At 39.1% G+C, this 138,728-nt stretch overlaps 2 protein-coding genes across 11 annotated transcripts; one reads left to right on the top strand and one right to left on the bottom strand.

The window, feature by feature from the left end:
* Nucleotides 1–35,137: 35,137 nt before the first annotated feature.
* Nucleotides 35,138–106,646, top strand: LOC139450227 (adenylate cyclase type 9-like). 6 transcript variants are annotated; one of them, XM_071231897.1, is made up of 8 exons: nt 35,138–36,984; nt 81,326–81,409; nt 85,479–85,606; nt 87,225–87,299; nt 88,290–88,392; nt 91,980–92,168; nt 93,926–93,976; nt 95,901–106,646. In XM_071231897.1, the coding sequence occupies exons 1-8, from the start codon at nt 35,505–35,507 to the stop codon at nt 97,541–97,543; spliced, it is 3,753 nt and encodes a 1,250-aa protein (XP_071087998.1). In that variant the 5' UTR covers nt 35,138–35,504; the 3' UTR covers nt 97,544–106,646. The 6 variants fall into 6 exon arrangements, with proteins under 6 accessions (XP_071087998.1, XP_071087997.1, XP_071088002.1 ...); XM_071231896.1 differs by having other exon boundaries at nt 93,926–93,988; XM_071231901.1 differs by lacking the exon at nt 91,980–92,168.
* Nucleotides 106,647–108,560: 1,914 nt separating this feature from the next.
* Nucleotides 108,561–134,862, bottom strand: LOC139450661 (CREB-binding protein-like). 5 transcript variants are annotated; one of them, XM_071232456.1, is made up of 26 exons: nt 134,375–134,862; nt 132,251–132,960; nt 129,008–129,169; nt 128,189–128,408; nt 127,616–127,735; nt 126,932–127,126; nt 126,431–126,623; nt 126,173–126,308; nt 125,569–125,710; nt 125,264–125,442; nt 124,479–125,147; nt 122,482–123,109; nt 122,119–122,237; nt 121,737–121,907; nt 121,416–121,573; nt 119,989–120,099; nt 119,350–119,406; nt 117,818–117,895; nt 117,127–117,194; nt 115,772–115,919; nt 115,443–115,583; nt 114,418–114,697; nt 113,912–114,115; nt 113,048–113,206; nt 112,199–112,477; nt 108,561–111,480 (listed from the first exon to the last, which is right to left on the bottom strand). In XM_071232456.1, the coding sequence occupies exons 1-26, from the start codon at nt 134,457–134,459 to the stop codon at nt 109,504–109,506; spliced, it is 7,389 nt and encodes a 2,462-aa protein (XP_071088557.1). In that variant the 5' UTR covers nt 134,460–134,862; the 3' UTR covers nt 108,561–109,503. The 5 variants fall into 5 exon arrangements, with proteins under 5 accessions (XP_071088557.1, XP_071088559.1, XP_071088558.1 ...); XM_071232458.1 differs by having other exon boundaries at nt 119,989–120,069; XM_071232457.1 differs by having other exon boundaries at nt 126,173–126,290.
* Nucleotides 134,863–138,728: the final 3,866 nt, after the last annotated feature.

The following is a 138,728-nucleotide window of genomic DNA, read 5'->3' as shown; positions in this document are numbered from 1 at the left end:
CAAATGTTAAAGTATGTGAGTTACGATAATCTTAGCGCTAAGACTACCTTAAGCAAATGTTAAAGTATGAGAGTTACGATAATCTTAGCGCTAAGACCACCTTAAGCCTATGTTAAAGTATGAGAGTTACGATCATCTTAGCGCTAAGACTACCTTAAGCCTATGTTAAAGTATGGGAGTTACGATCATCTTAGCGCTAAGACTACCTTAAGCCCATGTTAAAGTGTGGGAGTTACGATCATCTTAGCGCTAAGGCTACCTTAAGCCTATGTTAAAGTATGAGAGTTACGATCATCTTAGCGCTAAGATCGCTTTGTGCAAGTGGGCCCTGGGCGTTAGTCCCCCGGGTCTGTCTTCCGGGTGTTTGACCAATGTTTAGGCGTACACTTTTCGCATTAAGTCACTGCATACCTGAGTATAATAGGCATTCAGTGCCCCATGCTTGTCGTTAGAGCCATCTAAACTGTGTATCGGGTGGTTATAGTCAGTGACTTAAATGAGGATCAGATGGCTACATTGTGTATCCCGGCTGGTTTGTGTCTTAATGACGACGTGGGTAGTCCGTCGCTCGTACGTCTAGTGGCAGAGCGTCGAGTGATTCAAACATGTCGTCACACACAGCCGTTCAATCATGTCGCTGCATACAGCCATTCGATAATGTAGTCACCTACAGTCATTCAATCATGTCGTTCTATCATCACTTGGTCATTTAATTTGTCGCCATGTCGTTACATGGTCATCTAATTGTGTCGTCACATACATTGATGTCGTCATGTGGGAATACAGCCATCAATCAATGTATGGCTTCAAGATGTCCACTCTGAAATGGATGGAAGCAACCTATGAAGGCATGGGTCCAAAACAGATCTATCTTAATCTGTGGACGGAAAGAGGACGTTCTAAGAACGTCGGACACAACGCCACGTGAGCTGTTTTACTTGTTGCCGAGAGAGAGAGAGAGAGAGAGAGAGAGAGAGAGAGAGAGAGAGAGAGAGAGAGAGGGAGAGTGAGAGAGAGAGGGAGACAGAGACACAGAGAGACAGAGACAGAGAGAGTTAGAGAGAGATACAGAGAGAGAGATACAGAGAGAGAGAGAGAGAGAGAGAGAGAGGGAGACAGGCACAGAGAGACAGAGACACGGAGAGAGTTAGAGAGAGATACAGAGAGAGAGAGAGAGAGAAAGAGACAGAGACAGAGAGTTAGAGAGATACAGAGAGAGAGAGAGAGAGAAAGAGAGAGAAAGAGGGAAAGAGACAGAGACAGAGAGAGTTAGAGAGATACACACACAGAGAGAGAAAGAGAGAGAGAGACAGAGAGAGAGAGACAGAGAGAGAGAGAGAGAGAGAGAGAGCACGAGCACCTATGGTGTTAAACACTGTTATTTCGTTGATACAAAAACAGACACAGACACATTGTTGCCAAGAAGCCGCTCTTAATTAGTCCAAAAACTTTTCAACCAGATTCGACAACATATTTATCAAAGAGAGAAATACAGAATGAAAAATGCATCTTAACAACTGACACCTACAAATGAACCAGGATCAATACAAAAGCGGATCCCCAAGCAATCTTCTTTCTGATATTCAAGTTTTAAATACAGAATTAGAAAACAAAAGCAAATGAGAAAGGAAGGTTTCAATGTTCGATACATAGCTACGTTGATGAAACGGTGGCAAACCAAGCTAATATCTCCCCAGGCAGGAATCGAGAAATGATTTTCGTTAATCATGAGTAACATTTAGGCTCAAAACAGATGGTTTCATAAATGCTGTAAAATCCACCATTCGGAAAATAGGTTATAAACTTGTCACAAATCCGACTGGAATCCTCACCTCAAGGTTTGGACTCCCCATAGTCGTAAAATGTCAGGTCTAACACAACCAGTTGTAGTTGTTGTCACAAGTTTCCAAACGTCTCAAAAACCTGATTGCTTTGCAGCAGGTTTTTTTACATCTTCTGGAATTACATTGGAAGATACGGGTTTTTTATACTATCCCCGAGTTAACCGGATATGAACGGGCATCTTTCAATGTCAGAGAATCAGTACTGGTAACGAATGCACCGAATGCTACATCATATACCACTCACTGTGAGTAGAGGCGACTAACGGGATCGGGTGGTCCCGCTCGCTGACTTGTTTCATACATGTCATCGTATCCCAATTGCGTGGATTGATGCTCATGATATCAATCACTGGATTGTCAGGTGCAGACTCGATTATTTACAGACCACCGTCATATAACTGGAATATTGCTGAGTGCGGCGTTAAACAACAAACAATATATTACATTGTCGTGATATAGCTGGAATATCGATGATTATGCCAAGTTTCTTTATTATGTCTCAAGGGCGTTTCAGGTCATATAGCTGGCATATTGCTGAGTTTGGTGTTAAACAACAAACAATATATTACATTGTCGTGATATAGCTGGAATATCGATGATTAGGGCAATTTTCTTTATTATGTCTCAAGGGCGTTTCAGGTGATATAGCTGGCATATTGCTGAGTGTGGCGTTAAACAACAAACAACAACATGAAGAACTTACTTGGAAGCAGTACTGGAACGCATATAGATCAAAACATTACACTGTGAGAATCTAAAAGTTGAAATCCACATTCCAGTGATGTATTCATTACGACTATAGCTTCTGAATAAAAACGACAAAAATAATTTCCAATAATAACTCAAGAGAAATATCTACTACAAGCGGAGTCCTCTTTAAGATACACCTTTATACATAGAACTTAACATTCACAATAGTTAATGACTGGATGGTCACATTTCACATTAAAAGATATAAACCCGAAAACTTGTATTTGTAGTGATCTCATAGAGAATATGCTACAGTGGATCTCACCATAAAACATGTTCCTCACCACACAAACAATATAGTTATCAGTCAATAACAAGTTTTCCCATTCATTCGTTCGCTTGTTCGTTGACTTCGTTCGTTCGTTTGTCCGTTCGTTCATGCATGTTAAATATATACTAGGAAACAATTATTGTCGTCCGTTCGTTCGTTCGTCGGTTCGTTCATTCATATTATGTGCATACTAGGAAACAATTATATTGTCGTTCGTTCGTTCATTCATGTTATGTACATACGAGGAAACAATAATTGTCGTCCGTTCGTTCGATAATCGAGTCATATTATGTACATATAAGGAAACAATCATTGTTTCGTTCGTTCGATAGTCGAGTCATGTTATGTACATATAAGGAAACAATTATTGTCGTTCGTTCGTTCGTTCGTTCGTTCGTTCGTTCATTCATATTATTTACATACTAGGAAACAATTATTGTCGTTCGTTCGTTCATTTATGTTATGTACATACTAGGAAAAATTATTTATGTTCGTTCGTTCGTTCGTTCGTAAGTCCATTCATATTATGTACATATTAGAAAACAATTATTGTCGTTCGTTCGTTCGTTCGTTCGTTCGTTTGTCAGTTCGATCATTCATTTTATGTACATACTAGGAAACAATTGTTGTCGTTCGTCCCTTTGTTAGTTCGTTCATGTTATGTAATTCTAGGAAACAATTATTGTTTTTCGTTCGTTCGTCGGTGCGTTCGTTCATTCATGTTATGTACATACTAGGAAACAGTTATTGTCATCCACTGTTATTCTGGGACCAGTGTGGCATTCTCCCTTCTTCAGTTTCTGTTCTTCGCCGCGAGTAGAGCTGGCGCTACTGAGGTAGTTCTTGTGAGTGTTGAGAGTCTGACTTCATCATGACAGTGTGGTGTGGCGACATCCATCTAGGGAGAGGCGCTCGCTGCGGTGAATATTGCCAAATATAGACTCGGCAGGGCTCTGTATAGCGCTCAGCTTGTAGAAAGGTCCAGGGATAAGCTAGACTGTTACGAAACACACAGAATAGCAAGGTATATGAATAGGAATATATATAATAATTTAACGTTTGAACTTCTTCAAGAAATCTGTCATACGTTCCTATCTGGACATTCGCCATATCCTTGTCGGAAGATGAGAGTGAGGTGAGGTGAGGTGAGGTGAGGTGAGGTGAGGTGAGGTGAAATTGGGTTTAACGTCGCGTCCAAGATTATTGCACTTATATAGCGACGTGCATGCACGTGTGTGTGTGTGTGTTTGTTGCTGTTTGTACTCGTCCGGACTGATACCGATTTATAGTGCTAGCTCATTGAGATACGATGCCGCAGTTTAACATGAATACCCCACTCAGACACAGTATACTGACTCCGAGCCGACCAGTCCTTGTTTTAGCCCCTTAATGCCGAGCGCCAGACAGGGTAACAACAAGTACCATCTTTTAACGTCTTTTGGTATGACGCGGCCGGGGATGTCGGAAGATGAGTGCTATATATACAAAATTATGCTTGTTTATCCCTGTGAAGATCCGGGGTGAAATAGGTAGAGCCTTACTATCTTACTAGTCTTACTATCTTACTAGTCTTACCAGACCCGTGGAGATCCGGGGTAGAACAGGTCTTCAGCAACCCATGCTTGCCGGAAAAGGCGACTAACGGGATCGAGGGGTCAGGCTCGCCGCATTTGATAACGCACGTCATCGTATCCCAATTGCGTATATCGATGCTCATGATGTCAATCACTGGATTGTCCGTTCCAAACTTGATTATTTACAAACCACCGTCATATAAGTGGAATAATGATTAGTGCGGCGTTAAACAACAAACAAAATATTATAATTGAATATCACTGAATGTGGCAATTTTCTTTATTAGTTTTCAAGGACGTTTCAGGTTCTCGTCTCTTGTTCCATTAGTTCTATTTCTACCAAGATCTAAATGTCAATCAGAAATAATCACTATTGGCGTTTTTCGTTTTGTGTAAAATATCAAGTTGCTATTCTTGCTATTATAATCGAGCTGCAAAATACGTTTTAAAGGCTTACAATAATACAACTTGTTATTCTTGAGTATAAGGTGCTCATTAAAGCCAGTATCTAAATCAGAACCCAAACGGTGAATAGGTTGTGTTTGCCATACGTTGGTTGGTTGGTTTGTTGTTTAACGCCGCACTCAGCAATATTCCAGCTATATGACGGCGGGCTGTAAATAATCGAGTCTGGGCCAGACAATCGAGTGATTAATATCATGAGCATCGATCCACGCAATATGCGTCAACCGAGTCAGCGAGCCTAACCACAAGATTCCGTAAGTGGCCTTTTACGACAAGCATGGGTTGCTGAAGGGGACTGAAATACAAAGAAGCATCGAGTGGTTATAGGTGGATAAGAGTGAGTGAGTGAGTATGGTTTTACGCCGCTTTTAGCAATATTCCAGCAATATCGCGGCGGGGGACACCAGGAATGGGCTTCACACATTGTACCCATGTCGGGAATCGAACCCGGGTCTTCGGCGTGACGAGTTAACGCTTTAACCACTAGGCTACCCGACCGCCCCGGGTGGATAAGAAAAAGAAAGGACTTGGCGTAACACATCTTCCCGAGGCAAGGGAGTTAACTATAAAAGTCCAGTTTCCACCCTTGCCGAACTAGGCTGGTATTATGGAGTAACATTTTGTCCGGACTAACGAGACTATGCAGAGTCCAATCCAAATCGCTTATCCGGTTCGTAAACCGTCGTGCAGATTTCGGTCGATTGAAGGATTTACAAACCATGTGCACCGCCAACTCGTTGTCAACAGATATTTTCACATCTTTTCATGTTTATAATCGAGTTGCATTTTGCGGTGTAAGACACGTTTTATCACAAGATAGATCTTGCTTGTCGACCAGATCGTCTTGACTAGGGGCCGCCATTTTGTTTGAAGCAAATGCAAGTGAAACGAGAGGTGGATTCTGATTGGTCCGTAGGTGAGACATAGAAGGGGCATAACTCGTAATAGCCACTGGTGGGAATACGACCGAGACCGGGAATTCCAGCCTAGTTCGGCAAGGGTGGAAACTGGACTTTTATAGTCAGTTAACTCCCTTGCCTCAGGAAGATGGGTGTAACATGGCAATCAATAGAACACGTTGGCGGTGTATTGTCAGGATGCAAACAACCAAGAAAAACTACAGGGCCTGTAGTAAGTAAATACCGTAAACTACGGTTATAACGAACTACTAATTTTAGTTCGTTATAACCGTAATTCGTTATAAGCATATATACACCATAACTACAGCATATAGTCGGGACTAAAATTTGGTTCGTTATATCAGTTAGTTCGTTATAAGCGTGTTCGTTATAACCGTAGTTTACTGTACATCGTTAATAATCGAGTCTGGACCAGACAAACCAGTGACTGAAAACAATAGCAATGCTCCACGCCATAACCAAGTCACTGAGCCGGACCACCCCTTCTAATCCAGTCTTATTACGACAAGTTATGGGGTGCTAGGGACCAGTTCTAAACCTGCTCTCCAAGGGAGAGTAGTAAATTCGTGGATTACAGGAACGGACATATTCTATCCCCGGGCATCTCGTAGAACGTATCCCTATCTGGTATAATTTTAGAAACGCCCCAAGACATCTGGCAACGCCAGTACTATAGGCACATGCCATGTCTTCACGATTGTAACTCTCTAGTGAGTGAGTAGGGTTTTATATCGCTTTGATCACTATGCTACCAATGTGACGGCGGGTGAAACAAGAATTGGCCTGACACGTTACGTATGCGTATGAGGTGAATCGAACCAGGTATGAGGCGCAAAGAGTGAACGCTGTAACCAGTAGCCTACGTACCCTAACAGCTTAGTTAAAGAATACGCACCATGATGCAACTGTCCTTGATGCATAATTAATAAATGATTAAAACCAAATCGATAAATAAGAACATACACCACCATTTTTTAAGAAATAATGATGATGATGATGATGATGATGATGACGACGGCGATGACGACGACTATTATTATTAATGTTGTTGTTATTGTTGTTGTTCTTGTTATTATTATTATTATTGTTGTTGTTGTTGTTATTAAGTTTCAGCGTCTGGTTCCGTTTCGACCTCAGTTCTGGATCCTCAGCATCCGGTCTGTTGTCCTTGCACGTGCATGCTGGAAGTCTACAGTTTTCCCTTGTGACCACTGACCACTCGTCTTCTCCTTCAGCTCCACATTCAGATATCACTCCACTTCGGACTACTGGCTCCCAGATTAGTTAAACACCTAAAATCAATGACTATAAATACCCTTTTGTTTGTTTGTGACGATGAAATTGGCGGTGGAGAGGGATGGCTTGATTAAAATCAGAACACCATTCACTTCAACGGGTTGCCTTGTGTCAGTGACGGACAAATACCGTGAGAGTAATGAGACAAGAGACTCGAGATCTGACCTACGACTGAATTGCTTGTAAAAGGGAAAACTGTTGGAATTTGAACAACGGTGACATCTACAACTACCTAAAAAAAACAACGTATTCACCACAGACCACACACTACCCACAACCCTACTCCCATACATTTTTAAACAACGAATCAAGCCAATCAAGTTCCAGCGGGAAGAGTGAGTGAGGGAATATGGTTTTACGCCGCTTTTAGCAATATTTTAACAATATCACGGCGGGGGACACCAGAAATATATAAATTTTGCTAGCGATAAACATCATCATTGATTAAAAACCTCGGGAAGATGGTATTTTTCATTCATTTCGTTCTGGTATCTTGTGAGTACATATGTGTGTATGATTCCATTTAATTGTCAACATGCAACCTAATGTCAATTGCATTAAATTTTCATTGACAAATTTGGCTATATTTTCATTACCATATTTTTACATGTCTATTTGACATTAGTCGTATTATTAACTCTATCCTGGTCTTATTTCTGCTTCCCCTGTGACAATATTGAGATATCTATGGTCATCTTCCCGAGGCAAGAGAGTTAACTGACTTTAACAGTCCAGTTTCCACCCTTTCCGAACTAGGCTGGAATTCCTTGGCTCGATCGTAGCGCCACCAGTGGCTATTACGAGTAATGTCCCTTCTCTGCCTCTCCTATGGACCAATCAGATTCCACCTCTCGTATCACTTGCATTTGCTTCAAACAAAATGGCGGCGCCCAGTCAAGACGATCTGATCGACAATCAAGATCTTTATTGTCAGAAAACGTGTCTTACATAGCGAAGTGCATCAAATCGCCTTGATTAAAAACTTGAAAAGATTTGGAAAATATCTGTTGACAACGAGCTGGCGGTGCAAATCCTGCAATCGACCGAAATCTGCCTGACAGTTTTCGAACCGGGATTCGATTTCGGTGCGCGATTTTGATTTGACTATGCATAGACTCGTTAGTTCAGCCAAACTGTAACTCCATAATACCAGCCTAGTTCGGCAAGGATGGAAACTGGACTTTTATAGTCAGTTAACTCCCTTGCCTCGGGAAGATGATCTATGATATATTGCAACGATGAGTGCTAACTTTAGAACCCAGGCCAGTTAGCACTACCTAGTTCTAGATACCCACACTGCCAAATATGACCGCTCGCAGTCGATCCTTACCCGGATCGTAGCCACGTGATGTTAATCGCAAACAAAAGTTTTATTACTTGAAAAGCGCACTTTGCAAGTTTTGTCATTACTGTAAGGAATACTTTTTATCACCGGAACGGCTTGTTTTGCTTTGAATAAGTGTTATCACACATGAACTATCTCCGTTAATTCATACTCGCGATATTTCATAGATTATCCACAAGTTCGGGTCCCGAAACACCCATCTCACTGGGACTTCTTTTAAATTCAAGTGTAGTTGCTTGTTCAAAATTATACATATTCAGAGAAGCGATAGCCTACTCTTCATTTCGTGGCCTACTCTCAGTCAGATAATCAAACCTTCCTATTTGTAATTTCTTTTCGACCTCGACCTATGCAGGAGTTACTCCACTCCTCTGAACAAATAGTACAGAAATTACATCGATTTCCACTACACATGCCCGAACAACGTTTCATGCTAAATAGGTACACCAGCTGGTGCAGTAAGTTAGCATTGTCCATCTGTTGACTTGTTGGTGAAAAATGATTTATTATACCTTGATTATCGATTTAGCAACGGATTAAGCTTAGACTGGAGTCGTATTGAACAAGCACATATTATTTCCAAGTATTCTGTAATTTTGTTATACATCAAAGCCCAAATTTTACTTACCATGTGGTACTATAGTCTCTGCCTTCGTAGAGGGTCACGTAGTTCTATTCATTATTTTGTCAGCGAAATAATAATATAATATACAGAAGTTTTAATGTTCCTAGTCAGCTTGTCCTGATTTTATCGTCATATGCCTATAATCAGGCAATATTTTTATTGACTGAAACTTACAGTCAATATGTAGTGAATCAGTCACAATATATGTTGACAGAAATGTTCAGTCAGTATACATATTGCCTGATTAGAGACAGTGACTGTAACATATATACATTCATGTTGCTATCATTTGGATATCTAGAAATCAATAAGGTATTGTAAGGTCAACCGGGCGACATTGTTGACGTCGTTAGAATCGTATTGTGACGTCAGGTCGGAATGATGTCATATCTGAAGATTGTTGACGTCATTCGACATTTGAGGTTTTCTAAGACGCCGGTCGTGATTGGTGCAGTTTTTCTAAGGGATTAAGAAATAATGGGCAATATAAAGATTTTCATACAAGCATGTGTGTCGTACTGATTTTACGGAACGAGTGTCCGATTTCTTATATTTCCCGAGCGAGAGCGAGGGTAATGGTGTAATACATGAATTCATGAGGTTCCTAAAATCAGTATGACACATGCGAGTGTAATGATTTTAGGATTACCCGTTATTTCTTAATCGTTTTGAGCTCCCCTTTAGAAAAATGCACTTATCACGACCGCCGTCTTAGAAAACCACAATTGTCGAATGACGTCAACAATCTTCAGCTATGACGACGTTTATAGTATAAAGTTAATGTATTTTGAATTTTATTCGACTTCAAAGTGAGGGTTGTAGAGGAGGGACATATATGTCCCTTTGGCAACCAGGGGGGGTTAACGCTTTTTTTTCAGGGCATTATCATTTGCAGAAGCCCGAGGTCTTCCATTAACTGCCCGAAGAAGGACAATTGAAAAGACCGAGGGCTCCTGCAGCTGATAATGCCCTGAAAAATAGCGTTACCGTGATTATAGCTAAAATGGATATTTTTTTATAAAATAAAAATAAAAAACACTATTTGTTTTGAAATATGTACTACAATAAACACACAACGAATGTCACTGATCTACTTTTACAAATATGGGAACGTTTTAGAACAGACCAGATGACGTCACTATTGAACATCACAATGACGTCACCTAACAACGGGCGTGATAATGGCCCGTCGTCAAGCAACATGAGGGCATTATCAAGTTACAGTGGTCCGCTCATTGCAGGCGGTTAAGGCTAATTCTATCCATTTTTGCTATAATGTGACGTCATTCCGACCTTACGTCAAAATATGATTCGAATGACGTCAATAATGGCGTCCGGATTACGTAAACAATATACTGACGTCCGTGAAGGGATATAACGCCCGTGTAGTTATACTACTGCATAAACGAGTTTTATGTGTCATACTGATTTTACGAAACTCGAGTACAGACACACATGCTCGTGTAATTTTCTCTATTAATAAAAGGTCCACTTATAATTGGTCTTCAGCTGCCTATATTTGTCGTAAGCGGCGATTAACGGGGTCGGGTGGTCAGACAGACAGACAGACAGACAGATTGTTTATTTGAGTCTCACCTCACAAAAATATGTACATAGATACACATTAAAGGACATAAAAGTGAGCCACCCGTTAAGGCTTACCAGAGATTTATAATATATCACAGTATATGCAGTATAAATACATTAGTGTAAAAGGGGTCATGAGACAGCGAAAGTACTATGTATGAAACTGATATAAAGAAGATGATGGACTAACGTGGACTTTATTATTTTATTATATATATATATATATATATATATATATATATATATATATATATATATACTGCCCGTCACTTGCCATATAAAATATTGTTTCTTCGTTGGAGAATTAAAAAGCAGGTTTGGGCTGTAAAATATACATAATATTTAAAAATACAATAAGTTTATCAGTATTGCATTACTCTAGAAAGTTGGGATAGCTAAAACTGACCTTTTCGTATAAACTTTCACGCAAATCATCGTACACAGGGCAATCCAGAAATACATAGAGAATCTCACCCGAGTGTCTTTTGATATCAAATATATCAACACGAGTTGATAAAAGTGGAAAAATTCCGAGGCTTGCCGAGGATTTTTGTCACTGTTATCAACGAGTTTCGATATATTTGATATCAAAAGACACAAGGGTGAGATTTTATTTATCATAAGTCATTATTAGCAGTGTCTTCAGTGTAAAAATATACTACTAACAGCTTCAGTAGCCGAGACATTAGTGATGTCATTTGATTGTGACGTCATGGTAACCAATGGCATCACAATGGTCTGCAAAGTATTGTGATTTATTATATACTTCAGTGTGAAAGACTGAGTTTTCTGAAGTTTAGAAAAGTGATATTTTCATTGCAGTGAACATAACACTTGATATTTCACTGCAGTGAACATAACACCTGATATTTCACTGCAGTGAACATAACACGTTGACGGAACTATGTTGGCCTACACGAGACAGCTCGTACACAAACTGTTGATTTACATCAGTTTAACGTTGACAAGTCATATAATGACAGATGGTCATTTATGTAGTTAATACCGATTCTTACCGTTAGTTATTTTGTTGAAAATGATTTGTATTAAACTGTGAATTTCTCTTCTGATTTGTCAGTCGATACTTTACGTTTCGCAAAGCGCCATTTTGTTACTTGAATTGCGTGTATTCTTTCGCTTCGAACAACCGTCTCATTGATTTAAATTTATTTATTTTTTAAAGAAGTTGATTTTGTATATAATCATATCCAAATGTATACTAAAGAAGTTTAGTGACATCAAATTTTTGGTTCCTTTTGTTTATATTTTTTAAAGATTTGCAAAGACGGAACTACATTTTTAGTCCTACTTACAGGGGGTGGAAAACCGTCCATGTGTTATGTAGGGAGAATTTACGCTTGAAGGTTTTACGTTTGTAATGAAATAATTTAATCTTCCTGCACACAACTACACCAAACGTATATAATAAATAGGATATTTCATGTGTCGAGTGAAATATCATGTTTCTCTCATCTCGTGACGGGTGGAGGGGGGATATTTTCCCCCGTCACTCGGTGAGAGAAACATGATATTTCACTCGACACATGAAATATCCTCTATGTAATTTCATTGCAGCGATATCTACAGTGTAGATATCGCTTGATCTCATCCTCAACTGACATTCATCTTCAAAACTTTCCTTACACTGAAAACACACTCTTCCATTCGTATATCTGCCTGTTTCCAACTTCAGGGGAGCAGTACCTGATCTAAATTTGGAGAAGGCAGAGCGGTAAGAACGAGGCATATAAATACTTACATAACTTTCACACCCATACCCATCTTGAAGCATTCTATACGTACGTAATTTATTACCACCCGTTTTTCCGCCAGGCTTGCATAATACATGTATTTCATTCCAATCAGACACATACTTCCCCATGCATACATCATGCACACGTACAACTACACTTTTCACGTTAACATTTTCAGAAATATTCAGACCCCATTCGTTCAGCTTTGCCCTCACACGAAAATTCCAGTTTTTCACACGTCCACCAGCATACCGTTCAGATTACATAAAAACATGCTTAATTAATCTAAGGGACATTTAAGTAAAACGACAATACTGTCTAACAATACACATCCAGTGTCTAACTATCGGAGTAATCCATCCCATATCTCCATTAACAGCAACATTTGGAGCGTATTTACCCAACCCTAAGAAAAATCTCAAAGCACGATGGTGAACGGCATTTACAGGAGTGAGTGTGTGTGGTTTTACGCCGCTTTTAGCAATATTCCAGCAATATCACGGCGGGGGGCACCAGAAATGGGCCTCACACATTGTACCCATGTCGGGAATCGAACCCGGGCCTACGGCGTGACGAGCGAACACTTTAATCACTAGGCTACCCGACTGCCCCCATTTACAGAAGATATTTCACGATGACCCCAGATAGATGCCCCATAACTCAAGACTGGCCAAATCATCGTATCATACAATTTGGAATAAGTAGTGGATTGTATACCTCCTCGCCTTATATTTACATATAAGTCGACCTAATGCTCTGTTAGCCGATTTAGCTGCTGCTTTTGCCAAAGCATTGTATTCAATATGTTCCGTGAGCAGTAGGCCTAGATAATTATAACAATCAACAATGTCTAACACAGAGTTACCAATATTAAAAATGCTGTTGTTCTTTGAACGCTTACATTTCTAAAGTGTACAATCTTGGACTTGTCATTATTAATAAGGATACTATTATCAACACACCATGTATTCATAACGTGTAAAAGACGATTCAAATCATCTGCCGAATCTGCAAGTAGAATAAGATCATCAGCATATGCTAAGGCTGCAATAGTAATATCATCAACACAAATACCAATACCAGTTTCATTTAGCTTGTCAAGCAAATCATTCATAAAAAAGTTAAACAGAATTGGCGAGAGTAAACATCCTTGTTTTAAACCCCGATTAACATTAAACCAGAGTGTAAGCATATCATTTATACGTACACTGCATTTCACATTATCATATAAAGATTGAAGTGCTAGAAACATTTTCCCTTTCACACCAATGTTACATAATTTCTCCCACAGCACACCTCTGTAAATGCTATCATTCGCTTTATGAAAGTCAATAAAAGCAGAAAAAGTGTCTTTTTTATTACATTTTCTAGTTTCAATAAAAGAACAAACAGTGAATATGATCCGAAGTTGATCTACGCTTGCGGAACCCATTTTGTGCATCATTAAGAGCTCCTGTGCTTTCGGCCCAAGAATGCAGTCGGTTATTTAAAATATTACGATATAATTTGTACATAGAATAGGCGAGGATCAAACCTCTATACGATAAAGGATATGCAGGAAGAACAAAGTAGGACACTTTGGTATAAGTTTAATTATGCCCTTTAATCACAATTCCGGGATTTTCCCTGTGCTAAAACATATATTAAAAATTTTGTGCATCGCCGAAACAACATTTTGTAATTTAAGACATTCCGATGGGATACCGTCAACACCAGGAGCCTTGCTTCTATCAACCGCTCGTCAGGAATATTTGAATATTGCTGAGTGAGGCGTTAAATAAGAAACAAACGAGATAAGGTTACCACATGAATATCAAAATAAATGAAAAGTCTAAACTTAATAAGTAAACAAAATTGCTATTTGTAATATGATTCAAAATTCATTTCTATTTGAAACAGGGCATACATTAAAAAAAATTGTTTAAAATTCATGTTTCGTTTCTTTACCGTTATTTGAGCATCAGATGTATCAAGTTGAAATCTAGGACCGCCATTTTATACGCCCAAACTGTTTCATTAAGGCCATCGCATATGCTACATGCCGAGTTTTACCGCCAAAGTCGACTCATTCAAGCATGTTGCGCGTTACACAATTAATACCCGAGGTTATCAAAGTCTTTCAACGTGTTTTATTAGCCCATATACGAGTCCTATCGCAGTAAAATTATTTCTGGAAAATAATCAAAGTCAGCTCGTTTCAGCCCACATGTGTTGCTAGGCAACGGTACCCTGAACCGGTAACTCCACAATGCGTCCAGATACCACTATCCTGTGAACACCGTCCTAAGGAAATGGCAAGTTCATACAAAATTGGCTATTCTCTCGCCTCGCCTTTCACACAAACCACCCCCTGCAGATTCTTCGCGATTATGCCAGATTGCCTGATTTGAGAAACTACTTATTTTTTGAAACTGTAAATTAACTCTATTTTTTTGGCGTTGAGAAAAATGCGCGGGATGCGAATGATTCCCGTAATTGGTTTTTCATACATGTCAGCTTCGGCGTGCGAGATACCATTGATTATTGGTCAGTAACACCATGCTAAATGGCAATCGGAGGACGTCCTTTCGCGTCTAGAATCGATTTGAAATAGCATAGTGGAATTGCATCACACGCAAACTGACACCTACGGCTTGATTTAATGGTTATTATAAAATAGATATATTAAGAAATATGATATCCCATATGTTTCTCGTTATAGCGGCTGTTTCTGTTTCGTGTGTTCATTGACGGCACGAGTGAGAAGGTAGTATGTTTTTGAGACTCCATACCTTCGTGGTGTAACTGTGCCAGAATGTGCCCAGCTTTTTAAGCGTGTCGAAATTGATGATATCAATTTGGAGATCAGTTGGTTAAAATGTGTGGCCTGACGGCATTGCTCTTGCTATCAACCTCTGGTTTGCCTGGTCCAAACCGATTGTTTACATGCTGTCGTGACTGCAGTATTGCTGACTGCGGCGTGAAACAATATTTACTCACTCACTCAACCACCCACTCACTCTCCGTCATAACATAGTTCCAATATTGCTGACTGCGGCGTGTAGCAATATTTACTAACTCACTCACTCACTCAACCATACACTCCCTCTCCGTCATAACATAGCTGCAATATTGCTGACTGCGGCGTATAGCAATATGTACTCACCCACTCACTCACTCAACCACCCACTCACTCTCCGTCATAACATAGCTGCAATATTGCTGACTGCGGCGTATAGCAATATTTACTCACTCACTCACTCACTCACTCTCCGTCATAACATAGCTGCAATATTGCTGACTGCGGCGTGTAACAATATTTACTAACTCACTCACTCACTCACTCACTCACTCACTCACTCACTCACTCACTCACTCAACCACCCACTCACTTTCCGTCATAACATAGCTGCAATATTGCTGACTGCGGCGTGTAACAATAGTTACTCACTCACTCACTCAACCACCCACTCACTCTCCGTGGTAACATAGCTGCAATATTGCTGACTGCGGCGTGTAACAATATTTACTCACTCACTCACTCAACCACCCACTCACTCTCCGTCATAACATAGCTGCAATATTGCTGACTGCGGCGTATTGACTCACTCACCTACTAACTCTCCGTTTCAACATTGCTGTACTATTGCTGCGTGTAACAATCATTCGATCCATCCATCCATCCGTCCATCAATCACTCAATCAATCAATGTGATCACCGTGAATCAAGGTACCTGATATCGACCACAAGATGAAATTACTTCGCAGGCCGCCATGATGGGGAGCTGTAATATATTAAAAAAAACGTAAAACCGATTAATCCCTTCAGTAAAGTATCTGTTCGTGGTCGCCTTCTGTCGTAGGTGTTGGAATGTTAATAATTCATCCGTTCTACCGATCATTACTCATGAAACCCAACGATTTCTCCCAGACTAGCACTACAATCACCAGACCGTGAAAAATAATATCCCCAGAAATATCGATGACACGTTAACAACTTAATTATTCAGAATAACAAAGCTAGCGTGGCCAAAACGTTCTCTTTGAATGATACATGATCAATTATTAACTGAGGAAATGCCGCCAAGGTGTGAATCCTCTGCCAGCGTGGCGTCAGGCAACTAACATCTGGTATCGATGTCACGTGATCATCGAAAAACGGCATTGACCTTCATCACGTTACATCCGGTTTAATGGCGTGACGTAAAGGATGTGTTGGTTGGAAGTTCGGTAGCGGGCGCGGTAGACCTACGAACTGAGAGTTCTTAATGTGCTGACATTAATCTAGCGCATTCTAGGGTTAGTTATGCACGTATTACGCGAGGACTGAAAGATGGCTGAAAGAGCCTAACTACACAGTACACTCTTAACAGTCTGGTTGTAATAAGTGCAATACTTTCCTTCCTAACGGTGCATTTGAATCAGTGAGTGAGTGAGTGAGTGAGTGAGTATGGTTTTACACCGCTTTTAGCAATATTGAAGCAATATCACGGCGGGGGGACACCAGAAATGGGCTTCACTCATTGTACCCATGTCGGGAATCGAACCCGGGTCTTCAGCGTGACGAGCGAACGCTTTAACCACTAGGCTACCCGACCGCCCCTCAACAGGGAAAGAGGGAACTGTGAAGATTATACCACAAATACCTTCAACTGCTCCTTAGGCAAATGTTGACGAAAACAATGAATATGATTATGAATGATCGACGTCACATACACGCCAATAAATTAAACGTCTCATTTGGAAGAATTGAGAAAAGCCTGAGGTTTGAGCCGGGCATGACAAAGGTTCCAGCACGCTTGGTTCCAAGGTTTCTGACTCCTGATCAGAAACGCTGCAGATCCACTATTTCCCGTGAGAATGTACATCATTTTGAAACAGACCAAGCTGATTTTGTTGAGCGATTTGTAATTATGGACGAGTTTAGCACTATCGGACAGGGTGCCGTTACACAAAACAACCTTAGCACTTCGACTTTCTATGTTATGTTATGGGAGTTACGATCACCTTAGCGAAAAGATCGCTCTGTACATCGGCACCTAGAGCAGTGGAAACTAGGGCTGGGACGAGTCCAAATTTACTACCCGGGTACCCGCCCCCTATCACCCGAACCTACCCGGGTACCCACTCTAGGTCTCAGGAGATGTCTCAAAATGTCCGATTGTAAATATTTTTAGCAAAGCCCTGGCAAAACGTATTTAGATACATGTATCAAACAATCTGGTCATGCATACACTGAAGTTGACTTAAGTTATATCTTTTTTCAACCACATGAAAAATCAGAAGGAATGGGTGCAGAGTCAGAACGAAAAGCTAACATTAGTGACGTGTAGTGTCACCATAGATTTCCAGATAATTCTAGTCATTAAACAATATATCACGTGACTAACCACGAGTCCGGGTAGTCCTGTGGGTACCCCGGTCCTACTCTGTACCCACCCGACCCGGGTACCCGAGTTACCCGTCCCAGCCCTAGTGGAAACATCTAACGTCTCCGAAGAAGAAAGAGGCAGAGTCTGTTCCATCAGCTGGCAAGATAATGGTTTCTGTGTTCTGGGATTCCAAAGGTGTCGTATTGGTGGAGTACCTTCCGAAAGGTCAGACCGTTATCGACCAATAATATATTAGGCAACAGCATGGTTATATCAAGGCTGGGCGTTGTGGAAAACTCAGTAAAGGAGTTTTGTTCAAACCGGGACAATGCATCTCTACTGACGTCTTCTGTCGCCATGGTTTCACTGCATGACTGTGGCTTTGAACTCTTTGAACATCCTCCGTATTTTCCGACTTGGCACCATCACCACTGCTTGTGTGCTTGTTTGTTGCTTAAGGTCCCATTCGGTAATATGTGACGGGGTAAATAATCAAGTCTGGTTCAGACAATCCAGTTTTTGATATGAAGCTCAACGATCCACAAACGTCGGGGTCATCTGACGCGCCATCAAACCAAGTCACCGAGCCTGGCCATCCAATCCATTAAGTCGCCTCTTACGGCCAGCAAAGGTTGCTGGGGACGTGAGATAACATATTTTATTACTTGCCCGTGAAGAGATCACCCGTTTAATAAACATACAGCTGTATTACACATTGTGTAATACCAAAACGTGTGCTTTTGTACTCTCGGAACACGTTTCACGAACGAATGTTGAAAGCTCTCAACATCCCTTGGCTTATTCAACGACATTGCGTGTGGAAATGATAGATCACTGAGAGGAGCTTATATTTTTTGCACTCTCGATGACCCCAGCAACCTTGTTGCTAGGCTGACGTCACATAGCATTGTCTCGCCGATGGATCTTGCAACAAATTCCACAAATTACGTCATCGGGTATTGTGACGTTATTGTAAACTTTGAGGTGCAAGGCCCGTTCCACAAGGGGATCGTATTGTAGCGCAACGACAGTCGTTAGTCTGTTAAAGTATGTGAGTTGCGATAGTCTTAGCCCTACGATAATTTTGTCAATTCTAAAGGTGGACCGTTGTATGGTATTAAATTCATACGTTTCAACTTATGACGAGATGAAATATTCTTTTAAACTCAATTGGACTATGCCGTGGATCGTGTAGGTGTCAGCCTATTCATACTCAACTGTATAATTCTAAAAACGTTATAAATGGCAAGTAATAAATAAAATACTAAACTCGCTCCCGTGTAAAACCAATTTTATGAAATGATTGAATAGTTGTGGTATCTGACGAGCGAAAGCTTTCGCTCGTCAGATACCACAACTGTTCACTCATTTCATAAAATTGGTATTACACGTGAGCGAGTTTAGTATTATATATGAATCAAATAAGTGAGTCTCTGACCATTTGTATCAGTTTAATAACTGGATGCTATTTCTTAATACGCGTATTGCACAACAAAGTAAGCAGTCCGGTTATCAACGGTCTTCAAGTTTACATTTAACAGTACTCCCCCGACTGGTGCCACGTACTCCATGCTTGCAAGATCCCAGTAAAACAGGGCAAAATGCCAAGCGTCAGACAGGGTAACAACAAGTACCATCTTTCAGTGTCTTTTGGTGCGACATGGCCAGGGGACCGAACAATCTCCCTACCCTTTCCGGCAAACCTCTATCCTCTACGCCATGGAGGCAATTATTTTCATGAGGAATTCAGGTTTTACGAAACACATTTTCTTGAAATAAACGGTCAGTCCGAGTTAATGCTTGAATAAAAGACGACAAAATTATGCTCCTTTGAATTATTACGTGCTGAGAGAGAGAGAGAGAGAGAGAGAGAGAGAGAGAGGGGGGGGGGGGGGTTATATACAATCTTTTGATCTTTTGTACCAAAGTAATAACAGGAGCTATGAAGAAGATGACATCACTTCTAAAACGAAGCTATGATCGAACAGGTCCAGGGTACCAAGGTATTTTTCACAATACAATCGAAATAAAATGCGCTGGACAAATGATTCTTGGCGTCTTTCGTGGTTTTATGACTACAATAATACAAGAAGCTCACTCCATCCAAGACTCATCAGAAAAAAACGCTGCTTCCTATCAATGTCACCATGTCTTTCATCTGCGGCTGCAATACACAGACATCAATGGCGCTGGGATCTGAGGTGGGGCAGGTGTGTTGCACACTGCAGTAATTGAACACCGCATGTCTGCTTCAAGCACAGATAGATGAAGATGCAAATACCGTTTCCCAGCCCACGTCATGGAATATCCCTCATAATATACCTGTCGTGAACTCCTCTTAAATGTCTCATGTAGATAAACATTAAAAGAAGCATATTACAAATTGGCCCATACATCATCTTCCAACTGCTAATGGTAAATGTGTTATTCTTTTCCGATATGATATTCAAAGCCACGATGACCGTACCTTTACATAGAGATGTTATAAGTTGTGCCCTTGAGTTCCATTATTTGTGAGTGAGTGAGTATGGTTTTACGCCGCTTTGAGCAATATTCAAGCAATTTCACGGCGGGGGACACCAGAAATGGGCTTCACACATTGTACCCATGTCGGGAATCGAACCCGGGTCTTCGGCGTGACGAGCGAACGCTTTAACCACTTGGCTACCCGACCGCCCCCCATTATTTGTGAACCAGCGGAAAATGACCGAATAAGGGTTTTTCAGACTGTTTCGTATCTTAGTACTTGACAAATAGTTTTCTCGCTGTGGCCTTTAGCCATTGGTGATGACAAAGAGCAATGTCCCAGAAAGTAGTCAATCTGGCACCGTGGAAACCACTTCAAAATGTTTCTTCAAAATTTCATTAAATCAAATATCTCATTGTTGCAAAATGTTTCAAAAGTGCATCGAAATTTTATCGCCTTTGTCTGTTTAATATATTCAGCAAACATTCGTCGCATCCCCACAAACTATATGCCTCCTCCGGGCAGAGAATATAGATATCCCCAAAGCTATTTGACCGCCTCCGTGGTCTCGTGGTAGAGCGTCCGCCCGGAGAGCTAAAGGTACCCGACCGCTTAAGACGTTAAAAGATGGTACTTGTTGTTACCCTGTCTGGCGTCGGCATTAAGGAGCTAAAACAAGGACTGGTCGGCTCGGAGTCAGTATACTGTGTCTGAGTGGGGTATTCATGTTAAACTGCATGCGGCATGGTATCTCAGTGGGCTAGCACTATAAATCGGCATCAGTCCAGACTAGTACAAGCAGCCACACACACACGTGCATGCACGTCGCAATATAAGTGCAATAATCTTGGACGCGACCTTAAACCCCATTTAACCTCACCTCACCCAACGCTATCTTTTAGAGTCAATTAACACATCCCTATGTCGCCATATATTACGTATGTACATGTACGTGATACGGTGACCTTGCACAACAATGCGCCTACAAAACACGACCGACATTGTCATCAGACAGACAAGCCTAGAACATAGACAGAAGCGGACGGAGTGTACGGCTACTCGTGACGTCGGTCAAGGCCGCTGCCTCACGGCGACGATGAAGAATCGCCGTCCAACTCCCTGCCTGTGTGTATCTGACAGAGCGGGTCTCCTCACTGGGTGGTCCCGGTGTTACGTGAGTGAGTGAGTGAGTGAGTTGGATTTTACGCCGCTTTTAGCAATATTCAAGTAATATCACGGCGTGGACACCAGAAATGGGCTTCACACATTGTACCCATGTCGGGAATCGAACCCGGGTCTTCGGCGTGACGAGCGAACGCTTTAACCTCTAGGCTACCCGACCGCCCCCCGGTGTTACGTGATTACAATGTTTGTTTGTTTGTTTGTTTGTTGTTTAACGCCGCACTCAGCAACATTCCAGCTATATGACAGCGGTCTGTAGATAATCGCGTCTGGACCAGACAACCCAGTGATTGACGTCATTAGCATCGATTTACGCAATTTGGATACGATGACAAGCATCAACCGAGTCAGCGAGCCTGACCACCTGATCCCGGAAGTTACCTCTTTCGACAAGCATGGGTTGCTGAAGACCTATTCTAACCCGGATGTTCACAGATACATCTACAATAAACATGGCTGCTGTGATGTTAAACGTCACTTCTGAGTTTCCAAATGAGCTTCCATCCGAGGACAACCTTGCTCTTGAGCCTAGATATTAGGTGAGACCCCGTGTCTCCATCGAAATCCCTGCATAATCATAATGCATAAAAACTTGAACATATAGAGGAAAACACCGGTCAGTACTCGTTGTTCACGAATATTTGCTCCAGGTGAGTGATGGCGAACTGCAACTGCCACAGCCACAGCAATTATGAAACACCTGTTCTAATTTAGTTCATTAAAATTCGATATCAGTACAGCTTCCCGTGACAAGGGAGTTAACTGACTGTAAAAGTCCAGTTTCAACCCTTGCCGAACTAGGCTGGAATTATGGAGTTATATTTTTTCTGGACTAACGAGTCTGTGAATAGTCCAATCATATCGCGTAACGAAATCGACATCCGGTTCGTTAACTGCCATGCAGAATGTGGTTGACTGCAGGATTTGCAAAACATGCCTACTGACATCACGGCGTCAACAGATATTTTCCAAATCTTTTCATGTTTTTAATCAAGGTAATCACGTGATTTGGAGCACTTCGCGAAGTAAGACACGTTTTATTACAATATAGATCTTGATTATCGATCAGATTGTCGTGACTGGGCGCCACCTTTTTGTTTGAAGCAAATGCAAGGGATATGAGGAGTGAAATCTGATTGGTCAATAGTAGAGGCATAGAAGGGACATAACTCGTAATAGCCACTGGTGGCGCCACGATCGAACCCAGAAATTACAGCCAAGTTCGGCAAGATTGGAAACTGGACTTTTAAAGTCAGTTAACTCCCTTGCCTCGGGAAGATGACAGCAGTGAGGGTAAATATTTGCATTGCAGTCGGCTCTTGGTGTTGAGATTTTGTGTATCTCTACAGCCATGGTACAAATGACTTCTTTTGTCGAGGCGACTAACGGGAACGGGTGGTCAGGCTCGCTGACATGGTTAATGCATGTCATCGTATCCCAATTGCGTAGATCGATGCTCATGATGTCATAATTCGAAGTAACGAGGTTAAACTGACACTAACTTCTCCCAGTCCTGAAGCTGGTTATTTCAACTTTAACCATATACATGTACGTGTGAGTTAAGACGAGCGTGTGCTATGTCGAGATACATATGTATAAAGTTACAAGATAACGGTAACTCATTCTGTTTAAGGTAATTTAAGTCGACAGAATTTCACTTAAAAATCGGCCTGTTGTGCAATGGACAAATAATGGGTCGGCGGTCTTGTTCGGCTCTGGAGACTGTTATCGTGAACTTCAAAGAAGGAGAAACTGAAATTAAAAAAACCCGTTTATTTCGTTGCCGAGACATTTACATCCCTAATGACGCATAAATCAATACTCTAGGTAAATGTTGAAATATCCTAATAGCAAACAGCTGATTAACTTAGAATTCCTGTTTCGATTTCCTTCGGTTTCAGACATTATTCATTCTCTTTATTTTCTTTTGCAAAGGTCACTGTTACTCTAATGAGATTTCCTCCAGTGTCTCTTTTTGTAAACGAAGGCCCCATCCTGGATCGATGTGTCTTGCTTACCTCCGAAGGTGTAGTCCCCGCCGAGGGTGCTGGGTGCCGTGGCCTGGCCTGGCGAGCAGAGGATGTAACTAGATCTTCGACGTTGTTGATTTAGTTAACAGCTACGACATGTACAGCATTTACATCATTGTAGCTGATATTCACAGCGAGGAGTTGTACTTCGTTGTGGAGCAACAGTCGAATTGGCATCTCAGGTGTTGGTGAGGGCGCTGGTATGGGTATGTGTGGGTCACTTAATCGATGGAAACCTACACTTGTCCTATGAAATAAAAAAGATATGGTGGCAAGGTGATCTCTTTATAGAGTTGCGTCCCTTACTCATAGCAGGATAAGCTGACCGGGTTCGTCAGCAAGATACTACATGTGGTTTTCAAAAAAGGGGGGTCCGGACCCCCCCTGGGTCGGAAACCTCTATAAACTACACTCTCTAACAATGTCCATTACAGAAGCAAGAATTGGCAGTTGACGTTCCACATTCTACAGACATGACAATTTGACGTTTAAATAGTGGGAAGACACCGTAACGAATTAGTGAGGCGCGGCAATGACGTTCGTGAAAAAAGACTAGTTCCTGACTTTACTTGCGTTGAAAAAGCTTTATTTGCATATACGATTCTTTTCGGGATCCATAACGACGAAAACAACTTCTAACGATAACCTTGTTTGTATCTCCGTTTTGTTGATGTCCATTTCTTCACACAATGCTATCTGGAATCCGACAAGGTACATTGTATTTCAGAAGGGGAGATAATGTGAGAAAGACACATATTTTGATCTTCAAAAATGTCGCGTTGAGCATTTAATTGTCTCGCCTTGTTACTAATTCTAATTCAATTAATATCATCATTAATTTTTTTTCGATCTTATTTGAAGTATCAAACAGCAGTAGGATTCTAAAACTCAGTTTGCAAATCCAATCTTATATCTTTTTACCCAGTACTACTTGATAGATTGGTTCATTAGCATCGCACGTCTGACAACTTCAACTTGAGCTGCCTCTATCGAATAGAACCATGAGGGCACTATACAAGAGAAATTCGCCCTCCAAAACTAAAGACAACACCTCCAAGACAGTATGAGTATTATCTAATACCAGAAATGGACACGCACGAATGATACAAGATACCTATATAACGATCTCGCGGTCAGACAAAATGGCGTCGGTATCGTCTGCTCTGGTAAATTAGCATTGTTGTCATGACGTTGATGCCTGTTACTACACGGTGGGTTACTGCATCGTCCTAAGACAATCGAGTTATACCAACAAGCCTCTGTCTTTGACAAACGTGACCGCAGAGCCTGCAAGTGTCTGTATTCAATAACACTGATATTCAAGGGATAATTGAATTCACCCTGCGCGTGGAAATTCCGGGAAATTATCAGACAGAACTCCCGAAAGACTAAAGACTTGACTGGAACACTTCGCAGTATAGCCAGGCTATTAAACGGTCGCAGCAATAATATAAATGCCATCGGTCAATTTGCTTCCTAATAGAAGAGGCAGCACGTGCTGGTCGAAACACGCAGGAAATAAATTGACACAAGATGAAAAATATCAGGCTTAATATAATTTCGTTCAGAGCAACAAAACCGGCCACCGACATTTTTTTCAGGCCGTGTATTTTGGGAACCGCAGTAGTTAACAAGACATATAGGAGTTATTTTGAGTTCGATTGGTTTGCCTTGACATTAAATTCTAGCCCGATATATTCTTGAAGACACACAGCTGAGCAAAACAACTTTTGTTTTCAATGAACTGTGGCTGAAGTTAGAATCTAACGTGACAGTTTTTGGACAGTTTTCAACGCTCGGTGCTTTCTCATTGGCATGTGGCTAAGTCGGTTATAAACTTGTTTTACAATCTGCGGAGGAGTTGGATCCCACGAACAAACAAACTGGCACCTGGGCAGACTTCACTGCAAGCTATTGTATTGGAAACGCTGTCAACAGAGTCGATCAAATGAAGCATTTGAACTCATGTGTACCATAACTCTTAAATATGGCCACGAGGCTTTGTCGTTCATCGGTATTCTTCTGTTACATTTGCAGCATTAGAGATGAAATGATTTGAAATAAACATTTGGACAGAGGGATCAGTTTTTTATGCCCTCTGCAATTCCCCAGGTTGACTGGCAGCAGATGTTCTTTCACGAGAACAATCGACTTGCCTGTGCATGTGTTTGTGACGGTTGCCACCGATGGCCCAGGCTACGCTCACCTTCTCGCGAACACCTGGTATCATTTCTATTTGCTGGTGATTCATAAACACATGCTTATATGGTCGCCACAATGGACTCTGCTTTTATCAGATGGTGAGGTGAAACGGGGTTTAACATCGCGTCCAAGATTATTGCACTTATATAGCGTGTGTGTGTGTGTGTGTGTGTGTGTGTGTGTGTGTGGCTGCTTGTACTAGTCCGGACTGATGCCGATTTATAGTGCTAGCTCACTGAGATACCATGCCGCAGTTTAACATGAATACCCCACTCAGACACAGTATACTGACTCCGAACTGACCAGTCCTTGTTTTAGACCCTTAATGCCGAGTGCCAGACAGGGTAACAACAAGTACCATCTTTTAACGTCTTTTCGTATGACGCGGTCGGGGATCGAGCCCCGGACCTTCCGCTCTCCGGGCGGACGCTCTACCACTAAACCACGGAGGCGGTCTGCTTTTATCAGAGGTTTCTTATGATTATGAAAAGGGTTTTGTGGCTTATATTAATATATTCGTCATACCTCGTCCTTTCACAAACGTTTCCACACAACAAACGGACATTTGCTGTTTAAAAAATTACTTTGAGAAATAAGAAATACTTAGCTATGTGTGACCCGTGAAGATCCGGGATAGAATAGGTCTTCAGCAACCGGGCTTGCCGTCAAAGGTGATTATGCTTGTCGAAAGAGGCAACAGGATCGGGTGGTCAGGCTGCTGACTTGGTTGATGCATGTCGTCGTATTTCAATTGCGTACATCGATGCTCATGATGTCAATCACAAGATTGTTTGGTCAAGACTCTATTATTTACAGGGGGCGGTCGGGTAGCCTAGTGGTTGAAGCGTTCGCTCATCACGCCGAAAACCCGGGTTCGATTCCCGACATGGGTACAATGTGTGAAGCCCATTTCTGGTGTCCCCCGCCGTGATATCGCTGGAATATTGCTAAAAGCGGCGTAAAACACACTCACTCACTATTATTTACAGAGCGCCGTCATATAGCTGGAATATTTTCGAGCACGCGTTAAACAACAAAAAATAAACTGGCCATGTAGAGGGCCAAAGTAACACTTTAACACGGGTGTAACTGTGACGGCAGGTACAACATGGTTTTGCCAGTCACACCAAGACCGTTGTTGTAGATCGAGGATATAGCCTCAGCTTCATACGCGAACAGGGATGAAAAACGCAATAAGGCCAAACAAGGTATGTAATGGTATGTGTTGGTCAAAGACCAAAGGACCGCCTCCGTGGTCTAGTGGTAGAGCGTCCGCCCGGAGAGCGAAAGGTCCGGGGTTCGATCCCCGGCCGCGTCATACGAAAAGACGTTAAAAGATGGTACTTGTTGTCACCCTGTCTGGCGCTCGGCATTAAGGGGCTAAAACAAGGACTGGTCGGTTCGGAGTCAGTATACTGTGTCTCAGTGGTATATTCATGTTAAACTGCGGCATGGTATCTCAGTGAGCTAGCACTATAAATCGGCATCAGTCCGGACTAGTACAAGCAGCCACACAAACACACACACGTACATGCACGTTGCTATATAAGTGCAGTAATCTTGGACGCGACGTTAAACCCCATTTCACCTCATCTCGAGGACAAAAGGAGGGTCCATCATTAAGATACGACAAATATGCTATACCGTATCGACGTAATAAGCGCCCAGGGCGCTCTCAAACTAGAAATAGGATCTCTTATTAGAATATAACAGAGTTGAAAGATCGTAAATTTCGTGGTTTATGCTGACACTCTGAAATGATGCAAAAGAAAAGTCTGTGCGTATCATACAAGACAGACATATTTTCCAGAATTTAATTGCCCATAATTAAGGAAGCATATAACACACATGTGCGTATTATACACGAATAAACAAGTGTACATCGTTCAATCGGAAGGGGTGATAATTGGGATCGTTCACTGGCAAATATATTAGCAAATATCGCCGTGGGCGCTTATTACGTCGAATACGGTAATTGTTTTCGCCCATACCACTTGAGGACTAATTCCATTAGGTTGATTGCAGCAATGAATGAGTAATAGGCAGATTGGCATTTTCAATATGGCTACCGCGGCAGACATGTTTAAAATCGTTGAGATTTAAAAAATATATCAAATATGCCGGTTCCAGAGGCCTTGCGGTTTCAGAGAGGATCTCATAAATATAAAATTTACCTTGGACGAACAAGTGAGTGAGTGAGTTGGGTTTGAACAGTATCCAGTTATATTGGACGAAGGAAGGAATGGCTTAGGTGAGCTATGCTTGTCGCACATAAACATCGGGGTAAAATGGAAGATCCCATTCATATAAAAATATTAGATTGAAATTGTGAGCAGGTGTTTAAAATGTATGACCTGGCTGATTTGTGTTATCTCAGTCAAACCGGCCTTGGTCGTTGCTCATTCTATCGACCACTGGTTTGTCTCATTCTATCCATCACTGGTTTGTCTCACTCATTCTATCAACCACTGGTTTGCCTCATTCTATCAACCACTGGTTTGTCTCATTCTATCAACCACTGGTTTGTCTCATTCTATCAACCACTGGTTTGTCTCATTCTATCAACCAGTGGTTTGTCACATTCTATCAACCACCGCTTTGTCAGGCCCATTTGTAGTATTAACACGCGCTGCCATCTCAGAGGAATATTGCTGACTTCAGCTTTAAACAAGCCACCACTCGCTACAACAACTATACCCTTGCTGTTAGGTACTGCTATGAATTGTATATATGAAATACTGCCTGCAATCGAAATCATACAGTTGGTAATAGGATTTGACCAAAAAATTACTAACTTTATCAAAACGTTACAAGGCTGAAAACAGTAGCCGAAACATTGCAAACTGAAGTTCCAAACGCAAATATGATTCCCGTATCAAATACATCACCATCGAAAAAACATTTCTTGTTTGTTTCATTTTTAGCCACCATTAAATATAGGGGGGTACTTTCTTTTGCCCGGCTGTGTATCTTATCAATAAAAGCTATTTATTCTACATACAAAAACATTTGACACCAAGAACGGATTATTATGTGACTGAAGTGCTAAAATGGGTACATATTGATTGTCAAATATAGAAATGAATAAATGATACGACACAATGTAGACGATAAGAAAGGGAGTTCAATTTCCTACCTATATATATCGTTATTCGCTATTATTATCTGAAATGTGTATAGATAGAATATCACGCACTCCGTGTCAATGTGTAACAGCTGTTCTAGTGATTCACTAGTTATAACACATAGCTGTATAACTGCATGCACTGAATCAACAACGCAGCTGACAGCATATTTGGGGTTCAGATATTTCCCTTAAAATGCAATTATTTTAATTTAATTTTGAAAAAAATAATTAATAGAAATAGAGTCACGAATGTTTGCCGTTCATTCGGTAACCTGAATCAATTGGAAATATTAAGTAGACCACATCAAATTATGTTTTATGTAGTATTTACACTCGGCACACCTTGCTAACACATAGGACATCTCGGACGGCACTGGGAGGAAACCATATTGAAACTGGTTCCAGTCACGTGACTGTCACATGACACAACAGCACCTGGCCTGCGCGGCCCAGGGTATTATATATATTTAAACATAGCAATCGGAAGTATAAAGTATGTGGATCTTTGCGTCAAATTTAAGCTTTCCTGAACACCCTCAACACAGGTTGCTTAACTAAGTGTAAATTGGCTTCACACCTTGTTCCCATGTGGGAATCGAACCCGGGTCTTCGGCTTGACGATCGAACGCTTTAAACACTAGGCTACCCCACCGCCCCGTCATACTGAGACAACTGTCTCTATGTAATCAGGGTATCGTTAAAGGGACAGTAGGCTCCGCCTAAATGACAGCCCCAGCAAGTTATGTTCAAGTCACTAAAACCACTAAAGTTTATATTCTATAAGTGTGGAGTTACAAATTGCGCTAATCACACAGAGACAGTGTCCCAGTTTTACACATGGCGCAAAGTCTGCACATCTAAAAAATAGTGGTATTTCCATAACTGCCAGAGTGCCAATTTGTCGGTGCCAAGTCCCTTTTAAATTAATTGCATGATACCGAATGATAGCGTGTATGCCCATTACTTCACAATAATTCTGGACATAATCATTGACCAAAATGCTAAAATGGTTACCATGACGACGAGCTTGAAATCAGGCGCAAAACACTCAGAATATCGGTCTTGTGCGTGAATCCAACAATCTACAACATATTTATATGGTGGACAGTCCAATGATTATTATACGTTCTGCCGTCTCTAAGGAAATCTTGGGGTTTTCTCTCAAAACAAATTATTTATGCAATTATTTGTTTTAATATGCAGTATTAATGCGAGCATGGGACTGGTTTTGTCAGCGGTAATTGTTACTCACAGCTTGTGGTTATTTCTTGAAACAAAAACAAATTGGTGGAGTACTGAGTATGGTTTTACGCCGCATTAAGCAATATTCCAACAATATCACGGCGGGGAACACCAGAAATGGGCTTCACACATTGTATACCCCATGTGGGTATTTGAACCCCCAAATCACAGTCAGTTTTCCGGTCTGCCCAAGGGACGCAACTCTGCAAAGCCTTCTTATGAAGTTACTTACAGCAGTGTTATTGACGATGAACGAAACATAGCTGCTGCTGTATTGGAATAGATCAATTAAAAAGTAGCATATGGACTGGGCATCTGTCTACTGTATAAACCACCAGCTAATTCCGCCGTATGGTCCATTTGACAGTACGGATGGACTGGGCTTCTGTCTTCTTAGTTACCACAACGTGATCCAATGTTTATGGTGACGCTGTGCGGCGCATCAAGGGCGCATTTGAGAGTATGGATTAAAAAAAATACCCAAAGAGCCATTCAGAGAGTTTATTCTCGCCTTGACTATGTCAAAGGTACAAAAAAGTTCGAATGCCGTTTACTTTGAGTGAGTGAGTTGGGTGTTCGACCCTATTAACATTATTCCAGTCATATAAAGACGGGGGACCTACGCATCCTGTCCATAGGGGAAATCGAACCAGGGATTCGGTGTGATGAGAAAACGCTTTAACCTCTAGGCTATATACTCCGCCGCCCAATGAGACTTAAGCATAACCGATTTCATTATAGGCTTTTTCCAATCCCCGAAACAAAATCACTGCCAACCGATATACGTATTGCTAAATCATATTGCTAAAACGGCGTAAAACTATATTCATTCTCTTCATTAATCTAAAACTGAATGACAGGGACATGTAATGCGATTGACCTGAAACAAAAAAAGCTTGGTGAAGAAAGTTAGGTGAGAACACTCCCTCTTTGTGAGTGAGGTTTGTTTTACGCCGCTTTAAGCAATACTCCAGCATCACCACAGTGGAAACATCGAACCCTGAGATACGGTGTATAGACCGAACAGTTTAACCACTGAGCTACCCCACCGCCCATAGTCCCCCCCTATCACTGTACTATATAGGAGATGGGTAAAAGACATAATTTAGTTACAACTTGTACAATAAACCATTGGAATTAAAAGATGTCGAGAAATCCATCCCTTTTTAAACGTCTTTTTAAAATTATTTTATTTTATTTTATTTTATTTTATTTTATTTTATTTTATTTTATTTTATTTCATTTCATTTCATTTCATTTTATTTTATTTTATCTTATTTTATTTTATTTATTTTATTTTATTTTATTTTATTTTATTTTATTTTATTTTATTTCATTTATTCATTCATTGATTCATTCATTCATTGATTTATTCATTCATTCACTCACTCATTTATTTATTTATCGGCAGTCTCAGATTGCAACCTTCGGGCTTTCATGCACGTGATCAGTTCAATTGTCAGGTTTACAAGAGAGAGAATTCTGCGAAGATTCTCTTTGTCTCTTACAGTCGAATTCTTTTTTATTAAGCCACATACGAAAGGATGTTTGTCATCTCTTATGAAAAGTTCTCTGATAAAAAGGGTCATATTGTCATCTGAAAGTTTACTTTACGATCATCATCATCGTCATCTTCAGCTTTCCATTTTTATGAAGTTAGATTATATCGCTGAGACAGTATTCAATTATATTATTTTGATAATCAATGCTTTTAGTTCTTCTCTGGAAGCTTTGAAAATATTTTGGATAAAAAAAACAGCATTTTTAGAGTCGAATATTGTTTGGGTGGGGGTGGAGATGGGGGATGGTGTTTGTGGGGACCAGCAGATGGGGTTCATGGGCACACAGACTGTTTCTTGGATGTTTCTAATATCAAATATGTATATAATATCGTTGAGTGTAGTATTGTGCAATACTCGTTCCGTATTTAACAGAGCGGTCGCATTTAGACCAGGAAGATTATTCAACAGGGAACTAAGAAAAACGTGTTCTACATCCTCGACCGAGCTTTGTACAATGAACCGATGATATATTACATGACAAGCTCGATACACAGATAAAGCGCGCATGTCGGTCATGAAATATAATAAGTGATACGGGAAGTATTTTATATGGCGTTGGGTATACCGTAAATCCTCTATTTTTGGGCATAATTTACGCAAGCCTTTTTTGTAGTAAGTTGTATTGTGTGTTTTGTTCTTAACCAATTCATATATAAATGAAACGAAAGAGATAAAGCGTTTTAAGTAACTATGTTTCCATTTGTCAAATACATATATCTACAATATACACCCTTTGGAATTCCAGGTAACATAATATAGGTCCCTAGCAAACCGATGCTTGTCGTAAGAGGCGACTAAATGAATCTGTGGTCAGGCTCAGTGACTTGGTTGATGTGTGTCCTCGTATTCCAATTGGGTAGATCGATGCTCACTGGATTCCGTGGCCAAATTCGATTTTTCATCGACCGCTGTCACATGGCTGGAATATTGTGTGCGGCGTTTAACACCAAAGCAAACAAACATACACAAGTTATACACTCCATCGGTCCAAAACATGTCACCTTCGGACAATCAGTATTTTTGTCGGGGATTTACGGTAATAACGTCCATTTTCAGTTGTTCAGGCCCCTGTGTCATCGTATCTGTGACGAGTATGGTTTACAGTAAACTACGGTTATAACGAACACAAAGGGACTACTAATTTTAGTTCGTTATAACCGTAGTTCGTTTTAAGCATATATACAGCATAACTACAGCAAATAGTCGGGACCAAAAAGTAAGTTCGTTATATCCGTCAGTTCGTTATAAGCGTGTTCGTTATAACCGTAGTTTACTGTAGTTACTGTGGTATTGAATGTAATGGGATGCAATTGTTAGCTGTAGTTGTATTTTATTTATATAACTTATATAATCTTAATAGGGGAAATACGGTGCAACCAATAAACTTTAGCCTCGGCTCGGAAACAATAGTGTTCCAATTAATATTACCGTAATTACTCCATTAAGAACTTCTATTAGTTTGCTATCAATGTCGAGAAGGGACGATTTAGGGACAATTTTGTTTCGTAAAGGTTAAGGTGTTTACTGGATAAACATAAACTGGGGCTAATTCTGTCCTCTAGTGAAGTCCAGCTCATGTTTCAAAGTCTTAATAACCCCCAGATCCAGCCCTTATTAGACGCGGGCACTAAGGGGAAATGTGTGTCATATATGATTGGGTTGGGTGTAACGCCACATTGAACACGTTGAACGTGCATGCTATATTTCAGTAACATGTGTGTCACAGAAAGAGTGAGTGAGTTGGGTTTTATGCCGCTTTGAAGAATATCTCAGTTAAATCAGCGTGTCAGTTTAATATGGGAAGAAAGAACAAAGAGATGCAAATCTTAGATGTTTACCACTTTGGTGAAACCAATTAGCACTGGTATGGTGCTGACAAAACAAGAAACAATTGGGGCGAACCGGGATTCGAACCCATGAACATAGGTTTCTTACGTGCCCAAGGGACGCAACTCTGCAGAGCGAATTACAGCGCCTTGACGACTGGGCCACCCTCGCCCCCAGACTGAACTGATGCGGGTCGGAGTCGATTAACGCTGAAATCAAGGGGCACAAGTGAGATGGGGATGCACCAATGTTGTCATGGCATTAGAACCAAAGATCGGCTGACACGACCATGAGAAGGCAATTCTACACTGCATGCATGTTGCTGGGTCGTATAATACCACGGGGACATCAGCCTGTTGTCCAACACCATGGCTGTGGAATATATGTATTTTCTGAAACCTAAACCAATCTAGATGATAAAAAAAAGTCCAGACAGCTCTTTTCCACATGACATGAATACCAGGAAAATAAAGAGAGAGGAGAGAAATATATTATGTCATAAAATAAATCATAGACTACATGTCTACCATCAACCATATTAGCTTGTAATGATAACGTATGCATTACACGGCTGATTTTTTCAGGTTGCAATCATATGACTTTCAAAAGAAAGAAAAATAAACTTAGAAAAGTGAAAATATCCAAATAAGGTTGAAAACATAGTTTATTGATCACTTCTGGGTAGGATCCAGGCAGCTTGGGTTGTATACTCCCCAGGGAGCGGAGAATGAAACTCGAGTGCATACTGATCCCTTGACCGCGGTAATAATAATAATAATAATAATAATAATAATAATAATAATAATAATAATAATGTAGGGCATACATTGCGTATGGAGTTAGGGAGCATCCATTTGATTTGTAGGGAGTGGGGGTTGTTTTAGAAAATCTAATTTTCTTTCCCTTCTGCATCCAACAAACTATTTTAACTCAGCAGCATCGAGCAGACTATTCATTTTCACCATCAACACAATAAAATGACGTTTGGGTATTTAACACGCAACAAACTATTCATTTTGGGCATATTTTGGAACAAACTATTCATTTAACACACACACACACACACACACACACACACACCACCCCCACCCCCCCCCCCCCCCCCCCGTGTCACCTTAGAAATCAAATAGACGCTCCCTCATGCGGACTTTTACTTCTTCACTACTAATATGATTATGATTATTATCTTCCTAACTATAACAGTAAAGACAAGCATATAGTGCGACGTATCGATTGTAATCTGATTGCTGCACAATTCTTCGTTATTTATGCAGGTGATAATTGCTACATTATTAAATGCACAAGACCATCCAGTAGCACCAAGTAGATAAAATAAGTCATTAAACGATTAGCTCTAATTATCTACCATTTGTTGAGGCTGGTATGATAAAGTGGACGCTAAATCGATTAACCAAAATACCTTTGTGGTTTGTGAGTCGAACTTGAGTTGACTGCGAAACGTACAGAATTCCAATGTTGTGCATGGAGATTATAAATGCGATACTAACTTCATTTTGATACTAACGACAATTCGTCTCGAAAATGATAAACTAGAGATTTACCAAACTGTCCAATGTGACTCACTACAGCGCCTCCTGTACTGTTACACATTAACAGAGGGGTTCAATACACTAATTGTAACAGCGCGACTTCTAACCGAGGGGAGCCAATTGGCAATCAGAACAGCTCAAACATAACCACTGCATTGAACGGAGTAATCCAGTCGGCGGTGCGTTCGGCTGGGTAACGGATCGCGTATTGTCATGGCTGCTGGAGCTTTTTGTTCTTGAAGGAAGTATCCAGGATAGATACAATGCTGTATTCAATCCGTGTGCTGTCAAAAAGAGCATTTGGCGCTCAGACTCGGTGTTGGCGCTTCGGGAATAACCGTACGGCGAGCACCTTGGCTTGAGTCGATCGATCTGAGAGCAAGGGGGTGGGGCATAACCCTCAGGTGCGTCTAGGGTGTTGGTTGGAAGTGACACTCGGCTTCAAACAGCGTTCGTTGCAAGACTGTATAGCTTGTATGAACCGGTGGATCTAGCAGATTTCAAGTTAGTGACAACTCTGATCGGGTTTCAAAATGGCGAGCGGCGAGGATAGAAACACAGAAAACAGTGTTGTCCGCTACAACACGACCAATGACCCCGAAGCTGTGCACGTGGATCTTCAATCGCCGGCCAAAAACCGATACAAGGGCACCCCACTGAGCCCTAAGCAGAACACCCCCATCGTCCTGTTCGAGAGAGCGTCGGGAAGCTGGTGGAACCCGACTTTTGATTCCAAGATTCTTGAAGACCAACTCTGGAGTTGCTACTTGCCACAAACGCGGAGACGGTTCCAATATGCTCTATTCTACGTCGTGACAGCATGCTTAGCATGGCTCATATTCTTCGGGCTGTCCAAGGAACAGAACTGGATGTATTTCCTTGGCGGTACAGCCTGTCTGCTTTCTGTGACTGTGCTCATCATTGGATTTACAAAGATCCCATTATATGAACGGTTTTATATGCCTATTTCTATAGTCTTTGTGCTTTTCCTAATGGCCTTGATCCTCTGTCCTTTTGCCTTTAAGTCCTCCTCAGATCTATCCACAATTGGGTCTTTTTCAGGATCTGTGGAAATTCTTCTAATGATATACACCTTCATACCCATGCCACTGTTTGCTGCAGTTTTGATAGGTATTGTCTATTCCATTGTGTATGAAATCTTGGTAGCACTTACGATAACGGGAATGCAAGAAGCTACATTCATTATCGGGAAAATTTTGCTCCATTTTTGTATCCATTTGATAGGGATCCATATATTCATAATGTCGCAAGTTCGTCGTCGTAGCACTTTTTGGAAGATTGGACAGTCAGTGATGTCTCGTCGAGATCTGCAAGTTGAGAAACAGCTGAAGGAAAAGATGATCCATTCCCTTATGCCGCCGTCAGTTGCTGAAGCCGTGATGAAGTCACGTGACAAAGATGAAGACGATCCAGATGACCAAAAGAACAGGAAAAAAAATAAGAATAGAAAACAGGAACCTGACAAAGGCAAAATCCGATTCAGGCCATTTAACATGAACCAGCTTGAGAACGTTAGTATCCTCTTTGCAGACATAGTCGGCTTTACAAAAATGAGTTCCAATAAGACTGCTGAGCATTTGGTGAGTCTCCTGAATGACCTGTTTGGAAGATTTGACAAGCTGTGTACTAACTGTGGATGTGAGAAGATCAGCACCCTTGGTGACTGTTACTACTGCGTGTCGGGGTGCCCTGAGCCACGCCCAGACCACGCCATATGCTGCGTTGAGATGGGACTCGGGATGATTAAACTGATCAAGGAGTTCGACGAGGACAACCAAGAGGAGGTTAACATGAGGGTGGGAGTTCACACCGGAACCGTACTCTGTGGAATTGTCGGAACAAGAAGGTTCAAGTTTGATGTGTGGTCCAATGATGTCACTCTTGCCAATACCATGGAGTCGTCTGGCCGACCGGGAACTGTTCACATATCGGAGATGACATACAAGTTTTTGAAGGATCTTTATGACGTGGAGGAGGGAGAAGTGGTTGAAGGTAAGACAGGTTTTTTACAACTCTAAAGCTTTTTATCACCACTGGATTCTTGGGTTGAATACGACCTTGGTATTGCCATGTATTCATTAGGGCTGGAACGAGTCCAGATTTACTACCCAGATACCCACCCCGCTATTTCCCTACCCTACCTGGGGACCCACTGTAGGTATCAAGAGTTGGGTACAAAATGTCTGATTGGGAATAGATTGACCATAGCCCTGTCAAAATGTATTTTGTAAGCGATCTGGTCATGCATACAAATTGTCCGCAAGCAGTGATCTAAATTTAGTATGAAAGTCAAGGGGCTCTTGCTATAGCCCTTATGTTGTTGAGTAAAGAGTAAGTAGTACCTAGATTACTATAGGAGCAAACATCAAGGACCACAGGACTCCACTTAATTCAAAACACTGATAAGATTGGGAGGTCAGGCTCTGTCTCTTGGCTGCATGTCAAAGCACTGCAATTGTATCCCATTGTCATGGATTGTTGCTCATGCTTTCGATCACTGGTTTGTCTGGCCGAGACACAGGTTCTCACAGACTGTCGCGATAAGGATCTATAGAAAATGCTGACTTGGTTTTATGCAACGTTCATTCACTCACTCGCTCGTTCGCATAAGTGGGATCAAGTTTCACACCATCATCTCCTGTGTGGTAGGCGGTTGTGATAGGTCTGTAATGTTGCTGACTAGGCAAGAAACCCCACTCACACACCTCAAGGTACTTCCTGATCAGAACCACCAGACTATCTTTATTTCAAGTCTTCAGGGTCCCAATAAAGATAAATGTGCCATGCATCTGCTTGTTACAAAAAATACCCAAATGCAAAAAATCTGTTTCTGTACAAGACTGCTGTTTTTAGGGCAATACTGTATTAAACATGTTAAATGTTATGAATTACTTGACAGACTAATATTTCCTGTCTCTTAAACAAAAATTATATTGACGAAATGCTGAGAAAAAGATTCCTTACATTTAAACCCTAACTTTAAACATTTATAATGAGATTCATGGAATTCTTTTAGTCTCATTTTGTCTCATTAACCATCACAATAAATTGTACATGTCAAGTCTTTATGGTCATAGAAAGCTATTTCTCTTGCATTACTGGTTCATTCATATTACAGCTTTAGGTAGCTTAGCCTCATATAAAGCTTCTTCTATTGCTCTTTCAGATAAGCCTTTAACGAAATAGCTTCATTCCGCTTCAATGAGGATGGAGTGTCAATAATTAGAGAACCTTTCACAAAAATATCCCACGTAAATAATTTTCTTTCATTTCTATTTTCTTGTATGTGTGTTTTCTTTTAAGAAGTCTGTGATGATAAGTACTGTGCAACATTGAAAGTTTAGCATAACCATAAACACTTTGAGATATATCATGTATGTATAAAGAAGCTCTACATACCTTTGAGGACATGATTCCCAAATATATTGATTTGTTAATGCATTGTAAATGTTCACCAAAGTGACCCGTGAAGATCTGGGGTAGAAATATACTAGAATAGGTCTTCAACAACCCATGCTTGTCATAAAAGGTGACTATGCTTGCCGTGAGAGGTGACTAACGGGATCAGGTGGTCTGGCTCGCTGACTTGGTTGATACATGTCATCATATTCCAGTTGGATCAATGCTCATGATGTCCATCACTGAACTGCCTGACCCAGTCTCAGTTATTTACAGACCATCATCATATAGCTGGAATATTGCTGAGCACGTTGTTAAACAACAACAAACAAAACATGATTCCTAAATATATTCACATGTCAACGCATGGTGATTGTTCACCTGACAATGTTATCCAAGAAGGGTGCCTACCTTTTGTCCACTTACTTATGACTTCGCCGATTTCACTCGTCAATTATTCAGTTTTCATTCTGTATCAAATTTAAAAATTTAATGATTAAATTTTTTGCAATAGCTGAGCTTGACACTCATCAGGGCTAGCATTCCCATAGGCTTTCCTCCTATTACTAACGGAAATTCTAAATCTGATTGCATAATGCAAATAGAGTGGGGTCACAATTAACCACAAGTTAAATACAGACTGGTTGAAAGAAACAGCCGGTTATCACTCTGGCAAAATGGAATACCGTATTCGACGTAATAAGCGCCCCCGCTCTAATAAGCGCCCACGGCGACATTTGCTAATATATTGCTAGTGAACAATCCCAATTAGCACCCCTTCCGATTTTTCAATGTACACAAGACTTATTTATTCGTGTATAATACGCTCTCGTGTGTTATATGCAACCTTAATTATGGGCAATTAAATTCTGGAAAAATATATCTGTCGTATATAAACATTTCAGGCTGTCAGCATAAACCACGAAACTTATCTTTCAACTCTGTTTTTTTTTCACCAAAATAATATTCTAATAAGAGCCCCCTATTTCTAATTTTGAGAGCGCCCTGGGCGCTTATTACGTCGAATACGGTATGTATTGTGGTTCGTAGCACATCTCAAGTATCGTGATGTGTTTCAATACATGAGTGGTGTATTTTGACACACTGGAAACTCACCACAAACCATCAGGAATTGTGTCTTACTTTGAGATGACATTTCAGAAGTTTGGGGATTTTAGCCATAATTTTAAATGACAGCAAGTTCGATACATTGTCTGTTCTGTAAAGCTTGAAACAGAAAAACACAAATGAAGTTATAATCATTGCAGTTGGTAGACCTTTCTGTGTGTCAATGACCCAATCAGACACAATGTCACATTGACCAACATGCAGGGCTTGATCTGTGAACACAATACCTCTAGGCATTATTTGCCATACTATATCACTAATCCGTGGGTTATGTGTAATTTGTCATGCTTTTGGCTCGACGTCACCAAACTGTGAACAAGTCAAGATTATGTGAACATGTTCTTACTATGTTACATCATCAATACATCATTGATTTAGGTGACCATGGCAGCAGATCACCCTATGTTTCAACTGTAATAATCTATTGGACCAGGGCCCAATTGACAAAGCGATCTTAGCGCAAAGACTACCGTAAACCTACGTTAAGTATGGGAGTTACGATGACCTTAGCGCTAAGATCGCTTTGTGCAAGTGAACCCAGGGTACAACCTGGTTTTGTCCAGTGCAACTGTTTTCATGTCAACACGCACCGCATCAGGTGCAAGTTTAATCCAATTCCTTAAATTGAGCGCCGATCAAAATCATGGGCCTGTTTGGAAAATCATAGGTCATTATCATAATCTGACTGGTATCAAATCTTTATATTGTCTCTAGAAAAATGGTATTGCCATGTTTCACATGTTAGTGAGTGACTTGACTCGGGTCATTTGTACCAGCAAATCTGATTGAGATCCTTCAGAATTCAATATGCTTGTATTCAAATTCAAATTTTTATTAATTTCAATCCAGCATTTCATGTTTATCCTAATATCAGAGACAAATTTTATGTTAATGTATAACAATGTCTGAACAACTGCCTTCCCGTGGCTGGTAACTTTTCAGTCAGGCTGCATGAAATTTTCCTTCACTTGCCCGCCTGCTTGGCAGATAATTTTGAGACGACATACGTATTCAGATTAATTAAAACTACTCGTAGATCCTCAAGTAATTGTTTGCATTAATCAATGTGCGATTTGTCTTTATTTTTCATGATTTTTCAATATTCATAATATCTGAATGCTGGCAGATAACTTTAAAGATGAGCAGGCGACATTAATGAGTCACCTGCCTGACTGTCTTGTTGGGTTTAAAATCATTTCAAACACCAGTGTATAATACACTTTCACACATGGCATAGTATTACAATGTCTAGACATATACACGATGTGGACACTGGATTTGTTGAACAGTGTTCCACTTGAGTTGAATGTATACTTGATACAAGGAAAATGTGATTGTTTGGTCAGAAAATTCTGGTTATCCCAAAATCATTTCCGATGTATTGTGAAATCGTTTATTTCTTAATCATGAAGCAGTTTAAGTCCACTAGTCCTTATAATGATAACATATAGCAAACCCCTTAAAAATGGCAAATTCCTACTAGTCCTTATGATACCTTAACTATTGGGCAGTTTGGCAAGGACTACCATGACTACAGTGCCAGTTTCTAACGGTGCAGTTGTTGATAGGGAAATGATATTTGCAGATATTGTTGCCTGTCCAGGATTTACACCAACTGAGCATATTTGCTGTGTGTGATGACTGCCCCATGACAAATATTGTAAAACACTGTCAGGATAGTTAACAGTAGTGTGTGTTTCGTGTTGGTTGCAATAAACATGTAGTATATATGTATATACATTATGAAAATCGGTTGCAGTTGCACCAGTGATCATTGTTATGTTTATGATCAGTGTTCCGCATTAATCAGTTTGAATAGTTCAGTATTGTTGCTTTTCTAGAAATGTTCACATTTATATATTATATATTTTTGATGCTACTATTTTTTCCAAAGCTGCTTTTGTCCTCATTTCCAAACAAAAGACTGGTGACATTTATCTTTTCCACAGAAAATATTACCATCAATCAATATAATGTTTGTCATTTAGTGTAAAAGTGTGGGTAGTTCGCTGTATTGTTAATAGGGCGAGCACAAAGCTTGTTGAGTAACGTGTTATTTCACTGCTGACATCATCAGTATAGGGCATGGTAGGTGTCGATGGAGAACAGTGTTCGTAGTTAAACACGAAAGTCATCGAGTCCTTGTCATGACCCCAATTTTAAAAGTCAAGATATTGAGGTCCCTAGGTTCGAATACTGTAGTAGTGGACCTCATGAACTGGGACCCTTAATTGTGAACACTGAATAATATTAGTCAGGGTTTTACATGATGCTGAAATGTACGTCCAGTGTGCACAAATATATAGAATGGATGCAGAAAATAGAATTTTGCATCCTTGGGACACACAATAATATTCATTGTACCAAATTCTTTACAAGCTCTGTAATTAAAGTAATTCTCAAATCTAACAGTACACTACACCATTTCATTACTTGACAGGACCCTCATATTTTTTAAATTAATGTTTTGCCCTGTGGGGCTCTAGTTTTATATGTTATGGTAACACCCTGTCAGAAAAGCATTGGAACACTACAGGTTGTGTATATGCAACAGACATGACAAAGCTTACAGTTAATTATGCGGTTATTAAGATATATTAGTAGACCAACTTGTAATTGTATCGATTACTTGACGGGTTAACTACCTCCTACAATTACTTCTTGCACTATTTCCACTTTCAGCCTAGTAACTGGGGAATCCAATGGCTGATCCATTTCTTTCCATTAAGGAATGTTGTCTTCGTGATTTAAGGAACCATTCCTGGCACATTCTTGGACAGTAGACTAGCATATTCCTGCTCATCAGCTAGCAGATAAGTTGAGAGATCTGCAAGTACGGGCCCCTGACTGCTTTCGGTGTCAAATTTCTAGTAACAGCTGAGAGCCTCTTTAGATCGTGGCTATATTCTTGAAGCTGCTAGTGCTAGCCCATGTAGGTTGCATGTATATGCTTTATCACGAATATTTACTGAATTTTCTAAATGTTAAATTTGGGCGCAACTCGTTATGTATTTAACATGACGGCAAATCTTATCACCGAACTCACCAAATTTCCTTTAGCATACTACCAACCAATATTTTATACTAGTCAGACCATATGCTAATAGTTTAAAATGTATGTTTCCATTAATATTTGACATTTTGCTGTCCAAAATATTCATCCACGATAATACTCTCATCTGCAAATATTTCACGTTTACATAATGTATATATTGTTTATATGAATGATAACAACAGTCCGATATATCAGTGTCAGTACTTATCATAGAAATGGCCTCATTAATAACATATATGTTTCAGATTGACTTTCTCAAATAGACATGTCTGGATGTATGATTTGTCTGCAGTAAGCCTCCTGGAAATATTACCCATCATTCTCGAGCTATTTGGAATTTTACTCGCTTGTCGGGTTACAGACAGATCAATTTAGGTGTTACAGATTTCTATCCCAAAATACCTGAAGTCTGGACTGCAAAATATAAAATAAAATAAATTTTTATAAAATGACTAAATTATTACTGTATCGTCCTTTTCTGTATTTTTCTGTTTATGACTCAGTCACCATTTTGGGTGACAGAGGGAGGAAGAAGCTATATTTTCTTAAGGCGAAGTGTTTGCAGTCCCAGAGCGAGCTGTAGCTCCCAGACCCTAGAGAATAAATTAAGGATCCAACTCAAGTTTAGAATGATTTGGGCAAGTCTAGAACACCTCAGATTAAGCTCTCAAATTAAGCGTTCTGGTCTCCATTTGTATTTTATGTTTCAGTTTGTAGCTACATGTATATAGTTTAACAGAGCTCCAGATAAGCTGCATATCTGCATAAAATACGCATCAGAAATGCAGATATACACAGTAAAATAAAAATCCAAGCTTATCAAATGCACAACGAACATTACAGATACGCTACAAAAATAAAACTTGTGCGCATCATCAAAATATTGTGAAGTAACCCTGCGTATTCGATTAGCAAATCAGCAACTTATTTTGAAATTATTAACGGGCATTCCGTCAACCTTACCAAACTCCACGATGACAGTTACATCGTGATCATTTGCCATCACACTTTCTTTTCAAAGAATCATGGTATTTTTGAGTCCTATAAAGCTCTCGAACCCACACGACCCCAGTTTGCAGGGACAAGTTGAATATTGTTTTTAAATATTTAACTTAAATACCCACATGTGTAAAAACTAGTGGGTAACAGAAATTTGAATACCCAGATAGAGTTACTGATACCCAATGATTTTTAAATGCATGGGTAAAATACCCGCAACACCAAAAGCCTATCTGGAGCTCTGGTTTTAGATAAGAGAACTTTATTTCTGAGAGTAAATGTTAGTCTAAGTGTGCTGTAGAGCACAAATATACTAATTAAGTCTGTGTAACTTGAAATTGTGACGTTTAAGGTTACTAAATCATTCCATGATTTCCCCTTACAATGTTATGTTCAAGAAGATCAGTGAAACTAGAAATTATATTGGTCTGGCCTATTTTAATTTTCGTTCTTAGTGGATACACATTGATTACACTGTGGAGTTGAGCTTAGTGGTAAGAACTTCATAGCTCCAGTAATATAAGAATTGACATGATTGGGCCTGGATTTCTTCCACTGACACTGCAGATCCCCGAAGCTTGAGTTCTGGATTAGTCTAACTGCCTGAGGTTGGCGAGGCAGGACTAAGATCTCCATTGGAAGTGTCTAATCCGTGGCCATTCACGCACCACTAACAGTGGTTAATCAGGAATGTAGGCTGTGTCCCATTTGGAGGCCAGATCTTCGGGTTAATAATAATAAAGTGGAAATTTGTAATAATGAACAGCATTGATGGTTTTTTCTAACACAGGGGATGTGGTAGACTAACATCTAGTCTCTGAAATGAACATATCTTACAGAAAAAAACCAAGTTAAATTATCTTAATAAAAATGTAATAAAAAGGGGCCAGAGACTCTCTTCATTTTCAGAAACTGCAATATAAGTCTGATACTGCAGTTATCTAGACTTGCCAAACATTATAGACTTGCATGGGCTGTATTATGATAATTTAACACCTTTTTTTGACTGTAAGATATGTTCATTTCAGAGACTAGATGTTAGTCTAGAGACCCAATTAAACAAATGTTTTGACCCGGTTACCATGGTTACCCTGATTATGTTCGTAGGTTTGCCTGCAGAGCATGTTTATATGATTACAAAGGGACACTACTCTGTAGTTATGATTAGTTAGATTCCTTTATCATACTTAGATCAGAAACCATTTTTCTAGCCAGTTACTTTTAGGAAAGCTGCAAGGCTAGAAGTTTAAGTTGTCTGCAATTGCCATTTCCCTAATGGTAAAAGTGTTAGTCCACGACAAAATGTCATAGTCCTTTCTAATTGTACTAGTTTTGGACGAGCAGACTTGTGTTAATGTCGAACTCTGTGCTGTCATATGATAATTACCATTCAAGGAACATTACTCTGTACTAGTGATCCTTAATCCAGACTTGCCAAACATGGCTAATCGTAGATGGTGATATTCAGTCCAAATGTCGGTACAAAATTCCCAAATTTGAATGACAAATATCCCATTTCATGTTATGCCATAATAACTTACATTATGGCTTGTGGATGTGACTTATAGTTCACTGACCAATATGAGCAAAATATTGATATTTTTCCCAAATTGTCTGTAGTGTAATGAGTTTAGAATCCTGGATAAATCTGTGTACTATCTACAACTAATCATTACTCAAGATGGTTACACCAGGTTGGACCCGTGAAGATCCAAGGTAGAATAGGTCTTCAGCAACCCATGCTTGCCGTAACAGGTGACTATGCTTGTCGTAAGAGGCGACTAACGTGATCGGTTGGTCAGGCTCGCTGACGGGGTTGATTCATGTCATCATATCCCAATTGCATGGATCGATGCTCATGATGTCAATCATTGGATTGTCTGGTCCAGACTCGATTATTACAGACCGTCGTCATATAGTTGGAATATTGCTGAGTGCAGCGTTAAACAACCAACCAAACAAACACCAGATTGGACGACGACGGTTCCACTTTTTATCATTCATATCAGTACATATCCATAGTTCACAAAAATGGAATTTGTAGCTTTTAGGTGAAATGAGTTGATATTTATTGGAAAGACAATGAGTTTTCTGTTCACAAAGTTATTATTATCATAATACATCGCAGCGTTCCCTGAATGTGTCAATTCCATTGTGACATCTGGTAAACTTGGTGATAGATTGTGGTTCTTTACCAGTTGCTCTGCATGTGTTTTTTGTTTTTTTTACATTGCTGGTTGTGTATGTGGTTCAATAACTTGCACATCATGTAGTGCGCTGTTTGTTACCATGGTTACATGTATACTACATATCCGATAGGGTCAGCTGCTCTCCACCCAATGAACTCGACATGTATTTGTAGAATCAAGCGCTTCGGCGTCCATGAGCTTTCACTTCGGAGGTTAGGTTACTCATTTTTTTACATGTTCATTATTTTTAATGGCCGATGTAGGGAAACATTTCGTCCTGATTGTGTTGAGCAGGTTGGCCAGGGATTCTTATTTACATACTCTCCCAGAGTGGTGAAGGATTGATTAGGTGAGCCTCGAGAAGACCTGAAGTGCTGTATTTGGGTGCTGATTATTCTTGCTTAATTTGGCAGGCATACCAGTGAAGTTGGAGAGATTCAGACAGTTGGCATGGCTTGTGTAGCGGAGACTTATATATAGGGCTGTGATTTTGTTTTGCCATCATGGTCATTGGTCAGTCGGATCAGTACGTAGTGACTGCTGACATGGGGTTCGTTTTACTGGTATTTGAGTTGAAGGTTGTGTGTTTTATACGTCTTAACCTGAGTGAAGCAGTACAATCATCAGGCACATGCATGACTCTGAACACAAGCATCTGACTGAACACAAGCATCTGACTGAACACAAGCATCAGACTGAACTCAAGCATCAGACTGAACTCAAGCATCAGACTGAACACAAGCATCAGACTTAACTCAAGCATCAGACTGAATTCAAGCATCAGACTGAACTCAAGCATCAGACTGAACTCAAGCATCAGACTGAACTCAAGCATCAGACTGAACACAAGCATCAGACTGAACACAAGCATCACACACATATGAGAACACAGCAGTAGCAGAACCGGTAGTATTACTGCTACTGGATGACCCTTCAGTGTTGTTACGTTGGCTGTCTGTTTTGATATGTTATGCACACAAGAGCTGTCTCGCTGTCCCAGAGGGTTCTATCATGCTCTAGCTGAACACAGTGTTTACGTGATGTAAAGGTTTTACTCACTCATACCCCCTGCAGACCCAGGGCTGTAGTGTTCACTCTACAGGAATGGAGCCATACTGTTCACTAAATACAGACATGGAGCCAGCTTGTTCACTACATGCATATACAGAGCCATATTCACTACAAATATGGAGCCATATTCACTACAAATATGGAGCCATATTTACTACATACAGACACAGAGACATATTTACTACAAATATGGAGCCATATTCACTACAAATATAGAGACATATTCACTTCAAATATGGAGCCATAATTACTACATTGATATGGAGCCATAATTACTACATTGATATGGAGCCATATTTACTACATACATATATTGAGCCATGTTTACTACATACAGATATGGAGCCATATTGTTCACTACATGCATATACAGAGTCATATTCACTACAAATATGGAGCCATAATTACTACATACAGACACAGAGCCATATTCACTACAAATATGGAGCCATAATTACTACATTGATATGGAGCCATATTTACTACATACATCTATTGAGCCATGTTTACTACATACAGATATGGAGCCATATTGTTCACTACATGCATATACAGAGTCATATTCACTACAAATATGGAGCCATATTCACTGTATGCAGATACAGTGCCATATTGGTCACTACATGTATATGGAACCATATTGTGTACTACATATGGAGCCATATTGTTCACTACATGTATATGGAGCCATATTGTGTACTACATATGGAGCCATATTGTTCACTACATACAGATATGGGCCATGTGTTTCACTACAGATTTGGAACCATATTCTTCATGACAGATTTGGGGCTAAGTTTCACTACTTGAAGTGATTTTTCCATCGTTTCATTGTGAAAAAAAGGAAGTACCTTCGATGATATACTACACAATGCCACAAGAGACATATAAAATAAGTTAAAGTTGTTTGAGCGTCATGCTCTTGGTTTGTTAACAATTCATGCTTTTATGGGTCTACAGCTCAAGTTACTCATTAATGACACAATTATTTCCATGTGGCATCGATTCCATATTACGAACTTTTAGTTTCTCTTTATTCAAGATGTTTGAATTAACCAGTCCTTTCATCTCTACTTAAGCAATATTAAGAGTGGAGAATAAATCTTTTTCCTGACAAGCGATAGCTACCGAATCTTTGTTTGTGTGTAATAGATGGAAATCATTGTCCCTCTGCATGTATGACATCACAAGAGGACATAAGGTAGCACTTTTGTTCTCATGCAGGGTATGGATCGTCTGACAGTATGAAGGTATTAACCTCAAAATAAATTGATTTAATTTATAACGTAATTTTGTTTGCCAGAGTGCTCTGTTATAAACATTTTACACAAAAAAAGCAGCAAAATAGGATCTGCAACATTTCAATTTCCTGTATGAAGATTTATTTTTTAAAGATTATTTTTAGGTTTTGATTTGCATGGAAGATTCTGAATATATCTCAAACAGAATTATCTGTCGACCCAAAAATATACTTTAAATACATTAGCCAGTTGGGCCCTACTTCAGAATAGGTCCCCAGCATCCCATGCTGGTCGTGAGAGGCTCCATGGATCTGGTCCCGCTTGGTGCTTGGATGCATGTCATCATACACCAACTGTGTGGGACCCTTGAAGATTCCAGGGTAGAGTAATTCTTCAGCAACCCCTGCTTGCCATAAAAGGTGACTATGCTTGTCGTAAAAGGCGACTAACGAGATCGGGTGGTAAGGCTCGCTGACTTGCTTGATGCATGTCATTGATCCTAATTGCATGGATCGATGCTCATGATATTAATCACTGGATTGTCTGGTCCAGACTCGATTATTTACAGACTGCCGTCATATAGTTGGAATATTGCTGAGTGCTGCGTTAAACAACAAACAAACCAACCAAAGCTTTTTGTAAACCTCATTAGCATGCACACAATATATTCCTGTTGGTACATTGCAGGAAAGCAATGGACAATTTCACAGATGATATGAATACCATCTGAAGCAGTGTGTAAATGAGTGCACATGACGGATGCACAAGTTCATGTATTTTAGACGTGAATACACACACAAGACGATGCAAATGTATGGGTATAGGGCTGGGATTGGGGTGCAACGAGGATATAAAACACGAGGATGTAGTTAATGCATATTTTGTGTTGGCCAGGAAGCAATATGCATGCACCTATTTATCTAATGGTGTTGTATTTCATGGATATATTTGATCCTGCTCAGAAGCCGATATTTGGCCCAAATCTGCAACAATGTCAGAAAATAATCCCAACCCGGAATTTAGCATTCCTACTTCATATACTAAACAAAAACTGTTAGGGATCATGAATATTTTGGGGGGAATATTTTTTGTAGTGAAGACTAAGCACACTATTTCATATACAATATTCATGATCTCTAACGTTATTTCTTTGGTATATTATTATGACTTACAACTAATGGTATAGCTTTGCAGAAGTAATGTGTATTTCACTGATAACAGGTCAAGTATTAAGAAGAGGTGTTAATACATAGTTTGCATTATTGTATTGAATGCAATGTTAAAATATTTTTAAATTTATGAAAATAAGAATTTAAGAAAAATGTCAAATTTTGAACAAATGAAAACAACCACCTATTTGATTCCCTACTTGCCAAGAGCACTTGGTTTGGAATCATGAATTATACCTTTATTTTTCACCATATTCACCAAAAATTTATATTTTGTTTATGTTTGTAGCATATTTTTTCTGTTTAGAATGTTACAGATTGGCAAGGTTTAGGTATTTTCAATCAGGTCGTTCTAACAACACTTTACTTGTCGGCTTACTGTTAATTTGTGGATCTAGTTTAATCTGGCAATAAGCGGTTACCCTAATCAAATAGAGGCAGTGTCTGAACTTCTCACAGAGCACAAACTACAGTGTCTAGACAGACAGGAGAAATGGCCGCCTGACCATTGAATCCAGATTACATGTATCTACAGGAATCTTCAGCGTAAAGCCGTTGCTGGTGATGGATAGATACCATTGGAAGGCGATGAAATATCGAGGAAATGTGCATATCACAGTACATCAGACTGCAGCACCATATATTTTAATGTGTTCAACCTTAATAATCATTTAACTCTCGTATTTAATTAGCTGTATACACTAGGGCTGAAACGAAAACACAATGAGGCGAATATGATTCGTATCATGTATATAGGGTAACTATTACGAATATCAATTCACGATTACAATAACAAGACAGCAGCTGATGTATTATTTGTTATATTCAGTGAAGCAATAACAGCATAAAGTATTTGACATGGTTTGTTGATTATTAATATATTACACATTTATATACTGCACTTATCCAGATACTTGTATGACAATGACCAGTAACCCCAATACTGTCAAATTATTTAGTATGAGATTGTTGTCGTTTGAAGAAATCTATGCATATAATGTGTCCTTATGGATTTTTATGTAAATGCAAATGCTTGCATATTCATAAATGTTCGATTCTTGTGGCCACGAATAACGAATTCAATTTATGAATGGATAGGGTTCGATTCACTGAATACGCGAGTGAATCGTAACAGCCCTAGTATACACCTTGAGGGGTGGTGATTGGCAGTTGAAGCGTTTGTTTGTCATGCTAAAATCCAGGCTTTGATTTCCCAAATGGGTACAATGAGCGAATCTGATTTATGGTGTCACACGCTGTAATATTGCTGGAATATTGCTAAAAGCGACAAAAAAACATATATACTTACTCAAGCACCTGTGAAGCACCTTTGTCTGAAAATTAACTTAGGGTGAAAATGTTTTATTTTGGCCAGTCAGTTTTTCTTTTACCTTTTATGGACATAATGATTGAACCTACCCCAAATATTTTTCAATAGTTTTTTAATAATAAAAATGAACATATTTTTATTAAGTCTTGATTTGATTTATTTTAGGAAATTAATCACTACTCAACATGTTTTATTAAATTTGCATCCAGATTAATGGCATATAAAGAAGTAACCATGTGTCATATTTATTGAGAAACTCACCCAAGTGTCTTTTGATATATAAAATGTAGCAGCATGAGTGGATAAAATCTTAAAACCCTGAGGTTTGCTGGTACTAGGGTAAGCCATCAAGGAAAGATTCTGTTTATCTTTCAAAATAATTCTTCAACCTTTTTCAGTTTGTAAACAGTAACAAGCAGTGTCTGAGTGTAAAAGCTACACCTAACCGCTTCAGTGGCAGATGGATTAGTGATGTCATTTGATTGTGATGTCATGGTAACCGATAATGTCACAATGGTCTGAAAAGCATTCTGATGTAATTTTATTGAAGTGATATCTCCTAGGAGACAATGCTTGATCTCACTAAGCCCTATATTCCCCAGAATCCAGTTTGGGATGATAAATAACAGTAAGCACCCCCTTAGCAACTTGTAGACTAATCTGTAAGTCATCGTTATAAGCTGTCTCCACTAAACAAAACACTGAAATATTTTACAAAACATTGTATGTTACAGATTTTTTCACATAACTATTATCGAAAATGTTTTAGTTGCCCATTTTAACTAAGTTTGTTCACGATATCTGAAAACAAACTTATCTTTTGGATGGTTTTGATTTAATAAGTGCCCCCATGTGCTATTATTATGGTGACTATGGTACAAGGCGAACATGAGATCCTGTGAGAACATTTGATTTTAACTTCAAACACCGACTCCGATGTCACATTACTGTCCAAGGGACGTTATTCTTTTCTTCCAAGTTTCATTTGTGTGTGTAAACCAGTATATACTACTCAAATGAAGTTAAAGAGCACCCAATTTTTTGACATGACGAGTTAAACTGTAATAGCATGACAGATTAACTATAGTCATTCTGAAAAAATAGTGTAATCGTTAAACTTCTTTTGAGTACCGTAGTACCAGTATAATAGGTACCGTAACTATATTACGATGAGTGCACTGTTGATTTAGCTTTTCTTGCAGTTTAACTTCTATGGGCGAGTGAGTGAGTGAGTGAGTGAAAAGAGTCATATAGGCAATTTTTCAGCCAAGGTGTGACTTGAGTGAGTGAGTGAGTGAGTGAGTGTATGGACAATTTGAATGACACAACAATAAATACACTGGTTAGAATATCAGTGAAATAATAAAAACGCTCTTTTACATTTTTTTTTCAATTTAATCTTTTAGGGCAGAATCCAAAACCAATCTATATCTCGCCTGAATTGTCGACAAAAGAGTATGCAAATAGTTTTTTCATTCAACTTAACCGTTTCTATTTGGGGCCGACGCAGAAGAGGGCAATGACATATCACACGTACTCAGCAAGCTCTTTACGGGATTCAACTACTCTCCACCCAAAGTGGCTGGTTGTGCTGAATGAAGCTTGGGGTTCTAGAGTATTATCCCAAACAGGAAACATGCATTATTTAGTGATTGGCCAGAAATAGAGCCAGGGCTATTAAGGTCTGTGTATCAGGTCCCCTGGGTGCTGTAAACTCAGCCTTCCCTGTAGGGGCTTCTATTTGTGGACCGATCACTGTAATTAGGATGTGTGAGAGTGGCAGTATTGTGCTTGATAATTAGCATGAGTTATAGAATGCCAATTTCAAGGGTTATTGATCATTTTGATGGGGCTGATATTGGTTGATATATTTTATATCGGGATATATTCAGAGTTGATGTGAAACATTTAGGGTTCAGGGTTGAACATCTTTATATCGGGGAAATATTCAGCTGATGAAGTTGAAGTGAGACTTTTACTTTTCCAGGATTAAACAAATTTCACATCTTTCACTTTCTATTTAAATTTTTATACTGCTGGTAAGCTGTGTCTTATAATGATTTAAGTATGTTTATGTTTTCACTCATATTATTTGGTAGATAATGTCTTTCAAGTGACCAATCTGTTACCTATGAGAATAATATAGAGATGCTTATTTGAAATGCGGAGAAAGGATATTTGTTTTAATAATTTAGTATTTAATTTTTCATAGACTTAATAACAGTTGTTTTTTTACTTAACAGAGAGGATGCTTATTGGCAACTCTTAAAGATAAATGGTTAGACAAGAAGAAGTGCAGACTATTTGAAACAAAACATTCTGCTGTAATTTTTGTGAGGTTTATAAAACGTTTTTTTTTGTTAACTGTTGCTTTGGTGCCAATTATATTTTTACTGTCCCAAATACCTGGTAATAGTCCCATGTGATGGTGATGCAAGACCAAGTATTAACAAATGGTAAGCCTTGACTGGTTACCTTGATATTTAAGCTAGGGAACTGTTTTTTACCCCAATGATGTAATTATTTCTTGATCTGTGAAGATCCGGGGTAGACTAGGTCTTCAGCAACCCATGGTTGTCGTAAGAGGTGACTATCAGGATCGGGTGGTCAGGCTCGCTGACTTGGTTGATGCATGTCATCGTATCCCAATGTGTGGATAGATGTTCATGATGTCAGACTTATTAACTTAACCTATCATTCATACATGTAAAACATTTTCTTAATATGAGTTTAATATGATTTTCAACCTCCGCTGTAGTAAATATAATTTCCTACACTCAAAAAAGGATCCACTGAACCGACCAATTTAAAATAATGACTGATGCCTATCACTTGTTCAATCCATGGAGGGTCGATAATGTGTTGATTTTACAGTCTATGGGGAAATCTTTATGTATTAATACTATTATGAATATTACAATGGCATGACTCTATATGTCATTGGTTTCTCATGGGAAAGATGCTGTCTAGTCAACATTGTATATGTAATGTGGTCGTAGTGCAGTGTTTTCAGACGTGGATCGGACAAGACAACAGGTTCTCACAGATCCAAACATGTATGCTGTAATATTTGAGCAGAATAGCATAATGAAAAGACGAGTATTGTGCTGTGTTGTCTGTGGGAATGCAGGCACTGTGCAAATCACCTGTGTTTCTGTGTTTGATGGTATCTGTTAGGTACTTAGCTCTCTGTCAGCATTGATGGCCAATAGCACACTATTGTTGTATGCATATTGAGAGTCTGTGCTTCAGTGGACCTGAATGTCTTATAATTGTGGTGTCAGATGTTTATGTTGGGTATGTTATTAATTGAAACGAAAGAGGTTCTATTCTGAAAACTATCCAGGCATTGCACCTACAACGGCCATATGATGAATAAAACTATTATGTTTGTAGAAATAGTATGATGACTGGATATTAGAATTTGGCTCACCTAGGCTGCTGGAGTTACATTATACCCAGAAACCAAGGCGTGGTTAGACTAAGCGGCCGAGGTTAAACCGAATGACACCCTTATACCTGGGAATTAGTGTTAAGTTTTCAGCTTTCATTTGACACTGAATCTTTTAATTGGTTGTTTGAGGAAATGAGACAATCATGGCATGAGGTCCTGTGTTGATTTTTGCTGTCTCTGTTTATAAGGTGTGATGTTGTTTACCTAGCATTGTCATATTTTGTTGTCTGTGAATTGATGTTGAAGTGAAATACTCTTGAGTTGTGGAATCTTTTGAGATGTATTTCTTGTATGATTGAATCTTTGCTGATCTTATTGTACTGTAGAATCAAAAACGAATCTGGCTCAAGCTCTGTGCTTTTTAGACTTGCACTAGTCTCCAAGGAAATGATTAGTTTTATCATAATTCCTAGGTTATATAGATAAGAACAACCTGTCAGCTCATCTAGACTTGCCTAATATCATAATGAAGTCATAATACATACACAGGTAGCCTTGTTTAAAGCCTTTATTCAGTGTAGCCTTGGAGAGCCTTGGAGAGCCTTGGAGAAAGGCTAGGTGCTGTTGTTCCGCTGTATTTAGTTCTGTTGGAATTTATAGGGCACATATCAAGCATTCGTGGGTGGTACAGTTGGTTTAAGACTCAGTAATTTACTGTGCAGAGTTGTGTCTCTTTGTTGTGACAGGATCATGTTTTTTTACCAGATTTATTCTTCATCTTCCATCATTTGGCAACACAATATCCGTGCTCGTTGGGAGCATCAAAGTGGTAAAAAATTCAATCTTGGACTTCATTTCCACATTAAGCTGACATGCTGGGATATAACTAGAATAATATTCAAATTGGGATTAGGCATGTTAAATAGGCCCAACTCACTCCGGAATCTGAAAACAAAGCAGTGGTGGTGTTGAAATCAAAACAGCTACTGCTGTTTCATGAAATCTTTAGTTGTGCACAGTCTTACAAAGTGTTATTTGTGCTTTGAAAAGTCTGATCACTCCCTGATTGGGAGTATCTTCTATAATTAGCCCTCATCACTTAGTGGTTCCATTTCCCTCCAGAGGAATCGGCATGACATTGATATCTCTGAACAGGAATCTATTGATCTACCAACTGACTGTTGTAGAACACCCCCTGAATGAAATGGGAAAAAGTACTGTTTGATTGTAAGCTTTTGAGAAAGCCTAGATGCTATGTGTGTGGAACCTTTTTGATGTTGTGTGGAGCCATTTTGATGTGTGTGTGTGGAGCCTTTTTGATATGTGTGGAACCCTTTCTATGTTGTGTGGAGCCTTTTTGATGTTGTGTGGAGCCATTTTGATGTGTGTGTGTGGAGCCTTTTTGATGTTGTGTAGAGCTGTTTTGATGTTGTGTGTGGAGCCAAGAGCATGTATTGCTTATCAATGGATTGAAAATTGTAATGTGGTTTTATGGAGAGTGACCATGTTGACTGATCCACTGGAATCATCTCCTTCATGCCGGTGCCTGATTGTTCTTTGTAAAGTGGTTCTGCTGGATATTATTTATTTACTTGCTTAATGAATTTTATGAATTACAAAGCTTCTTCATTATGTGGTTTAGAACTGATCAAGTTTGCTTACTTCTTTGAATGTTTTTCATCGCAAATTGTTTGATGAATAATGGAATTTTAATGTCTTTAGGTAGGATTTGTTGAAATGGGAAACTTGTCAGAATATAATTTTTCATGTTTGAAGTGTCTGTTCAGGTTAACAATAATTGTTTATTTCAAGATTTGATGAATTCAAACATTAATGTAAATATTCAAATTATGACTTGACTGTTTTTACCCATTTTTATCTGTTTATCGTGAATATTGTTTATTCTGGTTTGGGTGTGAGTAGATAAGGTGACACGGATCAGATGTATAAACACACTGTACATAATGTATATTGTGCATGGAAAGGTCAGGCCTGATACAAACAGTCTGTAACGAGTTGTCAGGAAGATCTGTTCTGCAATGTTCAATGGTGGCCATATTGGCTGAAGAAGGGCCATGTGTTCTGATAACAACAGACTTGGCTGTTTATATTTCCAATCGTTAAGCACATCATTGTTCTTTTTCTACAAAAAAAATACAAATATTGTTGAAACTTACAGGAAATTAAAGTCAACCATCAGTTTGTTGAACATCGTTGTTATATAAATAGTTTGTTACATGTAAACAGAGGCATTATTTTTTATGTTTTGTTCAGATTGTTTCCCTGTACATTTTCTTTTGACTTTAACACTGCAGTTAAGATTAAATCATTATGCTAGGTCAAAATGAGTGAGTCGCGTTTAATGCCGCTTTGAACAGTATTCCAGTTATATTACGGTGTCAGCTTGTGGGAGGAAAGCCTGAAGTGATGCAGGTCTCAGATGTTTACTACTTTGGTCAAACCCACGAGCACGGGTATGGTGCTGAAAAACCTAGAAACAATGTCAGGGTGAACCAGGATTCGAACCTATTATCATAGGTTTCTGGTGTGCCCAAGGGATGCAACTCTGCAGAAGGAATTGCGATGCCTTAGACAACTGGGCCACCCAGTTTTGTAATATCTGACTTCAATAATGTTATTGCATATGAAACGTGGCTGATGGTGTAACATCATACAAGAACCGGGTATTCATGCTATCAACCACCGGTTTGCTTGCCTCAGTAATGTATAGGTTGCTGTGATATATCTGAAATATTGCTGACTGCTGTGTAAAACAAGTAGATCGCACTTAAAAGTTTGTTTGTCAAGATAGATATTAAATCATCACTCTGACTTCAACAGCCCCAACCCACATCAAATCTGAGCTCTTTCCTCCGGGTGTTGGGGAACCATATGTATGAATGTAAAGTTGGTTTAATCCACAAAGGTATCGCCTCTAACCTTCATAAATGCATGGCATTGCGAAGTGGATGGTTACAGGACTGTTTGGCTATCACATATCTTCCAAGCACCTACTGCATTTTTGTTCTATAGTTCCTGAACCGATTCCCCAAACAAGCCATGAGAACCTTCAGTTGTATGTCTGTGAACTGCTGGAGGCACATGTTGGAAAATATACCACTTAATAATCGGAAACAGAGGACGGCAGAGCCATTACTGGGTACTGTGCAAGGCATGTAGTGTTTGATGATGCCCAACCATCTGCTGGAGCAGGTGGGATGGGTTTAGCATCACGGCGCCATTCTTCTCTTCACTGTAGTACCTGACCTTGCTATGAGGTGTTGTTAAAGAAACGTTATTGCAAGGAAAACATTGTCTGTTTTTAGCATGTTAAGTTTTGAAAAATATTGTTTTGGTGTTTAGATTTGCCGACCCAATAGTAAATAAGTGTGGAGTAAATGTTTATTTGTAGTATATGTCTGTTTTCTGTCTGTCTGTTTTGTTAATTTTCACACTTAAAGTAAATAAGCTACAGGGGTAAGTCAGTACGGAATGGGAAACTTTTTTACTATTAAAACAAACTGTTAATTTTAAATAAAAATTCATTCCAATATTTTTTAAAGATTGTTTTGGGAATAACATCTTCAGATAAAGCAGTAAGAAATAGAAGTCCTAAGCACTTGCTTATATAATGATAATAGCATGTTGATATGATTTGGAAATAACCCATAGATAGGTCAGGCTAGTTCATGTTAATGGCTCACTTCTTCTCGATGTGAGGTGCAGGCAGGTGTAAAGATAGATGTATGTGTGTGATGTTTGTTTGTTTGTTGTTAAACACCACCCTCAGTAATATTCCAGCTATATGACGGTGGCCTGTAACTAGTCCAGTCTGAACCAGACAATCCAGTGATTGACATCATGAGCATCGATCCACATAATTGGGATACCATGACATGCATCAACCAATTCAGAGAGCCTGACCACACGGTCCCGTTAGTCACCTCTTATGACAAGCATGGGTTGCTGAAGGCCTATTCTACCCCAGATCTTCACCGGTTGTATTTGTGTGAAGCCAAGGGGGAACCGGGACGGGAATGTGGGGATGAGCGTTTAGAGATGCAGGAGGGTGAGAGTGTAAGCAGTATTCATTCTTGTTGCTGAAAACATTTTGCTCATTCTAAAAAACGTGGAGTCACTTTTCAAAAAGGTGAGGTGAGAGATGGTGTTTTAAATGCACTTATGTGTGGCTGTTTGTACTACAAGTCCAGGGCCCACTTGCACAAAGCGATCTTAGCGCTAAGACTATTGTAAGCCTATGTTAAAGTTTGGGAGTTACGATCATCTTAGCGCTAAGATCGCTTTCTGCAAGTGGGCCCAGACTCTTGTGCTAGCCCACTGAGATGCTGCAGTTTAACATGAATACCCCACTCAGACACAGTATACTGAATCCAAGCACAGACAGTCCTTCTTTTAGCCCCTTAATGCCAAGCAGCAGACAGGGTAACATCAAGTACCATCTTTTAATGTCTTTTGGTATGACGTAGCCGGGATTCGAACCACCGACCTTCCACTCTTGGGGCAGACGCTCAATCCTCTACGCCATGGAGGGAATTATTTTCAAAAAGAATCCAAGGAAATGAAACAACGCATTTCCTTGAAATAAACGGTCAGTCCAAGTTAATGTTACGCCCATAGTGACAGCAGGGCTGTCATAAGCTGCCACTTGTTATCTCGCTTGCTGATCTTCTGAATGGAAGGCGACAAAATTATGTTCCATTGAATTATTACTTGCATTGTCAATACTCTTATTTTATTTGTACTCAAAAGTGCTGTAAAACTCTTGCCACCACCGTTAAACTGTCAATTATCGGATATGAAGGTAGGAGCTTAACTCATTTATCTCTAAGAGCCAATCAAACAGGCTGTCAGACACCTGCAATCAACACATCCGCTTCAAACTTTTACATCCTTCGATCTAATCCAACAGCGTAATGAAGGTGTCGTAGTTGGGAGGACTTTGCTTCGTGTGATGTCACTCTCTACTCCTTACCATATACTGGCAACCTGAGCATTTGACGAATGTTTTTGTTATAAGTGCATATCATGATTACGATATGAGATTAATTTGGATTTTAATGGATGGATGGATTGTTGTTTAACGCCGCACTCAGCAATATTCAAGCTACATGAAGGCGGTCTGTAAATAATCTAGTCTGGACCAGACAATCCAGTGATTAATATCATGAGCATCAAGTCAGCGAGCCTGACCACCCGATCCTGTTCGTCGCTTCTTATGACGAGCATAGTCGTCTTTTACAGCAAGCATGGGGAGCTGAAGACCTATTCTACCCCAGATCTTCACGGGTCTGGATTTTAATGAAATCAAACGTCCAATTCCTGCACATACTATGGAGAGAGAGAGAGAGAAAGAAAAAGAGAGAAGGAAGAGAAAAGAGAAAAAGATGGAATACCGCAGTGCCGTACTCTGGAGAGAGAGAGAGTTATGAAATGGTTCTTTTCACCATAGTACTAACAGGAGCTATGGATATAATGACGTCTAAGACAAAGCTTTGATATCGAAAAGGTCCAGGGTGTCGATCACAACAAAATTTAAATAAAATGCCCTGGACGATAGAGAGGGAGGGAGGATGACTGAACAGCCAGCATAGCGTGTGGGTCAAAATGTACCCAGGAGCTGCTGCAAGAGCACGGAGAATAACACTGTGTCATTTGCTCAGTGATGCTACCAGGCGAAGGTCGATGTTTGTGTTGAGATTTTGAAAGGCTGCGTTATGGTGGGTTTTAGCAGATGTAAAATATTGCACCCTATCCCCATAAGAGAGTGGATGCAAATCATTTTGTCTTCGTGAGTCCTCTTGGACACAGAAGAGTATGGATGGTGGATTGATTGAAACTTTATTCAATTGAAGCCTGTATACTGCTCCCAAAAAGTTAAGGATGGCATGAAGTTAATTATGGTAATAGGAAAGAATTGGATGGTTCTTAACTTCTTTTGGGTAGTATATATAAGATTTTTAAATCTTTCTGTCCTGATGCAAGAAATACAATCAATGTGTGGAGAGTCCATGTCCGATTAATCAAGTCAAGTCAAACAAGGAAATCGCCATCTATAACAAGCGTAAAACATTGCATGCACTTGTATTATATGTACTGTTGGTACAGCGGTCACCACGAGACCACTATTTTGATGCCTAGTACCCCCAAAAGAGTCTACAGGACTGCCCGATATTTAGGCAAAGGCAATCCTTTGGGCAAGGGAGGTAAATGAGTTATGGAAAAATACACACACAGATCGGTTAGAATTGTAATTATGTAAAAATAAATATCTTACAGTTGTGTTTTTATCTCATCAAAGGCCCAAACAAACTTATAATATGGTGCAATCTCATGTCCATCCAGGTCAGTGGGGTTGCCTAGTGGTTAAATCATTCGCTCGTCACGCCAAAGACCCAGGTTCGATTCCCCACATTGGTACAATGTGTGAAGCCCATTTTCCAGTGTCCCCTGCCAAAATGGCATAAAACCATACTCACTCACTCATGTCCATCCCTGTCAGCCATCTTAACTTCTTTTTGGAAATACCCAACTCGCACTAGCTGTGACGTGACCCATTAGATAACCATGCCCCACTACCCTGAGGAAATTTTCAACATGTATTAAAAACTTTCCTCAACCACGTTTGCTATCACAACTTTCTAAACTGTTTGTGAACATAGATTGTATCTTGTTTGCTTGTTTGAAGTAATAAGAACCATTCATCCTTTTGAAAACAAGACACAGAGTGCCTGATATTCAGATATTGATAGTGACTGCGTTAACCATTTAGGTGCAGCTTTTGTTGATATTTACAGCAGCACAGTAATATGATTTTCATAAGTTGGCAAATGGACTGTTTTAACGGTCTCTCATGATGTTAAATGTTGTGTGGCTAATGCTTCAGTCAATCAATGTTGTGCTACATGGACTGAGGCATAAAGATAATTTTTTTCTCATACGCATATATCAAGTTTCAATCCATCTCATAACTTGTCATCTGAACAGCTAACAAGTTATTTGCACTGATCGGATTGATCCTGAAATCTTAATTTGTTTAACAGGTCATTTGTTGTGAAAGTGCTTTAGGAATGTTATTGGTAATGCTGTATCTAAACTTGATGTGATTTTCTGTATTGAATGAAGCAGTGTTTGCCACGTGTGTCTGTTTATTGTCGTGATTTTCGGGCAGTCTATCCTTGTGTGTTGTGTTAATCTTAGGAGAAATAATATTTTGATCAATTTAACCTCGGAGTGGCAGTTTAAATAATATTTCCTCTCAAATCATTTCCAAAGCATGTTCCGATGGTGAATCAGTCTGTAGGTCATTGTCAGAAAGTTAATTCGCTTCAGTTTTAAGATCTTATTTTCTCACATAATTTCCTTTGCTTGTTGGACTGTGGAAATAGCTGAAGAATAACTGCTTGCTTTGTGAAATGTTCGAAAGATAAACCTGATGAAAATGTGAAAGTTCAGTGATGTGGTGACCTTGAAAGCTATGATGAATATGCCAGTGCATCTAATGGACGATGTGCTGCAGAACACTGATCCTGAATTACGATTTGTATTTTCGTTGCTTCAAAATTGGCAGATTTCGGTTGATTCCACATAATAGAATGGATAGGAAGCACGTCCATTGCTTCGGGCTGAAATGTCATCCAAATAATTCATTGACGACATATGTTCCTTGAGGGATCTGCTGCTTGTTTTTACCTAATCTGCCAACGGCCCTCATTAATTTTAACGACAAATTCAAAATGGGGAAAGCGTGTTCTCTTGGACATTTGTTATTTCAGGAGTGTTAATTATGGTGACTGCCGAAGATGAGGGTGATTTTGAATTGTGGTACACTGGCCTGACCAAATTGTCGGCAATAGTCCTGAGAGATTAGTGCTGGTTAGAGATGATTAGAAGTGATTAGTGGAGTCTTGTCAGGCTATTGGTTTTTGCGTTGTTAGTGCTAATTACCCATCTCACTAATCATTCTTCAGAAATGTTACTATCTCTTGGGGACTAAAATAAATCTTGAACATAAAGAATGGAAAAGGAATTGTGTAATAAGATCGTCTTTGCCTTCCTCTTCTGATGATATTCTGTATTAGAAAGATTTTTACAGAATCAATCACATTTGTAAGATTATTACGGAAACAAATCAGGCCATGTTGGATTCGGTTCCCACTTGTAGAATGTTGAATGTTCTAATGACACTTGTGGGTTGCCCGAAGGACTTCCGATACTTACTAATCAGTGTTGTTTATGAATCTTTTTAAGATTCAGGATATCATTTGTGAAAATGGAATCTTGTTTGTTATAAGGTTTTTGCTTTTATGACGGTTGGTTTATGGAACCTCTAAATTTCCCAAATGATGAAAAAAGTTAGATGATGATGATGATGATGATAGTCATTGTTTATTCCTGTTGTGTCTGTCAAGACACTTATTTTTCAAAGTTGTGTCACCGTCACCTAAATGTAATAAAAAAATTGTACCGTATGTGGTAATTGTCACCCTGGCTTTCTGGTGGTGTAATGTTTTCCTGTAATAGAGGTAAAACTGGTCCTGTATTATTTTGTTCTTTTCCTTCCCCAAGCCCTATTTTGTGGCCACTGATGCTTGACAACTACCTGTTTTCGCGAAATCAATCTGCAAACAAAAAGTGTTAAGCAATACAATTACTGACATTCACCATTGTGCCTTACCCACATCAGGATCTACAAGTTTTAACTGCTGTCAAAGTTTTGATGGCATTGACATAGCAAGGATAGACATGGCAACTAGTCCGTTAGTCCGAGACAAGTAACAATCCAAACAGGCTAGTTGTTTTCTCCACAAACCACTAGTCTGAAAATACCAATTATGTGTACCCGTGTCAAGATGTCTTTGTGTTGGTGGGGGCACGGGTGGCCCAGTCTTCTAAGGCGCAGCGATTCACTGTGCAGAGTTGCATCCCTTGGGCATGCCAGAAACCTATGATTGTGGGTTCGAATCCTGTTTCGCCGCGATTATGTTTCTAGGTTTGTCAGCACCATACCCGTGCTCGTGGGTTTCACAGAAGTGGTAAACGTCTGAGACCTGCATCACTTCGGGCTTTCCTCCCACATTAAGCTGACACACCGCGATATAACAAGAATAGTGTTAAAAGCAGAGTTAAACCCAACTCACTCACTCACTCACTTTGTGTTGGTACATCGAAGACTTACAGGACAGTCATCGGGTTGCTATGAAGAGTCATTTAACAGTCATGGCATAGTCATGATGTTGCTATGGAGATATAAAGCTATGTACCCTGTATATGTGTGGAAACTTGACACCCGGCCGACCTGTTACTGTGTCAGTAATCACACATTGATCAATCCCTGTCAAGATAAACGTTTATTCAGCTTGTACAAAGTGAATTTCTCGGTGACATTTGATGATTAAATATCCCACTTGAGCCGTAATTCAGAGGAAAGGTTCAGCTGTTGAGATGAGGAATGCTATTGCCTTCTTCATACGGGAAATACAATTGTTACACTTAGCATATTCAGAGAAAAATATTTTTTTGTATATGAGGCAAAAACCATTTACTTCGCGCAACGGACCTTAAGTTGATGTTTGAAAGTGAATATGGTTTGTGCAATCTGACTGTCAATGAGTCATTAAGGTAGCTGAGGCGTTGATGGAAATTCTTGTCTCGTGGTTACCTTAAGGCATTTCTATGCTTGCACACCGCTGTACCAAAAGTCATGGCTATGCTTGCAAGCTTGGCAATGGAGAATGGGATGGCAACAAACTGATTAGATCGTCTCTCAATTTGTATAGAGTCTTAACAGTAGATTTCTTGAAATTCAATTGCTGTTCATGAAATTGAAATTTGATTGGTTTGAACTGAATACTGGAATTGTCTGTCTGATTCTGTCACTGAAATTTGGTGACCGTAAAGAAATCTATTACATTTTGGCTTGTCGACTGAGGCTTGTTTGCATGTGATGAATATGGGAACGGTTTATGACAAGAAGTTCTGAAAGATTATGATTGAATACTAGTTTTGAGGAAGCCGGTAGCTTGACTGTCAATTCCCAGGGGGAAATGAGGAAGGTTGAAGAGAATTTGATTCTATAGACATTTCTCGGCCCACAGTTGCCATTGAAAGGTGCTTTTAGCCTGTGTTAAAGCATTTCTTGAATACAAATACCTCAGTTATTTTATCATTTGTTGCCATGGGAACCAATTGTTACATTTATGTTGCCATGGTGATTGTGTTTATGTAATGTTGTCATTTATTGAATTTCAATATGATGTATTTACAGAATCGGGTATGCATGAGTTGACAATTGATTCACCATTGTTTACTGTTATTATGAGTCAATTGGGGAACACGCATGGAATCTTTACAGGGACATGATGTTAATATGGTTACACTCCATGATCAAAGGTGTGTTCAGAACAAATATTGACCTTTTAAGTCCCAGATGTAAAGAAGCAATTTTCTTTGATGAAATTATTGTAAAGAGAGAAATGATAGTGCTTTGGCAATATTTATTAGATTAATCTTACGATAATGTTCAGTTGCATCTTATCATCTTTATAAGGATTTCTTTTGGGTATAATAAGCATGATTCTGTTAATAATGCTTCACTGCTTTCAAAGAATACGTACTTGTGCATTTAGTTTTTGCAATTTTTAGCGCTGTATGAGTGGTGAATTTTGAGCAAGATTTGAGTGGTGAGTTTAGAGCAAGGTTTGAGCGGTGAGTTTAGAGCAAGGTTTGAGCAGTGAGTTTAGAGCAAGGTTTGAGCAGTGAGTTTAGAACAAGGTTTGAGTAGTGAGTTTAGAGCATGGTTTGAGCAGTGAGTGTAGAGCAAGATTTGAGCAGTGAGTTTAGAGCAAGGTTTGAGCAGTGAGTTTAGAGCATGGTTTGAGCAGTGAGTTTTGTGCAAGGTTTGAGTAGTGAGTTTAGAGCATGGTTTGAGCAGTGAGTTTAGAGCAAGGTTTGAGCAGTGAGTTTTGTGCAAGGTTTGAGCAGTAAGTTTTGAGCAAGGTTTTAGCAGAGAGATTTGAGGAACTCAACCACTGGAAAAAGCAATCAAGTTGGGTATCCTTCAGGCGAATAGTATTATTTATGCTTTTTTAATTATTGTAATCATTATTCATGTCCTTGCTGGAAAAAGTGAGTAAATTTCTTATTTTGTACATAATTTCCCAATGTCTTGACAGTAAAGCCATAATTATATTTTGATTAAACTGAAGGTTTTTCTGTTGTGGAATAAAAATAGCTGTCAGTGTCCAAATGAAATTCTAAAATACGATTTTCTTATGCGCATATTCAAGTTTACCATGTTCACAAGGATAATATTTTTCTTGTATAGGATAATTTTTTAATTCAGATTACTTATTTTGTGTTGTTGTTTTTCATTTTGGGAATTGGAAAATTCATCGATGAATATTTTCGAAGTTTGGTGACAACTTCTATGTCTTGTGCACTTTAAACTGGCATAGGTCACACTGATTGTATTGCTGAATAAGATTTGCCAGATACGAGACTAATCATTAGAAGTCCCGTATTCCTTTCTCTGTATCTCTGTACAATATACTGCCGAGCCGACACTGTATCCCCTGAAGGGCTGATTATTGACATTTTATAACTGTATTGTGATATATCGCGTATATAGCGATTATATAGTGGCTGTGTTGCGTGATATCTATTAATAGATAACAAGGACGACTTGTAATTTGCATAGATGAGACAGCCATATATAGTATTAAGTTTTAAAAAAATGCTTGTACAGACTTGTACAAAAGCAACTCAAAATTAATTTGTTAATGTTTTTTGTCGTTTGCTGATGTTACGCGTATACCCATCTTATCTGGATCTGGAACTCTGTTATGTGTTCATGTGTTTTAGGGCCTCATATATCTGATAGAAAAAAATTCCTCACGCCTGTTTAATCAGCTCGTCTGAAATATGCTTATCAAAGCTTCCATCTTTTGTTCCATCTAAGCCATAACTAATATTTTCAGACAGCATTATTTTCTATTTATTTTATCCGAGGTTGTCCTATAATCATGGAGAAACACAGCCACTGAAAGTGGTTCTTCAGATCAATATTGCCCATGTAAACGGGATCATCCTATGGCCACGTTGTGCTGGGATTCGCAGCACATGATATACAGAGCCTGTGTTGTACCAGCCTATTTGTCAAGTATGGATATTGAAATTCCTACCTGGATTGATTCAAACATGACAATCTTACTGAATAGTCAATGATGATACACAAATGTTGCAAGAATATGCAGTCGATACACGGCCAAGATCAACCATTGATTTGTGTGGGGAGTTCACCAGGCTGGGGAATGTGTACTTGAAGCAGCAGTTCTCTGGAACCAGTCTCCGCCTGAAAGTGACAACACAAATGCTGTAATAAATCAATTTAAAATTGGATTGAGCAAATGGGGAAAAAAAATCTTTTGTATAATTTTATATCAGCAGTTGGCTTGCTGTTCCTTAGGAACTTGGAATTATGAGGTGCAAATAGATTGTTTCTGGAATAAGTGAAAGTCAAGGGATCTATTTTGTGGAGGAATGTGTGGTTTTGTTAAGTCGGTAGAGATGCTCTTGGATGCAGATTCTTCTCAGTAATTTCTTCGTGCATTCAAAACGCATTGTTGATGATTCATTTCCTCGTTAGGGGGTGCTTGGGTAGGCCAGTGGTTAAAGTGTTTCCTCTGCAGAGTTTATATGGGTTTGAAATGTCAATATCTGCTTGTATTTGGGAGGCGGCTAAGTTGGATTGGGTGTACTGACTCGGCTTAGTTGATTGTATGTCAATGAACCCCCCCAGCGTTGGACACTGTTCATGAGAACTGTCTGGCCCTACAGACTACAGTGTTGACAGCCTGTCAGGATAGAGCTGGAATTGGTGTCTGCAGTGTAAAACAGCTTCAGCAGACTCATAAAAGTACAACTACAGTCTAACAGTCTATAAATTATTCAGCTTTGACAAGGAGGTATCACTCTTGAAAATAATGTAAATGGCCCTTGGGCCCCTGTTGGTTACTTTCAATGGGCCCGTGTTCAATTATCTTCTCCCTTGGACCTGAAAACTCAGGTTTATCTTCCTTGTCTCTGCCTCTAGCTGTCATCATTTGGTTCTAAAACGAACATGATTTTCCCATTTGGGAATTTTCGACGGGGCGGCATATTCTACATGTGTTTCACTCGTTACCTAGCCATAAATGATCGTCATTTGGAGTAGACATGTTTGAACTATCTATATAACACAGAAAAATATCACTAGTTAAATTTTCCGAAATGCCTTTTGATTCTACCAGACTGTAGAGAACGGATAACTGGAGCTACTTCCTCATTAAACAATCTGTGATCTTTCTCGAGTCATAAGCGTACCAAGGACGATTTATGTAGTACAATTTCAATGTGTGTACTGGTGTATGGCGCGAGGGTGCTGCCCAAAGTGATCGTTTGAAAATGAGAGAAGTGAGGAAGGGTTTACACTGCTTTTGGCAATATTCCAGCAACACTGCGGAGGACACTAGGAATGGCTTTCACACATTGTATTCACGTGGGGAATCAAACCGGGTCTTTGATGTGAGGAGTGAAAGCTTTACCCACTAGGCTACGCCACAGCCCCTTGACCAGCGAAACTTGTAAAACCTGAGTGTGAAAGCATGAAAGGTGATGCCCGATTCACATCCCCAACAGCTCAACCATTTTACCGCAGGATCCCGCTGGGGACGTATTCGGAATCCACACGGCTTGTATTCGTGGCTCGCCTCCATCCTCCATCCCTCACCCCTGTAAAAATGTACTAATTGTGTGCACTGTTTGTAGGCCCCAACAAATAACCATGATGAAACAACAGCAACATCTCTCAGCATCACATCCAGGTGTAGCCAAGTTGGGAAATGTCGGAGGGGGAATGCATCCATCTGTTGACAGTTACACGTCTTCGTCAGAACAAACAAGAAAATCTCATCAACCCTTTCTTATTTATTGTGTCGACCCTAACAATTATGATCATCCTTTGCATCAAATATGATTTGACTTTTCATGTAATTTTGATTTTGATCAGCTTGTGCAAAACAACAAGCTAACGTAACAAGAGCATATTATAGCCATTAGGAGACCAGAATCAATAGAGGTTTCAATTTGTTGAAAGACTGATTCTCGTGTTACTGTACAGCTTTATGAGCACCGGCACTGTGGTAAACTGGCAGTTCCGAGTTGATGGAAATGTTCCAGATAGCATAACTGCTCTGTGCTGATGAAATATTAATCTTCTACTGAAGTATGTACGATGGCCTGTTTGGTTTCCGGTGGCGGTGGCGGCAGCGCCTACATCGGTGCTGGGGGTACAGGGATGTAGGGGAGGATCTATAGTCTTCACCCGTTACCTGCTACCATCTAGAACCCACCCTCACATGCTACTGTTTGGCAGGCCCCACCCTCACAAGCCCAGGGATGTATCTAGAATTCAAGGCTAGGTCCCAAGGCAGGCAAATGGGGCAAAATTGTGATATTGATGAAAATTGGATTTTCTTGATGATCTTATTGTTGTAAAATCTGAGGCAGTGTCTGTCTGTCCACCATTTTGTCTTCCTTCTCTCTCTCTCTCTCTCTCTCTCTCTCTCTCTCTCTCTCTCTCTCTCTCTCTCTCTCTCTCTCTCTCTCTCTCTCTCTCTCTCTCTCTCTCTCTCTCTCTCTCTCTCTCTCTCTCTCTCTCACACACACACACACACATTCTAGTATGTAGCTAGTCCTTACTCAAATTACTCTCCAACCTACAATATTGCTAATTTCTTAAACCAATGCTAAAGGTGTTTTGGTAATGTTTGTAAGATGTTCTTCGGTAACTGCCACACGTTTCAACCCAAGTGCTTGGTACTTGTAGCATACTTTTCAAGAAATCAACATTAACAGACTTCTCCTGTAGGTGGGCTACCGAGCCCAGCACTGTGAGTAGGTAGAACGCTGCCAGTCTTGTGTACTGACTGGAGTGTGTATTGCTATTGCCATAGCACTGCTATGCACCACTGCCTCGGCTAATCCTATACAGTACCGGAATCACTACCCTACGTTTATGAAGCCAGAGTCCAAGCTCCACCAGGGGGAACCACCATGGGGAGCCACCATCTGGTTAGACTTGCACAAGTCTCTAAGGCGATAATTATTAGCTTAAATAGTTTCTTGATTATATAAATAATGAGAACAAGTTGTGTCTATAAGAGACTGGTGTCTGCCCACTTATCTAGACTTGCCTATTATAAAGATATACTTACTTACACCAATGGGCTCACCATTCAGTACAGCCCTTTAGCAAGGCTACCATCTGGTGTGTGTATGTAAGATGAGTGTAGCATTTGAAAGGCTGTATGGAAGAACCCGCTGATTGGCTCATAAAGGAGGCATAGACATTAATGATATGTTATCTACCATAGGTTGAATGCATAGACAAGAGTTTCTAACATGTTCAGCTGTTGTCCAAAATGTATTTAATTTTGATATGGGTATCTGTCATGTCTGTTATTATGTTGTCGTTATTGCCCTTGTGAGTTGTCATGAGTGTCCCAATCAGGAATTAAAGTGTATTTGTCAAAATATCGTATCATAGTGTATATATACAGGGATTGAAATTAAGGAGGCTTTGGGAGTCCTTGAGATTTGAGTGTTCGAATGTAGCTTCCCGTCTTCACGTTTCACGTTTATTAAGCCTTTAAATGGCATTTAGAAGTGTAACATATCAGAAATAAAATTTATGGATGTCAACTTCTTTAATATCGTTATGACATGAGCCCCTTGAATTTCATGCTTTGTTTTGAACACAGATTGGATGGCAAGGTGTTGTTCAAACTGTTAGCATTGTCGTACAAATTGACAAGTATTAGATTTGTAATAGTGTTAGTACAGGCGTCACCATATGTTAGGTTTTCATTAATAATAATAATAATAATAATTATCATCATCATCATCATCATCATCATCATCATCATCATCATCATCAGTAATGCTTATTGTTAATTTGTATTGCCCTTTTGCATGCTGGATATCATGCCCAAAGCTGCCTATGAGGCAAAAGAAAGTTAGCAATCATATTACCATTTCATCCTACTGGGTACCCATTCACTGCTGGCAGAGGCATATTTTGGACGTCACTTACAAAAGGAGGCAGCACCTGTGACATGTTTTTCGTAGGCCCACTTTGACAGAAGTATTTCAACAAGAACAGGGTATCCTTATGTTGTTTCTAAGGTCAATCTCATTAAAATCAGATCTTAGTTCTTGCTACCGCTAAACAAAGGTCTGAGGACATCCGATTACGGGTCTCGTCAGACCGACCGTGCGCAAACTTTGACCGACCAATGGAATGACCAATCAGAAGGCAGCTTTCTCGTGCTCTATGGCACTATTTTCAAATTGGCGACAACGCTTCGAAACATATTTCTCGAGTCTCGATTGAAAATTTGAAACCTGAACAAAAGAACATTTTGGGAAATCACTAATAGATGGTCTAGATTGTATGGATTCAGTCGTTAAACCTGTAACTATCGTTCCGAACACCCCGTGTTACAGTTTTCGAGGATGCATGATTAGACATCACATTCCAACTGTCACTTTCATGATCTGGTAAGTGACGCTCTGATTGGTTAGATGAAAGGTCGTTCTGACGTGACCTCTACTGGGATGTCCTCTGATCTTTGTTTAGCGGTAGCGAGAACTAAAGTCTGATTTTAATGTGATTGTTTCTAAGGTGTGGGGGTGGGAACAGGTGAAAACTGATGGACCACCATCAGTCAGTGTGTAGCAACGTTATTACTCAGTAGGGCAGACACCAGTCCAGCGATTGTCATGGCTTGTGTGCCTCTGTTGTCTCTCATGACTATCTGCATGATAACTTTCTCAAATATTGACAGACTCTTACAGATTTAGTCTCCAATCACTTTTTGTGATAACACAGGCCACATATGATACCCAGCTAAATTGATCTGTCGAAGTGGGTCGGTGGTCACATGAAATGGAATAGGGGCTACTGTTTGATCATTGTTGTCGTAACGTAGACAAATATTGATGAAAGGACCAAGTTATGTCATTAAATGTTCTTGTGGCACTACAGTCGTCTGATTGAAATAGATATTAGTGGCAGTAAGACATCAAAGAACACAGGGGATTACTTTATTAAAACTGACCAGGGCCCAAGTCCACAAAGTGGTCTTAGCGCTACGACTGTTGTAAGTCAATGCTGCAGTCCCAGACGAATTCTGCAATAAATATATAAAAATTCTTCAGTTAAAATTACAGAATTCTGCGATAAATTCTGTGGTAAAAACAACTGCTTTCCTCTCAGTAATTAATGTAAACTCATTTTTGTTTCTTTAATAAATTTAATCTCCAGCATTTAGACATTCCAGATTTGGTTTAACATGTCATCTTAATGTAGTCATTATTCTACAAGAACGTTTAAAGGTGAGAATAATTTATTTAAAATTTTGTTTTGTTGTAAGGTTATTATTATTTTATGTTTGGATTGCATGTTGAATGTTTGGGCATCATGTGGCAGCCAAATTCAATAGAAAGGCTTGAAGATAATGAAAATTAGTGTATTGATTGATGAATTAAGGCAAATTCCTCAATCTTTGAGCAATCCTGCAGTAAGTCATTTTTTCTGCAAATCTTTCCGCGTGCGCGGAATCCCAGAATAGGTCTGGGACTAATGGTGAAGAATGATAGTTATGATTGTCTGAGTGTAAAGATTGCTTTGTGGAATGGGTTGTTACTGGACCTGCTGGGATTGGCATAGGGACTACAGAAGTGGACCCCCGGTATTTTTCTGTCTATAGGAATGTTCCCTAACTTGGCAATATTAGCACAACTGAAGTCAAGCTTGAAGGGGATGAAGTAAACATCCCAATGCAGCATGTTACAGTGAGTGAGTGAGTGTGGTTTTATGCCACTTTAGCAATATTCCAGCAATATCACGTTGGGAGACACCAGATATGAGCTTCTTACATTGTGGGAATCAAACCTGGGTCCTAGGCGTGACGAGCTAACACTTTGATCACTAGGCTACCTGACCCCCCTGCAAATTACACACATGTCCGAGATTACATGACAGCCACTATGAAACCTGATCATGCGATGTGCAAAGGGATACATGCCATATAGATATCTTCCTAATCTGGGGTTCAATTGTGTATACAGAAAGGCACCTCGGGTTTATTTCTGTGGTACCTGTGCTGATGACGACCCCAACAGCGTTACTGGAGACTTAATAGATTTGGACCAGATTCAGTTTACACTCAGTTCATGAGTTTTATGTGATTGTACAGTTTATATACCCGGTAATAACTTATTAAAACTGGATTATTGTTGATTCCTTCAACCACTGGGTGGTCTGGTCTAAGCTTGATTAGTTTACAGTCTGCCTTGATATTCTCGAAATATTACACATATGAATTCAAATCGGTTGTGAATACTGCATTCAATGGATCTTCATATTACCATGGGGGGCACGGGTGGCCCAGTCGTCTAAGGCGCCGCGATTCGCTGTGCAGAGTTGTGTCCCTTGGGAAACCTATGATTGTGGGTTCGAATCCCGGTTCGCCCCGATTATGTTTCTAGGTTTGTCAACACCATACCCGTGCTCTTGGGTTTCACTGTGTAAGTCCACACAAGTTTCTGGTCTAGATACATTATTTGATTAAGTTGCTCTCCACATAGGACTGTAGAGAATGTCCTGATGTTCTTCACAGCGTCAGGAAGGATCTGTTGAGGTTAGGGAAGTATGTGCACAGAGCCGAGTCTGGTGATCCTTTGTTACACACACAGATCATATCTTATCACCCCCACACAGGGAAGTAGTGAACTCCAGGAAAACAGTCTGTCTAAATTCAGACTTAGCTGTTAAAAATAGACTGACTGGGTTAATTATCCTGGCTGAACATCAAACTGGGCTGATATGTGCTGAAATAGTGCCACTTTGAAATATGCTGAAACATTCAACTCAACTTCAATCTAAGCTGAAATATGAAGAAGGAATTGTAATTGGAGAAATGCCTGACTGAACCTTAAGCTAATGTGCTGAAACAATGCCTAATTGATCTGAAGCTAGAATACAATGTGCTGAAACAATGCCTAATTGATCTGAAGCGTGAATACAATGTGCTAAAACATTGCCTAATTAATCTGAAGCTGGAATACAATGTGCTGAAACAATGCCTAATTGATCTGAAGCGAGAATACAATGTGCTGAAACAATGCCTAATTGATCTGAAGCTAGAATACAATGTGCTGAAACAATGCCTAATTGATCTGAAGCGAGAATATAATGTGCTAAAACAATGCCTAATTGATCTGAAGCGAAAATACAATGTGCTAAAACAATGCCTAATTACTCTGAAGCGAGAATACAATGTGCTGAAACAATGCCTAATTGATCTGAAGCGAGAATACAATGTGCTAAAACAATGCCTAATTGATCTGAAGCTGGAATACAATGTGCTGAAACAATGCCTACCTAATAGTCAAGGTAGGCTATAGTGCACCATCACTTAGACTAGACAAGAATATGCTATGTACACAATTGCTGTCACATTGAAAATCAATTGCGGTTAAATATGCAGCTGCCAAGCTTCCACCCAGTTCCACTGGAGGAGTCCTCTCACCCTGCCCATCAATCTGGGTATCTTCTTAGGCAAGAACAAACTTGTACTCACAGAGTGAAGCTGGAACCATGCACTTCTTACAGTGCACTTGTTCATACTGATTCAGAAGTAGAGACCAGATTCACCAAAGAATCACCAGGCGTTATTTCATGTCAAGAGGCAGAATAAAATTTCCGTTACTGATTTCAAGACATACAAACCAAACACATTTTTTTACCCAAAAGACATATTTTTTTCAGTACATTCAGTGAATTTGTTTTGAAGAAGGGATAAAAACCTGAGGCAAAATTTGTTTTGTTAAATATTTGTTTTGAACTAATTATTTTGTTCAAAAGAATGCCAGCCCCACCCTGAATATCACATGTCCAGTTTGTTCGAAGGATTAGCTAATTGGCTCAGGTTTTCATTACAGTTCTGGAATTGCCATATTAACATTTCATCGAATAGCTTCTCCCAGAGTTATTAGTGGGACGGCCATTTAGCTGGGCTGAGAGGACACAGGCCCAATTTCTGGATGAATGACTCCCAGCTTGACAACTGCATTATATTCAGACAGTTAGCAGAGGCTTATAATTCTACAATTGCTCTAGTTTCTACAAAGAGATACATGACTCCATTGTTCTTGCCAGTGAAACACAAGATTGCCATGCCAGAAGTAACTGTTAAAATCAGTTGCAATTTCAGTAATTCCTTCCTACAAATTCAGATCATTCCTTTTCTATTCTCATCACAGGAGATCAATTCTCTGCTTTTCCAGGGAAGATTTGTTGTAAAAGAACTGCTTTGGTTCAAAAAGTCAAATCAATTACCAGCAAGGCCTAGATTTGTCTTATTTCACAACGAGATGTGTGCGATGTTGAGCGAGAAAGGTGATGCCGATGTCATCACTCTTGCTGGTGTTTTGTGTAACAATGATTGATTTTTTTCTCAGCATGGCTGTGGCTTGAACTACTATGCTGTTGGTTCTATATTCGTCTTGCTTAACATTGGGATGGGAAACACAGGAGAGACAGCTGTTTTGTATATTTTGGTATTTTTACATGTTTCTAAAATTACAGAATCGTTAGACGCTTGTGTAAAAACAAGACCTAGTTCCAAGACCAGGGATTTTATCATTTGGGCGAAACATTTGTTTGTATTTGAAAGAATGGATTTAAGGTTTTGAATTAAAGTGTTTAGTTATTAACAAAAACAGGAAATGAAACAAGGCTGTATGAATGATGCACAAGAGGTTTATTATCATGTTTTTTGTGTAAAACACCATACTCCGCGGAATTATATATTATATTTTGAGACCTGACCAAACGATCCAGTGATAGGAGATGTTGATCCACGCTGTCGGGGTACGAATCAACCAAGTCACCAAACCTGAGCTCCATTGCAGAAAGTTATATTAGTGAGAAGGTGGGGGCGGTCGGGTAGCCTAGTGGTTAAAGCGTTCGCTCGTCACGCCGAAGACCTGGGTTCGATTCCCGACATGGGTACAATGTGTGAAGCCCATTTCTGGTGTCCTCCGCTGTGATATTGCTGGAATATTGCTAAAAGCGGCGTAAAACCATACTCACTCACTCACTAGTGGGAAGGTGATCGTAACTCCTACTTTTTGCAACAGGGCCTAGACATCTCGTACAACAGGCATAGGTTGCTGGGGGCCAATTCTAACCTAGAATCCCCTTGAGGGTAGTTTTGAGAGTTTATACTAGTTTGTGTCTGTTTGGCAGTATCAGCCTGTATTTTGTTCTTCCCAGAAGGAGCCTTAGGTGGATAAACTGATTTGCTTGTTACAAAAAACGACTATTCTCATTGTAGGTGTAATACCACGCACACCTAGTCTTGGAATTGGGTACTTTTTGTAAACCGGCTGCGAAATTGTTTAAAATGATGAAAAAATACCCTAATGACTCTTCAACACTTATAGTGTCTCGTCTTTCACAAGACCAGTATGTTTTGGAATGTTGCTTGCTTAAACAGATACGGGGCATTGTAGAAACTGAATTGCAACGCCACTCTGAAAGCAGTTTCCTTGTTTGAGAATCAAGTTCAGAGTAGGTTCCCAGCATCTGTTGCTTGTCACAAGAGGGATTGTGAGAATAAGGTGGTTACAAGGTGTGAACTGGCTGATTGAGAGTTAGTGTGCCCTAATTGTGTGTTACTGTGTCCTGATTGTGTTTTATTGTGCCCTGATTGTTTTATTGTGCCCTGAATGTGTTTTGTGCCCAGATTATGTTATTGTGTCCTGATTGTGTTTTATTGTGCCCTGATTATGGTTTATTGTGCCCTGAATGTTTTCTGTCCTGATTGTGTTTTATTGTGCTCTGATTATGGTTTATTGTGCCCTGAATGTTTTCTGTCCTGATTGTGTTTTATTGTGCCCTGAATGTTTTGTGTCCTGATTGTTTTATTGTGCCCTGAATGTGTGTTATTTGTGCCCTGAATGTGTCATTGTGTTGTGTGGATCATGCTCATGCAATCAACCACTGGTTTTCCTGGCCCAGATGTGATTATATCAGGTCACAGTGATATAACTGATTTAACCCCAAACGACTCACTCACTCATCAGAAATACTCCATGTCTGTGTCATATTGAGGTTATCCTGGGGTAGAATAAGTTCCCAGTGCTAGTCCTGTTTGGAATGAGGGATGAGAAGTGCTACAATCAATCAATGAAATCAATCCTTCAATCAATCAATCACTACGTAGACCCAGGTGTGCTGGAGAGATTGTGTTCCACCACAGACTTAACAGTGTTGTGGCCCATGTCATCGGACACCCTTGTATTTCACAACATCACCTGACCAAAATCGTTTCAAACTGCAGCTGGTCCTCAGACAAACAATCACAAATCATGGATGTAAATAATTCATCGTGGAAAAGACAAATCTAGGCCTTGTTCTTATGCAACATAGCCGTGAAGATCCAGGGTAAAATAGGTCTTCAGCAACCCATGCTTTCTGTAAAAGGCGACTATGCTTGTCGTAAGAGGTGACTAACGGGATCGGGTGGTCAGGCTCACTGACTTGGTTGATGCATGTCATCGTATCCCAATTGCGTGGATAGATGCTCATGATGAAATCACTAAGATTGTCTGGTCCAGACTTGATGATTTACAGATCGCCGTCATATACATGATATACATGGAATATTGCTGAGTGCTGGGTTAAATAACAAACAAACAATCATCTATTCCATCACTGACTCTATTACCAACATGACATACAATGAAGTCTTCCTGTGCCCAGTGCCTTCTGAGTGATCTCACAATCAGCATCAGATATGCAAGATAGTTGCATAGTAACATACAAGCAGAACATAGAGCTCAACCAATGCATTCATAGTACTGGAATTTACCTCCTAATGCTGGGTTAGAATGGGTCCCCAGCAACTAATTCCCGGTTAGAATAGGTCCCCGGCAACCAATTCTGGGTTAGAATAGGTCCCCAGCAACCTATACCGGCTATAGGACCAGGAAGTCAGACTTGGTGAATGGTTGATTGCGTGTCATAATACCCCAATGGCGTGGATCGATGCTCATGATATTAATCACTTGATTGTCTGGTCCAGACTTGATTATTTACATGCTTACGTCAAAAGGCTGGAATATTGTTGAGTATGGCTCAAACAAACAAACAAATTTACCTCCTAAACAGTTGATCAAACGATAAGCATTTCAAAATATTCAAGACACCTTGTAATTTGCTTCAAAGATATGTCATTGGGGTGAACTAGCAGTTGTGTTTCAAGTGCTGATGAACTGCTAAGTGTATTCTTCCATTGCGAAGGTAATTGGGATTTATTGAAACTGAAAGACAGGGCTCTTTCAGAACTGAGTCCACTAAGTCTGACTAACTGAGTCTAACTGAATCAGTTCTGTTAATTCACGGTCTGATAACTCGTCAGTAATAGGGAGATCGCGGTAATGAACACTTCACTCTGGGCGCAAATGTGTAACAGGACTGTTAAATAAATTACTTGATGTCCATTCCACCTGGCTTGACACATTGGCTACTTTAGACTCCTGGCTTGACACATTGGCTACTTTCGACTCCTGGCTTGACACATTGGCTAGTTTAGACTCCTGGCTTGACACATTGGCTATTTTAGACTTCTGGCTTGACACATTGGCTACTTTAGACTCCTGGCTTGACACATTGGCTGCTAGTTTAGACTCCTGGTTTAGACTCCTTGCTTGACACATTGGCTACTTTAGACTCCTGGCTTGACACATTGGCTACTTTCGACTCATGGCTTGACACATTGGCTACTTTAGACTCCTTGCTTGACACATTGGCTACTTTAGACTCCTGGCTTGACACATTAGCTATTTTAGACTCATGGCTTGACTGAGGCATTGAAACTGATAACTGTTGCAGTGCTGCAAACATTTACTGCAAACATTATCCTATTGAATGTTTGAATACTATATTCCCTACATGTACAGGACTTCAACTAGAGATAAACGCCTCTTGAAAAATTTAACAGCTTTTAATAGGCTATATCTATTGCAAATCTTATACTACCTGTTGTTGAAATTTAATTAAATTGTCAGTCTGCCATCCACAGACTTCACAACCTGCAGGTCATGACTAAACTCTTCAGGCCCTCAGTAAAAAAAGGTGCAGCTTACTGTGACATAAATTGGCATGTAACTTTACTGCAGGCCATAACAAATTTTAGACTATCTGAGATCTATGTGCCACGGGCCTATGGGCAGGCGCTTATCTCAAACAATGTATACTATACAAAAGAAGTTAAGGATCACCCGATTCTTTCACATTACTGTCATGGCATGATAGTAACCTGATGATGTTCATAACATCAATCACTGGATTGTCTGGTTCAGATTGGAATATTTACAGGCTGCTATAATACAGCTGGAATATTGCTAAGTGGCTACACAACAAACAAAACAAAACAAAACATTAAATAACGTTCACTCGTATTATTCCCCTCCGACAGCAATAGCTTTAAGCCTATCTTCCCAGCGCCATCTCTGGCTGATGGTGGGAGTATGGATCTGTGGCTGGGTAACAGAGACAGTGTAGGTTATAATGGAAACGGACATTTCTTGACCGACCGCTGTCCGATTGATGTCCAGCTGTCACAACACCGTGTCAACCTCATGAAGTGGAATTGGGAGGGAGTGTTGAGGAAATTATTACACTCTCTGCATTGATTCAGGCGGAATGAACTCCCAGTAATTGAAAGGAACTTGTAACTAAGACAACGGGCTGTGAGACAGTGACACAGACATGTATTCACTGTGTGGGATGTTATTAGATCATGATGCATGTATAACCATGCTACATTGGTCCTCAACAAGACACAGACCCAAAATGGGGTTCTGGTTCCGAGGTCCAATATTTGTTGGAATTTAGTAATTTGATGGTGTCTGTGAGACGTAATGTTAGGACGATGTGTAGGCGAGATTCATTTCGATAAATGATTGACCTTTTAGCAGACCAACTGTAGGGTTGAAACACTATTGAGACATTGGATATCTTATGCAGGGTTTTACAGCATGAAAAATATTGCAACCTATATCTAAAAATTAAAATTGGATGCAACCTCTGGGTACAAATTGAATGTATGTTGAGGTGATTGAAACTTTGTAATTTTCCGCAAGATCGATTTAACATTTCTGTTCAGAAACTGTACCGTATTCGACGTAAAAAGTGCCCCACTCTAATAAGTGCCCATGGCGATATTTGATAATATATTGGCTAGTGAACAATCCCAATTAGCACCCTCTGATTCTTGTATAATATGTGTGTTAAATGCATCCTTAATTATAGGAAATTAAATTCTGGAAAAATATATCTGTCGTATATAAACATTTCAGGCTGTCAGCATAAACCACGAAATTTACGATCTTTCAACTCTGTTGTTTTTCACCAAAACAATATTCTAATGAGAGCCCCTATTTCTAATTTTGAGAGCGCCCTGGGCGCTTATTATGTCGAATACGGTTGTCAATATTCGGAAAGTTGTCAGATTTTCTTCACTCAATTACTAAATTTTTATTTAAATTAGGACACCCTACCCTTAATAAGCATAAGGCTTCACACATACTTTGTATTTTATTTGCTATTGGTCCACTGGTCACCATGGGACACAATCGTGGTGTCTGATATTACCAAGACACAACGGTACAATAATTGCTCTGAAAGGCAGAGCCAAAGAAATGATCCTTTTGGGTAAATCCTGAGAGCAAAATCTTTTTCCGATTTTTTTCTAATTATGTATTTCAGAAAAATTCTCGAAATACAGAATAGTCTGTAACATAAGTTGGTCAAAACGTGGTTGTGAGAAACACACATCATCTGTAATAGTTTGTCTGCATATATGATAGTCATTTCAGTCACTGCAGCACATGGCTGACGAAGCCAAGATGAAAGCGTTGTGTCTTAGAGTTACATTTGTATAAATGAACACACCACCAAAATAAATTATATCTCCCTTAAGATTTGCATGGTCAACAGTGGGGCAGTGTTTTGACTGGCAGAAGGAAATATCTTGCCAAGATTCAGTGAATCGATACTGGCTGATTCCTTTGTCCCAATGTGTTCGCCCTCACTATGACTTGTGCCATCACCATGTCTCTTCCACTGAGGAGCACAAGGCAGGGGTCCCTGGCTATATTTATCTTACGACCAGATCGGGTTACAGACACCAGGCTATTTTTAGCCACATGACCTCATGCCGAGGCCTACAATCTATTTGTGGTGCAAAGTTTGAGGAAGCTTACTTGCAGCTGGAGGGTTGAGAATTGAGGGGGGTTGCAGTGTTTGGGTCATGGTGTGTCCAGGTAGTCGGTCAAGGTCAAGGCTACTACACGAGAGCTGTTTATACATGGTTTCGTTGGGACTGCGTTATAAAGTGGGTTCTCATGAAATTGTGAATGAAATACCTGGACTGTATTATCTCAAGAGGAATCCGATGGCACCAGTAGTATTTACTGTTACAACTTCAAGTCCTGGCAAGAAATCCTAGCATAGTCATAGCAATATACTGTTGGTGTTACAACTATAATGATAGACAAAAGATACTGATCATGTAACGACTATTAGAGTAAGAATGCTATACCACTGTTTCACCCAATCATCCAACCCAAGGAAAATGAAATAAGAATGACTAAATAATAAAGCAGTTTGTTAGACTATTTTTCTTTCATAAAATAAGTATATTCCACGGTTAAGGTGCAGGACTAACAGTTTGTTTACTTAAAAGGATATCAGTGTTGTCCTACTTTAATGACTTCTCCTAACGACTTCGTGTCAACCTCACAGTTTAAAAACAATATTTCTTTGTTTTTGGCCTCTAATGACCTCTCAGGTCTAATGTGGCCAAGATAGTCTATAAAATATGAAATATATTTTAATTAAAAGTTCATGTTTTTGTGTGATATCAGGGATTAATCCAGGCCTGCTCAAGGCTGATATTCAGCCCCAAGTCTGCAGAAAATGACAGTAAAAGTTTCCAATTTGAATTTAAAAATTGAAACATTAGAGTAATCCAATTTGGAATGATATCATGATTTTTTCACAATTTGCATGCCAAACACAATTAGTTTGGAGTCTTGATAAATCCCAGGATATGTCTGATCCAGTGCTTGAACCACTGGGACAAGAATCTTCTTTTGGTCCATACAGGTGTGTATATTCTCTGCTGTAACTTAGACACTGACCAGTTCTTTTTGTCTGTTCCAGATCTGAACACCAACAAGACGTTGATTGAGCACTATGACATCACCAAGTCCAGCTTCACCATCAGACACACAGAGGACTTCAATGGTGAGACTAGTCAGGACGGAGTGGTCATCTTTCATGCTCTTGGATTCGAGTAGCTTGAATGTTGTAACAGTTTGATGCTCTCCACTGTAATAATTTCATCATGGCGGCAATCATGTCACTGTGGGCTGTAATAATCTGACTTTCACCTTCAACAATTTGACTCTAGGCTGCAATAATTTGACTCTAGGCTGTAATAAAATGACTCTAATCTTTAGCAATTTGACTCTAGGTTGTAATGATTTATCTCTTGGCTGTAATAATTTGACTCTTGGCTGTTATAAATTTACTCTTGGTTGTAATAAAATGACTCTAATCTTTAGCAATTTGACTCTAGGTTGTAATAATTTATCTCTTGGCTGTAATAATTTGACTGTAGGCTGTAATAAATTTACTCTTGGTTGTAATAAAATGACTCTAATCTTTAGCAATTTGACTCTAGGCTGTAATAAATTTACTCTTGGTTGTAATAAAATGTCTCTAATCTTTAGCAATTTGACTCTAGGTTGTGATAATTTGACTGTCATCTTTTAGCAATTTGAGTCTTGGCTCTAATAATTTGACTCTTGGCTGTAATAATTTGACTCTTAGCTGTAATAATTTGACTCTAGGCTGTAATAAAATGACTCTAATCTTTAGCAATTTGACTCTAGGTTGTAATAATTTGACTCTTGGCTGTAATAAAATGATTCTAATCTTTAGCAATTTGACTCTAGGTTGTGATAATTTGACTGTCATCTTTTAGCAATTTTAGTCTTGGCTCTAATGATTTGACTCTCATCCTCAACAATTTCACTCTAGGCTGTAATATTTTGACTCTAGGTTGTAATAATTTGACTCTAGTTTGTAATAATTCGACTCTAATTTGTAATAATTTGACTCGTTATATTTGAGTTTGTTATAAGTGTGTTTGTTATGAACATAGTTTACTGAATATCATAATTTTGTAAATTTTTGCTCTCTATTTTTCAAACTATATTTTTGTGAGGTAGAATTTATGCTAGATCTAACCGTTTACAACTTTCACTTGGGAGTGACCCTATTGAAAATTGTTTGTGCAGAAAACTTTAAGGACCTACAGACCACCTCAAAATCAAACACTGTCACAACAAAAAGCTCAATACTTGTGTCTAGTTCTAGAACCAGTATTCTCTGTGTTTGGATGTTAGACCACATTGGATGTGCATATAATGTGAAAAAAGCCACACCTGATCATTTAATAGAAAATATCCTATGAAGTTATGATGTAAAGATTAACACCTGTTAGGAAATATGATAGTTGTGATATTTTCCTTTTGTCCAAGTGCACATGATACAGGACAATAGACACAACTTTTCCTCACATGTAGACAATACATTTGTTTTTAGATAATGCCACAGTCATCATTCACATCCTGATATTTTTCCTCCAGTAACCTGTGTTGGTTGTAGAGGCAACTAAATGGATCAGGTGGTCAGATTCAATGACATTTCTCATATCAATCACTGTCGTTTTTTGTTTTTATTTCCTAGGTGACATGTAATAAGGTTGGAACATAATGGCGGGGAACCCCTGAAATGAACTTTACACATTGTACACGCCAGAAAACCTATGATTGTGGGATTGAATCTTGGTTCGCCCCGATTATGTTTATAGGTTTGTCAGCACCATACTTGTGTTCGTGGGTTTCACCGAAGTGGTAAACGTCTTGAGACCTGCATCTCTTCGGGCTTTCTTCCCACATTAAGCTGACATGCCGTAATATAACTGAAATACTGTTAAAAGCGGCGTTAAGCCCAACTCACTCACTCACTCATTAGGCTACTCCACTGACTACTTACTGTCATCTTCCTGAGGCAAGGGAATTAACTGACTATAATAGTCCAGTTTCCACTAGGCTGGAATTTCTAGGCTTGATTGTAGCGCCATCAGTGGCTATTACAAGTTATGTCCCTTCTATTTTCCTCCTATTGACCAATCAAATTCCATGTCTCATATGACCCGTGAAGATTCCGGGGTAGAATAGGTCTTCAGCAACCCATGCTTGCCATAAAAGGTGACTATGCTTGTCGTAAAAGGCGACTAAAGGGATCGGGTGGTCTGGCTCGCTGACTTGGTTGATGCATGTCATCGATCCCAATTGCGTGGATCGATGCTCATGATATTAATCACTGGATTGTCTTGTCCAGACTCGAGTATTTACAGACTGACGTCATAAAGCTGGAATGTTGCCGAGTGCGGCGTTAATTAACAAACCAAACCAAACCAAACCATATCTCATATCCCTTGCATTTGCTTCAAACAAAATTGCGGCGCCCAGTCAAGACGATCCGCTTGATTATCTACGTCTGTATTGTAATAAAACGGGTCTTACCCTGCGAAGTGCATCAAATCACGTGAGCACCTTGATTAAAAGCATGAAAGAATTTGAAAAATATCTGTCGACGCCCAGTTGACAGTACACATGCTATGCAAATCCTGCTGTCGACCGAAATCTGCACTTTGAAATCCATGATATTTACGAACCGGATGTCTAGTTCATTACACGATTTTGAGTGGACTATGCATAGACTCGTTAGTCCAGCCAAAATGTAATTCCATAATTGCAGCCTAGTTCGGCAAGGATGGAAACTGGACTTTTATAGTCAGTTAACTCCCTTGCCTCGGGAAGATGACTTACTTTTTACTAGTTTAAAACCCCCATGGGGACTCCAGTGGAGAATACGCCCCCAGCTCCCTAGTGTACGAGAAACTTCATGACGACAATGTGTGACCTGGCTGATTTTGTGGATTGTCTCTCCTACTATCAACCATTGGTGTGCCTTCCTGACCCAGGCACAGTTATTACCAGGCTACCTCTCTCAATTAACCATCCAGCTTCTATTAATGCCCCCAGACCCTCTTCTAGACAAATCTGCAAGCCAATTTTTTAGGCACTCCTGTGCAAACCCTGAAAGTTTACATGAGAGTCCATAGTTGCCTTGACATTTGAGCTAAATTTATATTCTCCCACTCAATCTCTGAAGTCAAATTGAAATCTGTTTATGGTTTGTATTATAGTCAATATTGAGCACACCTCACCTCATTCATCTGACTGAAAGTCAAATGAGCTTATGAGTATTGCTGTGCATGTCTCGTTACTTGTGGGGCTAAGCACATTTGATTTGGTTTTTTTTTGCGGTATTTTAAATTTTGATCTTGATTTGACCTTTGCAAAACGACCATGCTGTAAGCTGAAGCACTTAGTCATTTTGGTTCAAAATATAATGAAATTTGCAATTTGTTTAGTACCGTATTCGACGCTCTCAAAATTAGAAATAGGGCCGGGGGGCTCCTATTAAGATATTATTTTGGTGAAAAAAAACAGTTGAAAGATAAATTTCATGGTTTATGCTGACAGCCTGAAATGTTTATATATGACAGATATATTTTTTAAGAATTTAATTGCCCACAATTAAGGGTGCATATAACACACGAGTGCGTATTATATGCGAATAAATAAGTCTTGTGTACATTGATCAATGGGAAGGGGTGCTAATTGGGATTGTTCACAAGCCAATATATTAGCAAATAGCGCAGTGGGCGCTTATTAGATAGGGGCGCTTATTATGTCGATTATGGTAAGTGTTCCATTTCTAGCCTATTTTTTTATTTTGGCCTCGAGTTTATCTTTGTATTTTGATCATGCCCCTAAATTCTCTTAAAATGCACTTCTTGACACCATTATCATCTCTTCATCGACCCCTTGACCAACGAAGCTGAAAATTTATGTTTGTTCCCACCAATGATGACACCTGAATTTATTCTAGAGGTTTGAATCCGATTTTCAATAATAAAGGGAAATAATCTACGACCCTTACTCTGCCATTATTGTTCCAGCTGTAATTCAATTTGGTCCATGTGTAGTTAGAAGTGGGGCTGAACATGTTTTGTTCCGTCTTTGGGGTATTTTAGATTTTGACCTTGATTTAACACCTGCACTGATTGGCTAAAGAACCTACAACCAGCCACCCTAAAAACATCACCCAGAAGTTGACAACACTGGTTTCAATCCCTTATGTGATGCATCTTCATGTATATCCGTTGTTTCAGATATCCGAACATACTTCATCCTGGGGCCAAAGAAGAAGGAAGGGACAAGCCCCGAGGCCGAAACTGCTCAGACGTCCAACAGCACCGTCATTCCGATAGAAGATGGCAGCACCCAGGAGGCAGAAAAGGTGGGAGATTGTGACGAAGACACTGACAAGGACATGTGGCTGTACAGTTGTAGAAGTACTGTAAAACGTGAAATTAACGCGAGCGTGAATTAAATGCAAAAAATACGAGTGGTCTTTGCCAACATTATTAAACATCACATTTGTATCATCAATAAGATATTTTGGATAGCAGAACCAACTTAGACATACGCTGAAAACAAACAACTATGTATTCGACATCACTGTTTATTGAGCAGCACTTGTAACAAGAATATAAACAATGTCATTCAAACACTAATTACATCCTGTGAATTGTCACTGCTGGGGTCAAGACAAGCGTTCTACTCACTCATGTCATCACTAATCACACCTGCAAGTTCAGACAGACGCCACCCAACACGGTGTCTTTTCTCTTTGCCACTGCATAAAAGGCCGACACGAGCCAGCGCGCACGTATTGTTTTGACTGAAGTACTCTACTCAGCGCTAATAAGCGGTGCTATTTGGTGTGTGATTGGATTAATGTAAGGTTGGATTAAGGTGAGGATTCTCCTGTAAACCTGACAGAGGACATTTTGTTTAGATATAAATCCACTGATCCTTGAGAGGAGGGGGTGTCGCATTCATATTGAGTCGCATTTTTGGCTAGGGGCCAGCGGTCGCATTCTTTTGGAGACGCATTAATTTCACGTTTTACAGTATTAGATTTTGATGGGTGGCCGGGGGTAGTTAGCACTGATAGGTGAAAGAATGGACATGGCAAAGGGCAAATTTGAAGCCCAAACCATAACATCATGTGGGAAGCCACCAAAGTCTTGTCTACCAACAACAACAACTGGCGACAAACAAAACTACAAGAAGCCATTGACATCAGGTGACACCAGCCAGCCATGAACCGTGACCAGGGAACCTATCTGCCTAGTGCTTGGGACTTATTGCTTCGATCTGTGTCGGGGCTAATTACCTAGCTGGCTTCAATTTGCCCTTTGTCCATTCTTTCTCCTATCAGTGCTAATTACCCCCGGCCTCCTGTTTTCCGAGGGTCCATTACCTATTACTTATCTATGACAAGCGCTAATTACTGTAAAGTGTTGGCCTCGTTTGTCTATTGCTAATCCCCAATCAGCCCCAATCATCAGTTGTTCTTACATGTACATATATATGCTCTCTGCCTCATGGCATTCATTCACCTTTTGAAGAAGGAAGCATATACTCCGAAACGTTGTGTTCCTCATGTAGCAGGTCGTGGAGTCATCCCACAGATGACATCCTTATCTTGTCAGCTTGCTGAGGGGTTAACCTCTTTGGTCACGTGGACAAGGCGTCCGACCTCGGATCAGAAGGTCCGTGGTTCGAATCCCATCACGGGACTCGGAAATTTTATTGCCGCTACACTCATAATAAAGAAGTTGACATCCATATATTCTCTTCCTTACGTGCATCACTTCTAAATGCCTTTCAAAGACCTGAAAAAATATTGGTTACCCAATAACAAAAGTAATAACCCAATTAAAATAGAAACCTTCGAGTAAAAACTCAATAGCTAAAAAGGTTATCTGGAGCTCTGTTCGATGCCTACACCAGCAATGAATGCTCCTGTTCCACTAGATGACTTCAGTCTTTGTGTCCTTGTTTACCAGGCCAAGCCAGCAGCTGACCCAGCCTCAGGGGGAGACAACTCTGTTACAGCCACATCCAACCACCCAGACAGGGAGGTATGTTTAAGAAAAAAACAATGAGAAGGAGTGTTTTATTGTACGATAAACAACGACTATTAGTCATTTATTTCTTATATGAGATATCAACATTATGTACAGCCTCTTTAAGGATGTCAGTAAAAAGTTCATGCTTTAAAAATATTTACCCATATTTAAAAAATGATGACTCCCAGAATAGAATCTAATGTTGGACAAGTCCATTTATGCACAGGGGGGTATTTCCTGTATATTCTCACAATCCTCATGTCGATAACCTGTACCTTTTCTCCCAATACCGATTGTCACATCTCTCATGCTTTTGGATGTGATTGTTTGACCATCATGTTTATCTGCGTTGCCTAGCTACATCTTTGGGGACTCAAGAGACACTCCCCTCTCAAAAATAACTTCATCCATTATTTGACGTCATGAAGTTGCGAGCGCATGTTCGAATCTCCAGAAATGACGTCATGATAGAACAATGTCTTATCGTGAAATAAACCATGCTTGGTTCTTCATTGTTCTTTGCAATTTATCATGTAGTATCTTGTATAGGCATATCATGGAGGTTAAACTAGCACTGCACTCACATGGCAACAAAACTAAGAATTCAGTGGAGAATTACAAATATGTATTTGTGACATGTGTAAAGGTTTTGTACTTTTTCTTTCCCTTGCTTAATGTTCTTACGGGGGGCACGGGGGGGCACAGGGGGCCCAGTCATCTAAGTTGCCCCGATTCGCTGTGCAGAGTTGCGTCCCTTGGGCACGCCAGAAACCTATGATTGTGGGTTCAAATCCCGGTTCGCCCCAATTATGTTTCTAGGTTTGTCAGCACCATACCTGTGCTCGAGGGTTTCACCGAAGTGGTAAATGTCTGAGACCTGCATCACTACGGGTTTTCCTCCCACATTTAGCTGACATGCCACGATATAACTGGAATATTGTTAAAGCAGTGTTAAACCCAACTTGTTCACTCACTCACTAATTTTCTTGCTCTTCCTTCCAGGCACCAGAAATTAACGGAGTGACGCCAGCCGCCTTGCTCGGCCGCAGACACAGTAGCGGCTTCTTTGCCAGCACAACCTCGGTGGACCGTATTCCCGAAGAAGGTTTGTGGCGGTCACTGATCAGGGGCTGTCTCCATTGGTCGATACAGTTTGTGTTGCACTAGAATAACTCAGAATGATGTTGAAGAACTTACTCAATCCAAAGTGGTGTATTATTAATTGCAGGGTGGTAACAATGTTAGAGCGGTAATGAAGAATATTGGAAACATACTGATAGTTTTGCAATGCTGGTTTACTGGAAGATCAGAAACATATTGAGATGCATTGAGAAGGGTCTTCTCATAAAGAAAAAGACAGTTTGGGGTAGACTAACAATTTAAGGTCATTTATTGAATAATAATCTACATACCAGCTTAGAAATAAGCTGAGTGAGATCACCTGAACCGAAGGTTGATTAATCATTTCCATCATAAGTCATACATTAAAGATTTCCATCATAAGTCATACATTAATCATTTCCATCAAAAGTCATACATTAATCATTTCCATCAAAAGTCATACATTAAAGATTTCCATCATAAGTCATACATTAAAGATTTCCATCATAAGTCATGCATTAATCATTTCCATCAAAAGTAATACATTAATCAAATTCTCTTCTGAATCGATTAAGAAAAACAAAACTTTGCATGGATGATCTCGGAAAGGGAATTTCTCAAAGCTGACATCAGATATGAAATCAAATATGGCCACAATAGCAGCCATGCAAATAAGTTAAAAGATGTCCCTTCAAATATCATTCATGTGGATGTTGTTTCATTAATTTGTTTATTATCGTGTGGGTTGATTTTAATTCCCTTTCTCTCCTTAATCAATTTCAGGAACAATCAATTTCAGGAACTGTATGGTTCTTGTAAAGTATTAATACTAAATTTCAACATGTCCATCACTGCGGCCATGTTGAAAACTATTACCATTATTCATCCTTTTATTGGTTATCAGAATACAAGAAGCCAAAATGGGTTATAGGTCAGAACACATGACCATTTCAGCCTAATTATATATTTGACCTTCAAAACTGGGCTGTGATATAGTTTTAGTCCACTAGTCCTTTTAATAATACATAGCAAAACTCTTAAAAAGGTCAAATTTCAATTATCCTTATGATAGCTTAACTATTGGGCAATTTGGCAAGGACTATGGGACTAGTGCCTATTTCTAACTTTGTAAGCATGTATTGTTTTATTCCGTTCAATATATATGTATATATGCCTTTTGCATGTTTCTATCAAAATGTGTTTTAATAACTCTTGATATATTTGCATGATATTTGTTCACTGTAATTTATATATGGGGAAATATGATCCTTCTGTATGTAGCCATTAATCACGACAAGAATTAAGGCAATCTTTGTCAGTACAGGTTTGTACAAAATGTTCCACTATCACCCATGAACACATTTGGTAGCTGCTCGGTGTTGCCTGTCTATTGTCAGTAAGCTAATGAAATTGAGGCCATTTATAACCCGGGTCCAGTGTTCCCGTTTACAATTACCAGTTATTTACTGATAAAATTAGGCTTGGACAGGTAAGTCATGTGACTACCAGTCCCTATGGACCCGCAAAATAAACAAAAGTACCTTATAAAAATTAAATCAGCGATATTCATATTGGTATATTTTTCGAACGAAAGGGTTTCTTTTTGTCTATTTTTAGTGCAAGGAAATAACATTTTGCTTTGCTTTGAGGTTAATTATTTACTTGTAGTGACTTACTAATAAGTAGTTACTTCAGAGATGACGTCATTGTCATTGAACATGATGTTGAAAGAATTAAAACCAGATAATTTTTTTATTCATTTATTTGTTTGTTGAAAGTTGGGACTGACAAAAATTAGGTGGGACACTGAGGTCCGTGCATAAACATTGTGTGAACCCTACCATTGCTGCCATTAAGCAATGTGTCGAGCAGACAGGAGCAAGGCTATGGGACATGTTGCACATATTGCATCTACCCGAGGCAAGAGTTAACTGACTTTAAAAGTCCAGTTTCCACCCTTGCCGAACTAGGCTGGAATTCCTGGACTGGATCATAGCGCAACCAGTGGCTATTACGAGTTATGTCCCTTCCAAGCCTCTCCCATGGACCAATCAGATTCCACTTCTTGTATCACTTGCATTTACTTCAAACAAAATGGCGGCGCCCATTCAAGACGATCGAATCGATAATCAAGATCTATAATGTGATAAAACGGGTCCTACATCGAGAAATGCATAGACTCTTTAGTCCAGCCAAAATGTAACTCCATAATGCCAGCCTAGTTCAGCAAGGGTGGAAACTGGACTTTTATAGTCAGTTAACTCTCTTGCCTCAGGAAGATGCACACATTTATGAGCAAGAGACAGCACAGTTTAGTTTAGGCAGTACTGAATGGTCATTGGTCTGAACACCTACAGGCGTCCCTCCTGCTGGAACCAGGTCTCCGTTACTCAAAGCGATCTTAGCGCTACGACTGTCGTAAGTCTTTGTCAAGGTATGGGAGTTACGATCATCTTAGTGTAAGACTGCTCTGTGAACTACCATGGCCATGGTGTCTGTATGTCTTCACGGGTGATTGATGAACATCGTGTATTGAAACCAATATTGACGATGTCCGGTGGTAGGAAGCCTTTACTTCCAGGGTAGAGCCTATGATTATCCTGAAACTCTTGGTTGCAAACTCACATCACAAACTCAATCTCATTAAAATCAGATCTTATTTCTCGCTTTTGCTAAACAAAGATCTGAGGACATCCAATTAAGGGTCATGTCAGAACGACCTTTCATCCAACCAATCAGAGCGTTGCTTACCAGATCATGAAAGTGACTGTCGGATGTGTTTTCTAATCATGCAACCACGAAATATTTAACACAGTTACGGGTTTTATGATTATATCCATACAATCTAGGCCATCTATAAGCCATTCCAGAATGTTCTTATCAGTTTTAATTTTCTTAATAGAGAATAAGAAATATGTTTCGAAGCGTAGTCGCCAGTTTGAAACTAGTGTTGTAAAGTTCGAGATAGCTGCCTTCTGATTGGCTAATGTCAATTTCTTGTCAGTCATTTCATTGGTCAGTCAAAATGGGATGTCCTCAGATCTTTGTTTAGCGGTAGAGAAAACTAAGATCTGATTTTAATGAGATTGATCACAAACTCTCAATGATTATCTGTAAATGATGCACTTTGTACTGAGAAATTTGGTCTTCAGAACTCGTCTTTGTCTTGTAAAATACATGGTTTAATGTTTTGACTCTGTAATAATGTTATTCATATCTTAAGACCAGCTAATTTTGCATATAAATGACGAGTTCTTATTTCAATGTTACCTTTTGCAAATTTTGAAACACCACTATCTTTTTTCAACTCCAGACCAAGATTAATGAATGAAAATTTTCACCTGCATTTTTTCCGCAGCGAAACACCATCCTTTACATCTTCATGGGACAGGGTTGTTGTAACTCTTGTTAGAATTTGACCAGTTCAATTATATTTAGTGTTTTCATTTAAACAAGTTCTTTGCTTCTCACATCTGTTTCTGGTTTTCGTTCTTGTGTTGGTATCTAACCATAACATTTATCTGTTTTATAACTCTATGTATGTATGATTGTTTTTTATTTTCATTTGCTTTGGTTTTTATTTCTATACAGGTAAATCGTTTAACCAAACCAGTCTCTCTCGCCTGTTTTGCTGTGTAGACTCGCGTTCATCAACATCTGATCATGTGACTAAACCCTGCCGACCTTCCACATCCCATCTAAACAATAACGTTACCTGTGCTTCTAAATCATCTTCTCAGACCTCAGATGGCAAACCAGGCAATCTTGGAACAGTCAAAGGTTGCCATTTTAACAGGCTACATGCACGCATACTAACTAAATAGTCTACCCTCTATTCTTGTTGTAGCGCCCTCTGGATATGCATGTCTACTAGTTACCTCCCTTAGTTCTGGCACAGCCAAGCTCCTTCCCAGTGCGTGACACCTTCGTTACACTCTCGGTAACATCGCTGCCACCAGTGTTGGCGCGGCCATTACAAGAATCTTGAAATTTGCCCTCTAACCCCAAATGTAGTTACGTTTATACTTTTGTTTATGTCTTTGGGAATATTTCATTTTGAAAAAGTTTACGACTGACCATGTTTTCCAGATGAATTTACTTTGTTGTTTGTATAATCAGATTGGTTCGAGATTGCAGACTAACAGAATATCAACCAACATCTCCCTTACATTCTTACTATATCAATTACATGATAGTTTTAATGAAATAGAAATTCAAATTGACAATCAAAGAATAGTAATTTAGCAGCGGTAATTGTATTCGGCGTCACGACAGTCGTCACTTGTTTGTAAACATAACGGTCATTGGGCTGCGAGTTCAACACCAAGCATGGTTGGGGCCACCTGTCACAGTGGGGAGTTTTGACTGGTGGTAGCGATAGTATAGAGAGCTCCACGAACGGGCTGTCGCTGTGAGGAGCCTGAGGCACAGCACTAATGAGTTGTCTCCCTTAACACTCTCTAGAAAGGGGAAGGTTGAACTCATAATGTTATATCTAAGCAACAACTAACAATATATTTGTGGTGTCAGATTTTGACTGGACCATTATTATTTTCAGGCAAATTTAAAGATATTGGAATATTAGTTGTCAATATGAAATTGAAAAAGACACTTTTCAGTTAGGGAACCAGGACCCAGTTGCACAAGCAATCTTAGCGCTAAGATGATCGTAACTCCCATACTTTAACATAGGCTTACAATAGTCTTGGCGCTAAGATTGCTTTGTGCATGTGGGCCCTAGTGATATTGTCTTAGTATATATAGATTTTAGATTTTAGATGAAGTTGTCAAAAAGGCAAATTCAGTATGGAAACATCATTACAGATGAAAGGTCCTGCAGCTGACATGCCTGATAACACTGTATGAAAATACTTGCAGCACTGTTGTAAAAAAAACTTAACTCACTCAAGTGCCTAGTCAAGTTGAATTATTATCTCCTGCCATTTAAGTATTAATAGATAACTGTTTCTTTGTATGTAATCTATTTTTCTTCTGAATTCTTGCTTATGCTACAGCATATTCTACCAGTAAATATATCTATATTGTGATGGAATTTGAATTTAATTTTGTGTATTGAAGATCACAATTAGTTCCCATCACTATGAAGAGTACCATGTTGAGTGTTTTTTTATATTTCAAAAATCTCATTTTTCATATACCAAAATCCCAAACAATACTCAGTTGTGTCATACCATTACAAGTAGGAAATTTATTTTCAGAAATTAATCAAACAAAATCTTTTTACTCTATTTAAATAATACCACAGAAACATTTGAATCAGAATCATAGGTGTAATACAGTGGTTCACCACTCGAGTGTATTGCGAGATACGTTATATTGATGGTCCTAATGTTTACGGCAGCCTAGTTTTCTGTTTGACTCTGTACATGTTTAGTATACTTTGTACCCTACATTTCAAACTTGTCACATGTGACGTAGTCAATGTAGATTGTGAACGGTCCCACTTTTAACATTTCGCATGCCCTGTTCTTTTGTGGTTTCTGTTATCTATTGTCTCTGTCTGTGTATCTTTTCAGGGTTGCATGAAAATGGTATCGGCCGGGCATTTTCAGCTGACTTTATTATGTGTGAGATAAAGTGTGGGTGACTTTAAACGGGCTAACTGTGGCTAACTGTGGCTAACTGAACACTAGGGGTGTCGCGATATGGAGTATTGTATTGTGGTACACAATTGTGATGTATGTACAGCCATTTCAGAAGGATTTATAATACAAATACAACTGAAGCTGTTTTCAGCCTGCACCAAACGGGTTCCAGTCAGAAACATGATACAAGGGACTTGATGTGTTTGGCTTCATAGAGACCAGGTTAAAACAAGTTTCTAAGAGCCCCAGGCGCTGTTACAGCAAATATGGTACTATGTATCAAGTCTGTAATGAGTACAGAATCGGTAGGAATACAAACCTTTTTTGGAAGTGTGGAACTTAAACATTGATAAACAGCAGGGTATAAATTTGTTTCCAAAGTTCACTGGCCAGGAGGGCTTGGCAACAATAAATGATAGACCTTGACATAAAATGATGCCTTAACTGACCTGATTCGTAGAAATAAATATGTATTGACTTGAATTTTCAACTAGTCAGTCAGGCCGGATTTCCAGAAATGTTACTAGCCCAATTCAAAAGTCTTTTGGCGAGCGGGGAAACGGTTATTTTGAATATGGACAAACAGTAACGCTGATCACATGTCTACAATAGTTTGACTCGCTATCGTCACACCCCGAGTGAATATGTCTGCTTATAACTATCACCAAATACCTTGTGTCAGCGTCAACATTCATACACAAACATTCCACAGATCTGACGACCTGATATCTGGTCTCTCTAGTCACCACTGATGCAGGGTAGTCAACATTTGGCCATTCATTTCCATTCAGTTGCGTCTGAGACAAACTATTTATTGAATAATCTGTCGCCATGGAAATGGTAGTTAAGCGTCCATATTTGGATGGTTACTTAGATTGGTGGGGACATGTTTAACACTTTGGTATGAAATAGACACAAGGAAAGATATATCTACAGTATGAGCTGTTTGTGTGGAATCAATTTAAATAAATTGTCAACAAAAATCCTGGTACATGTACTTTCAAAACAATGCCCTTTTGGATAGTTAAGACAATAATAGGGTTTATTTTAATAAACATTTGACATTCTTGGAGTGTCATTTGGTAATATGAGCATTTTAATGTTAAGGAAAATTTCCAATCATTTCTTGAAAAAGTCAAACAAGCGATGACTTACAAGAGTGGAGGATTCTTACTTCTAGAGAAAGAACAAATATTCTTAATACCAAATTGTTTCGTTCTTGAAAACGTCAGACAAGCGATGACTTACAAGAGTGGAGGATTCTTACTTCTAGAGAAAGAACAAATATTCTTAATACCAAATTGTTTTCAATGTTGGCATATATGACAAGATTTTTTTTGTTTTTTTCGACAATTCAGAAATGAAAAGATAGTGAAGATGTTTTTCATTATGTTGATGAAGCAAATCAATTAGTTGTGTGTGAATGTTGACATCTTTGAAAATAAAGGTCACATTTGACCTTCAGGCTAAAATGACCTGCATACTTTAGCAGAATGAATTAGAAATCCAGTGTTTTGGGTTTTTCATAATTCTGAAATAGCTTGCAGGCTAAAAATGACCCCCAAAAGCATTGGCTATGTATAAAATGTATTGAGTGTTATTTGATCAAATAGATATAAGCAGACATATTTTCTGTTGATATTAGAGGCTTGATTTGGAACTGGCGGTAGCATATCTTAATATCATTATATGTATTGTTTTTCTTGATTATTCTTTTTAGTAATGCTTTTTTGTTAATGATTTAACTTTTTATTTACCAAATAATTTAGCAATCTTATTCTTGTAGTCTTACTTTTTCATAGATTAAGCTATAATTTCTAATTTATTAATCCTAGACATAAATCTATTTGAACCCCTCAAAATATTATTGACATAGATAATGTAGATGTTAATTTCCATTCTGCAGATGTGGATGACCCTAGCACTACACCCATGAACGAGACCTGGACAAAGATGCGCCGCATCCGTGACCAGAACGATAAGCAGATCATTAAATGCCTGCAACAAGATGTGACGAACAAGGAATTCTTCTACCAGCCACCAATCAACAAGTGTACGATGAGCTTCAACCAGAGCGTGTTGGAGGAAGACTATCGGGACCATTACCTTGAGAGCCAGCTGTTCCGGGACGAGGCCACGGCATCCCCACGCTACCACTCGCTCCTGGAGATCATCGTGTCTCTCATCGTCTTCACCATCATCTCAATCTGTTGCTTTATCATGTTCGCGCGCCAGTTGCCATGGATCATCGTGTTCTGCATCGCTCTGGTCATCGAGATCCTGGTCCTCGTCCAAGTGATGATCAGCCAGGAGCAGGCCGAAAAATTTGAGAAAATCATGCAGTTAGTGTCCGGTTGGTACTGCCGAAACGTCCTTGGAGCCCTTGTAGCAAGTCTGCCTGCTGTTGCTGTCTATTCCAACTTATCATGTGACGTGATTCATGACCAGAGGGACAGGGACTATTTCCTATGTTTCTGTGTCATCGTGTCCATTCTTCACTTCTGTAACTTCACCATGTTGAGTTCGTGGCTGAAGTCTATTGTAGCAGCCATAGCTGGCACCATTCTTCTAATCCTCCTCAACATCGAACTATGTCCGCGTCAAGCTGATTTTAACCTCTCAGCCACATACAACGCAAGCGTCACGCCCTCCAACCTCACCGTGAACATGCCCTTCCCTTTGGGAAACGATACTGATCGTCGCCTCTTCACAGGACAAAGCCACATCCGTTATGAGATTATCTTGGATATGATTCTCCTGCTTCTACTCATCCTGTTCATGAATCGAGAATTTGAGATCAGCTACCGCCTGAGCTTCTACGGCAGTGCTCAGGCAGATCGGGATCAGAAGCAGATGCATGACAACAAGGATCAAGCCGATTGGCTGCTTCACAATATTATCCCACAGCACATCTCCGACATCGTCAAGAAAACATCCAAATACTCCAAGAACCATAAAGACTGTGGTGTCATCTTTGCCGCCATTGTCAACTTCAATGAGTTTTACGATGAGTCGTATGAAGGAGGAAGGGAATATCTGCGGGTGCTCAACGAGTTGGTCAGTGACTACGAGGTACTTCTCGATCTGCCGCAGTACAAGGATGTAGAGAAGATCAAGACCATCAGCAGCACTTTCATGGCCGCGTCGGGACTGAACGAACAGAGTCGGGCACAGAACGAAGACCCCAAAGCACATCTGTACGCTCTGCTGTGCTTTGCCATTGAGCTGCAAAATGTGATAACACGATTTAACGAGTGTATCTTCAATTTTGAATTCGTCCTGAACATTGGGTTTAATTATGGGGAGGTTACTGCAGGAGTTATTGGAACAACTAAGTTGTTATATGACATTTGGGGTGACACGGTCAATATCGCCAGTAGAATGTATTCTACCGGGATGGCAAACAGAATACAAGTGCCAGAATCGACAGCTAATTACTTAGGGGATATGTTCGAGTTTGAATACCGCGATGAGATCACAGTCAAAGGCAAGGGACAGATGAAGACGTATCTTGTTGTTAAGAAGAAGGATACAGCGGAATGGAAATGAGAAAGTGTCATGCCAACATTATCCCGATAGTTCCTCGGGTATGTAATGGTTGCTTGTGCTGTTGATATTATAAATTATGAAGGAGATCTTAATGATGTTGACACTAACAAATATTAAAATACAAGCAAGACTGTTGCTTTCCCGATAATGTTCACCAACTGATTATATTGGATCTTGCCACGCTATACAGTCATGCTTCAATAGAACAACTATGTGATTAGTGGTACTGATACGAGGGTATCATGCTGTACGTGGTGCTCCACTGACTTCACATTCAGACTGACTGTGAGAGGAGGATGGAGATCGTGAGACCCCTCCTCTGCCACCGAATGTCACGATCCATATAGAAGGAATTTCTTCCAATATCTCCACTGAAATGTGCTGGTGACAAGCTTAGGGAACCAAAACATTAAAACGACGAAGACAGACGTCATGAGTAGCACTGAAGAGACAATGGAACATAATTAAAACATGGACAATGTAGAGAAGTATTGGTGGATGGCGCCATATCGGCATCACTTCTTTGACACTTGGGAAATTGTAGGATTCTTCTGAAATGAATTACACATGTTCCAACCATGTAAAATGTAGATCGAGAAGCAGAAGCTTGCCCGTGATCCACACATGTAACGACAGTGTTTGTGACAGGATTTCTAATCCTCAAGGGAAAACATAAGGTGTCTCTGTCTATCTACTCAAGTATTCTTGTCACACAAGTGGAAGGGGTGTATATTGTTGTGTGTATTCAACAGACTGACACAAGCCAGGAAATGGTCGTCAGTTCAATTACTGTCGCCTTCCTTGATATTTTGTCAGGATATGAGCTCAAAGTACATGTCAATTTCGTCATTTAATTTCATGAAACACTTTTTACACAATTACCAGCATGTTTCATTTTCTCCATAATACCAGACTGAGGCTGGGCTTGCCAGATTGAGGCTGGGTGATACCAGACTGAGGCTAGACATCAGATTGAGGCTGGATAATATCAGACTGAGACTGGGCATTACTAAATTGAGGCTGGGTGATACCGGTCTGTACAGTCCAGTTTCACTGCTGGACAGAACTGTATTTACTTGGAGGAAGGATCTTATCTAGGAAGTCCTAGTTAAACTGGCAGAATAGATGTGCCTGCATCAGTATCTGTTGGTGAATTACCTGCATAATTACTTCTCTGAATCCAGTTTTACTTGACAATGAATTAATTCTCTTACCTTTGTGTAAAAGAAGAGATATTTCAAGACAGATGCCTGGACTCTGTTGTGATCTTTATACATGTATTGCATTTATCATGCTTACAAGAGTCATGTTTTAATACCTCAACATCTATTTCCATGTTAAACAGACAATGTAGTCGGCAAATACAGTCAAGTCCCGTTAATCCGACATGTTTGGTTGCATATGATTATGTCGGAGTAACGAGTATGTTGGATAAACGACATTAGGTATCAACGTTCGTGATCGAAAATCAGACAACTACACGATAGATAATGATACAAACACTTATTGTTCATTAATTGTTTATTGTTCAGCAAGTTTATCTTTACAGCCGTTTTTATATGCAGCTACCAGCCGACTCGTCGCGCCTCAAAACACGGGCTGTGTACTCACGGGCAGATGACCATGGAGTACGCTGATCACTTTGTCAGAGTCAGAGTGCGAGACTGTCTGATTTAACGGGTCTAAATAACGCTGATTTAATCAGTTCAGATCATTAGTGTCGGATAAAGCTGATTGTTGGATTAACGAGTGTCGGATTAATGAGACTTCACTATATTTATATGAAATAAACTTCTGTTACATTTGTCATATAAAATTTGTATTGAAAAGGTACTTTCCTGAATGAAGTATTGCTTTATGAATAGGGCTAGATTTGATTTTGAGGGGACGTATACACAATTTTCTATTACTGGTACTGTTTTTGAGAGGTATTAACATTGATATTTAAAAAGGTAGATCATTATTTGTATCTGAGGTAAAATAATGCATGTATTGTGAAATACTGTTCTGTGACAGACCGACTTCTATCATGTTCTCCTTTGGTGAAGAATTTATGAAAAAAATGGCTGTTCTGCAGAATTTATTTACACCTGCTCAGAGGCCGATATTCCAATAAGTCTGAATAAAATATCAGTAATAGTTCCCAAATTGGAATTAAAAAAATTGCCATGTCATTTATTATAGTATATTAATGTTATGGCTTTGCAGAGATCACCTGCATTTGACTGATAACAGGACCAAAAAACAAGATGCACTAATGATTAGTCTTACATTTTTGCATTGAATGAAATATTAAAATAACCCTGAATTTACGAGAATAAGGACATTTTTGTAAAATCCTAATTTTGAACAAATAACATTTTTTCCATAATTTCTTGGCTAAAGGTACGTAGTTTGTAATCCTAGATAAATCCCTGTTCTATTAACATGGCTTTCGACTTTTTGTTCCTTATGACTGTACATGTATTTGGGGAAGTTAACTGAAAATACAGGGTAGAAGAGTATGCAAGGTCAGGAAGATGACCAGAAGGGTTATTGTTACATGTATTCTTTCTACCTAAAGGGACACGGGTGGCCCAGTCGTCTAAGGCGTCGTGATTCGCTGTGCAGAGTTGCGTCCCTTGGGCACGTCAGAAACCTATGATTGAGGGTTTGAATCCTGGTTCCCCCAATTATGTTTTTAGGTTTGTCAGCACCATACCCGTGCTCCTGGGTTTCACCCAAGTGGTAAATGTCTGAGACCTGCATCACTTCGGGCTTTCCTCCCACATTAAGCTGACACGCCGTGATATAACTGGAATACTGTTACAAGCGGCGTTAAACACAACTCACTCACTCACTCACTCACTTTATACCTTAAGGAGACATCGTGTGCATGAAGTCTATTTTTGACCATTGATTTAATCCCAAATGGTAGCCTAAATATATACATGATAATTGACTGACATTCTCCTTGCGATTTTTTTTAAACATGTGTTCGTTTTTAAATACATTTTCTTAGTTCTCTTCAGAAATTTGAATCTGGAAAAGCATAACCATGTTTTTCGAAGTTATTCTGTCTTAGAACTCTTATTTCAATGAGTTTTCACTTTTAAAACTTTTTGTTGCTTTATTTTTGATATATTAGAATTATGTTTAGATCTTGTTTTCAGCATTAGAATTAGATATTTTAGAAAAAAAATCCTTTTTTAAGATTCCTTTTTATTCATATGTAAATATTATGTTGATAAAGAGGACGGGAAGCAAGTTTAGCATGCTCATGTGGAAGATACTCACTTCGAATGAAGATAAATCTGTCGACCTTTCATATCATACCAGCATATCTACTTTACTCTCCCTGTACGAGTTGCCTTGGCTGTAACAATTTGATGATTCTCGAGACGTTAGACTAGGTCGCTGCAGCTTATGCATGTTGTATAAGCCTTATAAATGGTGGTCAGACTCGGTGACTTTGTTGATTGCATGCCATCGAACCCTCAAGGTATCGATTATTCCTCATAATATGAATCACTGGATTGTCTGGTCAAGACATAGGAATATTGCTGTGTGCGGCAAACACTCCGACAGATAGTATTGGTACTTTGTGATACTTGCTGCTTGAATTGGAAGATCATGTCATTTATTGATATTAAAATGGATGTGGGCTTAAAATGACATGCATCACTTGAAAAAAAATCCATATTCAGATTGTACTTTTAGAGTGAGCCAAGTCACCAAGTCTGACCGCCCAATCCAATTTAGTCGCCTCTTTCGACTACTAATGGAGTGCTGGCGTATAAGTGTTTAGCTGTCCCTATCGGCGGTACTGTTTCACGATCTTCCTATCAAGATACATATCGTATTGTAACGTATATCGTGTTATCAACCTTTGCCTCCTCGTCATGAAGAAAACTCACTGCAGTTCATGTCAAAACAAGGCAACTTGTAAAGGGAGATAACTCTACGAACCATATCGACTGGCATTGAATATTTGTCTTGTTAAGTTTTGTTACTGGAACATTTTTATCAATTTGATTTTGTAATATTATTCCACTTACCCTTAACCAAAACCTAGCTCTATAGTTTGTTTAGGAATCCAGACGAATCGTAAAACAAAAAGCCATGTTCTTGATCCGAACATTTATGAAAACGTCATTTGCTAATATGACTGTCTGTCGAAGGCAGTACATCTTTTGGAAGCCATTCTGGAACCAGTCAACCAAAGCCATGTTATCCCCGAATTTGCAACCAATGAAATTATCATTCACTGTGTATGATCTTGAAGCAGCTTCCAAAATGGCTGCAGCAACCTGCCTGCTTGATCCCATTTTGGGCAGTTTGGAAAATATTTCCTTTGATTTTTTATGCATTGTTGTCTGGAAAGTCACATGAACTGAGGATTGAGTTTGATTTTTGATACACATGTCATGTGGAAGTTATTTTGTTTTATCATCCTAAGCTGTCTAAATGATGCCACACTATCCTGTTCGTCTGCAGCAGTAGCAGGCAGGCAAGTAAGGCTTAAAAAAATAAAGGACTTGGTTCTAATGCAGTGTTTTTTGAAAACATAGTATAATTTTTGTTTTTTTTGTTTTGGCCTGGTTGTTCAAACTAGTGTGTAACCAAATACACAGTTGTGTAATCAGAAAAACAGTTGGGTAACCAGATAAACAGTTGGGTAACCAGATAGACAGTTGGGTAACCAGATAAAAAATTGTGTACAATCAACCTGGGAAAGGGCCTCCCTACATAAATGTCAACCTTGATGAGTAAAATGCTGGAATACAGTATTTGACTACCGTTGGACTTAGAATATTTAAGGATTTTTAAATATTTTTTTATAAATGGAAATTAAAGTGAAACGTGCGGTGAACTTTATGATGATAAAATGCCTGAGAACCAAGACTATTATTTTTTTTAGCTTAACATAACATTTGTTTCAAAACCAGGGCTGGTCGATTAACATGTCTGTCAAGCTGGTGTCCCTTTCCGTGATATTGCTGGAATATTGCTAAAACTCACTCACCCTCTCACTCACTCGCATATGGATTTGAACATTTAGTTTTTTTATCCAATAAATCAAGCAGAATAAGGGTCAAGGTCATATCTGTCTTTGAATTTGAAGAGGGATCTCCTCAAAACCGGTCTCTCAGAACCATATTTTGTTATGCATCACATCAATGATCCACTTTCAACTAGTCATATTTACAATGATCAACGGCTAATATATGACATTGGCGTTGTATAATATCGTGAAGTGACTTGCCATTGTACACCAAATGAAGTTGTGAAATTTAGCCACTCTGTATTCATTATTGTTTCCGTCAACCTGATTTCTTTTCGCAAAACCAAGAAAGTATTATTTCCATGTTTACCACAGGGCACATTAACCAATTGAAATAGTCTTTTTGTATGATTGTTTAATGTTTTGTGTTGTGTTATATGCACCGTCAACGATGGGATGATTGACAGTAGGACAAATTGCCATGAGGAAGCTTTGTCTCATTGTCCGACACATACAGTCAGCTGACTGTCAGACACATGTAGTCAATTCATTGTAAGACACTGTTAGTCAACTGATTGTCAGACATTTTTAGTTCTGTCTTTTTTTGGGCAATGAGAATGGGGTTGAAGTTAACTTTTAAAGGGGTAGGTAACCATGGTAACCATAATTACTATAAATAATGTGAAGGGTTCATTGTTGGAAATTTGTCTATAGATTCACAGTCGCAGTCGCAATTTCATAACGGTATCGGGTGGTCAGGCTCGCTGACTTTGTTGGTGCATGTCGTCAATCCAAACTGCGTGGAGCGATGCTCATGATGTCAATCACTGAATCGTCTGGTCCAGACACGATTATTTACAGACCGCCGTCTTATAGCTGGAAAATTGCTGAGTGCAGCGTTATACAACAAACAAACAAATATAATGGAAAAGAAAGATAACTTTTCATAAAAAATTAAAAGTCATAAACTGGCATGCTGTCAGGTGTTTTTTATATACTTGCCCTTTGCATTTAAGAAACCATCCCTAACATTGATCATCAAGTACTGCTGAAAATCCCATCACTATTGTTGGATCCCATTCCGGAAATAGGGATGAAGCAACCATTCAATCCCTTGATAGTTTTCACACAAGGCAAACTATTTCATTGTCATTCCTTTAACATATTCAATTTCAAGAATGCCTCTTACCTAGCAATATATCTTTTAGCCTAAAGAATATTATTTTGTCGGCCAGATTAATATTTTGATAATAAAAATACCAGGTCCCCCCAAATTGGGATGGTAGGTCCCATCAGGCCTGTGTTAGCATGGCAACTACGGAACATGTGTATGTGTTATACTGTAGTTGTTAACCACTAAGAAACACAGTTATCGTAATCCCTTGATTTCAGAGTTGGGATGCCTGTATGTATGGAAAGAGCATTTTCATGAAGTGTCTGGTCTATATTTGATGACAAGAATATGATCGTTTGTGTTGAATAGTTCTTGGATTTGTTGGTCTATTGTAAATATATCCTGAATTTCACCGTGCTCAGTCAACCATCGTGTGTGTGTGTGTGTAATATTTCATACATATACATACATATATATATATATTTACTGTATTTTTGACATTTCTTATTTATTCATCATATCATGAAGGTGTATGCTTTTGAAAATAAATATTGTGGTATCTTTTCTAATAAGCGTGTTTATGTAGTAGGAAAGATTTCTGTTGTCAGTAGAGATCGACTTCAGGGATAGGCAATTCGAGGTAATGGGAGACGTCAAGGGAGGTAACCAGAAAAACTCAATATTTTATGAAATCATGTTTTTGTATATTTTAGAAAAGAATTTTGTCAATTTAAAGAATTGAAAATAGGAATAAGGAATGTAGGAGGTTTTTATGTGTTTTTATCAGTCTCACATGTTGGTGATCCATATTTACAGATATCAAATTGAATATTGATAACAGTATCTTGGTTTGTGATTAAACACAGTTTAACCTAGTGTCTTAGAGATACATTTGTTTTGTTTGATCTGTGTTTAAGAATGTGTATACAACGTAAAAAAAGAGCCATTATTTTGTATTCTCTTGGTTTCTGAATTTAAAGTTTGGTGGGTCAAAATTTCATTTTTAGAAAGGATTTTGTTCCATAAATAATTATATTCACCAAAATTTAAATGTCAGACATGAGAATTTTCCTCAGATTCTCGGAATTCCGGGATTTTTCCTCTCAGAATGATGTAAAATGCACTTATTTTAATCCGTTTTTTAAATCTCCCCCAAGATTGGTGATGTTTCGCCAAAAACAAATTTTGCTATTCTCATGTCTGAAAAGTATTCATAGGTTGAACAACCTACAAACCAAGAAATATAAAACATTGGCGTTGAACTATTAACCTTTATAATTCCATGTGTTGATATCGCTATAACTGACAGTCGCCAGGTTGTGCTTGACATACTTCAATTTGTTTATGAAATATATTCATTATAATATCCTTTCCCACTAACCATACACAGCTGATGTTTGGTGCTGTTCACAGTTTAATGTCAAGAGTGAAGTTTTCTATACTTTAAATTTAGGGCTGATCCAGTCATTCATCAAATGGAAGACCTGGCCTCGATTCTCCACCAGGGTACGATGAGTGAAGTTCATTGTTTGTGTCCTCATCACCTGCTGTATATTGCTATCAGCAGCATAAGATGATGCTCGCTCTCATTACTGATGCAGACTTAAAGGTCTTCGGTATTTTTCACTGATCTGTGTGATCTTTCTGGATTTGAAATTTTTAAAAAAGTTTTCATAAATACCAAATATTGTTACTAATAATGTGTTTTGTGTTTTTAGAAATAGATGTTTAGGATATACTTTGAAGTAAAATAAACATTAATTTTTTCCCTCAGTGACAGGTCACTCTTGAAACGTCTACTCCATATGTCATTGTTGCTCAACACATGGGCAAAGTCTAAGATGGATGAATTGGTTAAAATATGAATAAAATGTCATTTATATTTAAATAAAATTTAAATTAATACTTACTGTAAGGATAATTGATATGATTTAATTCAAATTGACACGATATAGGTTTGATCTTGATGCCAATTTTGTTTTCAAAAACATTTTGAAACCTCTTTTCATTTTGTTTACACATGTAACGTAAAACATCCATTGTAGCATCATAATGGCAGTAAAAGAACTGAATTGTTTCAGTTTATGAGATATCTGAAAGTTTGATCATGAAAACTGATGATCAACAAAGACTTAGCAACTGTAGAATTTGGATAAAAAACAACAGGTATCAAATAGCAACGACAGGGGCTAACAATGTTCAACTGAGTTCATCCATATCATCTTTTCATTATTTGTACTAAGCCAGCAAATGTTATCCCACTGACAATATCTCCGCTATAATTCACAGGCTTTCCATACATGCTGGTTTCAAGCGTCGTATAACACTTTGTATGCTCAAACAAGTTGTCTGTTTATTACTAATTCCTTTAACATTTATAAATTTCTTACCTTTTTAAATCTTGTTGATCTACTGGGATGTTTGCTGATATTTCGCAAAGCTAACATTCTGAAAGTCATGTCAGATTATTCATGTGGTAGCAGTTGAGACGATCGCCTTACAACCAAAAGTTGCAGATACGACCTTTTTCTTTTTTATGGTACAAATATAATACTATCCTTGTGTATAATAATAAAAAAATTAGGACGATGAATAATTTTAATTTAATATAAACTTTTATTGGTAGTTTAACATCCCAAACGAAATACTGAAATGTGTTTTCCAACTGTGGAATCATTTTGGCAAGGGAGGTAATTTGGTAGGTAATTAGAGTAACCTGCTCTTACTTCCTACTCTGAAACAGGTGGTTGTGATCTGTTTAATTTGTAGCCTTCTGTTTCATATGTTTAACCCTAATTGAAATCTATTTACAGCATTCTCCTAAAGAGGCTATTTGTCCTTTTGGTTGTAAAGGCTATTCCTAGTCGACACTGTAGTCCTGTTGACTGTTCATCTGTATTGGTTGTAGAAAGTGCTAGTGTTTATGTTTGTAGAATTGTCTGGTGATGTTTGTATTTTTGATGGCTACTTGAAGTAGAGTTTTTATTTATTCAGAAATGAAATAAAGGAAGTTTAAAGTCATCTTGTTTACTTTCTTTGAAGACACTTTGTAACACTCAAATGCATGTCAGTGAATATCTGTCTTTTCAGCCACAATTAGTGATAGCATTGTGAAGGAGTTTGAACGGAAAGAATGGACTGACCCTGATGTGAATGCTGTTATAGTGTTCTACTGCAATTGGAAGTATTTCAGCTGTATCACAAGGCATGACAGTTAGAAGAACGTGGGCCAGGTAGTGGTTTTAGTGAGGCAGGCCTTGGGATGTTTATCACACGTATGGCAAACCTAGAAAAAATTTGGTGAATCTGGGATTCCATCATAGGTTTCTGGTATGCCAAAGGGACACAACTCTGCACAGCAAAATGAGGAACCTTGGATGATTGGGACACCAGTGCTCCCCGGGAATGGGTACCCAGATGGATCACATCAATATTCTAAATACATTGTAACCACATGGAAGTGGTGAACTTTCCAAGAAATATTATCAGGGTGCATTTTAAGAATCATAACTTTGTGGCACGCCCAAGAAATACATACGACTGCACGGTGAATAAAGACACCGTAGACCACTGCACCATCAATGTCCCCAACATAGTGTAGCCACTCAATCCTCCCTCTTGTCACTTGAGAGATATGGGATGTATTCTTCCCTGACACAAGGCACAGTACTGTCTAAATTCTACTGATTTCACACATCAGAATGCCATTTTGAATTTTTCAGAATTAAAAACTTTACTTGAAGAGTGCAGCATCCTCTAAACTCACAGTTGCAGCTAATGTAAATGTTTGAATATGTAACAAGCTCAATGCTAACCGAGATAGATGATGGACCAAGACTGATGCAAAACCTAACTTTTATGATGTCTCTGAAAATTGCTCATAGAATTATGTCTTGTTTCATACTTTGATTTTGTCCTACTCTTGCATCTAGTTAAGGATATTTCATTTAAAGCACTGGATTCATGACACAGATATTTGTGTATTTGATCCCAGCTATAGTCTGAAGATGCAGATGCATAGTTAGAACAGGAATACCATAAAACCTGAACTGAAGTGTTCTTTAGGTCAATATACAGCATGTATGAATGTGGTGTTCACCGAGATTCAATATATATAGTACATAATATATCTATTTTGTTCAAAATAATGGTTTGATTATCATGTTTCTAAACTCAGTGTTTATGCATGTGTGGTCACACAAATCAAAATTTCATTAAAATTGTTGACATTTCTCTGAGTGATTTTTTCCATGGCTTCTTCAGCAACAATGTTGAAAAGTAAGAATAGTTGATGCATCAATGTGTAACTATAATGACAGTGGATGTATAAAAACAGGGCATATTTATATTTTGGACTCTTAGGGTATATTTTTTCTAAATAATTTCAAATATTTTGACCCATGTTTCCATCAGATTTAGGAGAGCTTCAGTCATGTGGCTCTACAATTGTCAATTGAAGCAACTGGTCAACTTCCCCAATAGCAGTGAGTGAGCAAAACTTGTGATGCCTTGCTGGCAAAACTGATGCAGCAAACAAAGGACTCAGTTTTGGTACAGCTGAGAAAAGAATAATCTGAAGAGATGCTTCTCAGGTCAACTCAATCGTACATGTTCTCCATACCTGTGAAAACAAAGCATCGCCTGATAACCTCAAGTTTTACCTTCTCTGTCTCCTACAATGGGGTTAATTTTCAGTGCTCAGAGCGATGACAACAATTGACAAATACCAGTACAACATAACATTCTTATACTGGGGATTGAAATCGGTAATAATTGTATGAAATGACTGTTGCCAAGGGACCTCAGTTTTGTCACTTGTTTTCAAATGGCTTAAAAAATGTTTCAACGACACCATGACAAACAATCTTATAGAGATCTATAACAAAAGGACCACAAAATCTCAAAATCATTTCATTCAATTTCCTTGTAGGAAAATTTTTATTTATTTACAATATGTCACTCATGAATTTTCAAATGAAAATTGGAAAGATTGTAGTAAAGACTGGAGACACTGGCAATCCAGCATCTCCAAGACACAGTAGCTACATACACACAGTAGAGTTTGTACAGACACTTAGGTACCCTAATCTCCGGCCTCCTCATCTCCCACACACCAGCCAGCTACCCTCAGCAGGGGTGGGGGCAGAGAAGGGAGAGGGAAGGAACAGCAGATGCACTTTTCCTAATGGCAGGAAGAGAGCATGTTTTTCACTGGTTGTGGTACAAGGACAAGTTAAGTAGTTGATATTTCATGCTGGAAACTGTACATAGTCCAACTGGACATAAAATACCAATTTCGAAGAATACGTTAACGGTCATCACGTGGTCATTCAATCACATACAACATTCACTGGACACACTGGCAGTTTGCCTATCGTGTCGCATCACTCTCTCTTCCAGCCAGTTAAAAAACATACATCTAAACAAACTAGCAAGCTATAAAACTAACTACAGCATAGAGAGCTGAGCCATAATGAAATCAAGACACAGGACAGAGTGGTTCTTATGAAACTAACTATACAAATAAAGTTTCATACATATTCATGGTACACAAGTAGAAATGTTTCAAGTCCATGGGCAATGAAAGTCCAATGAGATTAACTTATGACTAACTAGGCTGATTTTATCTGCAGGTGATATAAATTCTCTTTATATAATAAAACATACATCTTCTTTATGAAAACATGACACATTTGTTCTGCAAAAATGAAAAACATGACAAAATACAATGATGACCAATCTCTATAAAGTTATAATTATGATACATAAATTATCTGTTGCATGGGTTTTATGTTTGGGTTTCAGTCTTTTCTGTCTCTGTACACAACACATTTAACTGCCGGTCATCCGGCCAGCCCACTACTACAATGTCTCCACGTAGCGTGAAAGCTGGTCTTGTGGTGGAAGCGGAGACACATCCGATTCCGCTTGGCTCAGTCCCAAGTCTGAAGGATTAGCAGGGCTTTGTAACTGGGATATTGTAGCATGAGTTGATGACAGCTGAGGAAGCATGACTTGGTCAGAGTTCATTTGATTAGGATCGGATGGTACAGGTGGGCCACCTACCCCTGGGTGAGGGGAGTGAATGGGAGGTATGTGATGAGGTGATTGTTGTGGCTGGCACGGGGAGGGGATGGGCTGTTGACGGGGTGAGGGGGTAGGTTGTGGAGATCGGACACTTTGTGGAAGCTGTGCAGCGGAAGCCGGGGGTGATCGCACCTGTTGCATAAGGTGCTGTGGCGAAGGGTTTGTCTGCGCCAGAAGCTGATTTGGACTCATGGGCTGTCCACTACTTGCAGCCTGCATGTGCTGCTTCATCTGTTGTACCTGCATCATCTGTTGTTGCTGTTGGAACTGGTGCTGCAACGAATTATCATTCTGGTATGCCTGTTGGGGCGGGAAGTTCATTCGCTGCCTTTGTGGGAAGGATTGCATTGGTTGTTGGAACTGGTTCATCTGTTGATGGTGTTGCTGTTGCTGTTGTTGTTGCTGTTGTTGTTGTTGCTGCTGCTGCTGTTGTTGTTGCTGCTGCTGCTGGTGCTGATGACGCATCTGCTGCAGCATGCGGAACTGTTGCGGGGTGATCGGTGATGGCTGTGGCTGTTGTTGAGGTGGCATGGTTTGCATATTGGACATGTTTTGCATCTGCTGCTGCTGAATTTGCTGCTGCTGCTGTTGCTGTTGTTGTTGGTGTTGCTGCTGCTGCTGTTGCATGCGTTGTTCCTTTAACTTCAGCACAGATGCCATTAACACTGGGTTCTGTTTAAGCATAGCTAGCACTTTCTGTTCTGTGTGTGGAGTTGTCTGATTTTTGAGAGCATGCAGCAACTGATGAACAGCAGCTGAAGTGATGGTGCTGGATTGTTGTGGTCTCTGCTGTTGAGGTGCTGCCATGCCAGGATTCATCACAGGAGATGGCTGTGGTTGATGGGGCATAGGCATTCTCATATTCGGCATAGGCATGTGTTGCTGTGGTGGGGGTTGCTGCGGCTGCTGCTGTGGCTGCGGCTGAGGGGCCTGTTGATACTGCTGGGGCCACTGCTGGGTTGGGCGTTGTTGGACCATCTGTGGATTTGGTTGAGTTGGTTGCTGCATAGGTGGCTTGGGCTGCATCTTCGGAGGCTGCATGGCTTGTTGCATGGCTGCAGGCTTTCCACTCAAAATGGCTGTACGTTGTAATTCGGCAGCCTTCTGAGCTTTGAGTGCAGCTTGCAAGGCCCCTTGTGGCGGGGCAGCTGGAGGTTTTCCACCATTACCAAATGCTGACTGTTGAGGTGAGGCTGCTGGTGGAATAGGAGCTGGTAAGGCTGGCACTGTTCCTCCACCTGTACTGACAGTTGCAGTACCTGCTCCTGAAGCAGTAGAAGCACCCACACTATTGGCGTTGCTTGTAGTAGCAGTCATTATGGCCATTCTACGCCGCAGCATCTGCGCTTGTTGAAGTCTCTGTTGCAGCTGCTGCTGGCGGAGTTTATGCTTAAGCTGCTGACAGAAGGGCACCTGACACTTATTCTCATCACAATGTTTGGCATGGTAACAACACAATGCAATCAACTGTTTGCAGATGGGACAACCACCATTTGTCTTTCTCCTGCAGCTCTTAGTGTGAGCGACAACACGCTTCATCTTATTGCAACTATGCAGTCTACAGTTAGCGTCCCTGCACTGACAAGCGTGCACCAATGAGTGAATACACCTTTGTATAGATTGACGGCGAGATTCCTGAGGATTGTCCTGTTTGTCACCAGAATATGAGCCATCATCAAGATCCAGACCCAATTTATCCATTTTATGGTGGTGGCCATCCTTCTTGTAGCAGTTTATACAGAGATCATAGTCCTGGAAAAGAGTTAGACAGGATTTTAGAACATAAATTGTAGCTTATATGCTGTATGTATTTTGACAGAGAGAAGAGATCTGTACTAAAGATCAAGATACCTTGAGCACTATATATTTGTGATTTGAACCACAACCTTCAAGCCACTAATTTTGGCGGTTCCTGTATGGATGGCTTGTTGAAATGAAAGGGGAAGTTTGCCTTGCACTTCATCACTAAATAGCTACTGGTTACAAAAAGAGAAAGTTAGCCAAAAGATAACGGCTTATTGCTATGTGCACAGTATGAAAATAATGATCAGTAGTAACATTAGTCTAACTAAATGTGGGTAAACAAAACAGGTGCTTGAACAGTATTTTAGTCAATATCAAGATTTGACAGCTTTATGTACAAGAAAGTGGAGTGAAATGCATCCTACTACATCACAGCTTTGGTGAAACCCATGTGCACAGCTGTCAACACATACAAGAGAAAATAAGTACATGGGAGGATATCATTACCCCAAAATGTTTTTTGTGTCTATTGTGCCATGTACAAACTAATTTTAAATTGTTTGTTTGGTCGATGCCACACTCAGCAATATTTCAGCTATAATATGGCAGTCTGTAAATAATCAAGTCTGGACTAAACAATCCATATATGCAATTGGTATGCAATGTCTTGTTAAATTAACAAACATGGGATTATTTACCCACATTAAAGAACACATTCTATACTTACATCACAAACTTGGCAGTGATATCTTGTTTCCACATGCGTCTTACAGTTGTTGCAAGTGTACACAAAACTGTCTCTTCCCTGATTATGCAATTCATAAAGCAATGCCATCGTGGACAGCTTTGCTCGTCTCAATGAGGAGAACTCATAATGTTTTTCTCTTGCCATTGTCAAAAAGGAATCTCGCCCGTCCATTAATTCACAACTGATGTTCGGGTCATGATCCACAATGGGTGGAAGTTCATGGTTTGCTTGTGGTCTTAACCGAATCACAAAGAACACCTGAAAAAAGAAAGAAAACATGCGTCTTCAGTAATCAATGACTAAAGAAATAGCTATCAAAGTCACGGTGAGTAAGAGAGTGTGGTGTTTCACCCCTTTTAGCAATATTCCAGCAATATCAAGGTGGAGAACACAAGAAATAGTCTTTAAACATTGTATCCATGTCAGGAATCAACCCAGGTCTTTGCTGTGATGAGCGAACGCATTAACCACTTGGCTACCCTACACAGAAAGTCACAGAAACAATGCCATAAAGATTATATTCCAAACGTTGACAATGAGAACCTGAAGGTACACTGTTTAACTACAACCAATCTAAACAGGTCGGTTGTTTAGATTGCAAACAACAATATACATCAGCCAAATGAGTGAGCAAATGGACATTTACACAATCGTATCCATACTACATACATAACATTTCAGACATTTTACAGATTGATCAGGTCAGGGCCAAACAAAAAGTATAGATCCACACTAGCATTGTTTGACATGTCATTGGAGATCAGGTCTTCTCACTGATGTAAATTCTTTTATTGTACCAAAAGTCTAAGGTTCTGATTCTCGACTCACCTCTTTATGCTTTTCCATGGTAGCATACAGCTTGGCAGTGAGATCATTTCCACCATGGGGAAGATTAGTCTTCTTGTTGTTTTTCCTGTTGCTACTTTTACTTTTGTTGGCTTTCTTATTTCGACCTTTCTTCTCTCCCTTCTTTTTGTCAGCATCGTTCTACAACACAATCAGTATGTCACAGGATCTGCAATCATTGGATTACTAAACCAAAAGTTGGCACTTAACATGACATAACATGGCCATGACTCTGTACAATAACCTTAAACACATCACCAGCAACCAAAGACTGAAAACATGCATCCCTTTGGGGCATTCAGTTTTTTTAACAACAAGCTACAAATATGTATGAAAAGCCTTCAGAAAAAAGGTGTCATCAGAACCGAGCAGGGGGTCTGTATGACACACAAGAAGTGATTCATAGCTTACTGGAAACTAGAAACAAACTGCAATATGCACCATAATCCATATTTGATAACCTTGTCCTAATTTTGAACGCATCACAAGTCGTATTCCACAACAACAGTGTAAACATCCATACCAATGTTGACAGTTGTTTACTGACAGAGGTTGGTTTTCATTGGTCAATCCAAATATGGCACACATTATGGGACCATTTCAAAGATTTTTATAAGCAGAACGTCTTGAATTACAAGGATATACATTCATGTCAATACTTACCAACATCATTATTAATCGATATAACATGCAAAGCAAGATAATAATGTCAACCATACATTTTTCCAGTGGACAGGTCGACTAGTCGTTTCAGCCCTACAAGGATTTCTTGTCACTAATTCTCACATTTTGAACTTTGTATTTGGAAAGTGTTGTGTTTGAACCCTGTAAATGAATTCTACGTACCACATCTCCAACTTCATCTATGACTTCCTGGCTCTCAGCCTCGGCAGCAGCTGCCTCCGCCTCCTCACGCTTCCTCTTCTCCTCCTCCTCCTGGTCCAGCTCTTTGATGCTTTCCTCCAGCACATTGGGCCAGAAGTCCCCCTCAAAGTATGGCAACTCCTTGGAACTTGTCAAATTGTTCTCAATTGCATCCTTCAAGATATCCTGCAACAAAATCATCAGCATAAAATAAGGTTTCAAATTCAAAGATCTCTTCAGTAACCATACAACTAAAAACTAATTCTTGATCTTCGACATCCTATTATTCCTTGAATATGACAATTCTTAAATAAACTCAAAATCTTTTCAATGTAGGCGATGATAAAAAACATGGGTAGCAATCAAAACAGTTGCTTATATCTAAAGAGATATACCTGGCACATATTCCACATACCTTTGATTTATAAAAAGAAATCATCTGAAATACAAGTGTAAAGGATAAGAAGGAAAAGAATGTGTATTATCACCTTGTAATCTGTGACACATCGCTCAATGATAGCTTTGTCTAGCATCTTCTTGTACCACTCCTGCAATCTCTTTGGTTTGGGTATTTTCTGTTCCGGAGGGTGACAATGGAAGATGTAGTCATCACCTTCACTTGGAGGACAAGCCCAGATGTGTGCCATGGTGTAGCCAAGCTGCTTAGCATATTCCAAATAGCCAATCAGAATCTCATGGTACACAGCAGTTCGCAAGGCCCGGGGGCGAAAGAAGTGAACACTGTCCAAGTATGATATGTATACCCTCCTGAAACACACACATAAATAATACCTTTACTTGAAGTTCACTTTAACAAGCATCTACTGCAAAAGAAGAAGCTTTCATACTACTGATTGGTAGTATCGTTCCAATTTAGCAATATTTCAGTTTCAAAACAAGAAAGCGATCATGAAATCTGTGAACAATTTTATTCCAATGAATATTAAAACAAGATAAAAAGTAAGCAATGCTCACAAACACCCCAAACTTTGACTCCAACATATTTCTAAGTTCAAACATGAAAAGAAGAAATATTTCTCAGAAAATGCGCTTATCGAAATCAAACTTTACACTGTACCTACCTATAGGTATAGAAACCGCCCTTTTAGGTCAGGGTATAATGAAATTTACTACAAGTATAAAAACAAGTCTTAATGTATGGTCTCAAGGTCTCTTGTTGCAATGTTTCCTAGTAGATGTGGTTGTGTTCTGGGTACAGTTAAATACACACCATCTTTTTTCCACTTTATTTTCTGTTACACGTAGGATATTTATTTTTACATTAATGATTTATTATTAAGACATCCTCCATTGCTCTTACATAACAATGATCAGTTATGTTATGTTAAACATTTACCAACACTAATGCCTCCTTAGACCAAGTCCAAGGGAAATAATCCTTTTTCTAAATTGTTGTGTCCCTTTGCTCGTTTATTTTGAGGGGTTATGATTTTAGTCCTGTTTGATCTGAAAAAGATCTCAACAGCGGTCGTGAACAAACTACGCCACTAACCTTGTGTTGGGCATTGGACAGTCTGATCCATACTCTTGCACATGCATGCCAAAGAAGCACACATCTGTCCCATCTATTTCCTCAAAAGCAAACATTGCTTTAGATCGATAGTGAAAGCCATCTGGTACTTCACCACCAAATCTGTGAAAAGATAATGCAACCGCTTTGTTAGAATTTACCCAACAAAGGAACAACAAGTCAATTGGGTAATACTTTTTTAAATATTCCAATGATAACAGATACGACAATTGTATGCAATGTGTTAAATTAATTCTTGATCAAACAAAGCACCAATTTATAAACTTTTATGTATTGTTTTTGTAGCTTACCTTTTCTTCATTCCATGCTTGATTTCCGTCAGCTTGTCTGAACTTGATAGCACTCTAATAGATACCTCTCCAGCACCACAATCTTTCTTCCTCAAGAAATTATTTACACGATTCTCTAAATAGGTTCCTAACTTTGTACTTGGAAGTCCTGCAATTGTGAATTACAATAAATGACATCAGGCATTAAAACAAACATGTACAGAAATTTAAGGCCATTACAAATTGACTCTAAAGACCTCCCTCCCCCACATGTTCCAGCAGCAGAAGAGCATGTAGGATGTTATCACAAAATCAACAATAACACTAACATAACACAGTAGATAGAGCAATCTGTGGCAAAACATATGAATCTTCTAGCCCTTAACTTTTAACAATAGGACTTCTGCACTGGGCTTATTTTTAACATATGGACTATTAAGTTACAATTATTGTCACTTAATGTAGCTGGAATACTGCCAAAAGTGAAGCTTAACAACAACTAGAAGTAATGAATTTCTTTATAACTTTGACTGTGCCACTATTTGCAGAATGTAACACAATGGCTGATGCAATCTTGGAAGCTTGTACATTGGGTGTAACAGGTTTTACTTTAGAGCCATTATCCACAATGATTTAAGAAGTGTGTACCAATGGAAAAATAAACGTAATCATGTTATATTGTCGGCTAATGATAATACATGGACTAACTGCTTTGCAGACAAAATATATTCATCACAGACAAAAAACAGTAAGCCTTGAGAATATCAGTGCAGTCGTCAACTTAAGCCACTGGACATTCTAGTATGTCTTTTGGGGAAAAAAAGCTTAGCCATAATGACAATCCAAAATCATAACTAAAATACTCTGAAAAACAAAGAAACTCAAATATCCTGTAGTCAAAAGCCACAAACTGAGAGAACAGTGAGTGAGTGAGTATGGGTTATATGCCGCTTTTAGCAATATTCCAGCAATATCACGGCAGGGGACACCAGAAATGGGCTTCACACATTGTGCGCATGTTGGGAATCAAACCCAGGTCTTCGGCGTGACAAGCGAACGCTTTAACCACTAGCCTACCCGACCGCCCCCTGTGAGAGAATTGTAGTCTGGAATGAACTGCATGGGCTTTCTGTTAGGTAATCCTTGACACATTCGATTGTTAAAAGTCTGGCTTGCTTGTAACAGTAATAGAAGACATTATTTGCAACACAAATAACACAAATTGGAACACAGATCCACATTTGGGTCTTACCATGTTGACCTAGTGTAAAGAGAAATATCACAAACTCTTGCAATACTATGAATAAACACACCAGTAAATGAAGTCCACAAAATGAATGTTTACATTGATAACAATAATTTGAATACCAACTCACGTTTTGCACAATACTTGTTCTCTTTCCTCTTCACACCTTTGGCCTTCAAACAATTATCACAGGTATACCTGAAAATGGCAAAAACATAGATAGTGAACAAATACTTGGTATCAATACTGAACAACTGAATTAACACAAAAACATTTGACTTGGTATCAATACTGAACAACTGAATTAACACAAAAACATTTGATGCAAGCAAATTTCACAAGTAGGTGCCACCCAAAGTGCTTTTAAAATTAAGATTATGAAGAAATAATGTCTGGCGATTGCATATGATTTAACATTGTCGCTGATCAATAATTCTGTTGAAAAAATTTAAAATGCACAAACTATATTCAACTAACCAAAATTTGTATTTTCTGCACATTAGATGTTTTACAAAGTGATAAGAGATTTTATCAATTTCAGAAGAAACCTATTACTTAATACAATCTTGTATGATGCTTAAAATAACACACATTCAATTGGAGACATGAAAATATGATTTCAGACAAAAAAATAAGAAAAATATTTGTACCATCAAACTTCAGTTATGAACACATTGTGTACTATTTACCCCCACAACAATCTATATCATACACATTCTCCAATTCAATCTTTTCTAATATTTGCAGGAACAGCTTGTTCCTTTTGCTCATAAAATCCTTCATATAATGAAAACATATTCATGTCGCATATGGATACCTACCCTTGCGGCCAAATTTGCTCAAACCACAGACAACAAATTTGATGAAGTTTTCTTCCACAGTCTAAGCATTCTATGAATCTGAAAAGAAATAAACAAATAAAAACATTATTCATGTTGTAAAACAACCTATTAAGTTCAAAACACATTTGTATTAAAACCATGACTATGTATTTATCTCTCTTTTTTTCAGGAAGCTAAGGTTGGCGACTTGAACAGCTCAACTTATGGAACGAGGTGACTGAGGGTGAAACAATACATCGGTGCATCCAGAGATTTCCATCATATGTTACTTTTTAGTATCGATACAAGATGAAAAACTTGCTGAAATAAATAAAGATAAAATGAAAAAAAGTCTTGGTTCTCAGGCATTGCCTGCATCATCAGAAAGTCCACCTCATGTTTCACTTTTATTTCCATTTTCCAAAAAAGAATTTAAATCCTAATACGATCCAATACAGCATAGTTACTTCCCTTTACATGCACACTGCTTTAATGCGCATCTCGTGTTATGGTCATGGGGGTAATAGGAGTTTGTATGCTTGTGAATATAGGGAGGCCCATTCCCAATCCCCGACTGATGGTACACAACGTTTATTTGGTTACATAATACTTTCAACAAGTGGGGGAAAAAACAAAAACTAACACCTCCGCACTATATTTTCAAAAGTCATTGCCTGAGAACCAATTCTTTTACGTTTTTAAGCCTAACTTACAACTCATTTAATGATACCCCAGCGTTATTGTCAGTCAAATATCGCAAGACGTGTTGTAATAAGCATTTCAAGTTCTCTACACTGCAAATTGTGTTTACAATTGCCTTTCTTTTTGGCAAATTTTCGAAAATATTTATTGTCATGAAGTCTCTAATGCGATTTGTCATAAATATGTGTATCATGACCTATGAATTGTGATCTTGCTGAATAGTTTCCTCCCTAAAGGAAGACAAAAAGAGTTTTCCTGAACAGAATCTCAAACAGCTAACAATCTGAGATGTGACAACTGCATTTGGCAATTTACGGACAACTATAGCTTATTTGCATATTACAGGAAAGGAATGAACACAGAAAATGTGGCACATCTTGTTTAAAGACATGCATAAGACAATCAATTTTTTTTAGCTGGTTTACTGGTCCACTGATGATCTAAAATCAAAAAGACTTTTCTAATTTTGTATTAATACTGTCAACACTAATGGTATAACAATAGAAATAACAAAATAAGTTGACATGAAATATCCTTCAAATAAGTTTGTGTTAAAGAGGTCTTTTTTGCAAAAAAGCAAAGTGTTTACAGCAAAGTTTAAGTGATGTAGACCAATTACAGCTACGACCCTTCAACATGACATGTTCAGTTGTGCAATATTTTAGGTGGAAAAATTACAACATTCACATGCCTTGTGAGTGCAAATTTCGTAAATCAACCCCAAAAATATATTAATCGCCTAACAACTTAAAGACTTATCACATTTTCAAGGCAAATAACATTTGAGATCACATGATTTGACAAATTGTAAAACATTTCAAACAACTTACGGCTCATAATCTAGTTGATCATTCTTTAACCGATCAAACTTCTCCTTTTTGATTCTCCTGCAAACAAAAAGGTCACAAAAAATGTCAGTACTGTTCATCATAAAGATATAAATAACAGTTACATAGCACAAAGCATATATGTCACTGCATCAATCTTCACATTTCTGAATGAGCAAATACCAAGGAGAGCAATCCACAAAATTTGAGGTGAGGTGAGGTGAGGTGAAATTGGGTTTAACGTCGCGTCCAAGATTATTGCACTTATATAGCGACGTACATGCGTGTGTGTGTTTGTGTGTGCTTGTACTAGACCAGACTGATGCCGATTTATAGTGCGAGCCCACTGAGATACCATGCCGCAGTTTAACATGAATACCCCACGCAGACACAGTATACTGACTCCGAGCCGACCAGTCCTTGCTTTAACCCCTTAATGCCAAGCGCCAGACAGGGTAACAACAAGTACCATCTTTTAAAGCCTTTTGGTATGACGCAGTCGGGGATCGAGCCCCGGACCTTCCGCTCTCCGGGCGGACGCTCTACCACTAGACCACGGAGGCAGTCCCACAAAATATGTAAAAGAGTAACCATAACGATATGACACAGGTAAATCAAGAATAAGAATTCATATCAACTTACGTGAGAGGCTGTGTTGGGTCATCAGCCAGTTCCACCTCATCAGCTTGGATTTCTTGGAAGCACTTCTCACAGTACACGTATCTGTCAGAAATAGTTCCAGGTTTTAGTCTGCTATGGGCCCCAATACAGAAGGGACACAGCAAAACAGGCAGGGCATGGCAGGACATTGGTATTTGTGATGGACACCAACACCACAATGACAGCAGGGCAGCGGCAGCAGCAGATAAATAAGCAGGGGGAGGAAATAAAAAGATGAGCATGAACAGGGGTGGTAGGAAACCAAGTGAAGCAAATCATGAGATGTGAGAATGCAATTATGTGTCTTACTCTTACTAGTGCATCAGGATTATACTGGGTTACTAGGTTTACTAGCTATGGGAATTACTAAATTCTAGCTAAAGGCAATAATGATCAAGACAAAGTTAAAAGCCTATGAAAGAATTGGTTACATAAGATTCTATAAAGACAATCCACGGAACACTGGCATCCTCCTTAATTAGTTATTTTACACTAATATGTCTGTATCTAAGTGACTATTAGTTCAATGTTACAATATATGTACATTTGAAATTTAAAAAAAAATATAGCAATGCAGGGTATCAGATCAGGTATTTTTCTGGGACACTGACCGAATTGCAGATTTCCCACAAAATTTGATGACACACTAAAATGTCATATCAAAAGTTGGTAAAATCATGAAAATGTCCAGCACATTGCAACACCAAACTTATTCTTCGTCATTTTAAAGTCAAAATATATTTTACATAAAAATACAAATAGTCAAATTTCTTTATGTTCAATGAAGTTTGTTTTTTAAGGACCCCCCACATTCATTTAAACCCAAATCTATGTACATGATTGAATGATTGATGAGAGATCATTTAAGAAGGCTGAGAGAGTTGAAGTGAATGCAAGGCTTTCAACTACTTGGTGATAAACAGTGATTAAAGGAAGATGCAGTGTATACAGTGGATTGCTAATATATGTGCACATGCCAATTTGTTGTAATATTGAGTGAAAAACTGACACTTTATAATTATTAAGAAAAAGTATGAAACTCATTTACCAAGAAGTTACAACTTAGTTATTTCATAAAATCATCCAAAACAATATTTATTTGTCACTTGAGACTGATGAAAATAAGAATTGTCAGTTACAAATAAATTGTGTAAAATAGTAATGTTCAAGCATAAAGCACAGGCATATATAGATATATATATGATATAGATATGTATATATACTTTGTGACAAACAAGCATGGAACATGTCAAGACAAAACATAACAACTAACAATATCTGAAGTGTAATCATAGAAAGTTAGAGTCTTTATGAATTCAGATAACACTTAGATCAACATTTATATTGTTCCAAAATTCATTTTAGTAACTTTAATCAGCCTTTATAGGAAACTGCAGTGACTAACTGACCTGTTTTGGTAGCTGTAGTACATGGCATCTCGGGGGATTGTACACAGCTGCTTGCCATAGCAACACAAAACTTGTGGGCTGAAGACGTACTTCCTACCACAGCAATAGCCGAGTGATTGCATCACACCATCTATCTCGTTCTCAAATACTTCAGAAAGCTGCAAGAATAAAGTTTGATAACATATATCAGAGATTATCATCTTCAAATGAAAAACACTTTAAAAATGACATTGGAAATTCATAAAACCTCTTCACAATAAAATAAATTCTTTGTCTTGCTAGGATGTTGTTACCAAAAATAAAATCCTTCATATAACTTACCTTTGAACAGTATTTGTAGACTCGCGATGTCTTCCTATTGTACAGCCAGGCATTGTCAAACATTAGCCATACATCATCCACATATTCCCAGGGGTCCTGGTATTGACCAGTGTCCAGTTTCCGCTTGATAGTTGATAGGTCCATGGGTTTCTTCACAATTTCAAAGTAATCCTGGCAAAAGCAAATTAGTATCTTACATGCTTGACCTTGTAGTTATGCTTTAACTTCATATATCTATCCAGGAAATTTCTCCCGCCCCAAACACACTTAAAGTTAGCCGGAATCCATATGATTGAGTGAATATTGTAATGGCAATAAAAGTGACAACAAAATACACAGAAAATTCATCCCTGTTAATGCGACCTCTGAATTGACAACTCACTGGTATCTGAAGCATGATGGGATCAACAGGCTGGCGGAAGGGCAGTGATTCAGGATCAACACGATACAACTTCTCTAGTGTAGGCATCAAAGCTTGCCGCAACTCATCAGGTTTAAATACTGAAACAACACAAAATCAGTTTCCATAATTTGATTAAATTCCTCTTGTGATAAAAAGAAACCATGAATTTATTCATAGTACTGAAGTGTTACAGATATGTTCAATTTCTAGGACATCGACTGTTTTTGTCATCCAAAACTTTAATATAGATAACAATCACTGTAGATTACAAGTGTGATAAATAAATACATTTCTGGATGATGTCCTTAAAAAACACAAAAATTAAGTTAAGTTTAATTTTACCTTTCTTCCTTGGTTTCTGAGCAGCAGCAGCCGCAGCTCCTATAGGTACAGACGACTGGATACTGGTAGAAGATGAGTCACCTGAGCTGGCCTTACTATCCTCTGTGTTGTTGCTGGCTTCAGCATTACTATCAGTTGGTTCTTGCTTAGGGGTAGAGTTCTCAGGCACTGAACCAGACACAGAACCTGCCTCATCCTTAACAGGAATTGAACCCTGTGAATCCTCTGTGTCCATCTTTTCCACACTAGGCATGCACTTGCCTTTCCCGGATCCCTTTCCGGATCCCTTCCCTGATCCTTTCCCAAAGCCTTTCCCTCCTCCTACACTGTTCACACTGTCCAATGAAGGTTCAGATTTTAGTTCTGTTTTGACCTCTTTCTTAATTTCAGATTTAATGTCTTCCAGGCTTGTGCTTGTACTGAGAGGCTGAGTATTAGATGTTGGTGTCACATGACTGGTGCTCATTGGTGACATGGCATTTGATGTTGATGAATCACTGGCCAAAAGGATAGCCAGTTGCTGGCTAGCCTCTGGTACTTCTTGCTTTACCACCACTTCTGGATTCATCTGAGATTGGTCTCCTTGTAAGGACATTGTTGACGGCTTCCCTTTCATTGTACTGTTTGTCTTCAAATAGAGAATAATAACATAAGAAAATATGTACAGAGCATGGGGCAGCTAGCATTCCTTTGGACAATTTTTCTGACTGTTACTTGAAGAGAATTTCTATCTAATGTGTCTGTCTGTATAGTTAAAGAGCTATCAAAATTATACCACAGAATTCGAAACTTTGTATTTCTCTGACAGGTACACACTATTATAAACAGAGTAAAAAATCAAACACAGAAAAAACAAATCCTAAAAATCCCTAAATAGCAAAAGGTACCAGTTGACAACATGGTCTTTGTGTGTGCAGTTTCAAGAAACAGTACCTATTAGTTATAATGATATGGTCTGGACAAACACACCACTATGAACAGAGTCAACGTCTAACTTGTTACCATGGAAACGGCAAAATAAAAATTTGAAAAATTTTTAAGTAGCAAAAGGCACAACTTCAGCCATTGGTTAGTACATGTACCAGGTATTGATGAAAAGTCTTTCACAGTTTTCATATTGAGCTCCGGAAACGACACCTACCCCCACCCTTTGTGACAAAGTCTAAATTGTTTTCATGGAAATCGAGAAAATAAAAATACCCCAAATCCACAAATAGCAAAAGGCACCACTTCAGGATCTGTTTGATACATATGCCAATTTTTGTAAACAAATAATGAATATTTTTCGAGTTTTCCACCCCCTTAAGAGACCAAGTCCAATTTGTTTCCACGGAAATCAAGAAAAATTCAATAGCCAAAAATCTGCAAATAGCAAAAGGCATCACTGCAGGACCTGTTTGATACATATGCCAATTCTGTTTAAAAAATTGAACCTTTTTCGGAAACGAAATGATTATGGACAGACAGATGAGGCATGGACTTTATCCCCCTGTATTATATGCCAGGGGCAGAAAAAGGCTATTAAATGCAATCAAATGCAGTTAGAATGGCATATAACATGCCCAATTGTAATCCTTGAGCAGTATACACCCAATTATAACCCTTGACCAGTACTCATTCATGTCGTTTATCTCACAGACATATGCACTGCTGAGGACACTAATGAGATCTACCATCCTGAAAATTTTTATGTATCTGTTTCTTGGACTAGAAAAAGGTCTGATGATAATTGTGTTAACATGACAATGAGAAAAGCTGAGATGGTATTCTATGTTTCCGTGGTTTAAATGTCCAAGTACTTTTAATTCCTATGTGTAGTCAGTTCCAATACAGAGTTTTGACATTGAAAAAAGTTCAAGAACAATAACATAATTAATGCCACAAGTTGTCAACAACATAAGGATTGTCAATATTGGCACATCCATAGCTACAAGTGAAACTGATATGGCATCAAAAGTCCACACATACCAAAAGACAGTTCCACAAATTGTACTTACAGGTTGAGTTAACTGTTGTTGCTGCAGCTGCTGCTTCAGCTGTGACTGCTGCTGTTGTTGTTGTTGCTGCTGCTGTTGTTGTTGTTGTTGTTGTTGTTGTTGTTGCTGCTGCTGCTGTTGTTGTTGTTGTTGCTGTTGCTGAGTGTGTGTCTGATTTTGTTCTGTTAGTTGGTTCTGAAGTTGGGACTGTGGTGTCGATGTCTGGTGATTGGTCTGCAGCTGTTGCTGCTGCACTGGGGTAGGTTGCGGTGGCGGTTGTTGTTGCTGTTGTTGTTGTTGCTGTTGCTGTTGTTGCTGCTGCTGCTGCTGAATTTGATGCAGTTGCTGTGGGGATGGCTGTGGACGTGCCATATGCGGGGGAGTTTGCTGTTGAGGAGGCAGACCCATCTGTTGTGATGTTTGGGTTGGTGGGACCATGTGCATTCCTTGGAGGCCAGCTTGATTCTGGTTCTGAGCTTGAGCCTGCAAAGACATTGGCGGTAGTTGTTGTGATGACATTGCCTGGTTCTGACTAGGCTGTTGCTGCTGTTGTTGTTGTTGTTGTTGTTGTTGCTGCTGCTGTTGTTGGCCTTGAGCACGTTGTTTCATAACCTCCTGGAATTGTCGCTGAGACTCTTGCAGGGCAGCATTCATAGTCATCTGGCCAATAGAACTGGACTGGGCATTTATCTAAAGGACACAAAGGAAGTCACTGTCAGTCTCAACCCTCACACATTCAATAATAAGTAGTACACATGACAGTCAATCTTTGTTAAGGCAGACAAAATAAGGTTACAATAACATACCTGATTTGGGGGAGGAGTTGTTCTCTGTACCATGGGCATTCGAGCCATGTTGGGCATCTGGGGCAGCTGAGGGACCTGCGGGACCTGAGGGACCTGAGGGACCTGGGGCACTTGGGACATGAAACTGTCGGTGGCATTCAGGGCTGCTTGAATTTGACTTGTATTTCCAGCAGCTCCATCTAAAAGACAAATTGCCATCATTTGGTTATGGAATTTTAGCATGACACAAACTTTTCAACAGCCATGGAATGTAACTGCAAACTTTTCAAATGTAAGCAAAGACATGTAGCATTTTATATACTCACTTTGTGTCGTTGGTGGTCTGATTTGTCCTGCAGCCATTGGTCCCCCTGGGGGTGCACTTTGACGCATTCTGTTCATTCTCTTCTCTTCCAGCTCCTTCTGTATCTTGTATATTTTCTCAGCAAGAAGGTGATAATATTCCTCCTGCAGAAGTTAGTCATATATACTCCTTAAATGTTTAGACTCAGTCACTTGCTTAGCACAAATGTTACAGCAACAAAATGTAAAAGTAATTTGTAAAGATAGGGATTGCATTCACTCAGGGTTTGCTAAATGCATTTTAGTAGACACACTGTTAAAATGATCATCTCAAGAACATACAAGGCAAAGGCACTGCAGCAGTTACAAAACTTGTGCTAACAATAGCCTTCTATATTACATCAGATGATTACAACAAAGTCATAACATGATGGACAAGATCCTACCAGAGTTCACAAACTTATATTCTATGAGTATTTATTTTTAAGTTGAAATTACATCAATCATATATCAGAGTGGTAATATTGTTCTGAACTAGTATTCCACCAATGGACAAAACACCACCTAAACATGGGAAGAACAAATTTTATAAAGCTTCCAAGCAAAATTACACAGTAATTGACATACCCGACTATTTGCCGTCTCATACATGTCTCCCTCCACCTTCCTGGCATATGCGACTAGATTCTTCATTCGACTGTCTTTAAGTGCAGCAGGATCAGGGGTTGGGAAAATGGCTTGAACCCTGGACAAAACCAACAGCCTGTGATTAATCTCTAAAATGAACTAAAAGCAATCCATTACATCTGCAATTTGTCATGCACACCTAACAACTAATTATTTGACTTTTAAATTTCTTTAGAAACTGCAAAGACTAACACTCACAATTTGTGTACAAGATGATTGCGTAGATCCTGTGTGACATGCTGATGCCACTCTTTTGTCATGCGACTGTTCTGTGCAATGTTTCCTAGTCCTTCAGTTGAGTTGGGAGGTGGCATTCCTTGGGCTAAACTGGGCTGGGCAGCCATTAATTGCTGTAGAGCACTGCTCTGTGTTGGTGGAGCACTCATGCCACCTTCAAATACAAAGAAACTCATTAATGCATTGTTTCAAGTGTTAAGATAAAAATAATGAAAACGTGAATAATATACATAGAATCAGTAACCAGGGATAAATGAAAAATCCAAAATAAGATCTGTAGCATACAAAAAAAGAAGAAAAACCATTGCAAATAAGAGTGATCTTTACACATCAGCAGACGGAAAAAAATCACATTTTCTGTACCATGCTTAGACTTTCACTAAAACACAATTTCTATTTTTAGTGGTACTTTAATTCATTTAACTGTTAAGTTTGGGATCACATAGAAGATTGACAGTTTACCTGGCTGCATGCCTGATGGTACTTGTGGGTGAGATATTTGGGGTGTTGTTGTGGTAGCTGGTTTGTTGTAGCGCAATCCAAGGGCATCATAGGCCCTCTTCATGGCATCAGATGTTACGTCAGCACTTGCGTTGCTAGTCTGGGGTAAAGAGGCAGTGTTCTGAGGCAGGCCACCTGCTGCAGTCAGTCCCAAAACTAGAATAAGAGAAAAACGTGTCACATCAGTAAAACACATTGTGAAAATATGGATAACAAAATAACCCCCCAAAAACCTTATCAAAGCACCTACAACTGATAAACATAAGGTGACCAATCCCCACAATAGCATAGGCACTACTTCAGCCCATGGTTAAATACATTACCATGTTTGACAAATCTTTCATGGTTTCAAGTAATGCTACGGAAACAAAATATGGACTGACCAGGTGATGACTGCATCCCCCTGCATTATGTGCCGGGGCATAAAATCAATACAATGCATACTCCCACAAAAGCATTGTTATGAAACCCTCAACAGTGAAAACAATCACAGCATGAATTGACTCAAAATTACGGATCATTCGAACTTGTTTCTATTTGATAAGAAATGAATGTGGTGATTGCTAATGAAACTGACCATACACATAATATTTCCAGGTCCCTGCATGATAATGATGATAGCAATATCCCCCGAAAAAGTATTACCTGTTGCAGCAGTGTTTCTACGATCAGACGCATGCTTCAAAGGTAAACACACAGGGCAGTCACTTCGCGTACAGTTCTTCCAGTGAGTGATTATCTGTCTGGATGATGCACAGTGTGCAACTGAAAGAAAACAAGACAACAGATGTACAAAGAACAGGAAATATTGGTTATGGATATGTTGGTCTTAACATACTTTGGACTGAGTATACAATGTTTTGTCATCAATTCCTTTGAAGGCTAAATCACTGGTTCTTGGCATTGGCTGGATGATAAAATTAGAATTTATGAAATCGGACATGCAATGTACAAACAAGATAAATGTGGAAATTATGACAGTGCATACTATGCAGTCCACATGAAATAAATTATAGTGTAAAATGACAAGCAATGATCATGTCAATGCATAGGAACATATTTACTAGATTCTTTAGGCCAGCATCCCAACATTTACATAACAGTCTTAGAGCCAGAATTGAAACTGAACTCAGAAAGGCAGGAAACGAGGAACTACACTTGCTTACTGATCCTCATATGAGTACACCACAAACTACCAGAAACACCCTGACTGCTTACCTTGACATGCCTTTCCAGCACTGCATGTTGTCATATGATTGAGAACATTTTTCATTGTTCTGCAATAAGGGAGACTACAAGCTTGTTCTCCATTGGCCATCTCTCGTCGCTGACACTTGTGGGCATGTAGAAGTAGCACTAGCTGCTGTTGTATCAGCTTACTCTTATCAGGATCTGCTGTTGGCTGTCGACCTGCTCCTGGTTGGCCAGGTTGTCCAGGCTGAGTGACACAAACAAAATGTATATAGTATGTCACCACTTTTAGCTGACAGAAAATAAACGAAATTTTAAATTAATGTCTTTGGTTTCAGATATTACAATTTAATAGAATATAATTGTTTTTTTTATCTGTGCAGACAGCATATCTTGTGTGAGAACTTAGGAAGCTATGCATATGTTACACTGAAAAAAAGGCTGTTTAGTATCTTCTACAAGACAAGCTCAACAGTGTATAAGCATATTCTATATTCAACAGCAGTCACAGTATTATTGAGGCATTAAATGAAAACTATAACTAGCATGTGCTCAATCATACAAGTAATTGAAAGATTACAATGTATTACTGCATTTATATATCTTCAAGCATGAACAAAGTGCAACCATTTAAGCTGAGAGCTTTACGTCAAATTCTCCTGCATGATTATGTTATCAATTTGGTTTGGATCAGCATGGTCAGTTGGCTACACATTAATCCCCTTAAACATATTTATTTCCCAAACAAGTCTAAGACAGTAGGTTGCACTTTGTTTAATAAGCACAGTATTGTCAATGTGTTTTATGATGAAACTGTAAAACAATGATGGTGAGTGTGATACTTACATTGTTGATAGCATTGGCAGGCATGTTTATAGGGGGTGAAGCCATAGGCAGAGTAGTTGTCATTGCATTTGAGAGTGGTGCATTGAAGGTAGTTGATGATGGATGACCGGGGGCGGAGGAGAAGTTGAAGGAACCACCACCGCCACCACCAGGTGGGACAGACTGTCAGCACAACAAAAACAAACTAAGTTTCTACCTGCCTTCTACAAGAGTCGGGTACTAAATAGCATTAGGCTGGTGAACTAGACTAATTTTGTGATGATCTTTCTGTGGTTTTAGGCTATAGTAATTTACAGGAGGAACAGTAATGCAAATTAATCTGAAATAGCCCACTAGCCAAATCAGTTTGTCTAATGTTCAAGCAATCCTTAGGGGTAGTAAAATGCCAGGCTTTTTAAGTGGACATGCTCACTATTCAAGCTATCAAACATTTCTGGTTAATATGTTGTGTCTGATTGTAACAATGACCGCCATCTTTGATTTCGAACACTACCATGATCAACTTTTATTCATTTAAGTATGGACATATTGCTGACAGGCAAAATTGGATAAATTCAGGAAAACATATCCAGGCTATGCCAGATAGCAGAACCATCTGGTGATTGTTCCTCCCACATCAATGATGCATTTACAATATTACAATAATGGGTTTCAATTCACAAAGATATTATCAAATGTAGGGCAGCAGTCATATCATTTGGAGATTATGCAGCAAGGTCTAGGGTAACACTGAAAGTTGTAAGCGATGTTCAAACAAGCTTTTCTTCAGATATTTTTTTATTTCAAGCTTTCTCTCATTCAATTTTATTTGTTTATAATTTTTAAATCATGTACATATAACTTTCATAAGTTACAGAAGGTGTTAAGATCTACTTGTTTTAAGTGCAGCTAGTTCATTTACTTAGGAAATAAATATATGGTCGCTATATGGCTGAAATAATAGCGACGCAAAGTTAAATTTTAACTCACTCACTTTAGAAATACTTTTATCATCGTAAAAGGATTCTTCACTACCAATAATATTCCTCACAAACCTTTTAACAACCATGTTCAAAATATAATGGATTCCTTGCATTTAGTTATGTCACCGTATTTCAAACTAGGTACCCACAAACTTTGTAACTCGTATTATTAATGTTTATGATAAGGAACCGTTACTTTCATACTTAATTTCTGAACAAATTGTATCATTATTTTCCATGACTTTACTACCAGTAATATCTGTGGGAGTTCCGAAAATGTGCATGGTCACTGAACCAAAAGAAGTTGGTAAACAGTAATTCCTAATCAATTGTCAAAAGCCAAAAACTACAAACCTTTGTAAGATGGAAGAGAAGTATGATTTCTAGAGTGTGGTGGGAATATCATTGAGTGAATAAGAAACCAATGATCACAGAATTCATAAACAATAGCATCAGGATTGAAAACTGATAAATGTCAGCATGTTTCTCATTATCTGACTTGCAACATCCATGTACACAGTACCAATATTGCAATGTGGGTCAGTGAATGAGGGACTAGGAATATGAACACCACTTAGAATTCTTGCAAGTTATTGATTTTTCATCACGATAATTATATGAAATCTTGCTCAGTCAACCAATGACAGTTTAGTGCTTTATTAGTGAATACTGCATTGTGTTGTAGTATGGGAACAGCATAGTTTCTGATGGTACTGTAAAAGATTTTTAACAGATTCTTTCTATGATGGAATTTCAGGGATTTGTTAAATCTTGTAGTATTCACCTCACAACTATTTTGATATGCCCCTATGAAATCTGTAACAGTATGATTTGTTTCAGTAGACCTAGTTAATATATATTGGGAGTTCTTGAAATTATTTTACCAGGGACCAACCAAAAATATATTTTTGGGCATCATGGTTACAGGAAGGACACCTGACCATTCATGTTTTCTCTTTACATTGGTACTCTGTAGTCAATGACATATCATTTTATCATTGAAGACCTGTATTTTTTATATCATTATCAAAGGTTAATGGCCTTGGTGAGTCAGTTAATGAGATTATCATACTTGTAAAGAAGCCATTACGTATTGCACCACATAAAATAATCATCAATTAGTATGATTAACAAGTTGTCAAGACAGTATTAAGACACTTTGATGGCATTGCATATGTTAAAACAACTTTCAATTATATCCTAGAATCAAAGATTCCTGACGGGAAGAACATCTAGGTTATTCATACATGGCCTTCTTCGATAAGTATGATGTTATTTCAAATAGCTTTACTCAACATAAGATGGATCTACTTGAAGTAGATATTTCATCTGAAAGTTGCTCGGTCGTATTGAAGCCTTGGTATATGTGGTAGCCTGTGCCAAAGACTTTCGAGTCCACTAGCCTGAACAAGACCCCTTGCACCATTTTAGTCAGATTTTAGTCTTGTGTGGACCATTGTAAGTTGAGCTTACTAGAACAGAATTTTACTCAGGATTTGGACTAGTGGCAAAAGACGCCTATCTATTTAGTGTTTTTATGCTGTGCATTTATCAAGTTCAATATAAGACAGGACTTATGACTAATGTATTGTTTGAATAAATAAATTGGTCGCAAAAGACCATATTCTTTTCCATGTGCTTTGAAAGCCAACATTAACTGCACATAAAACAAGGACTTTAATGAATCACTAACAGACCAAAAACATACCACTTTTTCTATCATGCAAAATAATTTGTTTACCTCGCCCTCTGAAGGTAAGTATGTTCCACCTTTATCATCAGTGTTCTTGCATTAAAATTCTCCTTTTAAACTCAGTTTCCATAATTGTGAACTTAACCTTACTGCTTATTGACAAAGTTACAAGCCTCGCATATCGTTTATTCTAGCTTTCAAGAGGTTTTTCACTTATGCTTAAACACATTGTGGAACTAAATGTAGTGAGATACTACTGGGTTTTAGGGCGATTTGTGATTAGAAACCCAAGAAAAATACAGAAAAGCTTACTGACTGGTGCACACACTGATATCAAAAATGAAAAGAGCAATGGCAGATTATATACTAAAGTGCAAAGACAGAGTGGTCCTCACTATAAGAGGCCAGATAATAAATAGTGTGCATCCTGTGAAGGATATGACAAGAAACAGGATTCATAAATGACTGAATGGTTCTACTGGTTCCATCCAACTACAAAAGATTATCTATTACTAAGCCTCATCTACGTGAATACTGAAGTGAGCTGATATAGTGCAAAGCAGAATCTCAAACAAATGTGTTACATACCTTGACCAACTGCTGCTGAGCTTGAGAGGAACCAAGCCCTGGGTGCCCCATGTTCTGGTGACCAGGCAACTGAGACATGTTCAAAGACGTCCCCATCACATTCCCAGGGCCCTGTTGCATGGATATTGCATTGGCATTACCAATACTGCTAGATGGTATATTTCTAGCTTGTCCCATACCACTTGTCGAGTAGTGTGGTCCATTCATCAGCTGATTTGGATTATGTTGACTCATGTTAACATTACTGACAGATAGAAGCTGAGAGGTCATTGGCTTCACTGTTCCCATGTTGGTCCCTCCTGCACTGGACACAAGAGAAAACCCACTATTTTGCAAATTAGAGTCTGACATACTCATCATGTTCTGTGGATTCATTGGCCCACCTTTACCAACTGCACCATGAACTGGGGACATATTGTTTGTATGGGGACTCTTCACTGCGTTCACATTGGCATTAGCCATAGTTCCAACACCAGGACTTCGGCCTGCATTTTGATTCTGCGGACTTGCAGCAATACTGTTAATAATAGAGGAGACACTTGGTTGTGGGGTTGGGGTAGTAGAACTTGACAGGAGTTGGGAAAGTTGATTTTGTGAAGTGGTCTCTAAACTTGGAGTATCAAGAGTACCAGGGTTATTATTATCACTTGTAGCAACCAGTTCATCTGGGAGTGCACTGGCAATATTCAGCAAGTTATCCAAGGTAAATTCTGAAAGATAAAACATGTAATATATTACATGTATAAAAATGATCTAATGCTGAACATTTCTTGAACATTTCTTTTGCTTCAGAATATAAATCTAAAATTTTATTACAAAGGCTTACTGTACACACCAGGAAAGCTATATAAAAATAATAAAAATAATAAAAAAAACTCCTTGACCATAGCAAATGTATCCTTCAGTTGAGCAGAATAATTATATTTCCATGTTCATAGGTTGCCAGTACATGGTCATCTTTTAGGAGAGAAAAAAGGAGAGCTGTTCGCTTGGACACCAAACAAAACCAAAACACCTGATGTTTCAGAGGTGGTTTCATACCACATACACTCAAAACAAATCAGATACTAACATAGTTTGATATTTGTAATTAGTCACTGCTCCACTGTCAGCAGTAGAAACAGGATACTCCTTACAATGATAAGTATAGAGTCATCTTCAGAAAAAAATGCATGTTCCACTTGTCCATGCAAACCAGTGTTCAGTTTTTCTCTAGCTGTACTGTGCCTGTTTCTGAGCTTGCATTACTACATCATTGACCAAGGGAAAGATAACTATAACAATGTAAGTTCTACTTCCTAGTTTACCCTTTTGCTTGACAAAGTTGTTATAAAATTAAAAATGATCCTCAGCAAGAGTAGTATTCATAGGATGAAGTCTGATCAAAAGAATAATTCACAGCCACCATTGTACCTAACAAGGAACTAACACACGTGAAGTCTACCATAACCACCTCGTAGAGCTGCTAACTGTATATTTATTTATTTATTCACAAAGCATCTAGGCACAATGTGTGAATGAAATTGGTGAAGACAGTTCCGGGCCCCAAGATTATACGTGGAATCAAATATCAAACAACATAAATGATAACCCACGAGACGTTTGCAATACCGATTTGAAATAATCCCGGTAAACGTTCACTGACGTCGGAAAGCATGCATCTAGTGCAAATCATTTCCACACATGAATACGACAAGAAACTGGCTGGAAAATATATCCTGCACTTTGATTTTGAAAAGAAACGCGGAGTTCTTCGTGGAACTCAATCTGTCAAAAACGATGCCTTAGCCTACTGTGGCTATGTAGAAAATTAATGCTAACTAGGACGGACTTGCAAATTCTCTACATAACCATTTTAAGTCGACAAAGAGGAAGGAAATGCATACAGCAACAAAGCAAGAATTTTACGAAACAGTCGGCGCTCTTACCTGAGCTAAAATTTTCCCCGCACCGAGCTAAAAATGCAATTTTACACGATGCACGGGGGCCGACTGTCAACATGAAAATTAACAACATTTTACGCATAAAATTATCGCATTGAACAGTTGCGCATATCCCTATTCCATACTTTAATTTCGTAACAAGTAGTAGTGTTCCGTTATTTTTGCAACAAATGCAACATACCTCCACTGTCACTGGGCGTGAGTGTCGGCGAGGCAATCTTCTGTCGCTTGGCCGCTGGGGGCCCATCCACAAGCTGGTCAGCCATGTTTTTGGAGGTAGCTTCCAAAAATTAGCGGAACAGCACGACTTCTTCCGATTCTTTGGAGAGTTTAAGCCTCAGTTAGGCTTCATTATAATACAAAATGTCTTCCAGTCTTTAATTCTTCCCATATCTTTGATAGATATCCAAATAACACTCATCAGGAATTCCCGATAACCGTGTTACTCCATGATTGTGAGCACAAAGCCGCGAACGATTCAACTTTTCGCTTCAAAAACCCGGCGAAGTTACCTTACGGACAGCCATTCTTGATCTTAAAGCCTCCCTTAGAATCCTAAAGACCTCCTCAAAGGATAAAAGTCGAACAAAATTCCTCCAAAAAGAAGATTTTTTGATGGAAATCTGTCGATTTTTCCGATCAGGAACACCTAAGATGGCGGCTGTTGATGAAAAGTTTTACGCTTGTGACAGCACACGCCGAACATTCCCGAACAGGGATAGCTTTACCGGAAATTAATTATTCAGAAATCGGCCAATCTCATTGGTCAAACTGGGTCACGTTGCACCTTGAGCTCATTTTCGGAACCATAACCTCACATAACGGAATATTCCGAAACGCTACGATTAAGAATTATGGGAAGGCAATAAAAATACTCTCAAACCTTTCGCGTCAAGGCTTCAGGGAGACAGCGGCACTGGTACTGTCCGTACTAATAGAAAACTGTCAGTAAAATAATTAAACGAGGCGGTGAATTCGTTATGAAAGCTGTTATATAAATTTAATTTATTCTATGATATCAACAACTTTTTTTAAATGATAGTAAGCGTTCCAAAATAATTTAATTGCCCACCTTTTGTATTTGTAATATTTCATAAATAATGAGGAATTATTATGTAAGGGAAAGGATATTGAATATATATTTATTTAATTTTGACAAAGTAAAGGGTTTTTAAAGTTTTACTGATTTAGTGTAGACGTGTGTGCATTTATCGAAATATGTTTGTTTCAAATAGATGTTTTTATTATTAAAATTGTACATGTTTCAGTAGCGTATAACTACAAAAAATAACAGGATAATAAACTAAACGATGTTTGGACCATGACTTTGCCTACATGTACAGTGACTTACCTATAACTATTAATAATGAAATCAAATTTATACCTTAGTTGAAGAAATAAAACCTTATATATATCCCTTAATTATCTTTTAGCTGGAATGACATGAGAGCGTGATGTATATAAAAATACATACCTAAAAAGTAGGACGCATATTTACATATAATAACTTATGGCCAACTAGTTGTATACAGTTCTCGTTTTATAATTAAACTGGAGGACACGGATATGCAAACTGGAACTCTATCGAGCTCCTTAAATAAAATTGGAAAAAGAATAAAAATTTTTTTTTAAAAATCCCGAAATAATCAGTTTATGTTTCATGCCAAAAAATGTTTTTTTCGTATTTGTGAAGAAAGCATCCTTTATTACGGAATATTACGCACACACACACACACGCGTACGCACAAACGCGTGGAACATATTTTTTTTCAGCTGTGTTCCGCTTTTCGCTTACGATTGTGACTGGATATTTTATTGTAATTGCAAGATTTTCAGATTATTTCTATTCTTTTATAAAATAATTCAGCTGAGAAGGATTTTGGATAATTGAATACAAAATGTACTTTTGGTTATCTGAAAAAACCCATCATGAATACTCTCAATGCTGAAATATTGCTAAATGCGGCGTAAAGCAATACTCACTCACTCACTATATACGAGCCAAATTCACAGAAGCAGCAATATCACGACGGGGGACACCGGAAAATGGGCTTCACACATTGTACCCATGTGGGGAATCGAACCCGGGTCTTCGGCGTGACGAGCCAACGCTTTAACCACTAGGCAACCCCCTACCGCTCGTATATAGTGGTAGTAGTTGGTTGGTTTGTTGTTTACGCTGCACTCAGCAATATTCCAGCTAAATGACGGCGGTCTGTAAATAATCGTGTCTGGACCAGACAATCCAGTGATTGATATCATGAGCACTGATCCACGCATCTGATCGATGACATGCATCAAGCAAGTCAGCGAGGTTAACGATGGTATTCATGATGTTTTATTTGATAACACAAGGTAATTTTGTTTTCAGTTATCCAAAACTCACAACAGATATAACGACATGTGGCGACCTCACAACAGCAGTAACGGTACGTGGCTAGTTCACAACAGCTGTAACGGTACGTCTCGACCTTACAACCGCTATAACCGCACGTCACAAACTCACAACAGCTATAACATGTCGAGCTCACAACAGATACAACGGTACGCGTCGAGCTCACAACAGATATAACGACATGTGGTGACCTCACAACATCTATAACGGTACATGTCGAGTTCACAACAGCAATAACGGTACGTATCGACCTTATAACCGCACGTCACGAACTCACAACAGTAATAACGGTACGTGTCGAACTCACAACAGCAATAACGGTACGTGTCGAACTCACAACAGCAATAACGGTACGTATCGACCTTATAACCGCACGTCACGAACTCACAACAGTAATAACGGTACGTGTCGAACTCACAACAGCAATAACGGTACGTGTCGAACTCACAACAGCAATAACGGTACGTGGCGAGCTCACACCAGCTATAAAGGCCTACATATACCGAGTTCACAATAATACCTGTAACGGTATGTCTCGCCTCACAATCGCTATAGACCCGTGAAGATCCGGGGTAGAATTGGTCTCCAGCAACCTATGCTTGCCGCGTAAGCCGACTTTGCTTGTCCTAGGAGGGGACTAACGGGATCAGGTGTCAGACTCGCTGTCTTGGTGCTGATGCTGATACTTACGGGTAGTACTGATGCTTATACTTACGGCGTGTTCTGATGCTCATACTTACGGCGTGTTCTGATGCTCATACTTACGGAGTGTACAGATGCTCATACTTACGGAGAGTACAGATGCTCATACTTACGGAGTGTACAGATGCTTATACTTACGGAGAGTACAGATGCTCATACTTACGGAGAGTACAGATGCTCATACTTACGGAGTGTACAGATGCTTATACTTACGGAGAGTACAGATGCTTATACTTACGGAGTGTACAGATGCTCATACTTACGGAGTGTACAGATGCTCATACTTACGGAGAGTACAGATGCTCATACTTACGGAGAGTACAGATGATCATACTTACAGAGAGTACAGATGCTCATACTTACGGAGAGTACAGATGCTCATACTTACGGCGTGTACTGATGCGCATACTTACGGAGTGTACTGATGACCATACCAACGGAATGTACTGATGCTTATACTTACGGAGTGTACTGATGCTCATACTTACGGAGAGTACAGATGCTCATACTTACGGAGAGTACAGATGCTCATACTTACGGAGTGTACAGATGCTCATACTTACGGAGTGTACAGATGCTTATACTTACGGAGAGTACAGATGCTCATACTTACGGCGTGTACTGATGCACATACTTACGGAGTGTACTGATGACCATACCAACGGAATGTACTGATGCTTACACTTACGGAGTGTACTGATGCTCATACTTACGGAGAGTACTGATGCTCATACTTACGGAGTGTACTGATGACCATACCAACGGAATGTACTGATGCTTATACTTACGGAGTGTACTGATGCTCAGACTTACGGCGTGTACTGATGCTTATACTTACGGAGCGTACTGATGCTTATACTTACGGGGTGTACTGATGCTTATACTTACGGCGTGTACTGATGCTCATACTTACAGGGTGTACTGATGCTCATACTTACGGCGTGTACTGATGCTTATACTTACGGAGTGTACAGATGCTTATACTTACGGAGTGTACTGATGCTTATACTTACGGCGTGTACTGATGCTTATACTTACGGCGTGTACTGATGCTCATACTTACGGAGAGTACTGATGCTTATACTTACGGCGTGTACTGATGCTCATACTTACAGGGTCTACTGATGCTCATACATACTGAGTGTACTGATGACCATACCAACGGAATGTACTGATGCTTATACTTACGGAGTGTACTGATGCTCATACTTACGGAGAGTACAGATGCTCATACTTACGGAGAGTACAGATGCTCATACTTACGGAGTGTACAGATGCTCATACTTACGGAGTGTACAGATGCTTATACTTACGGAGAGTACAGATGCTCATACTTACGGCGTGTACTGATGCGCATACTTACGGAGTGTACTGATGACCATACCAACGGAATGTACTGATGCTTACACTTACGGAGTGTACTGATGCTCATACTTAC

This window comes from Haliotis cracherodii, unplaced genomic scaffold, assembly GCF_022045235.1.
Source record: "Haliotis cracherodii isolate W230 unplaced genomic scaffold, xgHalCrac1.p SCAF_8, whole genome shotgun sequence".
Classification (NCBI taxonomy): Eukaryota; Metazoa; Mollusca; class Gastropoda; order Lepetellida; family Haliotidae; genus Haliotis; species Haliotis cracherodii.
Note: the sequence above shows the minus strand (reverse complement) of the source record. Positions and strands in the feature narration are given on the sequence as shown.

What these genes read in the sequence shown, in the direction of transcription:
- LOC139450227 (XM_071231896.1), top strand. Translation starts at nt 35,505, where the DNA reads ATGGCGAGCGGCGAGGATAGAAACACAGAAAACAGTGTTGTCCGCTAC. An exon ending in CCAACCACCCAGACAGGGAG is followed by an intron (nt 87,300 to 88,289) that starts GTATGTTTAAGA and finishes TCTTCCTTCCAG; the next exon opens with GCACCAGAAATTAACGGAGT. An exon ending in GGACCGTATTCCCGAAGAAG is followed by an intron (nt 88,393 to 91,979) that starts GTTTGTGGCGGT and finishes ATTTCTATACAG; the next exon opens with GTAAATCGTTTAACCAAACC.
- LOC139450661 (XM_071232456.1), bottom strand. Translation starts at nt 134,459, where the DNA reads ATGGCTGACCAGCTTGTGGATGGGCCCCCAGCGGCCAAGCGACAGAAG. An exon ending in TGCTGGAAAGGCATGTCAAG is followed by an intron (nt 127,736 to 128,188) that starts GTAAGCAGTCAG and finishes GTTTTCTTTCAG; the next exon opens with TTGCACACTGTGCATCATCC. An exon ending in GAGCAAATTTGGCCGCAAGG is followed by an intron (nt 117,195 to 117,817) that starts GTAGGTATCCAT and finishes TGCCATTTTCAG; the next exon opens with GTATACCTGTGATAATTGTT.